The sequence below is a fragment of the Rattus norvegicus genome, chromosome 18, assembly GCF_036323735.1.
Source record: "Rattus norvegicus strain BN/NHsdMcwi chromosome 18, GRCr8, whole genome shotgun sequence".
In the NCBI taxonomy this organism is placed as follows: domain Eukaryota; kingdom Metazoa; phylum Chordata; class Mammalia; order Rodentia; family Muridae; genus Rattus; species Rattus norvegicus.
This window is the reverse complement of record NC_086036.1, coordinates 69,383,566-69,517,314: the sequence shown is the minus strand read 5'-3', so window position 1 is coordinate 69,517,314 and position 133,749 is coordinate 69,383,566. Positions and strand designations below refer to the sequence as shown.

Below are 133,749 nucleotides of genomic sequence, written 5' to 3'. Positions count from 1 at the left end.
GCAGTTTTGTTTGGAGCTGGCCACAGATGTTTTTGGTAGTTCCTATAGGTTCCTGTCTTCATCACTGTTTTCTTTATCTAGTGGTCGAGCGGTAAAGTGTGACTTAGGTCACTGTCGTGAGTGGAGCACCTAATAGCTCACAAGTGGGGGCCTGGAGGGGACCAGCCACACAGCCATCTGTGAATGGTCCCTTCCCTCCAATCCTCCTCTGCATGACCACAGAGAAAAGGCTGTGAGACTCCTGCTCAGGCCTTTCTGGTTTCCCCTTCTAACAACCAAGCAGTTTCTTCTCTCGAGATGCCTGCCTGCCTGCCTGCCTGCCTGCCTGCCTGCCGGAAGCAGTACTTAAAAAGCAGTGGCCTTATTCCTAGCAGCGTCCTTGGCAGGGCCTTTTTTCAGCACAGTGAGGCTGTTCATCTGGCAGTCCTGGGGAATGAAAGTTTTCATCATCTTGCCTTACTAACAGTAAAACTTTTGAAAAATGAGCCATTTATTGGCAGGAACTATTTACACAAATCAGAATATACTGGTATGCCATTTCTGTCTCTGTGGACCTCTGGGGCTTCTGAGATAGCACTGCCTAGCCCTTCCTAAATGCCTAAGACCATTGTGGTTTAGATGTTTGAGTGTTGGCTCTCTTCTTTCTTCCTCCTTGCTGTCAGCTACTGCTTCTTGTGGTTAGTGAGCTTCTCCTTAGTGTTTTCTGGTCTTCACTGCTTAGGGGAGGGAACCAGACAAGTGGGAGTACTGGTGTCACCCAGGACACTTTCCTCTTGGGGGCTGAAGAAGACTTTGGTGCACTGCTATTTGGCATTGTTCTGATTGCTTCCATGGTCCCTAATTCTTGATGAGTTTTATATGGTTGATGTGGAGAGAAATAAGTGAATAAGAATCCATAGCCCATGGCTGCTCCCCCTCCCTGGTGTTTTGAAAGATTTCGTTTCCACCGAGTTCACTCAGAAAGCTGCACTGTTTGCTGGAGGTACCAGTCCAGCACGCTGTGGAAAACACTCTTGCTTGTTCCGTGTCCTGGCCCTGCTCTCTGGCCTCCGTCCTCTGTAGATAGTTCCGACCTATAGGTGCCTTTGTGAGAACTGAGGGTCTGATACCCCAAGGGACAGCTGATGCAATGAGTGATGTTTTCAGGGATTTTAGCATCAAATTAAATGAAGGAAGCTATTAAGTCCTTTTTTTTTTTTTTTTTTTTGTAATGTAGGAAGGACTGAGGAGAATTTCGGTGAAGACAATCATCTCTCTGTGTTGCTGTAAATGCTTTTCAGCAGTTTAAGATGCTTTTCTCAGTAGCTCCAGAGTTCCATGTTCTTATTCAACCTGAAGCTGGCTCTGGACTCATTTGAGACCATTGCACTTGTAGTTCATGACGTCATGTGTCATTCCCTTCTGTGGGCCTCAGCTGCCTCGTCTGTGAGATGAGGGGTTGGACTATTCTGCCAGCTCTGGCTTCTAAGTGACCTTGCCCACCCTGCAGCAGTTTGAGATTTGCTCTTTACCTTTTTTCTGCTGTTTGAGGGGGAATCTTACTTTTTCTTTGTTATTCAGTGAGACTGGGCTTGATCTTTCAGTACTTGTTCTTCTGTGGACACGTAGTTACATATGTCCTTACGACTTATTTTTAACCAAAGGCCTAGCACCACCTTAGGGGCTGTAGTACAATACGGAATGCAGGGGTGTGAGTGGGGAGCATCTCACTGTCAGCATCTATGTTCAGAGCCTCTGCAGTAAGTACAAACAGAACATGGGTGGGGGTGGAGGTGGGGCACCTTCATCTCACTGTGTCATCGTCTGTGCTCTGGGCCTCTACAGAGGTCCTCATCTGTCACGACACTCTGACTTTGGTATGTGTATGATACCGTCCTTCTAAGTGCTGGCAATTCTTCACCTAAAACGGATTGAAATCCTGTTGTTGATGCCTAGTGATATTAGAGGTCCTTTCTTTGGGTCTTTAGTAGCTTAATTCTTCTATGCTCAAGACAGGAAGTTCTTCAGAATTATATCAATATTTTAATTGATGCTATGAAAAACAGTCCCAGTGAATGACTGTTTGCTTTATTTTTGCCTTTTATATCCATTTTGATTAGACAACTTTTGGCTGGATCATGCCTTTCAGAGAATTTTCTTCCAGCCTGCTTGGATGAGTATAATAACCGACTTTGTTATTTTTAAGGACCTGGGAACCTTTCTAGGGGATGGGCTGGGGGTGGGGTGGGGGTGGGGGTGGGGAGTCCTGGTAGAGGCCACATCTGTGGCAGCTGTGAAGAAGGGACGAAGCCAGCTGCTCTTGCTAAGGCTGCTCGTCATTGGTAGAAGGACTGACTCACAGGTTTGGATTAGTTAAAAGGCTTACTATAGAGTTGGCAAACCTCTCCAAATGGGGAGGGTTTTTTCTTCAATGCATCTAACATGTGACTTAAAAGCATGACTCCCTATAGGTTATGAAAACCAGTGTGCTGCAGATCCAGTGTGGAAGAGGTGACAGGGCGTTGGGGACAGTTTTGGTGGTGATACTCCCAGCTCTGTCTCCTGCTCTGGACCCACTCTTAGCTTGTGCTCTTAGGAAAACCTGGTCAGCTAAAGGCCCACTTTCTTTATATAGACTTTTGCTTGGTTGAAGTCTGTGGCTTAAAAAAAAAAAATAGTTGAACCTTTCTTGAGAACTCTGTAACAAAGTATGTTTTTGATTAAAAGAGAAAGCCAACTAAATCATGATGTGCTCATTCGTTTTCTTAAACTCATGGATGTCTTGGATCCGGAAAGAGTTTTCACACTTGACATCGACGGTTTCTTCTTTGTGACTTTTGAGATGGGAAATAATGACATTCTAGAGACAGCCCGGGAGTAACAGTCCTCACTCTTGTCTCTAAAGAAGGGGCAGATTGAAAGTGGGTGCTGGAGGAGTGTTAGCACCACCAGGGTGCTTAAAGGAGAGCCATGGATTGGAGACAGGACTGAGGAGAGCTCGTACCCTCCCAAGTCTCAGGCTCTAGGAAAGAAGAAGGTTGTCTGTCAGCTAAGTGTGTGGACCGTAATGGCTTGTATGACCACTGTCTCTTCTCTTATCTTGATGTGAGCTTTAGAGACGCTCATCAGGGCCAGGAGACTTGGGCTTTCTCCTTTGCTAACCTGAAGTTTGCAATATTTTAGAGTATCTATTTGCTAAACGATTATAATTCCTCTTCCTATGTACTCTGAATAGTTGCACCCACGGTTAAGTGTATCTCTCACCCTGTATAAGAGAAGCTTCTTTTCTAGAAGACCATTACAGAAATCCCCAACTGGTCAAAATTCAGAGAACTGATAAGCCCAATTGATCCATCTACAACACAGACCCTACACGTAAGAACATGGTGGAAGATCGAACAAAGATTGAAAGAGCTGGAAGACCAAGAAGTCTGTTACATCAATAATTGTTTTCTAGATGTGACAGGAAGTCCTATCCATGAAATCTCAACAATATGGTAGCAAGGTGTCAACAAAGACACTAATTAATATGCCAATGTGAGACCAATCTCGTGGAGCCCCACCCCTTAGATGAAGAGCTAATTATATAAATTGTATGTACAATTATGTATACAATTATACAGCTAAGAGACTGAGCTTAAGGGAGCAGGGGACATGGGAGAGGTTAGAGGGGGGAGAGGTAAGGAAATGAGTTACAAAAAACCAATCCTAAACCTCATACAGAGGCACAAGATGCCCCAGACTGGAAGCAGTCCTTGTCAGAAGAGCAGTGCCAGAACTCATATTAGAGCTATAGTGACAAAACTGCACACACAAGCACAAAACGTGTAGACCGGCAGAGTCGGATGGAAGACCCAGAAATACAGGTACATGTTTTGGCCACATAATATTTTGGTAAAGTTGCCAAAAAATATATGTTGTAAAAAAACGGCCATCTTGACAAATTGTGCTAAGAAAATTGCATTTCCATGTTTAGGGGAATGGAATCACATCTCTCCCCTGGAAGATGCATTCAAAACAGACTGTAGGCTTCAATGGCTGAAGAAGTCCTTCAAGAGGCGGGCATAGCAAGGGGTTTCTGAGCAGGCCTCCAGTAGCATAGAGAATGATACAAGAGTTGGGATTATAGGAAATTGAGATTTTTGCATGACAAAATAATCACCAGAGTGAAGAGATCGTGTACAGAATGAGAAAGTATGCCAACTACATCAGATGGGATTGGTAGCCAAGATAAATAAAGAACTACAAGAAAATTAAACACCAAAAAGTCGAAATTATTGGATCAATAAATAATAGATAATTTCAAAAGAAGAATTATAAATGGCTTACAGTTACTTAGGAAGGTGTTTGGTTTCCAGAGTGGGTACTGCCAGTAAAAGCCAATGGTAACAAATGCTTGGTACGGTTAGAGAGAATCAGAACCAGAATTCTGGAGCTCAGTCCCCCAAAGCAGAATGACCATGTGACCCAGACACAGGACTGGGGTGTGCACCTGTAGGTCAACATTCCAGATGTACTATAGCATCATGCTTGTGGGGTTCACACTAGCCAGGAAATGGAACCAGTGCTGATGGCCATCAACAGATGAATGGGGAAAGTAAATGCAGTCATGAAGTTTGCAAGGAAATGGGTACAGCTGGAAATCAGAATGTTAAGTGACTTGGAGAAAAACCTCCACGTTTTTGCTTGTACAGAAATGACATTTAAAGCTGCATAAATGCTGTCATGGGTGTACATTTGTAGGTCATGGAACTAGAAAGGGAGGGGGAAAGGAAAGGATGTTAAGGGAGTGAGAAATGGGCTGTGTGTAACAGGAAAGCAGAAGGGATTAGCTGAGGGAAGAAAGGACCTGGGAGGGCAGAGGGCAGGGGAGTGAGAAGAGAGTGTACTGGTCTGCGGAAGGGTCCATGCTCGAATCATCACTTGGTATGCTAACCTAAAAATGCCAACCCCCAAAAAGTAGCAGGATGTAAGTTGGCACAGTGATGTTTTGTGATCCCAGGGTTCAGGTGACTGAAGCAGGAGGGTAGTTAGTTTGAAGTCAGGCTGTGCTCCATAACCAGATCCCATTTCACAATTTAGAAATGCATTTTTTTTGCCTTGGTTTATAATTTATTAGACCAAGATTGGATATCTGAGGATCAACAGTAGGTTTTCCCTGATATTCTAAATAAGACCAAATTGGGCTGGTGACAAAGAAGATTATGATCAATCTGTCCTCCAAAGAAACAAATTTAATCTTCTGAGAGGCAAAATAATTGAAGGTGCTATACAAGAGAAGCCTAAGGTACTAGAGAATTTGGAAACTTTAGTATTTCCCGCCTTTAGAAATTTTAGATGACTTATTCCAAGATAATTTGATGACTTTTTAAACTCACTTTGCAACTCTCTCACCGACCCCTCCTAGTTACCCCCTCCCACAATTCCTTTCTCCCCTTCTCCTCTGAGCGAGTGGAGACCCTCCTGGGTATCCCCCCCTACCCTGGCACATCAAGTCAGTGAGGATAGGTGCATCTTCTCCCACTGAGACCAGACAAGGCTGCCCAGCTGGAACATCATCTCACAGACAGGCACCAGCTTTTTGTGTAGTCCCCATACCAACTGTTCAGGACTCACATGAAGACCAAGCTGCACATCTGCAAAATGTGTGTAGGGAGATCTAAACCACACACTTAGGGACACTTGATCTTTGACAAAGAAGCCAAAAACATACAATGGAAAAAAGAAAGCATCTTTAATAAATGGTGCTGGTCTACTGGCAGTCGGTATGTAGAAAAATGAAAATAGATCCATATTTGTCACCTTGCACAAAGCTCAAGTCCGAGTGGATCAAGGACCTCCACATAAAACCAGATACACTGAATCTAATTGGAAGAGAACATGGGAAAGAGCTTTGAACTCGTTGGCATGGGAAGTGGGGTATTTCCTAAAAATGAATTTTTTAAAGAACAAATTTGCCAGTATTCAAAGTTACACACATATTTAATTACTTCTTTTTAAATCTATCCACAATTTAAAAAACGATTAAAACATTCTCAAAATGCTAAAAACAAAACAAAACAACAACAAAAACACATTTTAAGATGCATATGCTTTCCCAGTGGTAACAGCATGCACTGTGATAGATGATATAGTCATAACATGGATACATTTTAAGAGTTTGAGACCATGTAAGTTGTTCTCTGAACACACTAAAGTAGCAGTAGCAAATACAAAAGGCTGTTCAGACACTCTACCGATGCATCTCTCAATAATGAGGTAAAGAAAAAACCTGAGCTAAATCAGAACAGAATGAAAACACACTGGTGGTTGTGGGGTCTGGAAACAGTTGTCTCAGGGTTTCATTGCCACAGTGAAACACCATGAGCAAAAGGCAACTTGGGGAGGAAAGGGTGATCATCACTGAGTAAGTCAGGATAGGAACTCAAACAGCAGGAATTTGGAGGCAGGAGCTGATGCAGAGGCCATGGAGGGGTGCTGCTTAATGGCTTGCTCCTCATGACTTGCTCAGCCTGTTTTCTTACTGAACCCAGGACAACAAGCCCAGCGATAGCACTACCCACCATGTGCTGGGACCTCTCCCAGTTAATTAAGAAAATGCTTCACTAGCTGGCCCACAGTCCTATCTTATGGTGGAATGTTCTCAACTGAAGCTTCCTCTAACTTACACCACACTGACACAAATCTAGTCTGCCCAGCGGTGTTGTATTAGCTTTCTGGAAAAGACAAAAATCACTGACAACCTGAAGGAGAAAAGAGTGGCTTGTGTTTTCAGAGTGTATTCATGGTCAGCTGGCTCCACCTTCCAAGTGTATTGTGAGGCAGAAAGTCTCAACATTGGATGTATAATTGGGCAGCTGTTTAGCTCTTGGTAGACAGGAAGAACCAGGGTCTGTATGTTTAAGAACCTGTCTGTCTTCAGGGACCTATTTCCACTAGCTAGTTCCCACCTCCTAAAGTTTCCACAACTTCCCAGAACAGCACCACAGACTGGAGACCAAGCATTCAGTTTGACTTAAGAAGGACATACATGACTCCCTAAAGAAATATAAGATAACACAGGTAAACAAGTAAAAACCCTTAAGGAGGAAACACAAAAATCTCTTAAAGAATTACAGGAAAGCACAAACAAACAGGTGAAGGAATTGAATAAAACCATCCAGGATCTAAAAATGGAAATAGAAACAATAAAGAAATTACAAAGGGGGTAGACAACCCTGGAGATAGAAAACCTAGGAAAGAGATCAGGATCACCAACAGAATACAAGATATAGAAGAGAGAATCTCAGGGGCAGAAGTAACTAGAAAACATTGACAAAACCATAAAAAAGTGTAAAACACAAAAAACTCCTAACCCCAAACATCCAGAAAATCAAGGACACAATGAGAAGAAAACCTAAGGATAATAGGTATAGAAGAGAGTGAAGACTCCCAACTCAAAGGACCAGTAAATATCTTCAACAAAATCATAGAAGAAAACTTCCCTAACCTAAAGAAAGAGATGCTCATAAACATACAAGAAGCCTACAAAATGCCAAATAGATTGGACCAGAAAAGAAACTCCTACCATAATAGTCACATAATAGTCAAAACACCAAATGCACAAAACAAAGAGAGAATATTAAAAGCAGTAAGGGAAAAAGGTCAAGTAACATATAAAGACAGACCTATCAGAATTATACCAGACTTCTCACCAGAGACTATGAAAGCCAGAAGATCCTGGAGAGATGTCATACAGACCCTAAAAGAACACAAATGCCAGCCCAGGTTACTGTATCCAGCAAAACTCAATTAACATGGATGGAGAAACCAAGATACTCCATGACAAAACCAAATTTATACAATATCTTTCTACAAATCCAGCCCTACAAAGGATAAATGGTAAAGCCCAACACAAGGAGGCAAGTTAAACCCTAGAAAAAGCAAGAAACTAATCGTTTGCAACAAAACAAAGACAAGCACATAAAACATAATCTCACATCCAAATATGAATATAACAGGAAGCAACAATCACTATTCCTTAATATCTCTCAATATCAATGGACTCAATTCCCCAATAAAAAGACACAGATTAACAAACCGGATACACAATGAGGACCCAGCATTTTGATGCCTACAGGAAACACACTTCAGAGACAAAGACAGACACTACCTCAGAGTAAAAGGCTGGAAAACAAATTTCCAAGCATACGGTCTGAAGAAGCAAGCTGGAGTAGCCATTCTAATATCGAATAAAATCAATTTTCAACTAAAATTCATCAAAAAAGATAAGGAAGGACACTTCATATTCATCAAAGGAAAAATCCACCAAGATGAACTCTCAATCCTAAATATCTATGCTCCAAATACAAGGGCACCTATATATGTAAAAGAAACCTTACTAAAGCTCAAAACACACATTGCACCTCACACAATAATAGTAGGAGATTTCAATACCCCACTCTTATCAATGGACAGGTCATGGAAACAGAAATTAAAGAGACATAGACAGACTAAGAAAAGTCATGAACCAAATGGACTTAACAGATATTTATATTACTCTATCCTAAAACAAAAATATATACCTTCTCACCACCTCATGGTACTTTCTCCAAAATTGACCATATAATCTGTCATAAAACAGGCCTCAACAGATACAGAAAGATAGAAATAATCCCATGTGTCCTGTCAGACCACCATGGGCTAAAGCTGGTCTTCAACAACAATCAGGAAAGAACGCCCACATATACATGGAAGTTGAACAATGCTCTACTCAATGATAACCTGGTCAAGGAAAAAATAAAGAAACTAAAGACTTCTGAGAATTTAATGAAAATGAAGGTACAACATACCCAAACTTATGGGACACAATGAAAGCTGTGTTAAGAGGAAAACTCATAGCTCCGAGTGCCTGCAGAAAGAAACAGGAGAGAGCATATATCAGCAGCTTGACAGCACATCTAAAAGCTCTAGAACAAAAAGAAGCAAATACACCCAAGAAGAGTAGAAGGCAGGAAATAATCAAACTCAGAGCTGAAATCAACCAAGTAGAAAAAAAAAAGGACTATACAAAGAATCAATTGAACCAAAAGTTAGCCAGACTAACCAGAGAACACAGAGAGTGTTTCCAAATTAACAAAATAAGAAATGAAAAGGGAGACATAACAATAGAATCTGAGGAAATTCAAAAAATCATCGCATCCTGCTACAAAAGCTTATATTCAACAAAACTTGAAAATCTGGAGGAAATGGGCCATTTCCTTTACAGATACCAGGTATCAAAGATAAATCAGGACCAGATAAACCATTTACACAACCCCATAACTCCTAAAGAAATAGAAGCAGTCATTAAAAGTCTCCCAACCAAAAGGAGCCCAGGTCCAGATGGGTTCAGTGAAGAATTCTATCAGACCTTCATAGAAGACCTCATACCAATACTATCCAAACTATTCCACAAAATTGAAACAGATGGAGCGTTACTGAATTCCTTCTATGAAGCCACAATTACTCTTCTACCTAAACCACACAAAGACCAAACAAAGAGAACTTCAGACCAATTTCCCTTATGAATATCAAGGCAAAAATACTCAATAAAATTCTTGCAAACTGACTCCAAGAGCACATCAAAACAATCATCCATCATGATCAAGTAGGCTTCATTCCAGGTATGCAGGGATGGTTTAATATATGGAAAACTATCAACGTGATCCATTATATAAACAAACTGAAAGAACAAAACCACATTATAATTTTATTAGATGATGAGAAAGCATTTGACAAAATTCAACACCCCTTCATGATAAAAGTCCTGGAAAGAAAGGAATTCAAGACCCATACCTAAACATAGTAAAAGCCATATACAGCAAATCAGTAGCTAATATTAAACTAAACAGAGAGAAATTTGAAGCAATCCCACTAAAATCATGGACCAGACAAGGCTGCCCACTCTCTCCCTACTTATTCAATATAGTTCTCGAAGTCCTAGCCAGTGCAATCAGACAATGAAAGGAGATCAAAGCGATACAGATGGGAAAGGAAGAAGTCAAAATATCACTATTTGCAGATGATATGATAGCATATTTAAGTGATCCCAAAAGTTCCACCAGAGAACTACTAAAGCTGATAAACACCTTCAACAAAGTGGCTGGGTATAAAATAAACACAAATTAGTAGCCTTCCTCTACACAAAAGAGAAACAAGCTGAGAAAGAAATTATGGGAACTACACCCTTCATAATATTCACAAATAATATAAAATACTTCGGTGTGATTTTAACCAAGCAAGTGAAAGATATTTATGATAAGAACGTCAAGCCCCTGAATAAAGAAATTGAAGAAGATATCAGAAGATGCAAAGACTTTCCATGCTTAAGGATTGGCAGGATTAATATAGTAAAAATGGCCATTTTACCAAAAGCAATCTATAGATTCAATGTGATCCCCATCAAAATTCCAACTCAATTCTTCATGGAGTTCCGAAGAACAATTTGCAAATTCATCTGGAATAACAAAAAACCCAGGATAGCTAAAACTATACTCAACAATAAAAGGAATCCGGGGGAATCACTATTCCTGAACTCAGCAATATTACAGATCAATAGTGATAAAAACTGTATGGTATTGGTACAGAGACAGGCAGATAGACCAGTGGAATAGAATTGAAGACCCAGAAATGAGCCCACACACCTATGGTCACTTGATTTTTGACAAAGGAGCCAAAACCATCCAATGGAAAAAAAGGTAGCATTTTCAGCAAATGGTACTGGGTCAACTGGAGGTGAGAATGTAGAAGAATGCAGATCGATCCATGCTTATCACCCTGTACAAAGCTTAAGTCCACGTGGATCAAGGACCTCCACATCAAACCAGATACACTCAAACTAATAAAAAAAAAAGTGGGGAAGAATCTCAAATACATGGGCACTGGAGAAAATTTCCTGAACAAAACACGAATGGCTTATGCTCTAAGATCAAGAATCGACGGGTTGGGGATTTAGCTCAGTGGTAGAGCGCTTGCCTAGCAAGCACAAGGCCCTGGGTTCGGTCCCCAGCTCCGAAAAAAAAAAAAGAAAAGAAAAGAAAAGAAAAGAAAAAAAAAAGAATCGACAAATGGGATCTCATAAAACTACAAAGCTTCTGTAAGGCAAAGGCAAACGGCATTAGGGCAAAATGGCAACCAACAGGTTGGGAAAAGATCTTTACCAATCCTACAACTGATAGAGGGCTAATATCCATAACATACAAGGAATTTATGAAGTTAGACTGCAGGGAGACAAATAACTATTAAAAAATAGGGTTCAGAGCTAATCAAAGAATTCACAACTGAGGGGTTGGGGATTTAGCTCAGCTGTAGAGCACTTGCCTAGCAAGCACAAGGCCCTGGGTTCAGTCCCCAGCTCCGGGAAAAAAAAAAAAAAAGAAAGAAAGAAAGAAAAAAAGAATTCACAATTGAGGAATGCTGAATGGTTGAGAAGGACCTAAAGAAATGTTCAATACCTTTAGTCAGAAGGGAAATGCAAATCAAAAGAACCCTGAGATTCCACCTCACACCAGTGAGAATGGCTAAGATCAAAAACTTGGGTGACAGCAGATGCTGGCGAGGATGTGAAGAGGAACACTCCTCCATTGTTGGTGGGATTGCAGACTGGCATAACCATTCTGGAAATCAGTCTGGAGGTTCCTTAGAAAATTGGACATTGAACTACCCGAGAACCCAGCTATACCTCTCTATATCCAAAGGATGCTCCAACATATAACAAAGACATTTGCTCCACTATGTTTATAGCAGCCTTATTTATAACAGCCAGAAGCTGGAAAGAACCCAGATGTCTTTCAACAGAGGAATGGATACAGAAAATGTGGTACATCTACACAATGGAGCACTGCTCAGCTATCAAAAACAATGGCTTTATGAAATAGGTCATAGGCAAATGGATGGAACTGGAAAATATCCTGAGTGAGGTAACCCAATCACAGAAAAACACACATGGTATGCGCTCACTGATAAGTGGATATTAGCCCAAATGCTCTAATTACAGAACACATGAAACTCAAGAAGGATGACCAAAATGCGGATGCTTCATTCCTTCTTTAAAAGGAGAACAAGAATAGCCTTGGGAGGGAATAGGGAGGCAAAGTTCAGAACAGAGGCTGAAGCAATGCCCATTCAGAGCCTGCCCCACATGTGTCCCATACATATACAGCCACCAAACTAGGTAAGATGGGTGAAGCAAAGAAATGCAGGCTGACAGGAACTGGATGTAGATCTCTCCTGAGAGACACAGCCAGAATATGGCAAATACATAGGTGAATGCCAGCAGCAAAATACTGAACTGAGAATGGGACCCCCCCCACCATTGAAGGAATCAGAGAAAGGACTGAAAGAGCTTGAAGGGGCTTGAGACCCCATATGAACAACAATGCCAACCAACCAGAGCTTCCAGGGACTAAGCCACTAACCAAAGACTATATATACATGGATTGACCCTGGGCTCCAACTGCATAGGTAGCAATGAATAGCCTAGTAAGGGCACCAGTTGAAGGGGAAGCCGTTGGTCCTGCCAAGACTGAACTCCCAGTGAAAAGGATTCTGGGGTGGTGGTGGTGGTGAGGGGGGGGGAAGGATGGGGAGGGGAACACCCATATAGAGGGGGAGGGGGAACAGTTAGAGGAATGTTGGCCTGGAAACCGGGAAAGGTAATAACAATTGAAATGTAAGTAAGAAATACCCAAGTTAATAAAGATGGAGAAAAAAAATTCTCGCAAACCGAATCTAAGAACATATCCAAATGATCATCCATCATGACCAAATAGGCTTCATCCCAGGGTTTCAGGTATGGTTCAATATATGGAAATCCATCAATGTAATCCACTATATAAACAAACTCCAAGATAAGAACCACATGGCCATTTCATTAGATGCTGAGAAAGCATGTGACAAATTTTAATACCTCTTCATGATAAAAGTCCTGGAAAGATCAGAAATTCAAGTCCCATACTTAAATATAGTAAAAGCCATATACAGCAAACCAGTAGCTAACATTAAACTAAATGGAGAGAAACTTGAAGCAATCTAACTAAAAACAGGGACTAGACAAGGCTGCCCACTCTCCCTCCTTATTCAATACAGTACTTGAAGTCCTAGCCAGAGCAATCAGAGAATGAAAGGAGGTCAAAGGAATACAAATTGGAAAGGAAGAAGTCAAAATGTCACTATTTGCAGATGATATGATAGTATACTTAAATGACCCCAAAAGTTCCAGAGAACTACTAAACCTGATAAACAACTTCAACAAAGTGTCTGGGTATAAAATTAACTCAAACAAATCAGTAGCCTTCCTCTACTCAAAGGATAAACAGGCTGAGAAAGAAATTAGGGAAATGACACCCTTCACAATAGTCACAAATAACATAAAATACCTCAGTCTGACTTTGACCAAGCAAATGAAAGATCTATAAGACAAGAACTTCAAATCTCTGAAGAAAGAAATTGAGGAAGATCTCAGAAGATGGGAAGATATCCCGTGCTCATGAATTGGCAGGATTAATATAGTAAAAATGGCCATCTTGCCAAAAGCAATCTACAGATTCAATGCCCCATCAAAATTCCAACTCAATTCTCCATGGAGTTAGAAAGAACAATTTGCAAATTCATTTGGAATAACAAAAAGCCCAGGATAGGGAAAACTATACTCAACAATAAAAGAACTTCTGGGGGAATCACCATCCCTGACCTCAAGCTGTATTACAGAGTAATGGTGATAAAATGATAAAAACTATGGTATTGGTACAGAGATAGGCAGATAGATCAGTGGAATAGAATTGAAGGTCCAGAAATGAACCCACATACCTATGGTCACTTGATCTTTGACAAATGAACTATAACCATCCATTGGAAAAAAGATAGCATTTTCAACAAATGGTGCTGGTTCAACTGGAGGTCAGTATGTAGAAGAATACAAATTGATCCATTCTTATTGCCCTGTACAAAGCTTAAGTCCAAGTGGATCAAGGACCTCCACATAAAACCAGATACACTCAAACAAATAGAAGAAAAAGTGGGGAAGCATCTCGAACACATGGGCACTGGAGAAAATTTCCTGAACAAAACACCAATGGCTTATGCTCTAAGATCAAGAATGGACAAATGGGTGCTCATAAAACTACGAAGCTTCTGTAAGGCAAAGGACAGTATCATTAGGACAAGACAGCAACCAACAGATTGGGAAAAGATCTTTACCAATCCTACATCTGATGGAGGGCTAATATCCAAAATATACAATGAACTCAAGAGGTTAGACTCCAGAGAGCCCAATAACCCTATTAAAAATGGGGTTCAGAGCTAAACAAAGAATTCTCAGCTGAGGAATATCGAATGGCTGAGAAGCACCTAATGAAATGCTCAACACCCTTAGTCATCAGGGAAATGCAAATCAAAACAACCCTGAGATTCCATCTCACATCAGTCCGAATGGCTAAGATAAAAAAACTCAGGTGACAGCAGATGCTGGCAAGGATGTGGCGAAAGAGGAACACTCCTCCATTGTTTGTGGGATTGAAAACTGGTATAACCCTTCTGGAAATCAGTCTGGGGATTCCTCAGAAAATTGGACATTCCACTACCTGAAGACCCAGCTATCCCTCTCCTGGGTATATATCTAAAAGATGCTCCAACATACAACAAAGACAGATGCTCCACTTTGTTCATTGCAGCCTTATTTATAATAGCCAGAAGCTAGAAAGAACCCAGATGTCCTTCAACAGAGGAATGGATACAGAAAATGAGGTACATCTACACAATGGAGTTCTACTCAGCTATCAAAAACAATGACTTCATGAAATTCATGGGCAAATGGATTGAACTAGAAAATATCATCCTGAGTGAGGTAACCCAGTCACAGAAGAACACACATGGTATGCACTCCCTGACAAGTGGATATTATCCCAAAAGCTCGAATTACCCAAGATGCAATCTACAGACCATATAGAGCTCAAGAAGAAGGATGACCAAAATGCAAATGCTTTGCTCCTTCTTAAAAGGGGGAACAAAAATATTCATAGGAGGGGATATGGAGGCAAAGTTTGGAGCAGAGACTGAAGAACAGCCATTCAGAGCCTGCCCTATATGTGGCCCATACATATACAGCCACCCAAACTAGGTAAGGTGGATGAAGCTAAGAAGTGTATGCTGACAGGAACTGGCTATGGATTTCTCCTGAGAGCCATAGCCAGAGCATGTCAAATACAGAGGTGAATGCTAGCAGCAAACCACTGAACTGAGAATGGGTCCCCCCTTGGAGGAATTAGAGAAAGAAGTAAAAGAGCTGAAGGGGCTTGGCTTGCAACCCCATAAGAACAACAATGCCAATCAACCAGAGCTTCCTGGGACTAAACCACTACCCAAAGACTATACATGGACTAACCCATGACTCCATCCTCATATGTAGCAGAGGATGGCCCTGTTGGACACCAATGGAAGGAGAAGCCCTTGGTCCTGTCAAGGTTGGACCCCCGCAGTGTAAGCAAATGTTGGGAGGGGTGGTTAAGGGGGTTGGATTGGGAGGGGAACACCCTTATAGAAGAAGGGGAGGGGGAGGGGATGGGGGTTTATGGACAGGAAACTGGGAAAGGGAATAACATTTGAAATGTAAATAAAGAAATATCCAATAAAAAATAAATTAAACAAACAAAAACAACCCTGAGATTCTACTTCACATCAGTCAGAATGGCTAAGATCAAAAACTCAGGTGATAATGGATGCTGGCAAGGATGTGAAGAAAGAGGAACACTCCTCCATTGTTTGTGGGATTGCAAGCTGGTACAACCACTCTGGAAATCAGTCTGGAGGTTCCTCAGAAAATTGGACATTGAATTACCTGAGGACCCTGCTATACCACTCCTGGGCATATACCCAAAAGATGCCCCAACATATAACAAAGACACATGCTCCACTATGTTCATTGCAGCCTTATTTATAATAGCCAGAAGCTGGAAAGAACCCAGATGTCCTTCAACAGAGGAATGGATACAGAAAATGTGGTACATCTACACAATGGAGCACTACTCAGCTATCAAAAACAATGAGTTCATGAAATTCTTAGGCAAATGGATGGAACTAGAAAATATCCTGAGTGAGGTAACTTAATCACAAAAAAACCACACGTGTTATGCACTCACTGATAAGTTGATATTAGCCCAAAAGCTCGAATTACCCAAGATGCAATCCACAGGCCACATGAAGCTCAAGAAGAAGGATGACCAAAGTGTAGATGCTTCAGTCCTTAAAAGGGGGGACAAAAATATTCATAGAAGGAGATATGGAGGTACAATTTGGAGCAGAGACTGAAGGAATGGCCATTCAGAGCCTGCCCCACCTAGGGATCCACCCCATATACATACTGACACCAAAACTAGACACTATTGCTGATGCCAACAAGTGCATGCTGACAGGAGCCTGATATAGCTGTCTCCTGAGAGCCTCGGGCAGAGCCTGACAAATAGAGGCAAATGCTAGCAGCCAACCATTGAACTGAGAACTGGGTCCCCATTGAAGAAGTTGGAGAAATGTTTGAAACACCTGAAGGGCCTTGCAATCCCATAAGAACAATACCAACCAAGCAGAGTTCCCAGAGACTAAACCACCAACCAAAGAGTACACATGGACAGACCCATGGCTTCAGCTGCATATGTAGCAGAGGATGGCCTTGTTGGGCACCAGAGGGAGGAGAAGCCCTTGGTCCTGCCAAGGCTGGACACCCCCTGTGTAGGGAAGGTCAGGGTGGGGAGGCAGGATGGGGTTGGTGTTTGGGGAAGGGAACACCCTCGTCGAAGAAGAGGGATGGGGTTGTTTATGGATGGGAAACCAGGAAAGGGCATAACATTTGAAGTGTAAATAAAAAATATCCAATAAATGAAATCAGGTTTAGCTAAGTAATGGTGCACTTAGCACTCAGGAGGCAGGGGTAGATGAGTTCAAGGCCAGCCTGGTCAACAGAGCTAGTTCCAGGACAGCCAAGGCTACAAAGAAAAACCTTGCATCTCAGAAAAAAAATCAGGTTCGTGGTTCTTAAATCTTCCCTTAAGTGCACATACTGGGTAGTTTTGCTGGAGAATTAAGTATTCAGATGTGCATGAGCGTGTGAGTGTGCAAGTGCCTGTGTGCATGCTTGTGTTCTTGCAAAGGTGCTCAGCGTATATATGGAAATAGGGATGGCTTTCAAGCCCCTGTTCTCTCCTTCTACAATGTGGATTCTTGGCATCAGCCTGAGGACCTTCGACTTGACAGCAAATGCCTTTCCTCCTAGCTGAGGCATCTCACTGGCCCAAAGGATGTATTCTCTAAAACTCCTGGAATGATTGAGTCTAGAAGAAATCACCACATATAAACTCTGTCTACTGAAACTGTCTTGATATTGGCAGTGAACATACGGACATGAACTAGAAATGTAATATCACTTTTAATCACTTCAGGGGCAATGAGACGCGTGTGCTAGAAGCCGCACAGGGCTGAGAACCTGAAAATCTCATACATGGAGAGACACCATAGTCAGGGTCGAAAACAAGTCGTATGATTTTCAGATTCTAGGGAGCTACGGTAACCAACACATAGCTTTGGTGGAGAACAGACCCCACAGGTCAATGGCCTCTCCCTCTTGGGTATTGGTGAGACCAAGTCAAGGTCAACATGAGTCTTGCTGACCTTGCCCCAGCTTCCCTATCAGCTTAGATTCACAGCTGGAAATGCCCACACCTCTGATTGTCTCTGGGAAATCTCTTATCTTTCAAGCCTCCACGGAAATACGGCTTCTCAGAGGGCCATTTCCTGACACCTCAGAAACAGATCCCACTGAGCAGCGTGCAGCCCTGACAAGGGTATAGAACAACCCAGGGGGAAAAAGCTAACCCTTCACTGCATCACGAGAACACGAAGAAAGACGAAGGTTCATCGCATGTGTGTGTGTGTGCCGCAGCTTGTGTATGGAAGTCAGCGGGTAGCGTTCAGGAGTCAGCTCTCCACCCTTTGGGGCGGGATTGAACCCAGGTTGTCGGTCTTGACTGAGAGCGCCCCTACTTGCTGAGCTAGCTACCTCCGTGTCTCTTGATCTGCACCACATTCAAAAGTGAACGAGAGAGCACCTTATCCAACATCCCGGCCCCGACATTCCTTGAGCCCTCCTAATCTTCAGTTTCCTCCCCAAGCCCCCTACCATGTCCCAGCAACCCAGTCCTGCTGGTACACCTCCATCCTGTCACTGGTACCCACGTTTGTGTGAGCCTTCACCTCTGCGTCTGCTTCACAGACACATCTTCTCAGGCCAGATTTGTTGTGACTTCATGAACTATTGCATACACCCTCCATTCCTTATCTGCTGTCTTCTTCATTTTCCTCAGTTTAACTGATTCTGCAGTTCATATATTAAAATAAAATTTAACTCTTCACTGCTTTCCTTTACTGCACCCTCCCACCCCCCCCCAAACAAAACCAATAATAGTCTCTCTTCCACACATAGGCAGCTGGACGGACCTTGAGGAAAAAGTTTCTGGCTGATCTAATATCATACTTGGGACCACAATGCTGTGAATTCATTCAATTCTGTATGGTTCTGGTTCTGGTTCTGGTTCGTTCTCTCTCTCTCTCTCTCTCTCTCTCTCTCTCTCTCTCTCTCTCTCTCTCTCTCTCACACACACACACACACACACACACACACACACACACACACACACATTGACTTCCTACTTGCCCCAAATGAGACATCACGATGTTCATAAACTTTCGAAGTGCCAACCTCCAGTCCAAGTTCCACGGCACCCTTTGCACACCCATAGCTCTTTCCATCACAAGAAATGGTTTGTCTGCTTTCTATCAAGGCCCGCACCTGGGAACACAGTGCTAATTTTGAGCACACCCCGCCCCCACCTCGAGATTGTGCCTGCCTCCTGTCTTCCCTCTCTGTGGCAGCACTTCCACTGGTGCGGTCCCATCCACTGAATTTCCTCCGGTCCCTCCCTTGGCTAGGCTTCCTTTTGGAGAAAACTAGGAACTCTTCACTATGTGGCTTTTCCTGTTTCCCCTCCCTTTCAGTCTTTCCCCACGAGCGCTCCAACTGGCCATTCTGACATAGCTGCTGCTCGTTCTTAGTCAGCAAGAACCCATTTTCTCTCCAGTGCGTGGACGCATCCTTGTCCTTCCCAGATTTCCCATAGGCATCTGACAAGGTCAACCACTTCCCTTCAAACAAACACACGGCACTGATTTGTTTTCTTTCCTTGTTCACTGGTAACTTCTCTTTTCCTGGCTCATTCTAATCTGCCCAATCTGGAAACCATGCGTCTTAGTTTAGGGTTTCCATCGCGAAGAAGCACCACGAGTTTATTTGACTTACACTTCCACAGCGCTGTGCGTCACCAAGGGAAGTCAGGACAGGAACCCAAGCAGGGCAGGAACCCGGAGGCAGGAGCTGACTCAGAGGCGGTAAGCACAGGACACTGCTTACTGACTTGCTTCACGCTGCGGCTAGTCAGCCTGCGTTCTTGAAGACCCCAGGACCCTCAGCCCATTGATGGCCCTGCCCACAATGGGCTGGGCCTTTCTGTTGATCACTAACTGAGAAAATGCCTTGCAGCTGGATCTCCTGGAGGCATTTCCTCAGCTGAGGCTCCTTTCTCTCCGATGGCTGTAGCCTGTGTCAAGTTGACAGCCAAAACCAGGCAGTTACGCCCTGCTTCTGTTGGATCCACTGCTGGGACCTCCTTTCGCTCTTCTCCGGGCAATCTCCTGTGTCTTTCAAGTCTAAGCTGAAACGCACCCTCCAAGATGCGTTTCCCGACACTCGGGCTCCCGTAAACATTTGAGAACACCTGATTATTGTCCTTATAGTTCCAAAGCTCTTTGCATTTGTTTAGAGTATAAATATGACAACAGGGGGGTTATCTCTTCCAGGTCGTGGGCAATTTCAAGTTCTTTCTTTTCTCTCTCTTTCTTTCTTTCTTTCTTTCTTTCTTTCTTTCTTTCTTTCTTTCTTTCTTTTTTTTTTAAGATTGTATTTATTTATGTGAGTACACTGTAGCTGTCTTCAGACACACCAGAAGAGGGCATCAGATCCCATTACAGATGGCTGTGAGCCCCCATGTGGTTGTTGGGATTTGAACTCAGGACCTCTGGAAGAGCGTTCAGTGCTCTTAACCACATATAATGTATGCACTTTGATCATTTTTCACCCCTCTATTATCCTCTCTTATCCCTCAATTCCACTTATTTCTGTGAATGAGAAAATTAATATCTCCATAGCCACAAGCATCATTGACTAACAACTGTACCCTCATATTTTTGTGCTTATCAGAAGATTGGATGAATGGATTAGGACTTTTCCACACACTCACAAAGATCATTCTACCCCAGTTTTAACGAGGACTTCCTAGAGTTTAACACAGCTTTAGAAACCACTAAACAAAGATAAAGGTACGGGGTCGAGTTTCATGAACATTTCAGGGATTCAAGAGGCACCCGGAGCTCGAGAATGCAGGAATCGCCAGAACCAGGAGCTGAGGCCTGACTCTAACGAGCCCTGAAGAACGGGCAGAGGGTGAGCTTCGACAGAGAGGCAAGGTCAGCCTGACTCATTCTGACATTAAACGGCCTCACCGCTGCCCAAGAGGGAGAGGCCATATTCCAAGTTAACATTCCGTTTTACACCTAATATGAGAGGGAGAAACACAGGCACTTAAGCCCGGAGTAAACACAGTCATTACTGTGACCACAAAGCATTACCGATGGACCAATAAAAAGGAGGAGGAGTCATGGGAGAAGCAAGCCAGTCTCAGCAGTGACCCCCATAAACCTGCTGCCCTGTCCTGTGACTATCCAAAGCCTGTTCACAAACCAATTGTCCTTCGTTGTTGAGGTCAGGTTTGTCCTCACAAAGGACGCGTTAGTGTCTTATCCCTTGGTACCTGTGAATGTGACATTGATTGGGATGGCATTTTTGCAGATAAAATTGTATCAGGATGGTTAATATCTTTGTGGGAAAAGGAGAAAGACAGAGTTTTGACTTTTTAACACTGTCAAGAAGACAGATCACCAGGGACTGACCCCCAGCACCAGAGGCGAGAAAGCACCCCCTGGCCCCCACGCCAGGTATCCATACCTTGACTCAGGACCTCTCACCTCTCCAGTGTCTGAGCACAAATTCCATTGTTTAGGTTATCTAGGTTGTGGTACACAAGCAATTAGTTCAAAGTCTATTTATCCATTCCTCAAACCAGTCTGTGACCAGTCAGAACCGGCCCAGTGCTGGGGACCTCAGGAGGATCTGAAGATGGCCAGATTGAGGAAGCCTACAGTCGGATGCAGAGCCTGAGGATAAGGCCAAGGCTGGAAGACTTAGGACATGGGTTCAAAGAATGGTTTTGTCAATGCTCAGGGCAAAGTTAGGGCAGGCCCTCCTGGGTTGATATCACTGAGGGTCAATCAAAAGAACTGCTCAGAACAAGGAGGAGAGGGACAAATGACTGTGGGACAGAGGTGTGGGTAAAGAGTGGGGTGGGGTTTGGAGGGTGGGGAGGGCACTCAGCCGATGGCACCTGCTATAGCAGGCAATTTCCCCACAGATAAGTGACTGGCAGTACTTGACTTGGTTAGAGGCTCTCCTCATCTGTCATATATGGGTTGTCAGTTCATGACTGTGACTCACTGTTGGATCTTCGGCAACTACCGTCTTAAAACTCTTGTTTTTGAAGCGCAAGGCCCGGGGTTCGGTCCCCAGCTCCGAAAAAAAGAACCAAAAAAAAAAAAAAAAACAAACAAAAAACCAAAAAAAACTCTTGTTTTTGTTTTTATAAAACACAGTAATGCTTTCTTAGGTTTAACGTTAGGAAAGGATATTCGAACTTCTCAGCAATGGGCTCGGTGCTAGAAAGGTGCACTAAACCCCAGCTGACACCTTCCTTAGGAGATCTTTAGTGTAAAGCCCGGAAATGGGATGTCGCCTGGTTTTTGAGAGAGATGGGTCTAATCATGCACTTACAGGAGGGATGCGGTCTGGGCTCTGGGGCTCCAGCTTTTGAACAGACAGGCGAGCTGTAGATAGGAGGTAACCCTTGCGCAAGGGATCAGGAGTTTGTCACCATTGCTGGAAGACGGCTCTCCACACACAGCTGCCCAGGAACAGCCGGGAAGAAGGCCCCAAGAGCGATGCTCATGAGGCAAATCAAGTTCGCAGGAACAGGTTTTCCAGAGCCTTGAAGATGTACGGCCCTGAGGTATCACACACAAGATCCCTGAAATCCGTGCATGGCTGCTTATTAGTGCCTCCAGGTGTTGGTATTCAGGGCCATCTAAGAACTCCTGGACAGTGGGACCCCAGAAAGGAACAGCAGCCTTTCCCTGGGAAGGGTTTTGCCCAGGAGGAGGGCAGAGTTCTGGAGCTCCGAACGTCCCCGCAGTCACCACTGGGCGTCGCCATTGTCCCGCAAAAAGCGCAGGATGTCTGCCTATGGCGTCTCCTTCCCGGCCCGCGCTCTTTACAGACAGGATCCCGACCCAGGGCTCCCCGAGGAAGCCCAGCAGGTCCCAGCAAGCGCCGCCTATGCTCGCTGCAGCTCATGCTCCGGGCGGAGGCTGAGACCTGCGGGGCGCGGTGCAGAAAACAAGGCGGCTGCGGGAGTTCTGCAGAGATAGGTCTCGGAAATGTCGTTTTAGGGCCACAAGTATCTCATTCTTGAAGAGCAGCAAGTAAGCCAGGCCTTGGTGCTCCCAGAATCTGGATCAAGCAGTCAGCTTCCCTAGGACCACCAGGCCCGTGGCACTCTGACGTCTGGGTGTTAGCACACTTCACGCCACAACGGGGTCGCAAAGGGAAAGTGGTTACTCACCCCTGCCAGGTGTGGGGCGCTCATTTGAGAGGGAGAGGCTCTACAATAGGCGAGCCCTGGGATTTCATTATGGGCGGGACACCCCTTAAGACAAGCATGTTGTGGATGCACCTGGCTGTGGCAGGATCTACACCGGTGGGGGGAGGGGGCAGGAAGCTGGGATGGCAGCAGAGATGGTTACCCTGTGGGAAAGTCCCACAAGGAGCAGAAGTCCCAGCCAGAGGTTTCCACAGAGGCTTCTGCTCTTTGAGCTGTTTCCGGTTCTTGGTTTTCCTTTCTGTGTTGAACGAAACTCAGGGAGACTCATGGAGTGACTGGCTGTGCTGGCCTTTCCTCAGTATTAACTGTCCTTGCCACATAAGCATCGGGGGATTCGGCTAGACAAATCCTGAAGCCCTGGCCCCAGCATGTGTGCAAGCCCGAAGACGGTCAGGAGCACTGGGTGTCACATTCCAAGCAGCCCCTTGTAATCAGCTCATGGATGCTTATCACTGCCTCAGTTTCCTCGAGAGAAATCAGGCGACCTTTCTTCTTGGGTAGTGGGGTGCAGCAGAAAGCGTTTACGTCAGGTGCTTGCAGCCAGCCGGAGCTGCAGAGAAACAGTAGAACTGAAAATCCCTCTTCTTTTTTACTCCTAGAAAGTGAAGCTTCAGGGTGTGTGTGTGGGGGGCGGGGAGAGGAGAGAGAGAGGGGAGAGAGAGAAAGAGAGAGAGAGAGAGAGAGAGAGAGAGAAGAGAGAGAGAGAGAGAGAGGAGAGAGAGAGAGAGAGAGAGAGAGAGAGAGAGAGAGAGAGAGAGAGAGAGAGAGGCGCCATTGTCACTGCTTTCATCAAGTACCATCCCCTGAGCCCTAGGGAGCTGCCTGTGTCCACTTCCCTATCCCTGGAATTATAAGCTCGTGCCTTGTGCTGGTCTGCCTTGTTTGCGTCCTTCCTTCCTTCCTTCCTTCCTTCCTTCCTTTTGTCTTTTTTCTTTCTTTTCCTTCTCTTTCTTCCTTCCTTCATTTCCCCCACCCCTTGGCTGCTGAGGGTTGGACACTGGTCCTCTGGCTGGAGAAGCAAGCAGTTTAAGGACCAGCTCTCTCCCTGGGCACCTCTGCCTTTTGTTTTGAGACAAACACACTCAACTTGGTCCATCCAGGGATGGACCACATTGAACTTCTGATACTACTGCCTTGGTGTCCGGAGCGCCGGGGACCATAGATGTACTGCACCACAGTTCTCCAATGCATGCACGGGATCAAACCTGGGGCTAAGCACGCACTCTGAGCTGTACCCCTAGACCATGACAATTCTTTCGACTCATTTTAGTTTTGTAGCTTTTGGGGAGAGACGGACAGATATATAAACGTATATTTCCTTTCAGCTCGGTTAAGAGAACAGGTTGGTTACAGTTGTCCACTCACTGCTCCAGGGGACTCTGGGAAGGGACCGGCAGATGGCCTGTGTGGAGGGAGATGACGCCTCAGCCAGCAGCCAGCGGAGAGCAGACAGCAGCCAAGGAGTCTGGCAGCCTGCTGCCAGGAGGAAAAACAAACGTCGTGCCACCAGATCTGTGATTTCAAGGCAAACCGGAAATCTGTATTTTTATCGCTGTTTCCCAGTGTTTAAATGTTGGCAAATGATTCAAATAATTCATCCAACACTGAAAGCCAATCCAAACAGATCTAAGGGCCAGATTAAGGGCTCGGGCTGCCAGTTGGTTGACCTGAGATCCAGACCTCTAACAGGACCATGAGCTGCCTGCTGGCTCAGGACCTGCCATCTCTTCAGGCAGTGGGAAAATGCCCCGAAACTGGCCATTGGTCTTCCCAGCTATTGTACAGCTACGGGCCATTGAAATACTTCATTTGGGGCATAGATAAGTGAAGGATTTTCTGGAGATTTGGTATACACCTTTTCAGTACTTTCCAGAAATGGCTTGATAGAGCATAAGTGCCCTGTATCAACACAGGTGACTATAACCTCCCTGTCAACTTGTTTCTGGCTCTCAGTCCCATTGTGTGTACTATGGGAAAGTCTAACTGGACCCTCATCACTCAAGCCTTCATTAGATCTAGAGTCAATCCCCCCCCCCCAGCCCCCTGTTTGTGGTAATTTTGTAACCAATTACTCCATGGTGGTTTGAATATGCTTGACCTAGGAGGTGTGACAGCCTTGTTGGAGTAGGTGTGGCCTTGTTGAAGGAAGTGTGTTACTGAGGGGCTGGGCTTTGAGACCTTCCTCCTAGCTGCCTGGGAGACAGTCTTCTGGTGGCCTTCAGATGAAGACGTAGAACTCTCAGCTCCTCCTGCACCATGCCTGCCTGGATGCTGCCATGTTCCCACCTTGATGATAATGGACTGAACCTCTGAGCCTGTAAGCCAGCCCCGATTAAATGTTGTCCTTTATAAGACTTGCCTTGGTCATGGTGTCTCTTCACAGCAGTGGAAACCTTAACTAAGACACTACTAAAGTGTCACACATTTTTTTTTATGTGTATGGGGGGTTGTGCCTGCATAAATGTCTCAGCACCACATGTGTGCAGTGCCCACAGAGGCATGAAAAGAGCATCAGATTCCTTGGAACTGGAGTTACCCCGGAGTTCCAGGTGGCTGTGAGCCACCATATCAGTGCTGGGCATCGAACTTGGGTCCTTTGGAAGAGCAACCAGTGCTCTGGACCGCTGAGCCGCTTCTCCAGGCCCCAGGGCAGCGTCTCTTTCTGTCATCTGCTCGTGATGGGCGAAGCTTAGATAGCCAAGATCTGTAGAGGGGGGATGAAGTCTGCACTGGGGGGAGGGGAACCCCCAGAAGGTGTCACCTGGTGCAGCCTGTATCTCTCAGTCTTCTCTCCCATTCCATAAGCCCCAAAGAAGCCAAAGGCAGCTAGGAAAAAAGACTCCAGAGACCGGAGAGGACACTCAGTCTCCCTGGTCCCCTTGTAAGAGACAGGTTTGAGCTGCGTGTGGCAGCCTGGCTGTGAGGGTCTGATTGAATTTGAAAGGAAGTTCGGGAGCCATAGAGTATGCTACTAAACTGGACTTAGTAGTAAACTCAGGGCATTTTTGTTTTGTTTCTGAAGCCAATAGGAGGATTTGCTTTCAAAATTAGGCTAGCAAAAAATATGTATCTGTTTGGGGGAGGTGGGCACGACCCACTATGATGGAATACTGTACACCGTTGTCCTTTCTGGTCACGTGTGAAGGTTTTCTTAATAAAAATGTATAGACAGTGCTGTACTTAGCTCGCTCCGTGACCTAGAGGCTTCGATCCTGATTCGAACTACTCAACAGAGACTAAGAAATATAAGCTCTGGGAGGCCAGAGATTTTGTGTGGCCGCTCAGACGAGACTCAGGCCTCATGTTCTAAACTGAATTTTTCATTAAGGAAAAACAAAAAGGAACAGAAGAAGATGACAAGCCAGTAGGTTCTCGTAGAACCAGTCTGTGTCCTAAGGAAGGACGTGAGGGGCTATTTCCAGGACACTCCTCTTGGACCCGGTACCTTTGTGCTGTCTGACCCTGCACATGACCTTGTCATTCTGTCCGCCCAGGCAGAATCACACACTGTGGACAGGAGGATGTCTTCACAGCTGGACAAGTGAGTCCATGCCAGCAGAGGTCTAGATGAATGACTGTGGGCCTCGTTTCAACAGTCGGTCTCTGCAAGGCGGTCGAGGATTGGGGTTAATCAAGCCTGACTTTTCCTTGCAGTGTGCGATCCCACACGGAGACGGAACTCGAGTTATCTTACTCACTTCAAGGCGGTACGAGCCAGCGTCCTGCCGTCCCTGGCAGAACTGGGCTGAGGCAGCTGGCAGCCCATTCGGATCGGCAGATAGTGCTTCTGCCCTGCTTGATTTGTTGAGTTCCTTTGTGGGTTCTCCCCCTCCCCCTCCCCATCTTTTCTTTTCTTTCTTCTCCCTCTATCACACTGTTACCCGGGCCTCTGCCCCCAACACCTCAAAGGAAAGGTGAGGTGCTGACTGGGCTGTTCTACCTGGTGGTGTTTTTTGGGACCCGAGGTGGGGAGGTTGGGACAAAGCTTTGGAGGTAAGAAGGATTCTTAATCCACAAAACATCAGAAGCAGGGAAGCTAGAACTGACCTCCCCAGGGTTGCACAGAGTCAGAAGTTGAACCAAGCTACTGCGTCATCTGCCGAGAGTTGTTCAATGGCAGCCAAGACCAAAGGCTCCCTTCTATAGCTTTAATGTCACTAGCCAGGGAGTATAGTTATTTTCCAGGAATTCCAGGATTTCTGCTAACAAATATGCATCTTGAGGACCTTTAAAGCAACACATTCTGTTTTGAAACAAACAACAGGAATATTATCGTAGGGCACCTGGACTGTGCCACCAGGCGATCGCGGGACTGGTCTGGTGGAGCATGCTGACACCCTGAGAACCACCCTGAGAACCGGAGATCTGAGACAGTAGGAGTCGGGCTGCTCCCTCCCTCCCTCCTGTGGAGCACATAACCAGGACCCTCAACTAAGCTGACCAGGAGCAGTCAGTCCCGTAGCCCAGCCCCTGGAGCGCCTCTCCATGCTAATGAGGTATCTCAGTAGCCTTAGCCTTCAGCCAATGACCTTCCCGTCCTGGAGATTCTCACTACTTCCCCAAATTATGTAATCCGTGGTTCACCCCAATAAAGCATATGCATCCAAATCCATTCCCAATAAAGAAATACGAACAAACTAAGATCGTCTCAGAACCGCTTCATGAAAGATCACCATGGGGCCTTAACATTTAGACTCCTTAAGATGCCTGAAGAACTTTCCACCCTGAACTCGTCACTGGCTCCCAACCAGACAGGGATCCTGCTTGTCCTGGGTTCCACAGTCCCATTCCAGCCTGGAGTAGAAAAGACGGGGACTGTGGACCCCTGACCTAGACTTTGCACAGACACCACCAGAGGGGAGGGAGAACACAGGACCACTTATTATAATTAGGAAAAAGGGAAAGGAAGTGCATCTTGGGTAGACTTCCTCCTTAGCTCTCCTGATCCTCCAATCCTACCCCACTGCTATGCAGACAGCCATAGGTGAAGCTTCTGATTCCAAACACTTTTCACAGGTACCAGCTGTGGATTTGCTTAGCACTGAAGGGGGTGAGGGTGGGGGGGCGTGTCAGTCATTTTCTTACTTATATGGAGAAAATAATAATTTATTTTTTTAAATTTCAGTTATCAGACTAAATATATTTTTCAAATTAAAAATTTTAAATTGTGCACACACACACACACACACACACACACACACACACGAGGTGGGGTGGGAGTGGAGCCCATGTACACCAGGATGCTCAGGTAGAGGCTGGAGGAGGAAAACCATTGGGAATTCATTGTCTCTTCTCACCATGCGGGTCCTGGGGATTGAACTCAGGCTGTCAGACTTGAAAGCAGGTACCCTTAACCACTGAGCAATCTCTCTGGCCCCCACTTTGTGTGTATGGTAGGTTTTTTTATTTTTTATTTAAATGAGTTGTTCTGAGTGTGAGTAGACATGTTAGTCGACAGAAAAGCAGGGTGTGAGGGTTGCAAGCATCCTGTGTGTAGCCTTTTGCTTGCAGGGAAAGTGAACGCGTGAGTGGGGTTTCACGTTCCTCGAGACTCCTCTCCCATCCCCTCATTTTATTCAGTGACATTGAGTGATGACATCTTCCCACATGCCTCAGTTCACCATACTTGTTTGCAGTTTAAATGGGTGTTTCATGTCACATTTTGTACTTAAATAAAGAGTGCCTTTTAGAGATTCACCCATGCTAGTTAGTGCACAGAGCTCATTCACTGTCAATCACTGAGATTCATCCATTTTCTTTTGTTTTAAGATTTAGTTTTATTTGTGGCGTGCATGCCTTCGTGTGTGTGCATGCCTTCGTGTGTGTGCATGCCTTCGTGTGTGTGCATGCCTTCGTGTGTGTGTGTGTGTGTGTGTGTGCGCGCGCGCGCGTACGTGTACACACACACACACGTGCAAGGGTGCGTGTTACATGTGTGTAGGTGCTTCTGGAGTCCAGAAGAGGGTATTGACACCCTAGGGTTGGAGGTCCCGGTGGTTTCGAGCTGCCCGAGTGATAGGAACCAAAACTCTGGTCCTTGAGAGGAGCAACAAAACTTCTTAACAGCTGAGTCATCTTTCCAGCCCTGAGTTCATGCATTTTCAAGGCTACACAGGATTTCAGGTATGAACACAAGGTCATCAACAAATATCATTATTGGGCAACTGGATTGAGGACACACAGGCAAATCCGACCTGCAGCCCATGGGCTGAATGGACAGGGGGAGCTCTGAGTGTGGCCCAGTCTAGAGGTGTGAAGTCACTTAAAACATCATGAGGGTTTTCTCCCACAGTTTACTTTTACTTGTGACATTTAATTTGTGGGGGCTAGAGAGCTGGATCAGCTGTTAAGAGGACTTGTTCTTGCAAAGGACCTGGGTTTAATTCCCAGCACCCACCTGATGGCTCATAACCATACTCGATTCCAGTACGAGGGGAACCCAGTCCCTCCTTCTGCTCTTCATGGGGATTATGCACCCATGCAGTGCACATACACACACACAGGCAGAGTACTAATATATATATACGGTAAAAGAAATGCACCCAAAAATGTTTTTTTTTCAAAATACTAATATACAGAGATTACTTTTAAAATTACAATTTTTATTAAACATATGCACAGCGCGTTCCGTTTACTCTGGCTCCCTTCCTCTCCTCTCTCCTCACACTGCTGTCAGTCCCTCATCCCTCCATCCACACGTATAGTTTATTGAAGCACACACCCCAAGACTGGTCCACCAGAGCAACAGCACAGAGTGCTGGGGTGGACATTTCTCAGGGCCAGCTTATAAAAGCTAAAACCGCAAAACCACCATGAGCTCATACGAGGGTATAGGAAGCACTGTCTTGTGTTGAGGCAGGGGTCTGCCCTGACTCAAGCCATTTTAGACATAATGATTCACATTGACCTTTAATTTGATGGGTCCTAAGTGAAGCTTATGGTTGTAGACTTTCTTAAGATTAGTAACCCTCGTAACATACACAACATAACAGGATATGTGGTCAGCATGGCCTTGTTTTGAGTCAGGTTATTTGTCTGTGTTAATAACTGGCAGGCATATTGCAGCAACCATATGAAATAGCTGGCAGATATGGAACAAAGTGGCTAGTTGTGCTGAGGGTGGGGCAGGGTGGGGCGTGGAGAGACCTCAATACTTATCACCTCCCTAGCCATGGGCTTTCAACCAAGTTTCCAGTACCAGGCATGAATTCCCCCTGGTGGAGCAGGCCTTAAATCAATCAGTAAAATGATAATTATCCCCATAACCTTTCAGACATTACCATACCAGTATACATATCTTGCTTGGGAGGCCAGTATTACAGCATTCATGGTTCAACATTAGTAGAGCTGAGACCTTTTCTTCCTGAGTAGACTGCATAGTACATTATAGTACTATGGAATCTAGCCAGGAGGGAAAATGTTTTCAGGGTTCTTCTATATAGTTTGACTTCTCTATAGTTTGTAGCCAATGTGTAATGTATTTTTAGTAATGGAGTCTTAGCATTTAGTTACTGTGGGCAAGCAAGAGTGATAGCTTGTGACGTTTTGGAGGCTTCTGAAATTCTCTGGCCAATGACTCTTAGAGAGTTTGGCCAAGTCTTCTAGGCGAGGCAATGTGCATGGTACCTGTATTCAAACTCATTTTGTTTTTAAAACTACATTTTTGAATTAGCTTAGTAGGCAGTGGGTTTCTGTGAGGAGCTTGTAAACATCCTTCATTCTGGTTAACCTACACCTCCATTCATTCCCTCCGCTTCCCTGTCTCCCTGCTCTTATCCTGCTTAAACTTTTAACCCCACTCCCCACCACCCCCATACACACACCTTCATCCACATCACATGTTCTCTTCTCCTCCCCATCTTTCGGGCCCTTTCTACTTTTCTGTCCTTTACAGAGACTTCAATTAAGCACACAAATCTAAAAGTTAAAAGCAAGGATCTCTGTATGAGAGAGAACATACAGCATTTGTCATGCTGAGCCTGAGTTAGCTCTCATAGTATATTATTTTCTAGTTCTACCCTCTCCCTCCAAATAGCTCTATCCGTTTGCCTTCGAATTTCACAACTACTTTTCTGTACAGCTGACTTTTATTTCAATGTATAGACTTATCACACTTTCATTACCCCATCCATCAGCTGATACACAACAGCCAGGGTTCTTAGCTGATTCATTCCCTAGCTGTTGTGACTCGAACAGCGATGGACACGGATGAACAAGTATTTCCGTAGTGAGATAGTGGATCCTTTGGGAATATGCCTTGGAGTGGTATAGTCGGGTAATACGGTAGTTCTGTTTCTAGCCTTTTAAAAACATCCACACATTTTTATAGTGGTTTCACCAACTTACCCTCCCACTAGCAGTGGGTAAGTGTGGCCCTTTCCTCATATCCTCACCAGCGTTTGTTGCCATCTGAGTTCTTGATGATAGCCGTTCTGATTCAGGCGAAATGGAATATCAAAGCAGTTTAATCTGCATTTCCCTGATAGCTAATATTGAACATTTAAAAATGCTTATTATACACTTGTATTTCTTGCTTTGGGAACTCTTTGAGGAACAGAACAACACACACATGCAAGTGTATGCGTGCACACGGACACACACACACACACGGACACACACATTAGTTATTAGAATAGCTTACTGGCTATGGTCCTGCTAGTCCAGCAATGGCTGTCTACCAATAAAAGGTCCAAGAATCCAGTAGCACGCCATAATCTAGGAGAAGCTAAAAACAAGCAGGTGATCTTCCTGAGATGTTCCACTGTGGACTGTAAATCTTGACAGATTTGCTTCTTTAGGCAAGGCCGAGGAGATTACATTTGAGTAAAGAGTCCTGCTGTTAATATGCTTTTCCTGGGGCTGGAGAGATGGCTCAGTGGTTAAGAGCACTGGCTGCTCTTCCAGGGGTCCTGAATTCAAATCCCAGCAATCACATAGTGCCTCACAACCACCTATAATGAGATCTGATGCCCTCTTCTGGTGTGTCTGAAGACAGCTACAGTGTGCTTATATATATCTTTTAAAAATATGCTTTTCCTGTTATTATTGAATATATAACAGTCACTAGATATTGATCCACCTTTTTGAGCAGATTTCTGTAGACTGTACTATCTTGTAGTGGTGCTATTTAGACAAGTAGATAATAATTCTATAGAACTCGTGATTTGATTCAAATAAGTTTTTAGAGATGGTCTGAGTTGCCTTGTTAGAAAGACGTAATAAAGTTAGAATCAAGAATAGAACATGCCTGCTCTCATAATAGTAAGTAAAGGCTGTATAATAAGAAAGGCAGTGAGCTTTGATAGTTACACTAAAAAGAGAAATAGACTTGTGGGACAAATTTGTGTTCAAGAAAAAATATTTAAGGTCCAAGGATAAGGGTGTGCACTATGATAAGGCAAGGCTTTGAAAAAAAAAAACCTGTTACTTTGAACTTACAATGGAACACTTCTTTGAACTTAATATCAACATCCTTCTGTAGTTCCCATTACTAGACCTACTCTGTGGTGCTGTGAGTGTTTGTAGTCCTACTCTGTGGTGCTGTGTTTGTAGTCCTGCTGTGTGGACTACTTGTCCTGGCTTGCTTTCTGTTGTCATAAACACTCTTGGTCAAAAGCAACTAAGGAGAAGATAGGGTTTCTTTGGTTTGTATTTCCAGGTTATAGTGCATCATTGAAGGAAGATAAGGCAGGAACTCAAGCTGAAACCATGGGGCAGCACGGCTTGCTGGCTTACTCACTGGCTGGTGGATAGGCTCGTGTTTAGCAAGCTTTCTTATATAGCCAAGGGCCCTCTGTGTAGAGAATGGGGCAACCCACAATAGCTTGGGTCCTTCTACATCAATTAAGACAATCCTGACAGCCCATTACAGACACGTAAATAAATCTGACAAGGACAATTACTCAGTTGAGACTGTCCTCATTTTCCTCCTTGCCAGGTGATTCCAGGTTGTATCAAGTTGACACTGGATGCTAACTAGGACAGGCTATTATCACAGTGTTACTTTGTTCTCATCATCCTGTAGCCTCTTGGCTGTGCCTACTACTCTCTTCATTTTTAAATATTTCTTCTAGCATTTTCTGCAGGCCTGGGTTGGTGGACATGAGCATGAACTCCCTTAACCTGTTGATACCAATGGAAAGGCTTTCTTTCTCATTCAATGATGACAGTTAGTGTTTCTGGGATCTGTGGTCTTTTAGGACTTAGAAGCACGTTGCTCTAAGCCCGTCTGGATTTTGAAGTTTCCATTATGAAGTCAGCTGTTATTCAGTTGGGCTTCACTTTACACGTGGCTCTTAGGTTCTTTCCAAGTCTTAGTTTCTTTTCTTTGCTCTGTATTTTAGCGCTTTAACTATGTATGGTGTGGGAATTTCCTATTTGTAGCTGTGCACCTCTTGTATTTGAATAGTCACCTCTTCGTTTGGAGAAAATTTCTTCTCTGATTCTGTGGAAGATCTAGTCTGTGCCTTTGACCTGGAATTCTTTTTCTTGTATGGACATCCTTCACAGGTTTAGTTTTTTCATGGTATCTCAAAATATTTGCATATACCATTTATGAGTTAAAAAAAACATTTTTTAAGTGGTCCAAGTCTTTTGCCATGTCTTTTTTTTTTTTTTTCTTTTCTCTTTTTTTCGGAGCTGGGGACCGAACCCAGGGCCTTGTGCTTGGTAGGCAAGCGCTCTACCACTAAGCTAAATCTCCAACCCTTGCCATGTCTTAAAGTCCTGATATTCTGTCTTCTATATGATCCATTGTTTGTATGGCTTTCCAGTGAGGTGTTTTTGTTTTTGTTTTTGTTTGTTTTTAGAATTGGGTTGTTGACATTTTCATTTCTATTATATTTCAGCTTGGGTTTTCGTCAATGTCCTGGCTGAAGTCACATTTCGTAACCTGAATTGTCTTCATTATTTCTTTTAGTTGTTTCTTTTTTTTTTTTTCTTGCATTTCCGCCAGGAGTTTATTCCCGTCCTCGATCAAGTGTTTTATTAGTCTCCGCATCCTTTCCTCCATGAACATAGCCGCCATTTTTCTTTTATGTTCAGGGTCTTGAGAGTTCTTTGCAATGTTCTCATTACTAGGACTGGTGGTCTCTGTGGTCACATCGCCTTCCCCATCCCCCCATCTTGCCTGTGTGTTTGTGATGGGACCCCGGCCTCTGGAGGTAGCCTTTGGTTTCATGTTTGAAATGAGTTTTGAGTCCACCTGTATTTCGTGGGGCTTGACTCTGCTCTGCTCTGTTTTGAGTTCCCGTTGTCCTACCTTGACTGACTTCAGACAAGGTGGGAAGTGTGTGCAGCTCAATCTTCAGGCTCTCAGTCTCGCCATGCCAGTGAGGAGACTCCATCTCAGGGACTACCAGGGTTAGCTGGGGTCAAGCCGGCTGTGAGAGTACTTGGGTGGGGTCTCCAGGGTGGGGGCCAAGGTGTCTATGTAAGGATGACTGTGAGTTTTTGGGGGAAGGTATGAATGGGGCAAGCGGCCTGCGGGTGGGGCTGAGGGGGATGGACAGGGAGCACCTGTGGGTGGGGCTGGCTGCTGGGTTAAGCCCCAGGAAAAGCAGCTTAGAGGAGGAGGAGGAGGTGGGGCTGAGGGAACTAACCAACAGGGTCCTTGAATGCTCATTAAGTGCTATTAACCCTTTTCAGACCTCATTTTTCCAACAACTGCAGGAGAAACGTGTTGTGTCCTTGCTATAATTAGGGATTTGTCTAGGATTGTGCTCTTCATTTTGTCAAATTTGCTGTACGTCCCTGAGGCTATGCTGTTATGGACAAATTTAGACAAACAGTGTTGGTAATCAGGTATTTCCATGGCCAAGCCAAGGAACCCAAATACTGCAGGACACGCCATCACTAGCTGCCAAGAGGCAGCACACTCTTGCTGTCACATGTCCTCCTCTTGGGCATGCACCACAAAGGTCCAGTTCCTCCTTCTTCCCTTCCTCTTTTTCCTTCCCCAACCCGGAGGCAGCCTCTGTTATCTCCCCTGCCCTTTTCTTTAATAAACCTCCCACGCGAGACCTGTCACATGGTGTGACTTCATGGATCCCGGCCTCTTGGATCCAACAAATGCACCTTTCATTGCTTTATAACACGTCTTGACTGTAAGGTTTTTTTCCCCCTCCGATATTACAAGAACTCTTTCAAATTCCTTTAGGTATTGCATTGCTAAATCCTTTTCAGAATTTGACTTTGGCTGGCCTGCATTTTTTTTTATTATTATTAAATTTGCTCTTTGAAGATTCCATATGTGTACACTACGTTCTGATCACTCTCCTCCCGCTCGCGTCCACTCTTGTCTCCCTCACGTACCTGTCAGTTCATCTCCCAGTTTTACGATGACTTTTGTTTTATGACCGACGATCTAGTGTAACCAAGGCCATATACCTACTGGATTGGCACTACTCACTGGAGCCCTGTTCAGTCACCACTGTAAGCAATGGCTACTCTTATCCCTGAGTCTATCATTCAGTAGTCAATAGGTTGACAGTGAAGCTTTGGGTCCCCAGGACCCCTCCACCTTCAATCCCTGACTATTGAAATGCCCATTCTTGTGCAGACCTAGTGCAGGTGTCTATGGCTACTGTGAATTCATAATAGTAACAGTTGTGTCTTGCCCAGTAGATGGCATTCCTCACCCCTTCTGTCTAATCTTCCAGCTCTTACAAATGTTTCTGATGGGGATTGGTTCCAATGTTTTGAATTATCCAGCCCCTAAAATTAGGAATCTCTGTGTCCAAACGCTGAACGTCCTTGTCCCCAATTGGTTTTTGATTGATCAATAAAGATCTAACAGCCAATGGTTGGGCAGCCAGACTGAGGTGGGACCTTTAGATTTGCTACGGCTAGGAATTGGGAGAAATGAAGACAGAAAATCGACATGATTTGGGGTGGAAGGATGGGACGTAAGAGCTGCAGGAGAGAAAGCCAGTCATGTGAGATTCAGGTAAGGGGTCACTGGCTACTTCCCTGATTGGGCGTGGGGTAGCAGGGGGAGGTTTAGGAGTCTCAGGAGGACCAGAGGGGAGCATTCGCTATCTGGGGAAGGTTTGGAAGTGCCTGGCCTTTGAGCTAGTCATGGCTTGTAACAAAAATTAACTGACATGTGTGTGTGTCTTTTATTTGAGAAAGAACTACTGGGTGAGTACATGGGTGGGACCCACTGGAGCCAAAGTGGTTGTAGCTAAATTTGCTGCTACATGTTTCCACACTCTCTAAGCCTTAGAGGAGATACTGTGTCTTGATCACGTGTATAGTACCAGGTCTGGGTTTCTTCCTATGAAGGGGGCCTCAAATATAACCATGGGGTAATGGGTTATCCCCATATCAATAGTGCAAATACTGCACCAGGGGGCACGTCTTGCCCAGCAGATTGGTATTAGAGATGTGTAGGGGGTCACAGCTGGGTAAGTCTGCTGAAGCCTCTTCCCCTAACATCTTCTGTAACTGCGATTTCTTTTTAATCATGCAACTGAGATGTGTGGTTTCCTCAGCAATACGATCTTGTCATCTGGCTCTCATGGGTAACCAAGAGGAATGGGGGAGATCCTGTACTGTTTAGGGGGTTCTGGAGCCTCACTGACCAACAACTCATAAGGAGGAGCCTCCTCTGGTGGTGAGCTTGCGTGTAATAACTCACAGCTTCTAGGAGCAGCTTTGTCCAGGCGTTCAGAATATCTACTTTTTTTTTTCTTTTCTTTTTTCTTTTTCAGAGCTGGGGACTGAACACAGGGCCTTGTGCTTGCTAGGCAAGCGCTCTACCACTGAGCTAAATCCCAAACCCCGAGTATCTACTTTTAAACCTTAAAAATTATAATCTTTTCTTATTAACTAGTCAAGTGTATTAGTGAGAATGGGGAACACGTAGAATAGGCATTCAGTGAGTACCGGACTGGGAGCAATCAACTGAGATAAGTCAGGGCCTTTGGACCAGCAAATAAATTATGTTTTTTTAATTTGGTTATAAGCTTTCATATAGTCTCATATCGAGACTGCCATATATATATGTACATACATATTCATGTGTATCTAGTCATATGCCATTCACTTTTGTTAACTGTACCATACTGTCTTGTCTCCCCTATTACCCAACCCTTCCCTGCCAATATCAACATCGCCATCCTCAGTATCCTCCATTTCTGCTTACTTGTTTTACTTACTTCTGCAGACTTTACATTACTCCCCTCCATTAAGTCCTCTTCTTCCCAATGGCCTCTACTTCCTGGCTTCTGCAGCTGCTCCAGATTAAAATGTAAAATTAGAGATTCCACGCTGGGATCCAGGTATGAGAGCGAATGCATGGCATTTGTTTTCCCGTGCCTGGGTTGCCTTACCAATAGAAGACTTTCCTTCCTGTTCCACTTATCTGCGGTTATCACAATTCTGCCCTTTGTTATAGGTGAGTAGAACCCACTGTGTACACGGACCACGTTTTTGTTTCCTAGTTGTTGTGACTGGAGTGGCAAGGACCACGGATGAACAAGCATCTCTGTGATAGGATACACAGTTCTTTGGAAATGACTTCTGTGTCCTTGGACCCCTGAGGCTTTTCTTCTCTACCAGTGCCCCTCCAGAAATCGTGACTTGCTGGCTTCATTCTCTTGTTAGCTCTAGGATGGCTGCAATGACTCTAATCGTTAATCTAGCTTTCCTTGTTGTCGAAACGACTGCTCCGTCCACTTATTCTGTCAATAATAGAAGTAGACATTTAGCACTAACTGTACGCTATCAGAAGAGGTGCCCGTATGGAGTATTGCTGTTATCAGGGCAGTCTATAATCCATATGGCTCAGCATGACCTGGCAGCACAGGCCTGTAATCCCAGCTACTGAGATAGGAAGATCACAAGTTCAAGACCTTACTGGTCAACTTAGTGACATCCTGGCTTACTAGGCAGAGACATGGTGCTGGAGAAGCAGTTGAGGGTTCTACATCTGGATTCGCAGGCACGAGAAAGAGGGAGAACCACTGGAACTGGCTTGGGTTTCTGAATCCTCAAAGCCCACCCCAGTGACAGGATTCCTCTAACAAGGCCACATCTACTCCAAGAAGGCCACACCTCCTAATCCCTTCAATCAGTGCCACTCCACGGTGACCAGCTACTCAAATCTATTAGCCTGTGGAGAGCCATTCTCATTCAAACCACTACAGCAGAAGCAGCAGTTCCTTGCTACCATGGCAATGACCTCACCTGCTTATAGTACCTTGAGGTGTATGTGCAGTTGCTCTCTAGGGAAACCTCTCTTGCACCATCCCGCTTCTCTCCCTCTCTCTGTATGCATGTGTGTGGTCACATATAAATCATATATCAGCTAGTCACTAGCACACATATATGAAATTCACTATCTTTATTGACCGCAGCAGTAAAATCAGAACATTTAAAGCAGGAAGGATGGTATGAAACGATGCTAGTCTAGACACACACCCTACAACCCTCGGCTTTCACTGGCTCTGTCTTCCTAGCTGTTGCCTTTGCCTCTCTCTGCCCTCTGGATCACTTTGAGGTCACTCCTGGCACTCTTCCCTTTTGCTAGTCCTCAGTCCCTCAGTACTTCATAATCCTCCCAGCAGCCCCCTTTGCGGTCAATAATTGCAGAGACGTGATTCAGATGTGAAGGTGGTGATTTTTAAAATGGAGTCAGGTACAAAACTATTGACCAAGGAAACCAGAACTCCAGAGTTGATGTGAATTATTTTGCTTAGCACATTAAACACAAACATCGGTTAATATAAACACATATAAGGACAGCACCACATACAGTGATGTAAGCTGCATACTTCAACAGATCTTATATAACTCTAAAACACCTGTAAGTACAGAAATGAAAAACCAAGGAAGCTCCCAACTAAACAACCCAACCTGGTCAGCACTCAATGAGAGCTGTCAGACTATCTTCTGAATCTAAGCTCTGTGAGGATGCCATCCTGAAGGGACCATGTCTGTTTTTACTGTGACTTCACCAGAGAATGAGACTAGTGTGGTATTTACAAGTGAGGAAGCAGCCTGCTCTGTTCTTTCTAAAGATGTGGGGTCTCGGTATGGTGTGCAGGCTGGTCTTGAACTAGGATTGAGTGATCCTCCTGCCTCTGTCTTCCAAGTATCTCGGAGCCCTGAGTCATTGTCTGTTTTTTGTTTGTTTTTTTCTCGTTCTGTTTTCAGAGATCAGTGCTATGTGGTCCTGAAATCCCTAGAGGAAGTCTGTGAGATGGTTTTATACATGCTCCGGACATGCTCACATGAGTTTTTAAGACTTTCATTCGAACAAAACTGAAACTGTCAAGAGAATACGTGTGGTTTTCTCAGGGTGTTTGTAGACCCCCATCCGTGTGTGTGTGTGTGTGTGTGTGTGTGTGTGTGTGTGTGTGTGTGTTTCTGGCTTTCCCTGTAAGCAGTGCTTTGGTTCTTTCCTTCTGTGACTGTCCCTAGTCATTTTCAACACCCCAGGGAGCCAAGGTCCCCTAAGGAGCACAGGCCTGTTTTTGTTTTGCATTTCCTGGGTGGGGCTGGGCTCACAAACCGTGCCCTGCAAATGTACTTCAAAACAAAAGCACTTGCTTTGAGATTGTGACTGGAAATAGGATTTCAGAAATGCTAGAAGAATTCGGAGAAGAAGCAGTGTCTGTGCCTCCTCTAAGTCCTGGTGCCCTACTGACTGCTGGGCCTCTTGAGGGAACCAAGACCGTAACTGGGCGGGCATCCAGGAACTGCTTCTGCCACACCTGACTCGGGCTAGACTCCACCCTCCACGTCTCTTTAAGGACCCCTACGTGGTTTTTAGGGGAAAAGAGTGTGCAGTGCTCAGTAGGGAACAGTGATATGCCAGGTGACCTTTGCGGTCAAGGGAAGGAGAGAGTAACCTTCTGTGAGGACTAGTGCTTCACTCACTACAAAGTTGAGAAAGCCCTGCACCCCTAGGGTCCTACCCTGTCACGTGGGTGTAAGACTCCGGGGAGGAGTGTACACTGTGTGCTTGGCTGAATGAGCAAACTGTGACTTAAACGTCCCCAACTGAAGGGGATTTCAAGATTTAGTTATCTACTTTATTTTTTAAAGATTTATTTATTTATTTATTTATTCATTTATTATATATAAGTACACTGTAGCTGTCTTCAGACACACCAGAAGAGGGCATCGGATCTCTTTACAGATGGTTGTGAGCCACCATGTGGTTGCTGGGATTGAACTCAGGACCTCTGGAAGAACAGTCAGTGCTCTTAACCGCTGAGCCATCTCTCCAGCCCTAGTTATCTACTTTTAATAATGTATTTATTTTTATCTTATGTACATTGGTGTTTTGCTTGTATGTGTGTCTGTATGAGGGGATTGGAGTCCCCGGAACAGGAGTTACAGACAGTTGTGAGAGCTGTCACGTGGGTGCTGGGAATTGAACCCAGGCCCCCTGGAAGAGCAGCCAGTGCTCTGAACTACCAGGCCATCTCTCCAGCCCCAGTTGGCTACTTTTAAATAAACCAACTCTCAAAAAAAAAAAAAAAAAAAAAGAGTGTGTGCGTGGCTTTAACACAATGTTGGGGCCGAGCTTTGGACTGAAGATAACACTAATGGGGAAATTACAGTGCACGGGCCCAAATGGCAGGCAGCGAAACCAGTCAGTGACTCTTCAATCAGCCACAACGATGGAGGGGACTCAGTCAAACGGAAAAAAATGCGAGACTAATGAAATATGGTTTCATACCTGAGAAAGAGACGTGACGGGAAGTTGTTGGAATAAAAACAGAGTCACTTACATCAAACCCAACGAAAACTAAAGCTGGAAGGGTACAAAGGAAGGGTTACCAATGACTGTAAAGGATGCTGTCAGGATTTCAAGTGTGCATAGAGGCTACCACACCCTTATACAAAACACATTTCCACAAGGGAGCTGCTGCCTAGCAACAGCCTGGCCTCCGATCTGTCTTGGTATCGGTCATTGTGACCAAGAACTATTGTTTCAAATATCAGATATAATCCTTCTCGTACCTGTTCTTGGATTCTGGTGTGTGTGTGTGTGTGTGTGTGTGTGTGTGTGTGTGTGTGTGTGTGTCCTGGGTAGGGGAGCCCACTTACTGGTTTCACTACTAAGAACTATTGGCCTTGTGGCCTGGAGGCACAAAGTGGATCCTCTCTGTGGCCCCTCGGTATTTCTGAGTTTATTCTATTTTTATTTCTGTAGTACTGGGATACTGAACCCACGGACTTGGACATCCTAAGAAAGCATTCTACCACTGAGTAGTATTTTCAGTCCTAGTTATTTTTGGTGTTTTGAGATAAGTCTCACTTTGTGGCCCAGACTGGCTTAGAATTCATCCTGCTGGGGTTTTTGTTTGTTTGGTTTTGTTTGTTTGTTTTTGTTTTTCTCTTAAGGGGAGACATTTATTTTGAGCCACTCAGTCTTAAGGTAATGTGCACTCACACCTTTAATCCCATCACTGGGAAGGCAGAGGCAGGCGAATCCGTAAGTTCGAGATTAGCCTGGTCTACAGAGCGAGTTCTAGGGCAGCCAGGGCCACGCAGAGAAACCCTGTGTCAAACAACCCTCAAATGAACAAATAAACCAAAACAAATATAAAACTAAAACCCAGACCAAACAAAAACAAAACTTCAAAAAGCATATCACCTCTGATCTTTGTGTTGCCGTCTGAGAAGGTCGTCTTAGGACTGGAAGGCATCGTGCTAGTATGGAGGAACTGGGAGCTGCTGTGGAGACAGCAGGGTGTGAGGGAGCCTGCTGCAAACAGATGTGGAGAGAGCTATGAGTTCAGTGTGAGGCTGTCACCGCACTGTGTGTCAAGTCCTCAGTCAGCTGTTCTATTCCGAAGGCAGGCCACTGCGGCTGAGCCAGAAGTGTGGATAAGCACATGGCTGTGCAGAAGTCACATTTGGAGTTGGCAGGAAGACCTTTGCCATCTCCTCTGCCCGAAAGCACCTTCTACAAGAGGCTCTTGAGTACCGGAAGAGTCCTACAACATGGGGTGCAGCCACAGTGAAAGGATGTCCAGCACAGACGAGGCGGTGAGGTGGTCAGCACATCCATGCTCACCCAGATGCTTGCTTAGGATACTTCTGAGGGGCCTCCCGTAGTGTCAGGTTTTGAACGGGTTTTACCTTGATGTCTGATGAAAAAATAACCTGTGTGCATGTAGGCTGTGGGGAGTAGGGACAACTGCAAGCAGTTTCTTCCTCGGCCCAGCCTAGCTGTACTTGGTGCTGCAGCCTGGGCAGTATGGAAGTCTCTGTAGATTTCTCTGCATGAGGCCTGAGCATTGTCATGGAGGTGTATTGTGGAGCTTCCTGCAAAAGGACAGGAGAACCAAGCACATGGGAATAACAAACTGTGGATGGTCTACTCTCCCCTGTGACCAGTGAGCTTGCTTAAGTCCTCTGCTCTGTGAGACAGAGTGCAGCTCGCTACAGATGGCCGTGAATGGGGGCAAGTGTATAAACGGACTGGGCCCATTGTACACACCCTTCACCCTTAAGGGCTGATTCAACGTGACCGCACTCCAGACAAGCTCTGCAGGTTGCTGCACTGCAAGTTTAACTTGGGGCATCCGATGGATGACTTTGCATTAATGTAGTCATCCATCCCTCCAGTACGCTGTGCAGATTGTGATCCCCCTCAATGAAGAAACACACAGAAATGCAGGACTCCCTGGGGTTGTTCATGCAGAAGGACCCTGTCTCTGGTGGTTTCTGTGGACTCCATGCTGCTGGGAAGATGGATAAGGAATTAGAAATTAGCCAGCTTGGTGGCACACGCCTTTAATCCCAGCATGGCGGAGGAAGGCAGGGAGATCTCTGTTGTGGTCAAGGTTAGACCAATTGGCAGAAGCACAAGCAAGCTATGGGATGGCCAGGGTTACATAGAAAGATCCTGTTTTAAAAAGAGAGAGAGAGAAAGAAAGAAAGAAAGAAAGAAAGAAAGAAAGGAAGAAGGGAAGGAGGGAAGGAGGGAGGAAAGAAGGAAGGAAGAAAAAAGGAAAGAAGGAAGGGAGGGAGGAAAGAAGGAAGGAAGGGAAGAAAGAAAGAAGAGAAATGGAATTTGAAGATAAATTGAAGTTAGAGGAACCTTCCTCCTCTGCTCTGCCTTGGGCGAGCCACCTCACTTTTCCACATGTAAAGTGCTAATAAGACATCTTATTCATTCAGGGCAACTCCATGAGATGCAGATTAAGTATCTTTTATCTAGAATGCACAGACCTGAGACTGGCTCAGACATCTGCAAGTTTTAGGTTCTAGAACATTTCCACAGATCGTCTTGGCCGTGCATCATTTGTTTGAAAAACCGAAATCCAAACACTTCAAAGTCTGAAACTTATGGAGTGTCGGGCTTCGACTGCCTCAAACATGACAGCAATGTGGGACAGCCTGGCCTTTTCACCTTCCTGTGCCGAGAAAGGACCCTCAGGAGGGAAATGTGTGCGGGCGCAGCTACCGGCAGGTGAGACACCATCTGGTTCACGGTCAGCTAACCTGTGGACGGCGGCATCTTAAAGTCTCTGCTCTCACGAGGACCGAATGGCTTCTGATGGTACCTCAGATTCAATGGCTGCCAAGACAGCACAATGGATAGCCACTATCTTCCAAACACTCCCAGGGCATAGCAGGTGGCATTAGCCAGTCAATATCCCCAGCCTCCTTGTCTGGGGCATCTGGGGGGTGGTTTTTTGTTTTTGTTTTTATTATTTTTTCCTTCTCAGTCTCCCCATTTAATCTGTTACTAAAATTTTACCCTCAAAGTACAGCTACAAGACAGAAGTTTCTAAGATCCTGTGGGCCAAGCCTGGCCAGAGCCTCTTCCAACACGGACTGATAGTGCTAAGCTTTGTACCTGGAAAGTGTTGACAACCTCAAATATTTGTGACATAAAGATGTCTTACTAAGCTCACACCCCGGGTCACTGGCCTGTTGTGTGGTCCACAATTACTTTTGTGTCACACACACTAAATATATGCTCTGACCCTTTGTGAAAACACTTCTGCTCACCCTTAACTTCCAGAAATCCTGCCTTTCAGGAGAACTGTATTTTTATTCATGTTCATGCCTTGAGCTACAGAGACCAAAGCTAATGCCTGTGAAAGAAAGCTTCCGGTGGCCCTCCCTTGCAGGGGAGCGCATGGGGCCCGGGCTTCTAATTTCAGTTCCAGCTAACAAGGAGACAAGTGGGCACCAAGGACTTGCACTCCCGATCTTGCAAAGGAAGACTAGCTAGGAAATGCTATGAGATGGGAAAGGCCATTCCAACATAAAGACTGGCTAATTCCAGAGCATTCTGCTGAAATCTAGTTTTTCTCTCCAATCTTCAGTATGACAAAATTATTATAGACCTTTGTCATTTGTGCAAGAGAGATGCTTGAACCATTTCCAAGCCACTCAGGAGGCCCTTGGTCTGTATGTTTCTCCTGCCAAGGTACAAACCTGATTATTTCCTCATACTTTAGAGAACCTAGGAACGGTTCGTTGTCACCTCAGGGCAGCTAGCTGGTTATGAGAGACACAGGGCTGAACAATACCTAAAACCTCCCTTGTAAAGGAGGGCTGCATGTTCACACGGCTGGGCCCCTCTAAGGTCTCAAGGAGGGCTGCTCATGAAGACATGGGTCTACTTTGTTAACAATCCGGGCCTCTGGCTTGAAGTGGCTGTTTCTAGAAAGTAACACACCTTTAAATATAACCCCTGGGAATGGTTTGTTTTTGTGGCAGCCACAGCGTCTGGTTTCTAAAAACGGTTGGTTCCAGAAACACTCACTGCCCACAAGCCACCTGAGAAGGCCTGTGCTCTGGAAAAGACAATTGCATATTATTTGGACACCAAAGCAAGTTGGAGTTTGCATTGCAGCCACTCCCTGCAACCGGTCCAAAGCATGCAACAAGCAGCTGCAGGAGTGGCACTTGGTTGGTTCCATTTTTATTTTCCTACCTGAGCACATAGGCTCCTGATAACACAAACCTGCATTGAGCCCGTGCCAAAGAAGTTGCAACAAAATTGCATTACCTAGATTTTCATGGTCTATGCCATGCAAATTGGCTGATTGTGTCCCTTTAAAACCAGTGTTAACATAGCTTCCCAGAAGGGTAGGATTCAATTTCAGTGAGAAGAATGCATTAAAGCCTTTTCCCTAAACCCCAGAGGAAAACTGAGGCAGAGGTCCAGGGACCCAGGTAGCTAAGGACAGTCTGTTTCATGTGCTTGTTTCTTTAGGCTGAATTCTGGTTCTAGTTGACAAATGCCAATGGGAAGAAGGATCAATGGCCGAGGCGGCCGGGTGACAAGGAGAGACCCGGATAAAGTGAGGTGGTTGGCGAAGTACTTCCCTGAGGATCCAGGAGGACCGAGCTGTCAGCTACTGTCCCCGGAGTTCCCCCTGCCTGTGTAAGCTGGTTGGCCCTGACACCAGGGCTTCGGGTGAGACCAGCCAGTACCCCATCACTGCCAGAGTTTCCATCCTGGGCCAGAAAACATATTTGGCCAAACTGTTCTCATTTTAGGTCCTTGCAGTTAAGTATCTGGACTAGCTAGACTGAAGACTGCCATTTTTCTCTGTTGTCTCTACCTGGTTACTCTCCAGATTGAAGTTTCCTTAGTTAGTCTGTCCCTCTTCTAAAAAGGCACAGGGCTGGCCTGGCTGGCCTGGCTGGCCTGGCTGCCCTGTATGTGAGCAACACCCTCCCCTGAGCTGTTTGAAGTCCCACGACAACATAGTCTGCCTTCCAGGTCTGAGCTGTTCCATGCCCCCAATGTCCCCTCGCTCCAGCTAGTCAGAATGTGTCTCATCTGACCAAATTCCTTGTTAAGCCTTGAGGTTGATAAAGCTTGGGGTGTTTCCTACTGGTGTGGGACTAAGACCACCCTAAAAGACCTCCCCTGCCACCACCATCGCTATTCTCATCCTGCTAAGGGGACCAGGCAGAGTCGTCCCTCCCCCCCCCCCCCCCCATAATAAGACTGAGTGCAGAGGCAGAGGGCTGGTCGGCTCTGGGTGATTAGGCCCTCAGCTTGGCATTCTGGTACCACATATTTGGAATCTCAGTTCTGGAAACTTCTCAAGTCTCCTCCCTGTCCCATCTTTAACGTGAGGTGACTGCTCTCAGGGATTGACAGAAACGTCCCTCTTGATACTGCCCAGAGTGGAATAAAAGAATAAGACAGAGAACCTTCAAATGTGACTCCTCCCCCCAACACACACACACACACACACACACACACACACACACACACACACACACACACACACACACACACACACAGAGGAGCTCCAAGCCCGAGAGCTGAGGAGGGAGGAGGCTCTTTCTCTGTCTCTAGCCTTCACCATCTCCTGCTGATTATTGATGGGCAGGGTCTCCGTTTGTGCTGCCTTTCTGGTCAAAACTGAAAGCTTCAGCCTTCTGATCCATTTTCCCTTTTTTTCTAGAAGCAACTGGACCTGAGGCTAGAGGAACCTATCTATTGACTCCAGAACTGGGCAGTCAGAAGCCCTTGATAAACAAATACCACCCCTGTGAAGCTGGCCGGCGTCCTCCCATGACCCAGCAACACCATGAACCCAACAACCAGCAGCTGGAGGACAGCACAGGAGAGTCGTGAACGCCTTCTCCGGCATTGGCTACTCTGGGGAGGGTACGTGGGGGATTAAGCCATTAAAGGCAGTTTTTTATGAAAAACATTCAGAGAACGCTTCTTAGTGATTAAAAAACACATACCTTCGGAGATCTTTCAGGCTTCTGCTGAAAGCAGGCTGGGAGAGGTGACTCACCCCAGTCATGGTGCAGGGGGGGAAGGGCTGAGACCTCTGAAGGTGGAAGCCAGTCTGCTCAAGTGTTCCCAGGTGACTCGAGTACGAGAATTGGACTGCACAGTCTCAAAGGTAAAGCGGGTGAGAGCCTGAGCACACTCCCTCAGCCTTGGGTTTGAGCCTTTCCAGGTAAGAGAAAGTTCGTTCCTCAAGAGCTGGGTGATAGAAACTCACCTGGGGACCTTCAACGTCAAAGCCCCAGGGGATATGCCCACAGAGTTTAGGTACAAATAAATGGTTTTAGTACTGTCTCCCGAACTCAATACACATCTGTGAGACATTTAGGGGGTTCTTTAGGTTCTTTTCACCGTTTGATGGTGGCGAGCAAACTGAGGATGTCAGAATCAATCACACGAGGAAGGACTTGGCTGAGAGGAATCTCAAGCCCCAAAGGATAACTGAGGTCAAAGGTGGTGGCTCTTAAGACCTGAGTTCCTTACTTCAAAAAGGACCAAAGGGAAAGCCAGAGAAAAAGGAGACTTCCTAGAAAGCACAGGGTGTCCCAAGTTTCTAATAAAATCTTGGGGGTCTAAGGAAAGCAGATGCCTGGGAAATAGGTTCATACGCAAAGCATTTGTGTGTGCCTGAGTTTTGTTGGCTCTGTGAGCAATGGCTCACCTTTCACCAGACAGATTAGGGGAACCTGGTGCTCCTGAGCGGAATCTGTTCTACCCAGCACTTGGTGGCGGCTGTAAGGCGTCCCCAGGGCATCATGGCCAGGCATCCCAGCAGTAAGCTGCTCTTGGGCATCTGGGATGTGAAAGAGACAGATCATAAAGTGGACTACAGGTTCAGGCTGTCAAGAAGGCAAGCTGCCCCTAGCAGACCAGGAAAAGCAGTGTGGAACTCTGTGAAGGCCACGCATCAGGATCCCACAGGTATGGTAGGGTAGCTCATTATTTTGAACCTTCTCTTCCTGTCACAGGCTTTTACATCCCTTCCAGAGTTTGAGGACGTGCGCCTGTATATCAAACATTTGGTGGCATGCTTAACTCAAATATTAAGAGTGGCAGACAGTTTTGCTCATTGAGAACCTTCCCCCATGCTCCCTTGCTCTAGTATCTAGGACTTGTTCAGGGCAACGGGCAAGGTCAAGTCTCCATTTTCTCTTTGGTTCAAGCAACCATAATTGGGAAGGGGCAAACTTCCCCTTTAACTAGCAGTTTCAGAAGTCAGCAGTGTCTATGTGTTGCTGACATTAAGTGGACAGAAGGCAGGGGATACTGGGCAACCCCTCCCATTGTACGGGAGAGTCCCTGCTCACCCCTGCTCACCCCTGCTCACCCCTGCTGACAGAGTATCCAGCCCTAACCAGCAGTAAAGCTAAGGCTGAAACCTGGATCTGAGGAAAGGCCTTGACCAGAAAAAATGGGAAGTGGAGACAAACAGCCTTGTAAGTATGTGACCTGGCACGGTCAGCAGCAGCAGCAGCAGCAGCAGCAGCAGAATTCAGGAACTACTTGAGGCTTTTTAAGGCTTTTCTGGACAATCAGCAGGAATTCAAGGGAACATTAAAGGTATTAGACTTAAGACAGACTCATCAATGGATGGCGTTAAGTAGCTTTTTGGCAAGATGTGGCTCTAGTTTGGGTATAAAATGTTCCTGGAGGCTTATGTGTCAGAGACTTGGTTTCTAGCTGACTTATATTACAAAGAAGGCGCCTGGACACAAAGTCACTGGTCTTAGCAACCGATAAAACCATTGATGAGTTGAATGGTCTATTAGAAAGTGAGGCAAAGGAGGGAAGGAGCCGGCCGGCACTTTGAGAGTACCATCGTTCCTGCCGTCCCTTCCTCTCCACTAATGAGCTATGCTGGATTTCCCACGTGCCATCTGCCAATGACATTCTGCCTTAGCACAGGTTCACCACAGAACCAAGTGACGGAGACCTCTGGCACTGAACCTCCGCCATCCAAGTTATTTTTAGAACAAGACTTTGTGCATGGGTCCTTTGCCTGCATATAAATATGTCTGTGCACTACATGCACGCTGTGCCCCGGTGCTGTCTGAGGATAGAAGATGGAATCCTCTGCAAGTTGAATACTAAGAGGTTGTGCGCCACCACATGGTTGCTGGGAATTGAACCCAGGGCCACTGGAAGAGCAGCCTGCACTTTTTAACGGTGGGGTTGTTTCTCAAGCCCCCATCTCAGGTATCTTATCACAACAAAGTTAAGTTACACAGGTGTGACACGACCGAAGTAGGAGGGTCGGGATAAGGCCTGGGAGGGACTGAAGTGTGCAGGTGGGAGAAATGGGAGCATCTCAAGAGTGGTAAACTGGGAGCCTCACGCCTGTCAATTCCACTCTAGGATGAGGCAAGCTACATATTAAAGCCTCCAAAACCGAAGCAGAAGTTCACACAGCTCTGGAAAGAGACAACAGAGTTATCTGGATAGGCCACACTTTATTTCCTCCTGTATACTTTTAGGATGAAGGGGAAAAAAAAAATCTCGATTCCATCAAAATTTCAGCTGATTCTGACATTTCACTTTAATAACTAGTGAGTTCACAAACCAATTGGTCCCTTAATGTAGGCCAAACCCTCCATGGCCACTAGTGTCTTGAGAATAGAAATTAACCCTATTTTACTGAAGTATGTTGCTAATCTTTCGATTGATATTTCTAGGAATTAGAAAATTAAGAATTAAATGAAAAAAATATTTAGTTTAGCAATAAAGGAGATTCAATGGAATCTTTTGAAAATGCACTTACACTTGAGGGATTTTAATTTTTATGGATTTAAATGTTTACCTAAGCCAATTAAATTCTTAACACTCAGCTGTATCCTTTGCGAAGTGGAGATAACAGCGCCCACACTCCTAGGACCATGGCTGATTAAAAAGATTACGCAAAGGAACTTCTCTTTGTATCATGGCGGTCACAGAGCTTGAGGCGGTTCCTAACTTAAGGCTTCTGCTCTGTCTCTACACTGCTTGTTAGGAACATTTCAGCCATGTTGGACTTTACAATGAATCAGAACCAGGAGGCTGGCTAGGTAGAGGAGCAAATTACTTCTCAGCAGCTCTAAGATTCTTCTGAGCTCCATACAGTCCGTAGAGGTATTCGCTTTCATGGATGGGAAAAACAAGACTTAAGTACAAAGACAGGGAAGTAGGCACCCTCCTTAAGGAAGGCAGGAAAAAAATGAATTACAAGGGCTGCCCAAGGCTAGAAGTTAATGGAATTCTATCACTGTGTCTTGGGAGATTTGTAGGGCCTAGCTCAGAGGCAACCTGGGCTCAATTATTAGGACTTGGAACTGCTAAGAACTCAGATGAACTCCGAAAGGTGGTACAGTCCTCTTTGCTGGTCAACTTCAAATTAAAAATCTCTGAATGACAGAGACAGTGGTTCTCAACCCCTGTGGATATCAGATACCCTGCGTACCACAGATGTTTATATTATGATTCGTAACAGTAGCAAAATTAGCTATGAAATAGCAACAAAAATAACTTTATGGTTGGGGTCAGGTCACTGCAACAGGAGAAACTGCATTAAAGGGTCATTCATAGCATTAGGAAAGTTGAGAACCATGGATCTAAGTGGTCCCATCTTTTTCTTGGAGGGTTGTACCAAAGCGTGTCCAAGTAGTGGTGGCAGAGGGATGGCTGTAGATGATACTCCTGAGGAAGGTTTTAAAACTGTGTTTCTTGGAGAGAGATTATACAAGGGGCAAGAACTGAACTTACAAGGAGAGAAATGAAGAACAAGAAAGGCCTGTCTACTCTATGCTAGCCTTGATTATAAGCTGACACCAAGATTTATCTTATAAAAAGAACTTGGAACCACCTGTTTAGGAGAGATATGACCAGAGAGAGGTAGGTCTCACTTCGAGTCTCTTATCTTGAGAATGAAACCTTATACCACTGTTTTAAATGCAGCCAAGAAAGGCCACTGAGAACAGCCCAGGAAAAGCATGTTTTTGGACATTGCTTTCTCAAATGTGAGCAGCTCTCAAAATATGAATTCGGTGAGCCTTCATCATTTTCTGAAAGATAACCTGGAAAAGATCTGTGTAGTTTTGAGGTAAGATCTTCCAGTTCCCATTCAGCATTTCCACTAGAGACGTAAAGAACGTGTGGCATCACCAAGCACCCACCAGTTGTCATCTAACCCAAACATAACCAAGTCTTTGTCATTGTCCAATCCTGGTTTTCCTGTAGCTTAGATACACAAAATTCCTTAACGTAACAAAGGCTATCAAGTTAGCAGCTCTAACGACTGTGGGCGCAGCTTGGTGGTAGCACTTGCCTACCATTGTGTGTGTCCATTGCCATGATTGGATGAAACCAAACCAAAAGGACAGTTGGATACTTGTATTCTCAGTACTCAAGAGGAGGGATTCTGAGTTTGAGGGTAGCCTGGGCTATGCTCAGCCACAATCTTATAACTTTAAGTGCCATTTCCCAACACCATGATTATTATGCATAAAACACCGTCAAAGCAAGTTTTTGCAGTTCACATGAAACAAGGAACAGATCTAACTTTCCTGTGGTTTTCAGCTGCCTTTCAGAACATTTCACCTTGTGAATGTAAGGACTTCCCACCAAGTCTGAGTTACTTACTGACTCTATTGCTTACGCAGACTGGGTATAGCTAAAGAATATATTGAGGTCATAAAATTATACTTCACTCTCTAATAAACTTCGGCTTAGCTAATTTACAAACATTTGTTAGAATAAGCTAACTAACGCATTTATCTACACTATTCAGTAGCTATCATATATACTTCAGCAGTTCTTACCTGACTCAAGTACACCTCAAACTAGCCTTAAAATTGTGGGGAGAAATCAGGTCAAAATCTCACTGCCTTTCATCTTGGGAAATGTCACAAAAAGTTATGATCCTTGGGGGATTTAGAATAGGAATACCTATAATTTAATTCCCAGTTTAAAGCAATTATTCTCTCTTAAAGTCTCAGAATCACATAAGGAAATTCAAAATTTCACTTTTGAGTATAGGCAAGTAATTTTTAGCTGGTTGAAGAACATTCCTAATTTAACCGAACTTCCATCAGTCTAAGTTGTCTTTTAAGGACTATTTAGCCTTTAAGATGACTGTGGTGGCTTCAAACTTAACACACACATAGAGCACTCAGCAGACACATGCATTGTGGATTTGAAGGTGAAAAAAAGTACGTTAGGACTAGGGAGATATGAAAATATATTTTATCCATATACAAAACTTTAGAGAATGTTGGGAATTAACCCTGGCCCTCATACAGCCCAGGCCTGCTGTGTTCAGCGTCTTAGCTGCACCCTTAGCCCTATTCAAGGAACTTGTCACATATCAAAGATTTGTATTTTTAACGGCATCCAAAGGCAGCTGGAAGAGTAATTCTGTAATTCTTTTGTTGTTAGGTTACAAGTAGCTCCAGGACACATCATGGAGATCTAAAGTCATGGAGGCCTAGGGAATTAAAAATATCCCTTTAGATATTTTCTTTTGCTTAATGACCTCCGCTTTTGACCAAAGCATTTTGATATTTTAAATCTCTGACCACTTTCCTGTACTGAAGTGTGTTGGCACTGCATGAATGGCATCCTTTAAAACTGAGGATCACAAGTCACTAGGAAAGTAGAAATCTCAATGGCAGGAAAATTCAATTACTTTCTAACTTTTGATAATTCCATATGGTTAGCTTAGATAGGAAGTTCCTAAGAGATACTCAAATGTGATCTCATTAGATTTCCAATGTCCGGGATCTTTCCAATGCCCCGTTATGTAGTGACTTAATGACCAACCAACAGTAAATGGTTCAAGTGTGGCACAGTCATAACATCACGGCAATCATTAAATTGTAGAAATATACTGCCATGGAAAAGATGTAACTTACTACTCTTAACCCCTAATGTTTGTAAGGTTTTTGAATGAAAAAAAATAGAAAATTAAGGGAGAGGAAAACAGGCAGCAGAAGGAACAGTGTTCAGCTCTGAAGGGAAATCCACCAAAGTAACGTAGGTCCTAGTATGTTCGTCATGTCTGTATCTGTTTTCTAAATCCAATCGTTCTAGTCTTTCCCTTTTGCTGCATACTTTGCATAGAGTTCTGTTGATAAAATCCTGAATTTTGAAGTGCCTCACTTCAGAATTCAACTAACTCTGGAGGCAAAATCGTTTGCCTCCTCCTGCCCAGGTTGTGAAAATGGAAATAAAGTTCTCATCAAGGTTTGAACTCATGATGTTCAACTGCAGATTATCCAGAATGGGGTAGAAATTCCTGGTATTTGGTAAGAGTTCCTGGAGCCTCTCTCACTTTACAACAGTCTTAAAGATGACCTTATCTTTTTAACCAAATGGCAACAATCTACTTCCAATCAACATCAAATCAACTTTGCAAATGGTGTAATATTTTTGCCAAACCATGGTCTTTCAGAAGTTAGTTACTTTCAGGCTGGGAAGATGGCCGATGGTGAAGGGCCTTCTGTGCATGAATGCAGACCCTACGGAAAGCCACGCGCAGCAGTGCAGACCTGCAGCGTCAGTTCTCGGGTGCAGTGAGATAATAGGCCTCGTCAGGTGAATCCCTGGAGCCGAGCTCCCAGAATCAATGAGTTCTAGGTTCAGTAAGAGCACCTGTCTCCAAGAGTAAGGTAGACAGCAACAGAAGAGGTAAGTGTAGACTGGAGATGACACATTGAACACCAGGAGCATGCATGTGTGCGCACACATACACACTCTCTCACGTTACAACCAAGAGCATAAGTTAGAAAGTATGAAAATTTGGTAAGAAAATTTCATTCTTAAGTAGTTCCCTTTGTCTAAGATGAAATACTAACAGTTATATGAAAAAACACCAAGGAGAATACATTCAAGTTAATGGAAACAAGTCTTTATTAAGTAACTTTTAATATCAGAAAAATAAAACTCTTATAATTCTCTTTACAGCAAATATATAATATCAGTGCTTTGGCCATCTTAAGTTAAAGGCCCTTTATCATAAAATATATGGTTTTAAACTTTACTCAAATTGAATTTATAATCCCTATGACTTCCCTACATATACATAACAAAAGAGTGTAGTAAAATTAGCAAATACTAAACTATATTGATAATTTATCATTCTTAGTTTGTGGTTTTTAGAAATAGTACACGCACCTAATATATGTCGATTCCTTGGCTTATTAGTTGCAGTGTACGATGCAACAAAATACGAAACACATGCTGGGTGACATTCGTCCATATCTACAAGACGGCAGCTAGAGATTAGGATTCAATACTGACAATCAACTATCCTACAAGCCATTAGCATTACATCATAATGTGCCATCAAGGCAACTTTTTATACTGAAAAAAATCAAAATAAAAACCGTTATTTGTAAACTTTATACGAAATGTAACTCTTCAAGTGGAAATAAAAAATAAAATTTTGTCTATTTACTATTGAATACACATAAGATTTCAATTTTTGTTATACTGAGAAAAAAAGCTCTTTTGTGTTGGGAAAATAACGTTTCAAAAAATAATTAGTAGAAAAACCCACCAGTATAATGTTTTATCCTCTCAATACCAGCAAATTTGGGGACATACTGAGGATGACGTTAAAACATCCACAGGTGAAATGTACAAGTGTCTTAAAGAAATCTTTCCTTGTGATTGGAAATAGGTTTGAAATGAAGTAAACTGATTGGAGGTTGTCACAGCTGCTTTCATGAATCATGCCAAGGGCATTATTGTCTCCCTCCCCATCCCCTACATTACTAAAAAATAAAAATATATTTATAATGTGCAAGACAAATATGGATTGAACAAAAAATGTTTCACATTTTGAGCTACAGTCTAAATATTAATTAATATCTTGATCAGACTAATGAATGGAATGTTCGCATTCTCAAATTTTCAGCCAATATAGGTGCTTCCCAAAGCCCATCCAGAAATGGGAAAACCCAGGCGGCCATTTCCACATTCACTGAGAGAGGCAATGGGTAGGAATTCACAATCAAAGACAATTGTATTCCTGATCCACTGAACACAGCAGCCTTGAGCACTCTGGGCGAGATGAAAGTCAATGTAGCAGTTTTTGTCCCAAATTATAACCAGTGATCTAGTAAACTGCCATCAGCCCTATTATTACTAGTAAGTAATCACAATGCTTTAAAAAGTTACTTGCAATCCTGCAGAATTAGGCAGAAGTTGTTGTAAAATAAAAAACAAACCTGTTTTTGTCAAAACTGGCAGTGTGAAGAAGGCAGCGCTGGAGTGTCAGTCATTTGTGATGCCAGGCACCTCCATAAACTCTTAATGCGGCTAGGCTTTGGGACCCACTGACTACAACCTCAGATGGATACATTTTGCTCATAGGTTACACAGCCAAGTAGAACTTCAGCTTTAACAATTCCTATACAAGCTATGTCTCCGAGTCTACAAGATAGTATTAATAATTCAAACCAAACTAATAGACAAGAGACCACTTAGGTTTAGTGTTACCATAGCAGCCTTTTATAAGTGTACTAACAACTTTAGCCTAATCCCAATAAAGCCTGATAACAGTCATAAGAATTCATTAGGAAGTTTACTGGGGTATACCATTATACCCATGCCTTTATGAGTCCATATAAGATATAGTATTTATGTATATATATATAGTTAAGAGTGAATTTGGATTGCCTGAGTAACAGCTGTCTGGCAAACTGGACATGATGGCGTTCTCTTTTCACAGATCTTGTTGGCACATTCCATGCAGAAGAGGTTGTGGCCACATGGAACTAGGGCAGCAATAACTTCATTCTCAAAGCAAATCACACAGTCGTGCTTTCTTCTTGATTCTGGAGGTGAGCTAGAGGTGGAACCACCATTGGAAGAGGAATAACTATTGGTACCATTAGAAAAAGCAGGGATGTATATTGGAAGGCCAACATGGTTGCCTGTACTAGGTGGGTCGCTCCTAACCCTTCGAGCAAGTGGGTGTTCTATGCTCTCAGGAAAGGTAGGAGACAGACGAGGAGTTGATGGCTGACTTCCTCTACGCTGAGTCTTCATGTTACCAGAAGGATCACTCCCAAAGCCAGAGAGTGGGTTAACTGGTTCAAATGGAGTCCAGATAGTTTGAGCAGATGTTGGTAAAGAGTCAAAGGCAGGAGAGTCTACTGCAAGGTCTTCTGAGCCTACAGACGGTAGTGTATCTCCAAACCAAAAGTTTCCTGTGCTAAACGGGCTTGTTGGACTAAAGTCAGCCAGCCTATTGCTTCCAAAATAGGAATCAGTGGAACCACTTCCTAGAGAACTAGAACTATCATTTCGATAGTTGGACATCATTCTTGCTCGGCTTGGAGGAACTGGATTGGAAGAGAGCCACGCAGAGCCTAGAGTGCCACCTTCAAAGCTCACATCGGTACCGTTATAGTGGAAATCATTTTCTTCATTGAGCTCTATATAGTTCCCTGTACGCATGGCAATATGCATTTCTATTTCTTCTCGTGCTCGATCAACATTTTCCGGCATCCCTGTGACTTCAAAGACTGGCTCCTTATCTCTGCTCGGAGTAACTATGTATGTGTGGGTCTGTTGCTGAATTCTCTTAATTGTTGCTCCTTTTGGTCCAACCACTAGCCCTACCACACGATAGGGGACCCTGACTTGGACTGTGGTTTGACCGGGCAGATTAGGACTACACGATAACCCTCCAAGCGCGGGGCCATTTTTGTTCCGAGATGCACGGATCATAGAGAAGTGCTCTGCAGCCGAAAGGATTTCTCTCTTGGCCATGGCAACATCTTCTTTCCGTCCAGTGACAACAAAAATGGGCTCTTCACCGCGGACAGGTGTCTTGATATACGTGTTTGTCTTGGCTCTCAGTGCTTTAATTTTACAACCTGTTAAAAGAAAACATTTCAGAATCAGTATTTACTTTAAAACTATCTATAAAGGCAAACTAAGAAAAGTCTGTAAACTAAAGCTCTTTAGTGCACAGTTCTTAATAGTTTCTTTATCATAAAATTTAACATTAACCGATGACACCCCCCAATTCAATGCAACACTGCTAGTCATGGAGGTGTGCTTGTCTGCCACTCACTCTTTTGGGAGAGTGGGAACCTCTCCTGGGAGGTCAAAGCTCAAGTCTATTTCTCTTTCTCAGTCACACATTGAAAAGATGTACAAAATAGTCTATAGGCAAACTATAAATCTGTAGGGTTGAACTTTTACTTTGCAAAGATGTTGGTGGCAAGGAAAATACTAACATATGAGACACAGATAAGGTCATGTGATGTTGAAATCTATAGTCTTTTCATAGTCCAGGAATTTTAATTTTCACATACTCTACAAATTTTACTTGATTTATTTTATTGCGTTAACATGACTCCTTTGTAAAATTCTATTGACAAATATGTTCATGGCTAGTGGCTATCTTTCTTCAGCTCTTAGTTATATCCAGGGAGACAACCACAAAAGTATAGCATTAAAAAAAGTAATGTAGAATTAATTTTTGCCTATTGTTAAGTTCTTGATTGATTTAAAAAAAATTAGTGAAGACTCATGGAAAATGGCTAGAGGATCACCTCTAAAGCCAAACTAGAAGCTTTGGTCTTAACCTCCAACTGTATCTAAGTTAAAATAAAACACGGGAGATACATTTAATTTTTCATAATCCCTAACTTTAACTAGGTCTCCAAACTGTCAAATACAAGACTATGGCTTAAATCTCTGAAGTTACAGTTTTCAAAGAAAGCAACAGATTCCCAGAATAAATTGATTCTCATGACACCATACAATTATTTCCTAAAATACATAAAGGAGGTGCGTGGAAGATGGTAGCTACAATTTGGGCAGGCCTTTTTCTTAAGCCCTCTCTTCCTCTCTTGTCCAGCAAATCACTAATGGTTAAGCTAAAACTAAGGCTTTTTAGATACACAATCCTGAACCCAGGCAATACATATATACAACTCCAACTGTGCCTTCCCTTACGCCAGTTATTTCTCACGGCTTTCTTTGGTAAGATGATGCTTTCTCAACAGAGCATGGATCACATGGTCACTTCCTCCTGTAGGGTCTTTCAGCTGGTCCCAGACTTCCCACTTTTACTCTACAGCCACTCCTCCACTCTTTTAAACTCTGTCACATACTTCAATCTATGGCATGTCCATGCTTGCTTGTTTCCATGACTTAACTCTTCCCTCTCGAATCCCAGCTCTGCTTTACTCAACTCCTAATTCCTGCCTCGTTTTGGTTTAGGTGTCTTGTCCTCAATGATGTGCCTTCTCTCCTATGGCTATGTCTGTCCTCTAAATTTCCAAAGCGCTGGGAATGTTCATATATATTACAGAGTTGCCATGTAACATTAATGGAAAGGAAGACGCTAATTTTCAGTATTAGAACATTGGGGCTTTGTTATGTATTATTTTGGACCACAAAGTCCCCTTTAATCCTTAGCTTTCAAGATTTCCATCTTCTGGTTCCATATTGCTAATCTCATCCGTAGTGAAAATTAAAAACTAATTTAATTTTAATTTTAATTAAAAATAAAAAATTTAAAATTAATTTGTCTCAGTATTTTTTATTTTATTTTATTTTATTATTATTTTTTTGTGTGTGTGTATGTGTGTGTGATGTGTAGTGCTAGGGAATGAACCCAAGAGGCTCCTGCATATTTAACTATTAAAATTTAAATATCACAGCAAATTTAAAGCAAGTTAATCTACCATGGAGTTTCTGAATCATAACCACCAACTAACTGAGATCCTAATCCTTGTCACTGTGGGTCTTAGGTACACTACTATGGAAACCCAGGGTTAGATTCTCTGAAAACAAAAAGTAGTCAAGCATCAAAGTGAAACAACTCTTCCTCAAAAAGATTTTCCTTATTTTTTTTCTTCATTTTATACTTTCAGAAATCTTACTGTTGGTTACACAGTTTAACAAGAACTTAAGAACTATACTGTTAAGTAAAGAGAAAACAATCCTCACTCTTAACTGTAAGTCCCAACCAGAATCTTAGGAGAAGCATTTAGTACAGTAGGGCTATCAGGAGGAGGGTGTTCTATCAAGAAATCACAATTAAAATTTACACTACTGTGAAACATGAAACCTTTTCTAAGTGCTATGGTAAGACCACATGTACAATCAACTATATTAAAATAAAATGGGTATTGGTTATGTTTGAGTAAAAGATGAGTTAGATTTGTTTTTACTCTGCAATAATATGAATTGCGTGATCACAGCAAATTTTTTTTTTTTTTTTTTTTTTTTTGTCTCTTTACAGTCAAATCTTCCTCATAGTAAGTGCTGGGGGTAGGGGTGGGGCTAAGAACTGAGATCATGTTTATTGGACAGCATGCAATGACATAGATACCTAAGAATATCTGAAAGGTAAAATACTAACTGGTCATATTCTATACTCAAAGAATATCATTTAGTTATGTGAGTCTACACTGTGGGCTACAGCTTTGTAAGAAGCAGCCTTGCCTTAGTGGGTAAGAATCCTTTGATGCACAAGCATGAAGACCAGGCTCAAATCCCTCGTGCCATGTGAGAAGCCACCAAAGGTGCAGTTGTAACCCCAGTGCTAATAGGTGAGATTGTATCTCAGTGTGGCTCCTGCACACACACGAGTATATAACACACACACACACACACACACACACACACACACACCCACCCAGTGCTAATAGGTGAGATTGTATCTCAGTGTGGCTCCTGCACACACACGAGTATATAACACACACACACACACACACACACACACACACACACACACACACACACACACACACACGAACTGAAAAAAGAAATCCTCAACTCATTCCTAGTAACAGCCATGGTTCATTCAGCGAAAAACATGGGCAGTTAAGGGCAAAACATTGCTAAGAGTTTAGGTTTGTCCTCTTTCCATGTTTACTAGCATCCACGGACATATCAGACACTATCTATATAACTACTGTGGAGGGCTGGAAGCATAGCTTAGCCAGAGTGCTTACCCTGCATGCAGAAGGCCCCTGGGCTCAATCCCTACCACCACATCACACATATCACATCACACAGGATACAGCCCACCCCAACCAACCAAACCCTCATTGAGACAGTAATTTAAGTAACTCTGAGTTCTAGCTTACAGGTACACAGAACACTTATTTGACCCTATGAGTGGTATTAAAAAACAGGTATTTAATGCATGATCAGTAGAAAGACAGGATAGATTAGCTTTGAATCACTTCTGATATAGAAAGGCCAGGCATCTTACCACAGATACTTTGGTTTTTTCAGAGCAGGGGAAGGAGGTTTAAAAAAAAAAAGAGATAGTAAAATGAAGCCTTTAAAGCTACTGCCCCCTACCCAACCCTCAAATGAACAAAAATAAACACACACCCAGAGGCAAGCACCTCTTTTTTCCAAATTTTATGACAGTTCAATCTTGAGTAAGACTGTAAGAAACCTCAGTTATCACAGCATGGCTTCTTCATGCTGAGTTGTGAACAACGGGATTCCTAGAATCACACTGTGAAGGTAGGGACTACTTGAATAGGTAGTTTTCAAAGGTGGCATTAATGTAAGGAGAACTAACACATTTGTTCTATTATTTCTTTCTAGGTAGCAAGGTAAAGAAAGAGTTTTATGGAGTATTTAAGATTGAATTTGTTTGAAATTCAGATACTTTAAAAAGGTAACTACAGGGTGACACTAAACAAAAGCAGCAGAGCACTGATAAATTGTGGTTTATTTCAAAAATAACTGCTGCATGGCAAACTTCATCAGAAGTAGCTAAAAAATTTAAATGCTTACAACTCATCTCATAATAAGCTAATTTTTCTTACACCCCCATATTTCTCCACTATAAACTGAAACCCCAAGAGACCAACAAGTAAAAGAAACATCTTACAGCGGAGCATTGCTCTGAAGATGGAATTCTTCTTTCTTCAGTAACTAAGCTCCTTGTCAGTAACTACAGCTGTCAATGTCAGCATTTTACGACCACAGGAAAAGTGGAATGAGAGCACATACTTAGCTGTGGGCAATCTGCAGAGGGCAGTTTGTATCTCTAGATTAACTTAGCACCCACAATTCCATTTGCAGAGGTGATCCTGAGGTAATACTGACATAAGTGCAAGACACTCTCATTGTATTACTTGTTGGTAAGCATGAGGTAAGGCTGAGACAGCTGCAGAATGGAGTATAATGCATTTGGAAAACTAGCTGACTTGGAGGGACAGAGACTTACTTTTCATTGTGTACGCAAATCAAATAAATATGAAATATTATTTTAATATTTTTGTTTAGATAAGACTTTGGTTAGCATTGCTAATTATTTTTAAATTACAGCAGGATAAATGATTTCATAATCTCCAAGTCAAACCTCAGTTTTGCAACTCTCAAATATATAAACTATTATTTGTTTTCATACAGCTATAGATGAAGGTAATATGTATCAAAGTTTTACTGAAGGTAGGTACAGGGCAGAAACCTGGACCAGTTTATGGCTCAAGAACTACAGTACTAACAAATTTCAGAGCTGTAATTTCAACTTAATTTGAAGTAAATTCCCTGAAATAAAGCCTACTGCTTACCTCGTTGGGATATGAACCCATTTTCCCTTTCTATCATTGTTGCAAGGGCTAAAACCCTCCAACTTGTCCTCTCCCTCCTTGGTATATGCAAGACTTTCTATCTCGATTCGCAAGGTTAAGAGACCTCTTCCAAAGAAAGGGCGGCTCTCTGTTGTTGAGACTGGAGTTGGAAGGAAGAGGAAACTCAGTTTTCAAATGAGTTGAAGTAAACTTTGTTGTGTTGTAAGTAGCATTTAAAAACTAATCAACGAAACTGATCCTGTGTATTCCCAGTGTTTCAGTGGAACATGTGCATGACGGGCTACAATATAAACTATTCTTTCTGTCATGGGTCACCATCACTAGATTTGGTTATTTAAGATCACCTTCTACTTTCAAGAATTATGAGATGATGTATTTGCAACAAAGAACTGGTGTGAAGTGGAAGGGGAGGGTCACCAAGAGGACCAGGGCTAATGACCCCATTCACAGAAGGCTGCTCTATGCTCATATGATCCAACGTTTAGAGAACGGAGTCTACATATTATTTATGAAGTTGAATTTAAAGTCAATTTTTTCTAGTTATCTGAAAGATACAGTAGATATCTAGCACAAGACTTATGAAGATTGCTTATGTTCTTAAATGGGTGGTTCATTTAGATGGTGGTAGAAAAGAACAGATAGCCCATCTATATTTTCCAGTTTAAAAAAAAGAAGAAGAAAAAGGCATTAGAGGGGCTGGGAAAATAGCTCCGTCAGCAAGGCATTTATTATATATAGCAAGAGGATCTGAGTTAGATCCCCAGAAAAAAGCCAAGCATGATGGCATGCATGTTTAATCCGAGTGCCTGGAGAGGCAGAGAGAAGAGGATGGATCAGGTCTGTTGGGCAGTCAAGTCAGACTGGCCTAAAGGTCTCAAAATATAAGGTGGATGGTTCCTGAGACACACCCCAATACCTGATGTAAGCCCCAGACACCTGCACACAGAGAGAAAGTAGTGTATGATAAAGAATCAAAGCAGTGTTTCTATGTCTACTGAAGGAATCGTTAGTTAATAAAAAGGAGACTGCTGTGAGTTGCTTATCCTTCCCTCAAAGAAGATACAGCCAATGCATTTGTAGGCAGCATGGTAAGTGGACCTTTTTGTTTGTTTCTAATGGAGCATTCCAGTCAGTACTCAGCCCAGCCTAGCCTAGCCTCAAACTCTCAGCTTCTGGAGTGCTTGGGACTAGGTGTGTGCTACATGCTTTGACTGAATAAGGAATTCTTTGATGATTCTCTGCCTCAAGATTTCTGGATTTGGCTATGTGTAATGGTTCATACCTTTAATCTCAACATTTAGAAGCAGAGACAGGTAGAGTTTTGTGAGTTTGAGGCCAAGCTTGGACTACGTAGCAAGTTCTAGGCCAGTTAGGAGAGAACATTACTGCCTGGAGTTAATCAAACACAAATTTAGGTCCTCCTGGAAAGAGATTTTAGAGATATAATTATGCCTTAAATCCGTTTAATTTTGTTGTTTTTCTGAGACATAGGCTCTCATATAGCTCTGACTGTCCTGGAACTCACTATGTAGACAAGGCTGGCTTAGAACCTCTTTCAGAATGCTGGAATTAAAGGCATGCACCACCAAACCTGGCCCAGTTCACTTTTAAATGGAGAGATTATCCAGTTTACTAGGGAGGTTCTGACCTAATCTTGAGTTTTGAAAAGTTTTTCCATCTTGTTTTAGACAAGTTAGAAATGAGCTCATCTGGAAGAAAGTGGTGACGATGGCAAGGAACTGAATTCTGGAAATGAGACTTGAAAGATAGAGACCCCATTTTCCAACTAAATTCTGCCAGCAACCTTAGGCAGGAGAGGATATGTACCCCATATGAGGATACCTCTGGCTAAACACCTTGACCTAAGGCCAGTTAGTTCTGAAACAGAGAACCAAGAGACACCACACCCAGATTTTCCACTTACAGAAACTGAGATAATAAATTTGCATTGTTTTAAGCAACTAAAGTAATGATAAGGATTATGCATCCACAAAGCCCAAGCAGTCCTCAGCTCTTTAAGAGCTCTATAATCTCTGCCCTGTGAGAGCACATAAGAATATGACTGTACTATATTCTAATCTAGTACCCTATAAGACACCGTGAAAGGCTTTCAATCAGAACTAAGCAGTAGCTTTGAACAGACAGTCCTGTATTGGTTTTTAGTTCAATTACAGATCAGATTCTTTATGACCTGCTTTAGTCCCCCAGTCCCTGTATGTATGGTTGTTGTGTGTACATCGCATGTCCTGCTCTATCATTTTGACCTTATTTCCTTAAGACTAGGTTCACTGAGCCAGGAGTTAGTTAGGCTGGTGGCCAAGCCAAGCTTTTGATGAGTGTTGGGTCTATTCAGGTCTTTATGTTTACCCACTGAGGTACTGCCTCTGTAGCTCTGCTACAGTTTTCCAACGCTGCCACTAAATGCTGTTTTCAAAGACATACATTTACAATATCTATCTATCTATCTATCTATCTATCTATCTATCTATCTATCTATCTATCTATCCATCCATCCATCCATCCATCCATCCATCCATCCACCCACCCACCCACCCATCCAATCCACCCACCCACCCACCCACCCATCTAATAACAGACGTCTCATAACAAGGTTAAAATTCAAGGTTTTTGTTTTCTGGAAGCTCTAAGGGGGTTATGTTTCCTTGCAGATTTAGGCTGGTGGCAGAATTTACGTTTGTAGTTCTAGACCGATCTACATTCCTTGGCTTTTAACTCTTCTCCATCCTCAGAACCAGGAGTCAGGCTTCTCATCTCTCTTCCTCAGCTTGAGCTCACACCTAGCTGGGAAGTTTTCTGCTTTTAGGGATTCATGTGCACACAATTGGGTCTACCAGATAATCCTAGGTAAGCCCATGCCCTTAAGCACACCTGCAACATGCCAAGTAAAACAAACACTTCAATTGTTTCTTTTGTGGTGATGGTGGGTTAGGGTTAAAATCTTTGGATGTGTGGGGTTATTCTGCTAATTATATCACCCCTTCCTTTTTTCCAAGCCCCCACCGTTTGAAAGATGTATCAGTTCATTAGAATTTTAAACCCAACTTAGGAATAGTAATCAAATGGCCTCTGGCTAGGGAGAGGTTTGGAGATTTATAAAACACTGAAAATAGAATAGTGTTATTGATCAAACAGGAAAAGAAAACATACTATAAGCCAAGTATTTGTAAGAACGCTTACTAATGCAGCTCTAAAGGTGAGCAGTTAGTGAAAGATAAACAAAAGTTGGCCTTCTCAATCTGTCTGAAGGGCTGTACCAGTCAAGATGTTTTTAGCTAAATCATGGGCTCCAAGAGCATTTTACTAATAATGAACATTAAGTTCACTTAGTGACTGACTTTATCAATTCAAATGTCAAGCCCTCCTCACCCCCCTAAAAAGCACAGGACTTACTTCCAGTAAAATAAGAAACATGGTCATTTCTGATTTCAAGGAGCTCATGCCCAAGAGATGCAATTAATAGTTACTTAAGAACAGGCTTACAAAGCAGTGGGGGGTACACAGAAGGAGATGAGCTTTATCACTTTAAAATACATGAAAGGCAGCTTCAAGGGTCAGGAGATGGATGGTGAAAAGCTTGCTACACATGTATTAGAACCTTAGTTAGGATCCCTGAGGCTAGCTAGCAAGCTAATCTAGATGAATCAGTGAGCTTCAGGTTCACTGAGAGATCTTGTCTCAAAAGATAAGGTAGAGAGTAACTGAGACAGAAACCTAACATCGACCTCTGTCCTCAACACACAAGCACAGGCCAACTTCAAAGGTATTTTGGAGAGGCGTGAAAGTTTTGTCAAGTAAGGAGGAAGCGCAAAAGCAGAAAACTGGTACCCCGGGGGATATTAAAGCTAGTTCAGCATTTTGATATCTTCAGGTGACAAGAAAGGGGAGGGAGACATCTCCAATGTTAGATAAGGGACTTAATCTTGCAGGTACAAAAGATTTGGGGGAAGATGATTAGTTAAAGATTCTTTATCTGAAATGAAATGCCATCACAATAATCAGAGAAAAAGGAGAAAATGATAGTATTCAAGACAAGGCCTCCCAGAACCATTTGCATTAGCACATCTGGTGTTCTTGATTTTTTTCAAACAAGTTTGTTTTTCAGAAATTACACTCACTGTACTTTCCAACAGTGAGTTAAGAAAACTTAAGCCCTTAAAGACAAATCTCAAAACCATGCCCGTTTTAACTTTTGGTAGTCCTATGAAAATACTGGAAAATTATGCATACATTCTTTAAATAAAAATGGGAAGAAGAGGTTTAAACTTGAATAGCTCACATGATCTTCAAGAAACCACATGCTGTTCTTGTTCCATTTTTTGTTCAGATCTTTCCTTTAATAACCTGGGACGCCTTCCTAGCATACATACTATTCTCCCCTCAGTTAACACAATGGAATTTTAAAAATAGAAATTGTGTGTATGGCTTTAAGTTTATCACACAGTGATGGAAGACAGCTAATGGTAAAGTGCTTGTAATGCAGAGAACGGAGTTCAATCCTCAAAACCTACATATAAAGCCAGATGTGCTGGTGTGTGCTTGTAATCTCAGAGCACATAGATGCCTGGGGGTGCTGTCCAGCCAGCGTAATAAGCAGCTCCAGGCCAATGAGAGACTGCGTCAAAACACAAGGTGGGGACTGGAGGGCTACAGCCATGGTGAAGAGAGTATTGCACAGCTGTCCCACAGGACTCAAGTCTGGTTTCTAGCACTCATATTAGTCATTTTACAACTAACTGTAAATTCAATTCCAGAGGATACGATGCTCTTTCAGTAATCTCCCTCCCTCTCTTCCTCTTTCCCTCTCTCTACTTCAACACCAAAATAAACTAGTTGTTCCTGAGGAACGACACCCATGGCTGACCTTTGGCTTTCACAAGGAAGTACATCAGTATGAAACACAACCCACAAAAACAATACATTAACTCAGTGTCACAGCTACCACATGGAAATAATTTACCATCTAGTTCAAATAAAATACAACTGGAACAGGGGCTGGAGAGATGGCCCATTGTTTTAGAGCACTGGCTGCTCTTCCAGAAAACCAGGACTCACATGGCAGTTCACAGCTGTCTGTAATTCCTGTTCTATAGATACCCTTATATAGATATAAATGCAGTTGAAACACCAATGTAGAGAAAAACCAACCAACCAACCAACCACTGGAACAATAAGATACTGACCATACTTCACATGTGTTTATTTAGCTTTTCCTTAAGGAAGATTTAGTAAGTATTGAAAATGGAAGACTATGTGGGCAAACTATCATGAATCAATTAGTGAACTTAAAAACAGGTCATGAAGCCTCTATTTACCTCTGTCATGGAGAGGAACTAGTAGTATTAAAAATAGTTGCCCTCATTTAGTTGCTACAAAATATTATATTAAAAAAGCTTCCTCGCATGGGCTCTACAGCTAAGTGTTTTGTAAAAGCACAGATCTTGTTGAAGGCCCCAGGCTCATCCTGATCATCCTTCCAAAGCTAATCCTAACACACCATTCAGCTTGAGAACCAATCCTCATCCCTCCACTACTTACCAACATTCATGAGTAAACTCCAGAGACTGGAGCTAGCTTTGAAACAGTAAGGATTCATCAAACACTCCAGTTTTCTAAAACCTTTCTCCTACACACATTTTCACAGTAGGTCCTTTGGGAAGGGCAGGAAAGGACTTAATTGAGGGCATTTTAGCTGCTATGTTAGATTTTAGATGCAAACTATCTTAGTTTCACACTCTTTTCATTGTTCTTTAGTCTTTTCCAAAACAAAACAAAACCCCCAAAAAAATCACCCCCCCAATTTCACATGCTTCATAATATAGTAAGTACAGTTAGCAAGAAGAGCCATACTGTCTAATTATATAAAATGCTTTTTCTCTTACAATAGACTATTCAAAAGCTCCTTTCACATTATAAGAACTCGATTTCAGCATTATATCTTTAAAGTCTGATGAAAGTCTAAAAAGAGAGTATCTCTATGCTCACAGTCTGTGTGTGTGTATGTGTGTGTGTGTGTGCATGTGTACCACAAGAAATCCCCAGATCCACAGAAGAAGCCAGGTATGGCAGCCCTATGTTTATAACTTTGTTGTGACATGGAGACAGGAGGATCTCAGCTTTCTTTTAAGGAGTCTGCCAGCCTAACCAAAACGGGGAGCTTCAGGTTCAGTAGACCTTGTCTCACAAAAAAAAAAAAAAAAAAAAAAAAAAAAAAAAAAAAAAAAAAAAAAAGGAAGAGCTAATAGGAAAGACACCTAAAAGATCCTTCTCTGGCTTTTGCAAACGGTGCACACCTGCATATATGTGCACACACCCATTAAACTCCTAACTCCAAAAGAGAAACATTTAGATTGTAAACGATGTTAAAAGTATTATAAACTCAAAGTTGGGTCAAATGTGGAATCAATCTAACTGGTAATATGAAATCCAGTTTCCTTCTACATGACTTTAGGGGTTCTTTCTGGATAAAAGTTTAGATTATGAGCCCCACGAGATATTCTAGTTTTATACATTTACAAGTTAGAATTGTCTAAAGTTAAAAAAAAGAATGATGACAAACCCTCCCCAAAGAACTGCTCAAAGTTATAGATTAGTAATTTTTTGATGTATTTTATTATTTGTGTGAGTGTTTGCACACATTTGTGTATATAGATGCTCAAGTAGGCAACAAGAGGGCACAGGATGTCTTGTAGCTGGAATACAGGCATTTGTGAGCTGAGCAGTGTAGGATATGAACCCTGGTCCTTGTGGACCATCTTCCCACTCTTAAACTATTGATTCTAAAATTCCCTCTTAAGTATGTTAGAGAAGAGTTGAGTTCAAATATTAAGATAATTTCCAAACTAAATATCTTATGTTTATACCCTTTAGAAAATGTTAATAGAATTCTCAGAATTACCAGGCTAGGGATGTGGTTCAGTGGTAGGGGACCTTGTATAGCAGAAATGGGGTCCTGGGTTAGATCTCTAGCACCACTCAGAAACAGAACAATACAAATTTTAGGAGGAATAGGTTATCTGTAAAAGATTCTCTTCAAGACTAGCTTAACCTTTTGCTAGAAGTACATACTATAAGTTTGAGAAATCTGGTATATTTTAGGTAAAACACTAAAATGACAATGTTAGATTTCATCTAGAATTTGCACAGAATATAAAGGAAACTTATTAACTACAAAAATTGTATGAGTGGGGCATAGCTGGCAGGTACTTGTAGTCTATGCTACTTTGGAGGCAGTAACAGTACATAGGCCCAGTAGGTTTTGGCCAGCCTGGGCAATACAGAGCACTAAAAAGTTCTAAAAATTTTACCTTCCTTCTTACAGATTTTGTCATCCTATACTTTAAATTGCACAATGAATTCACACTAATGGCATCTCAAATTTCACCCTCACAGCACAAAGTAGGTTTGGGGCTAGTCAGAACAGAACCTGGAACAGGTTTTCTCCAAATAGGAAAAAACAGAGGCGTAAAGGACTTATCCCAAGTGACAGGCAACAATGATGAAGTCAACATTAAGTTAGAGAAGGCAAAGATGAAATGTGGTATAAAGAGGGAGGAGCACTGTTCATGACAAAATTCTTCATGCCTAACTTCAACTACATCTGCAATGCAAGCTTCAGTATCAAATTCTCTATTACTTTAAAGCCAAGTCTTACTATTTCATGCTACTATGTGTGTGTAAGGCTTTCCTTACATGCAGTGACTGGTAGTCTTCTGCTACTACTAGAAAGGCAGTAACCACACATTCTGAATATTTAATAAAAAAACTGACATTAAGGAGTCTATAGTTACTGAAGAGTAAAACAAAATTCCCAAAATAGGTCACGGACAATTATTCAAACAGCATTATTCTATGCGTATATTTAACTTACTTGGACTTGGTAATTCTAGTATTAGAAAATCATTGTTTGTGTATGGTAATGTGCCTGCAATCCTAGCACTCCTAAGGCTGGGCCAGAGATCTCGAGTTTGACTGGAAGCAAGCCTGGACTAAAAACAAGTAGCTTAAAGGTAATTACCACACTGAATTTTGCAAATCTCTATATAGTAACTAGTGGTATCTTAAGTTAAAAGCTGAGGCAGGAAGCTTGCCTAGGGCTACACAGTGAGAAGCCATCACAAAGAAAAAACACTTTTAAAACTCGAAAACAGGGCCGGAGAGATGATGGCTCAGCAGTTAAAAGCACTGACTGCTCTTCCAGAATTCCTGAGTTCAAATCCCAGCAACTACATGGTGCTCACAACCATCTGTAATGGGATCCGATGCCCTCTTCTGGTGTGTCTGAACAAAGATACAGTGTAGTTATATATAATAAATAAATAAATCTTAAAAAAATAAAATCCAAAACAAACAAAAACCAATGGTAGTTTTAACCATGATCTATGTACCTTTTTGGGGTTTCCTAAAACAGGATCCTATCTCTTCTTTCTCATCTCATGCATGGTTAGGTAAATGCTGTACCACTGGCATATATTCCTAGAAACTTTTAACTGCAAACGTATTTAGTTTTTTTCCCAAAATCTTCATTTTGAGGTTATATTACTAATAGTAAAAATAACACTGTTTGAAACTGGCCTAAACCTAGATCTACTAAGTATTCAAACTATCTTTTAGAACCTCAAGTTCAATATGTGTGAAAAAGTCTAACAACTACATGGCATTGGTAAAATATCCAGTAGTACTTTAGCAAAGGAGTCAAAACAACCCCTTTCCCCATGGTTCTGGAAAAAGGAAGACATGATTTTAGTGTTGTTCTGAAAATCTTTCTTTAGTGAAATATATACTTCTCGATGGGAAATCTATGCACAGTAAGACCAGCAAGTATTCTGTTTCTCCTAATCAAACGCTACTAACAACTTGGAACAATGGGATCCCCCCCAACCCCCGACCCAACTCCCAATACACAGGTCACTGGAGATGAGTGGCTAACAAAACAGTTCAATTAAGAAGTTTTCTAAATGGTCTAGAGCTTAGTGACCTCTAGAGTATAAGAGTATCTGCACACAGGCCAAAACAAAAAACCAATTTCACCTTATCTTGTTAACAGTTTTGTATGATGTACATTTTTCTTAGTATAGACTGTTTATACAGTGATGTGTGTAAACTGTATAATGGGGTATAACTGTTTTTTGACAGAGTATATACAATTAAAAAAAACTTTTCTAGACCCCCTAAGGTTAAAGAAATGTATACTATCAAAGTCATATCAAAAGTAGTTGAAAACGAACATTTATCTGGAATTCAATTTACAGCATTTAATATTAATTGATAGTATAGTAAAAATAGATTCAGAGTTCTATTGTAATTCTCTTTTTAGACTTACTGGACAGTAACAACTGAACAAATAAAACCTTTTGTTTTGGGGCTGGGGATTTAGCTCAGTTGGTAGAGTGCTTACCTGGGAAGCGCAAGGCCCTGGGTTCGGTCCCCAGCTCCGGAAAAAAAAGAACAAAACAAAACAAAACAAAACAAACAAACAAAAAAAAACAACCTTTTGTTTTCAATCAAACCTATTAATGTCAAGACTATTAATGTCTTTCAGGCACTACACTTAAAAACTGAGATATTTTACATTTATAAAAAGAGATCTTACAATATTCTTAGTGTGTGCACACCTGTGTATGCCCATGTGGAGGCTGGAGGTTGATGTTATATGTCTTCCTTTATATTTTTTCACCCTATTTTTGAGACAGGGTCTCTTGCTGAACCTGGAGCCCAATGGCTAGACTAGTTGGCTAGCCAAGTCTCCAGGATCCTGATATGTCAGTCTCAGAGCTGAGTTTATAGCTATACGGCACCAGATCTAGCTTTTTACGTGGGTGCAAGGGATTTCAGTTCAGAACTTCATGCTCATGAAGTAGGCATTTTACCTACTGAGCAATCTTCTCAGCCTTGAACTTATTTTGATGTCTATATCTTAAAATTTCTTTTATTATTACTATATCTCTAATTCCTAATTTATCCGGTTAGTTTCAGGATAAATACAACACTTAAAAAGCACAACAACAATAACAAGACCAATTTAACGCACAAAAGGTCATATATGCTCCTGGTAGTAAAACAGGAGGTCAAATGCCCCGCCAGTCTTCATCACTATTAAGACTGGTCCACGGAGAGGAAGGATGAAGAGATGGCTCAGAGGTTAAGAGGACTTGAGTTCAGTTCCCAGCATCCACAACAGGCAGCTTCAGGGGTACCTGACTCTAGTTTCTGCAGGTGTCTGCGCTCACATACATATACACACATACAGAACTAAAAAGGAAACGAGGTCATGGGGTTGGAAAGATAGTTCAAACATTTAGTAACACTTGTGACTCTTGCAGAGAATCTGGGTTTGTTTCCCAGCACCATATGGTGGCTTATAATCATTTTTACCCCCTCCTCTGACCTCTCTGGAGCACCAGGCACATATACATACATGAAGGCAAACACTCAGACACATAACACTTTTAAAAAAAGGAGAGGGGTCTTCTGGGGTCAGGTAGAGAGGTACATGTTTGTGAGCCCAGCAGCCAGGCTACATGATGGAAACCTGTCTCACTGACAAAAACAAAGTAAGAGCAATGTTGTTTTTGAAAGACAAGGGAACCAGAGGCTATCTCCAAGGGCTTTGCTGAACTGCATGCGTGACTCAGAATTCCAGTTACCCTATACTCTTTGCTTCAGAGCTGAAGTCATGAATGCCTCCATCTGTGACATAATTATTTCCAAAACTAATTGAGAGATGTCAAATAGAGAATTAGGACTTCAGGTAATGAATGAGAAGGCAGGAATGGTTAATTCTTAAGGATGAACATTTAGCTCCTCCAAAACAAACAAAAACTCAAAATGATCTACCTCCCTGCCCTGTCCCCCAACTCACTTTCTAAAACTTACTTAGGACAGGTACTTTCAACAAGAAGTTTTTGCACAGTAAAAGACTGTGACTATTAGAAGCCACTTAGCTCTCTGTAAGTTAGCAAATACAGGTTTATTACCATGCTGCTGGGGTGTGGGGATGGCAAAGGGGTCAATGATCCACTAGTTGAAAGGCTCCAAACAGGAAAAGGGCAAGACTTTCTGCCTTAAGATAAGATAGAGGAAGGTGACGAGCTTTAACAGTCTGGCAGCTCTAGGAAAGAGTAAGTACAACGACAGCTAGCAACTTGTCTCCATGCTCTAAGACATGCATTCACACTTCCTTATTAACCAGTAAGAACAGCCCAAGAAGAAACACTAAGACATTCATCACACAATGGCACAAAATAAAAGCTTGCCACTTCAATGTATATAAATACTGCCAATTTACAGTTGAGGTGCTTTAGAATGTAAGGGACAAAAGTTCATGTTAAAGTAAATCTACCAAGATATACTACCTGTCATGTGGTAAAACTAGCAAGCAAACGATCTTTTCCTTTGCTTCAGCAGTCAAGCACATGAACACTGAAGTAAGTTATGTTGTTTTCCCAGCATGCCATTCAAATCTCTACATTCCACAGCCTCAACAATCACTTCTCAGGTCATTTCCATCCCCCAGTTTACCAGATTCTAATCACTAATGACATTTGGGTGATTTTCCAATCACCACCTAGCAGGACCTCCTCCACACTTTCCTCATGTTGTTCAATATTGCATCTTTGTTTGCAAAGCTGCATTCTCTATGGGTCATGTTCTTGTGTGTGGGACTGTTTGCCTTTATATAGTTAACTACTTGTGTGCCATTTTATTAACTGGTTAGTTTTTAATAAAGAGCAGAAATTCTGTATAAATCAACCTCAAATTTTTAGCTTACTTACTTTTCATAAACTCATTATCCAGCAAAATCAAGCACTCTTTCAATGATATTAAATGAAAAGCCACCTCATTCTGAATCTATAAATAAAATGCATTTTTATTTCATGTACATAAAAGAGTTTCCTCATGATCTGTTATCCTGATCAGCAACCACTGGCAAGTGAGACATGTGAAACTGATTAGTCAAGCAGTCTGAAACAAGCTATTTTTTTTTTTCTGTCCAGGTTCCAAATAAGATTTTTCTTATCAAACTCCTGCAAGGAGAGCCACCTCTTACATGCGAAGTCACCAATCTCGTATTTTCGTACTTTAGACCACTTGGGAAAATGAGCTCATTCCACCAGCAGTGCCATCATCTCTCTTTGACCTCAACAAGAGGTATGTATCAACCATGTTGTATTACGGCAGTAGCAGCAGGTAGCAAAAAGGGGCAAAAACTACACCGAGGCATACAGAACCTTCCCTAAAAAGGTCGGATACCGAGGTACTCTGTGCATCCCCTTCCCCCACCTTCACAAACCTACTCCTGGAATCTGAGACATAGATCCTTTGTCTGAACAATGTGGGAGGAGTCTGTCTGCAGAACGGGTGTGCTAACAAGTGAAGAAAATTTATGGAGAACTGCACAAATGCATAAAGTTCCGTAACTACCTAAATGCCCAGTTTTCCCTTCATGGTACAAGCTAAAGTGTTCTAAAAGACGGACACTATCGCCTTTTAAGAGAGATGTGTCCGCTGAGAACCCAAGATCAACAGAGTTGGGGTGCTCGTCTAAAGCCAAGTTTCTGAATAACAGGGAGGTAGTGATAGGCCTCTCTTCCCTTCCGAATTAGCTTTGCACATGCCTCCATGTCGGTCCATTTCTCATCAGCACAAGCACTTCTAAGGCTGGCTGATTGCTTTTACAGGCCACTCGGCGACACAAACTTCCAATCTCGAAGCTTTCGGAAACAATCCTGTAACCCACAACTTCTGACCTGACCTTACCACCTTACTGAGGTTTCTGGGGCCGCGCCAGCCCGGGGTTCCACGAATACACCGATTACAGTGAACACTACCAGACTGGGTGACCCAAGAAACTTAACACTTCTTGTCCGCCTGAAGAAGCAGAACGGCGTGGGTTTTCGCAAGGTGACCCGTCCCGTTCTCGGAGACCCTCGGTTCTTCCCAGACCCCTTCTCGGTGGACTTGGGGGACTCTCCGGGTTCTCTCTTCCGCCGCACGCTCGTCTTTTTCGTCTCCCACCCACGCCCAGGGCCGTGCCCAGACAGACCTCGGCGCACTCACCCTGGCGTCCGACAATCTCAGCGACATGTTCGGAACTGGGCACCGGGACGCACTCGGTGGTGTTGACGCTCTTCCTTCTCAGCAGGGCCGCTTGCTCTCCGTTCAGGGCGGCAGCGGCGGCCCCGCCGCCGCCGGGGCCGTAGGCGTGGGACAGCATCGCCGCCATCATGCCCTGGGCATCGTCCCCTCCGTACAGCACCCCCGCCGCCGCGGCCGCCGCCTCCCGGGCATCGAAACCCGCGGCCGGCAGCAGCACCGACCCCAGGGGCCCGCCCGGGATCGGCTGGGTCTGGGAGGCGGTGGCCGCGGGCGGCGACAGCAGCAGCAGCGACGGCCGGTCCTCCTCCTCAGCCTCCTCCAGCTCCTCCTCCTCCAGCAGTTCTCCGTCCAGCTCCGCTTCCTCCCCCTCCTCTTCGTCCACCTCCAGCTCCAGCTCCGCCGTCTCGGAGGTCGCGAGGCGGCCGGGCTCCTCCGGAGCCAGCCCGGCCGCCCGCCGGGCCTGGCACTGCGCCGCCGCCGCCGCGGCCCTGAGCGCCGGGGCGCCGGGCTCCGCCGGGCTGGGGTCGTCGAGGCCTAGCGCGGCCAGGCGTTCCCTCAGCAGCAGCCCGTCCCCCTCGAGCTCGGGGCCTCCCGCGGGCGGCGGCAGCGGAGGCGGCTGCGGCAGGGGGGCCGGGGCCGCCGCCAGGGCCAGGGCCGCGGAGCTGCCGCTCGGCATCGCGGCGGCGCGCTGTCAATGGCGGCGGCGGCGGCAGGCGCGTCAGGCGCGGCGGGCGGCGAGCCCCATGGCGGACAGGGCCCGGGCCCTGCTCAGCGCGCAAACACCTTTCCTCGGGGGAGGCGGCGGCGGCGGCGCCCGCGCCCTGGGCTGAGGAGCGCCAGGGCCGCCGGAGCGCGCGAGGGCGGGGTGGAGGGGCTGGGGACAGAGCCGAGGTAGGTAACTAGGTGGGTGGGTGGGGACGGCAGCGGCTCCCCTCTCAGGGTTTCTTTTGTTTCATGGCCTTAACCAGCCCCCGGCGCGCGCGGCGGCGGCGACGCCCCACGCCGCTCTCCGAATGAAGCCGGCGCGCTCTGATTGGCTGCTTTTAATCTCCGGGAGCCCGCCCTCTCGTCCCGCAGCCTTCACGCTCCTTTCCCTCAGCCCCACCCCCGCCCTCTTCTCAGGCCCCGCCCCTCTGCGCCCCAGACCGTTCTGATTGGGTGACGAGAACGAGCCAGTCCTGGAAGCCGGCTCCTTCGGTCCCTCCCTTCGCCCCGCCCTCCTCTTTCCCCGAGTGCTCTCGAGGGCAGCAACTGTGATTGTTCGACTTACACGCCACTCATTGTGACGTACCTAGGTGCCTGGGGAACGGGGCGGGAGGAAGGCGCGGGAGCGGAGGAGCGGAGAGCGCGGAGCGGAGGTTTGCGCAGGCGCGTGCGGCTTGGTTCGGGGTCTTTCCTCCCGGGGCGGTGTTAGGGAAGGCACGGACTGAGAAGCCGGGCTTTGGGGCTGAAGGCGTGGGCCGTTGGTCGGTGTGCGGAAGCGACTGCCTTTCAGGCTGGCGAGCCGTCGGAGGCGGGGCCGGAGTGCCCTTTTAGCCACTCACGGGGGTGATTTCCTGAGCCGCGTGGCTCCTGGGCCTTCGTTGCTTCGCTCCGGGACGCTCCTCCCTCAGGTTGGCCGCCCACGCACGGGCGGCTTAACTTCCCTGGCGGCGCTGGCTCCTTAGTTTGGTGCCCGGAGAGCTGAATGTTATTCCTTGGGGCTTTTGAAAGGAAATGAGTTGGGATTGTCCTGCCCTTTCCACAGCCTTACCCTGGCCCTACCCTTTAGTACCAGCTAGGTCTTTTCAGGTTAGCCTTGACCTCCCGCGTGGTTTAAGTGAGAGAATTCAAGCGACAGTGGAATCCTAAAGTTTCTAGTGGGCCCATTATTAATGTAACACCTATTTCAGTGCGTCCCAAATACTGTCAGTTTTGACACGTAAGCAACGTACAATTACAGTTTTTTTCTTCATGCTAAGTATTCGAGAGCATTTTCCACCTATAGCCAATGTCGATTCATTTTGCTTCACACCAGCCACTTTCAAGTACTTTTTTTTTTTTCTTTTTTCTTTTGCTACGAAAAACTCTTAGCTCTTTGGAGGTTTGAAGTGTGTTTTCATCTCCCCACTGTATTGGGTTCATTTGCTAGATCGTGTTGCCTACAGTTTGTTATGGTACAACTGTAGTACTCTTGGCCCCTATCACCACAACAGTACTAAAGAAAGCGGAATTTATGGCTTCCACTCACTGTTCAGTGACCCAAGAGCATTTGCAGAAACCTCTTTCCATCTCCTCCGATCAAAAGAGCTGGAGAATTTTAGCTAGTACTAAAACCTTCCCAGTTATCCCAAGGTTTCAAGTTCTAGCTGTCATAAATGCTCGTTTGTAGCTGTGGGACGTGGATTCCCAACCCCGCCTGTATATACAGGTATTAAAGAAACAGCTGGTCGGTGGCTAGGCCTGCAATGACAGCTCTTGGAGAATGGGCTCTGGACTAAATCAGGAAATCACATTTTAAAAGATATTGACCACTACCACTCAGAAAGACAGGAAGAGGCATATTCTGAATATTTTGATCTAGTATACCGGTGCTAGTTCTAAAAGGTTATCAAGTTGTACTATGGTTGAAAACTTCTAGGGTTTGACTGAGTGTACAGAAGTCTTAATTTATGAAACGTGTGTTACGTTTCATACAGGGGTGGGGTGGGGTGGGGTGGGGTGGGGTGGGGTAGGGACTGGGGTACCTATTTAACATATCAAACGGACCTGTCCTCTAGGTTCTCCCAGCATCTCTCAGTTCCTACCAGTTACGTGATTTGGCTAGCATACCCCTCTACACTGAACTCTCCAGCCCAAAGGCTGGCCTGCCCTTCCTCCAGAGACTTCCCAATATCTAGACATTTTTTGTTGCTGGTCCCTTTTGTGTTTTTGGCCTCCGGCTGTTGTACTTGGTTCCTCTTCCCTTATCCTTCCCCTCTGTCTCCCCACATGGTCCAGCTTAGTCTGGTCACCTACACTTTGGACTCTTCCAGAAGTTCCTGCCTCTACCTACCGTCTCCCTTTTATCTATAATAAATTTTCTCCTTCACCATACCTACCAACCAACCAAGTTTCTTTCTCTCCCTCTCTCCCTCTCTCCCTCTCTCCCTCTCTCCCTCTCTCTCTCTCTCCCTCTCTCCCTCTCTCCCCCTCTCCCTCCCTCCCTCCTTCTTTCTTTCTTCCCATTCAATGAGATCTTACCTACTTTTTCAGTTAGGTGGCTCTTTAATTCTTTACTACAACTGAGATTTGCCTCCAGGTGTCTTAAGGGGACTGAGTCTTTTAAAACATACCAGTGACTAACCAGCGATTAGACATTCACTTATAGAATATGCACTTGTTATTGCATGATGGTTTAGTGTATCTGGGTAGGATTTTTACAGAAGCATATCCAGCAAGGGAGAAAGACAAATAAAACATTCCGTGGATATATTGGTTACTGGAAAGGAATATAGTATAATGGAAACAGGAACTCTTGGCAGCCTCTCTTTTTGTGAATTACCTTAAATTCTCTTTCCCAGGGCCCGAAGCAACAGCTGTAGCAGGAGTGCTGGTCCACCACTGAGAGTGGGAAAGGCAGATCATGTACACTAGGTCCACAAAGATAAGATTCATTCCAGATTTTTAAAAAGATGCTAAGTGGCTTAATTTAGGTGCTCACCATAGGAAAGTTGCTTTCTCTTTTCACTTTCACATAATAAATGAGGTTTCACATGTCCCCATACACAAATATATATTCATGCATTAATTTATATGTGATCAATATTGTGATTTATGAACAAGGCAGGGAATATTGAAACTTACCAACCTTCCCATTTGGGCCTAAATTTATTGTCTTGTATTAAATCTTGCTTGTGAAGCAACTTCTAGATTTTCTTTGCTATAAATATATGACTGGGCTTTGTATTCTATCCATCAGACAGGCAGCCCCTTCTGCCTTCCCCAGCCACACAGCACATTAGCTTTGCAGCTGTGTAAGATTTCCCTTTTATTCCCTAGCTGCTGGTTAGGCTGCAGTTTGATACAATGGCCTGTTGTTTTAAGGTTCTTGGAAACTCTACCGTGCACCCAATAGCTGGCCGATTGTTGAACCTAGCCCTTTAAATCTATTTAGTTTTAATATGAAGACTGAGAGTCAACTACAAACCAAGTGAAACTGAAGATGTCTGTCTTCAGTAGGAAAGGCAGCTGAGAAGAAGTTTGAAAACTGCTACGAGCGCATGGCTGAAACAGACTTGCTCTCAGCAGCCTAGACTAGACACACACTTTGATTTTTTTAAAGCAGGGTGATGTCTGCAGGGTAGGGATCAGTGGTACTTGCTTGAAGAGCTCCAAAGGAAGATGATGTGTGGGATGGGTGCTTCTTTAGGCAGTGTCAAAACTAAAACTATAATGGCTGCTTGGTGCCAGAGAGTTACATTCCCTGGAGATGGCTTATCCTGCCTCGGATTTCAGGCTCTGGGGTGTGCTCAGAAGTGTCCCAGAAGCATGCTCCCTCAACTCTGTTCTACTACAGAAACTCTCCTCTGGTGTTACGCCCCCTTTTGCCATACTCATTCCTACTCCAAAATAATGTCCGTTTCTTCACTGTACACAACAGTTTTGCCATGGTTCTTGATGCTTCAGGTGAACTATTTTTACCAGATCCTTAAGTTTGTTTTGTTTTTCAGGTCTCATGAAGCCCAAGATGGCCATTATCTTCTCATGTAGCCAAGGTGATCAGCTCCCACTTCGTGAGTGCTGAGATTTTAGTCGTGTGCCACACCCAGTTTTTGCAGAAACTGATGCTGAACATAGAATTTTAAAATCTGTTTGGGATTTCTTTTTTTTCTAATGAGGTGACTCTTGAGTATCCTCTAGGTAGATTTTTAGGATGGAGACTAGTCACCTAAAAGACCAAACACTGATTAGAACTTTGGAACTCTTAGCTCTATGCTTAACTTCTTCCCCTCCTGGGGAGAAAGTGGGGCTAGAGATTGAGTGGTGTCTGCGCAGAGGAGGAAGTTCTGTCAGAGTGAATCCTCAACAAGTCTGTGCTTCCTCAGAGAAGTGCCAGAATATAGTTAAGTTGTGGGGCAGCTGACTGACACCTTGGAGTGGGGACAGAGCCCCACAGTCTTGAAGACAGACTGTTGACAGTGACCACAGTTCAGAGCCATCGGTGCTCCAGTGCATAGGTCTCATTTAAATGGCACTGGAGTGTGATAGGCTCTAAACCAATACTCTTCTCTCCATCCAGTCTTGCACTCTGTATTCATTTTGGGGTGCAGAAATACATGTAATTGAGAATTTTATACTCGAGTACATCGTGTTTTCATCAAATTGCCTATCCATTCATTCTCTTCCCTTCTCTTCCTCTCCTATGCCCACTCTATATTTCTTTCTCAACTTTGTATGTTCTTTAAAATAAAATAAAAAATAATAAACCACTTAATGTTTCCTGTATGTGCATGAAAAAGGACTCTGTACTGGAGTTTGGGTTCCCTTACAAGGGCTGCATCCCTGAAGAAAACTCTCCCTCTCCCAGCAGCCACCAGCTAGTTCCTGAGCTAGGGTTGGGACTTCATGAACCCTTCCCCAATCCGTGTTAGGATTTTGGCTGGCTTGATCCTGTGCAGGTCTTGTGTGTAGTCACAGATGTTACAAGTTAATGTGTGCAACGCCACTGTCATCCTGGGAAATACTATTTACTGACATATCCACTATCCCTGGCTTCTAAAGTCTTTCCACCTCCTCTCCTGTGGTGGTCCCTGAAACTTAGAGAGTGGGCAAGATACAGATGTCCCATTCAGAGGAGTGTGCTGTAGAGAGTCTCTTATTCTCTGCACATTGATCCGTTGTAAGTTTCTGTATTAATCACCATCTCTGGTAAAAGAAAGCTTCTTAGATGAGGGTTGAAAGAGGCACTAATCTATGGGTATAAAGATAAGAGCTAAGGGGACAGTTTCCCCAGTTTCACAGGGTTAGAAAGTTCTGTGCATGTTACTGGGGAGGAAAGTAGACAATAGCTTTACCCATCTGTGTGCTCTTTGAGCTAATAATTGGCCTGGCAAATTATACCCAGGGATAGAGTAGTGGCACACAGGCTAGAGGACTCACCTACCAATTTCTGATTGGCCTGAAAGCCTGCTTCACAAAGCGGAATGTATGCCGGTACCATCACCTGTCCCGAACTCAAGGCTGACTAGGTCACAGGCCCTAGGGGAGAACTAACACATATTTTGCTAATGGATGTCGATGTTTCTTCATAAACATACAAGATCGCCTGCATCTGGAGCTCTCCTACACCTTTGGTTTCATTTCATGCCACTCTTCTGTTTGCATTTTGTGTTGAGATGGGATCTCACTGTGTAAGTCTGGCTGTAACGCTCTTGTCTCAGTGCCTTAGGGTGATGGCTGATTATCAATTTGAATGAGTTGAGAGATGCCTGGAGATGAGCTACTTCTGGATATGTGATGAGGATAATTTTGAACACTTGGCATGTTGGACAGCAACTGTGGGGGACTGGTGCATTCTGAGTGGGAATGGTACCGCTGCAGAGGGTGGAGGACTGGGTGGAGTAAAGTGCAGAGGCATCCCTCCAGTGCAAGCCTGCTTACTCACACTTTGCTTTGTGACCGCCTCAAGGTGAGTGCCTTTGCGTCTCTATACTCTTTCACAATGCTGGTGCACCTGAGCACAGGAGGAACAACAGAGTCAACTGTCCTGGCCTGTAATCACCCAGACTGTGAGATAATACAAATAATTCTTTCAGCTAGTTTCTCCCAGATATTTGTCTTAGCAGCAAAAACTGATAGTCTTCCAGCTTGAAATATTGTATTTCTTTTGTACATTTTACAGCAGTTTTTTTTACCTAACATCAGACTGCAATTCCTTCACTTGTAAAAAGGGTGCAAATATTAGTGATTTCTGAGGGTAAAGGAAGATAGGAATGGGCAGAGCGTAGCAGACTTCAGGGGCCGTGAAGCTACTCTTGCAAGATGTGCAGGAGCTCGAGTTTCTACTCGCTTTTTTGGATTTCTAAAACTGCTTTAAAAATGAACCCCACTAAAAAAATTAAGAATCTGGTGTGTACATTTAGAATATAATATGAGTTATGTACGCTGTATAACAGCTATAAAAATGCTACTTCAGCTAGACCAAGGTAACATTGACCACGAGCTCATCTAACAGACCTTAAAACACACATGGGAATGAAAATATGACAAAATAGAGAAATCCATAGTTGTAGTTGATGACTTGAGCGTGTCTACTTCAGTAATTAGTAGAATTACCATTACGTACAGAGATAAGTAACATTAACAAAACCATACAATACAACAAGTCACCAGGATCTGGTTGATATTTACATACTGCTTCTCTAAACAATAGCAAAATGTAAATTTAAGTATCCATTGTAACAGCCACATGTGTAAACCTTATCTAAATTGTAAAGCCAGACCTCAGTAGACTCAAGAGTCAAGATTATGTGAACTATGACTTAATTATAATAAAACCAAGCTAGAACTCAATATTGGGAAGGGAATAAGAAATATTTAAATGCATAGAAATTATGGTGCACATTTATAAATAACCCACGGGTCATTGAGATGTCTTATGAAATAAACATGAATTAAAATGCATAAAAATAACAAAGTCATGACAGTTACTTTTAATTGTGAATTTAACACAATCCAGAACCCCCCCCCCCAAGGAAGAGTGTCTCAGTGACAAACTGTTTAGAGAAGGTTGGGTGACAGGCACGTGTGTGAGGGATTGTCTTATGTTAACTGACGCGGAGAGACCCAGCCTGAAACTGGGTGTCGCTATTCTTTGGGTTTTGGTCCTAGACTCTAAAGGAAGAGAAAGTGAGCTGAGACCAGGCTAGCATGGATATATCAATTCTTTCTCTGCTCCTGACATGGCCGTGGTTTAGTTACTTCAGTTCTTGCCTCCCCTCCCGACTCCCTCAAAATGAAACGAACGAAGGGCTGTAACTTGGAATCGTGAGCCAAATGAACCCAGTCATTAAGTTGCTCTGTCACAGCGAGAGGAAGCCAAACCAAAACAATTTATGGAGCAGAGCTTAGAAGTTTGTGGCACTAAATATATTAGAGAGAAAATCCTCAAAAAAAAAAAAAAACAAACTAGAAAATGAACAGAAAAACCTAAAAGTAGATAAAAGTAATAAAAAAATGTAAAAACAAGTGAAGTTTAAAACAAGGAAAAACAGAAAATCAATGCCAATATTTCTTAGAAAAAATCAGTAAAATTGATAAACCTTTATCAATATTTACCAAAGAGAAGATACAAGTTGCTAATATCAACAGAGAAGTGGAGGCAGTCAGTGTGGATTCTGTACCCATTAAAGGGTTAAAAGAAGAGTAGCACAGATGACTTTAGTTTTTAATTTCCCACCTACAAACTGCCAAAGTTCAAGTCAGATGAAGCATTCGCTCTGATGAGACGCAGAGCATAACTGAAAAGCTTCCACAAAAGACGCCTTCAGGTTTCACTGAAGAAAGTTACTATTTAGAGAAAAGTTAAGAGAATTTTACAGTCTCTTGTAGAAAAACAAGAAGAAAGAATACTTTTTATTTATGAATCTGGTATCTATAGAGTACCAAAGAGAAAACAAAATTACAAATCAAAAAAATTCATGAAAATAGACAGAAATCTCAACAAAATATTACAGGATCAAAGAAGAGGATTTGTTTCAGATATTTTAAAGCTTACCTAACAGGTAAAGATTCTTCAATGGTGGCAGATATGGCACAGGCTGCCTATGATCCCAGCTGCTTGAGAGAGTAAGGCATGTTTGAGGATAACCACAGGAAAATTAAGAGCCTCTTTTAAAACAAAAATGAAAAGGGCTGAGGGTGAGGTTTAGTGATAGAATGCTTAGCATTCAGAAGGTTCTGGGTTTAATCCCTACTAACACATGTACATACTTATACACACACACTCACACACACACACACATGCACGCACATAGACACACACACCACACACACACCACACACACACTTACACACACACACATGCTTACACACACCACACACACACCACACACATCACACACACCACACACACCACACACACCTACACACACACCACACACACACCACACACACACCACACACACACCACACACATCACACACATCACACACACACCACACATCACAGACACCACACCACACACACACACATACACATACCACACACACATACAGTACACACACACATACACCACACACACCACACACACACATGCACATACCCCACACACATACACTACACACACATATACACCACACACCACACACACACATACATATACCACATACACATACACTACACACACACATACACCACACACACCACACACACACACCACACACACACATACATATACCACACACACATACACCACACACACTTACACCACACACACCACACACACTTACACCACACACACCACACACACACACACACTTACACCTCAAAAGAAAAGACAAAAACATGTACAGGATTATTTGTTACAGCAATATTTATAGAAGTTAAAAAGCAGGAACAAGTCAAAAGCCCACAAACTAATAGATAAAATGTGACATTCATATAAAATAATTTATCATTTTATGGAAGATTGAAATACTTCTATAGCTATAACACACATGTGTTGAAAACACTTTCCTAAATAAAAGAAATAAGTTATAAGAGACAACCCACTGTGATTCTAGTTCCATCGAATTTCAAATTAGGTAAGTCAGAAAAAAGATCAGAACTTGCCAAGGGCTGGGCAGGAGGGAGAAAGGGAGAACTACTGTTGGGTACAAAGTTCTTTTTGGACGATGGACATGTTCTAGAATTGACATTGGTGCCTCAAAACCTTGTAAATACACTGAAGCATAGTGTATACACTTTAAGTGGGTGAATTTTAAGTGAATTAGGACTTTATAAAGTAGGGGCCGGCAAGATGGCTCAGCTGGCAAAGACATTTGTTGCCATGCCTGAAGACCTGACTTTAATTCCTGTGACCCAAATGGTAGAGGGAGAAATGGACCCCACTCGTTGTCTGTCCTCTGACCTATGCCATGGCACATGTGTGCTTGCAAACACACCACAGTGAAGGGGTGGGGAGAGGGAAGAGACTAAATCAAATGCAATGAGGTCAATCAGTATAGCCAGTAAAGAGGAAGTCATATAAGTTGACATAGGGAGAATCACAGGATGACAGCCCTTTATGATAGAATCTTCCAGACTTGGAGTAAAAGGGAACTTGGAGGTGGTCGAGATGATCTACAAAAGGGCTGGGGAGATGGCTCAGATGGTAAAGTGTCTGTCTCATAAGCTTGAGGACCTGGATTTGATTCCTGAACATCCTGAACATCTAGAACTACCGATTCTAGAACACATCCATCCAAAAGCACTTTGTACCTAATAGGAGTTATTCCCTTTCTTCCTCTTCTGCAACCCTTGGGGTGTTTTGAATCGAATCTCACGTCCAAAAAGTCAGCAGTGATGGCGGGTACTAGTAATCCCAGAGCCCGGGGAGACAAGCAGAGCCCTTGGAATGACTGGCTTGCCAACCTAGCCTGTGTGCTCTGTTCCAGGCCAGTAAGAGACCCTGTCTCAAACAGATGGACAGAGTTTGAGGAGCAACACCCGAGACTGTCCTCTGGTCTCCACACGCACAAATGCGTACATGCATGCATGAACAGTATCCTGGCTGGATTATGATAGTTTGATCAATGCTGACGTCATCTGAGAGGAGGGACTCCCTCAACTAGAAAAAATGCCTCCTCCAGGAAAGCCCGTAGGGCAGTGGTTTTCCTCTTTTCCAATGAGGTGACCCTTTTAACACTCATGTTCTTCCTCATGTGGTGACCCCAACCATAAAATTATTTTGTTGCTACTTCATAATCACAAATTTGCTACTTTTATGAATTTTGATGTAAATATCTGAAATGCAGGATGTCTGGTATGAGACCAACAGGTTGGGAACCATGGCTGGAGGGCATTTTCTTAGTGCTTAATGGGGGAGAGCCCTATCGTGGGTGGGGACATCCCTGGGCTGGTGGTCCTTGGCTCTATTAGAATGCAGGCTGATAGCAAGTCTTGAGGGGCAAGCCAGTAAGCAGCACCCCTTCATGGTTTCTGCATCAGCTCCTACTTCCAGTTTCCTGCTGGGTTTGACTTTCTTCCCTGACTTCCTCTGAGGATGAACTAGGATATAGACACGTGAGCCAAATAAACCCTTTCCTCCCAAGTTGCTTTTGGTCATGGTGTTTCATCATAGCGACGGAAACTTACCTGACACACATGCTATGTACTCCTGTGTGCCACAAAGGTCTACAGATAACACTGTGGCTAGGAGCAAAAACCAATCTCTTCTCCTTAAGACTGGGACCCGGCAAGAATGCCTGCGTCTTTACCACTTGGACTTGATATAGTATGAAGAGTTTTTGATATGTATGAAAGAAAAGAAATAGGCATATAGATTGGAATGAGATTGTTACTTTAGGTGGCCTTTCCTAATATATATATATATATATTATATATAAGTATAATATATATGTATAGAAACTTATTTGAGAATCGAAAGGAAAAGACAGTGTCAATTTCAAAAGTTCAGATTTTGAAGCTAAAGGGGAAAATTTAGTACAACTCATCACTGAATTTGAAGGGAACTGATTTAAAATACTCAATATAGGGGCTAGAGAGATGGCTCAGCGGTCAAGAGCACTGACTGCTCTTCCAGAGGTCTTGAGTTCAATTCCCAGCAACCACGTGGTGGCTCACAACCATCTGTAATGGGATCTGATGCCCTCTTCTGGTGTGCAAGTGTACATGCAGACAGAGCTCCATACACAATAAATAAATCTTAAAAAAAAATACTCAGCGTAAATGCTTAGTTAATACAAAACAAAACTCCTGTAAAGTAAAGCAAAATACACTCACAAAAAATGTCAGGAAAAGTAGAAAACTGTCTAAACAAGATGTACTCCCATCGAGGGGTTGGGGATTTAGCTCAGTGGTAGAGCGCTTGCCTAGCAAGCGCAAGGCCCTGGGTTCGGTCCCCAGCTCTGAAAAAAAGAAAAAAAAAAAGATGTACTCCCATCGAAATAGAAATGTTATGGCAAATAAAGCATACAATATATAAAAGAATAAGAATTCCCAGGAAAAGCCAAAGAAAGTAACAAAGATTGTAAGAAGCAAGGAAGGAGGGAAAAAAAATGGCCGAAATCAGTCAGGAATATAAGTAAATAGTAGTTGACAGAGAGTCAAGAAAAACAGCCTTACGTGATTCAAAGGAGGCTGACAAACGTGATACAATTTAAATTTACATTAAAAAATACTAGTCTACACTAAAGAAACGACCCATAACACAAAAGTGTGTGTGTGTGTGTGTGTGTGTGTGTGTGTGTGTGTATCTGCAACCAAAAATTAAGAGTGTGGTGGAGTAGAGAGAGTACCAACTCCAGTGTCTTGGGCCAGGCTGTGGTGCAAAGCATGGTGACACAAAAGGGTGATGCATGCATATAGATTTGGCCATTAGGAAAGTTAGTCAACTGATTGGCACGAGGAGAAAGTATTTCCAGAAAGGTGCCATTGTAGGCCATTTGGAGGACTTAGCTTTAGTCTGTGTGAAACAAGTCTTGAAATGTGACATTACAAAGGGGTTGAGAAGTCACCGTAGGAAGTAGGAGGAGAAGCAGATAACTAGCAGCTGATGTGGGAGCTAGTTCTCTCTAGGTTAAGAGTGAAAAAGGGCCTGTGGTCAAAAGTACAACTTACATATGTTGCAGTGAGTACAGAAGTCGGGGTTAAAAGGAAGATTAAAGGTTAAAACAGCAATGTTTAGAGCACTGAAGATGACAGGTAAGGATCATCAAATGGGGCAGGGCAGAGGAGGGAAGGGATGTTGGGCCCATGACAGCAGAACAGCTTCCTCCCCTCTTCCTCAAACCCCGAAGGGTGTGTGTGTGTGTATGTGTGTGTGTGTGTGTGTGTGTGTGTGTGTGTGTGTGTGTGTGTCTGTGTCTGTGTCTCTCTTGTGTGTGTGTGTGTGTGTGTGTGTGTGTGTGTGTATTTATATATTTGTCTCTTCACATAGGCCTGTGTCTAATGCAGCTAGTTGTAACAGAGTTGTAAGAAAGGATGGCTTCTAACACAAGGCCTCCACCTGCTCCAGGAAGAGACCACAGGCCATCTTAGAGACAAGAGCTCTATGAATCCAGATACTGCTTGGTAGCTGTGAGAGAAAAGACAGCTTAGTATATTTATCAGCATTCGGGACACCTGCAAGGTCAGAGATAGCAGTGCCAGCCCCTGACTAGTAGCTTGTAGACAGTCAAGGTCACCAGCTAATAAAGCACAAGACAGAGATGGACAGTGGCGGCCTTCAGTAAGCCCTGGCTGTACATGGGCAGCACATAGTTGGGATGGGAACTGGCAGAGACAGTGTCTGACCTCCACTGGCTTGGCTCATGGTATCCCAGAGAATTAAACAACCTTGACAGAGATTGCCACAGCCTCTGTCCAGTTTCTGCATGTGAAGGATTTGGAGGGGGCATTTTTCTCTTTCGGGAATCCTTCCAACTTTCAGGAATGTCTCCTACTTTACTTTTCCTTAATTTCTTATTTTCCCCCCCTCAATTTCTCACCTTTCTGTAAATCCTAATGAATTTTGTTCTGTCACTTCTATACAAAAGCTCTCATCTTTAATCTTCATTGGCTTGAGGCAAGGACTTTGCTCAGAGTCTCTCGGTCTCTGGCTAACTCGGTAACTGGTGGGTGTCCTACACCTCAGGAAAGATTCTGTTGCACTAAAAAATTATTTATATAAGAAATGTGGGGATGGGGGATGGAGCGGAGACTGAGGGAATGGCCAGCCAATAACCAGCCCAACTTCAGACCCATCCCACGGGCAAGCACCAATCCCTGACTCTAATAATGATGGCTTGCAGACGGGAGTCTAGCGTGGTTGTCCTCGGAGAGGCTCCACCCAGCAGCTGACTCAGATAGATTCAGACACACACAGCTAAACAGTGGATGGAGTTTGGGGACTCTTGTGGAAGAATAGGGGAAGGCGTGTGGGTCCTGTCGGGGAGAGGAACGCCACAGGAAGGCCAACAGAGTCAACTAACCCAGACCCTTGGGGCTCTCTGAGACTGAATCGTCAACCAAAGAGCATAGACGGGCTGGACTTAGGCCTCCCTGAACATAGGTAGCAGATGTGCAGCTTGGTCTTCTTATGGGTCCTGAACAACTGGAGTCGGGGCTATCCCAAAAGCTGTTGTCTGTCCATATGGGTATGTGCTTCTGTCTGGGCTACCTTGTCTGGCCTCTGTCGGAGAAAATGTACCTAGCCCTGCAGAGATTTGATATGCTGGGAGGGTGGGTGGTGGGGATGGCTGGGGGATAGCTAGGGAGGACCCCACCTAATCAAAGGAGAAGGGTAGGGGGTGGAGAAAGGATTGTCAGAGGGGGTGACTGGGAGGGGCGCAGTGAGCAGAATGTAAAGTGAATAAACAAACATACCCCAACCAAAACAACCTCAAAAACACCAAAAAACACCTGCAGAAAAGCTATGGGTAGAAGGAAATATTTTTGAAGACAGCCACATGATGACAAGCTCGACAACTGGAAGGGCAGTGTTGTCCCCAGTGGGAGGGACTGCAGCAGCCGGATTTGGGTCATTTCTACCATTTCAAGTCTCATGATGTTCAGTGCCCTCTGTTTGTAGTTTGAACCCAAAGATATCTTCTCTGGTTTGTAACTTCTCACCATCTGTGTTCTCAGTTCCTCCTTTCTCCTTTCCAACTTTCTGGGCAGGAAGGCCAGCCGAAGTTTGGCAATCTCTATCCCCAAAATTAACCCTCAGGGTCTGTCTTTGAGAGAATGTGTGATTCTTATCTGAAAAATAAACTTACACTTTTTCTTAAAATGAATGTTTTCTTTTTTCTTTTTTTCATAAAAAAATTTATTTGGGGAACAGAGAGATGGCTCAGCAGTTAAGAATTCTTGCTGCTTTTGCAAGAATCAACTCATGTTGAGGGGCTCACGGTGACCTATAGCTGCGGTACCAAGGGATCTAACAACCTTTTCTAGCCTCTGTGGATAGTAGGATACAGGTATACATACATACGTGCATACATACATACATACATGCCTACATATACATACACACATATGCATATACATCTGCACAAATACAAATAAATTAAAAATTATGTTTTGTAGCAATTTACTTTTTTGGAAGCAAATCTGAAGAGAATTTTGCAATATTGGGGTTCATTTCTCTAGGTAAGAGGACTGTGAAAACATTTCCTCTTTGAGTGTCTTGTAAAATATTTGAAAGCTGTCCTGGTTTAAGCTTCCTTTAAGGAAGAGTATATATAATACCATTCCCATGTCAATCTAGTCTCTGCTCTATTTGTTTTGGGTCACACATAGAAGTCATTGAATCAAATGAGTTTTAAAATATACCAGCTGTCCACTAGGACCTGAGCTGAAACTATTAACTTATTTTATTCAGGTCCTTGGGTGGCTGTGATACAGACAATGGTCCCCCTGGTCGGGTTTGCACGAAAGTCATTGCGTAGCAAAACTTCCCCGAGGCCGTATTTTTATGTTTCATTTTCAGGATGTTGGTGCCACAGAAGCAATTAAAATTTGTGAATAATGTATTTCCCCTCTTGATAAATAATGTGGATGGCCCGCAGTCTACTCATATTCCTGGCTGGGGATTTAACAGGCTATTGTGTTAGCAACAATATGGATGCAAATTGTAAACATTCATCATCTCCAGGGCTTCATGCAATTTTCAAAACAATGTTGAAAAAGATGCTCCAACTCCATCCCAAAACAAACCACGGTTTGGGTGCTTTTCTTACAGTTTCCAAAGCCAGCTTATTTTCCAGTAACTTCTATCTATTGTATAAAATATTGCAAACTCTACCAGAAAGCGAATAGTTGTGGATTAAAAGCTTAATAATGTCCCATCTCTTTAGATGGCATGAACTATTGTTTAAAGGTGTATTACCCAAACCTCCCATACGGTGGAATTTAATAGTAAATCCCCTGTCCGTATTTACTAGCATGTATTTACAAGGCAAATTGAATTTGTGTAGCGAAAACTTCCCAATGCTATCTTTAATCTTAAATTTTTATGACAATTATTATCTTTATTCATGGAAACCTTTGATCCTAACTGGGAAGCCTGAAGATTTGAAAGTCTTAAGTTTTTGCCAGGGACGGGAGACTTTTATCATTATGACTCAGAATGGCACTGTTGAGAAGGATGTGGGTCAGTATGGCAGTGTTAGGGGAAGGAGCTGGGTCAGTACAGCAGTGTTAGAACATCTGTCACTACGGCACTGTTAAGAGAAGGATGTGAGTCAGTACGGCAGTGCTAGGAGAAGGACCTGGGTCAGTACCACACTGTTAGGGGAAGGATGTGGGTCAGTACAGCAGTGTTAGGAGAAAGTCCTGGGTCAGCATGGCAGTGTTAGGAGAAGGACATGGGTCAGTATATCACTGTTAGGGGAAGGATGTAGGTCAGCATGGCAGTGTTGAAAAGGACATGGTCAGTAAGTGCAAGCCACCTTCTTTTGAGACTCTGATCATGTGGGGGAAAAAGACAATATAACTCATGGAGTAGGGTCACAAAAGACACAAAATCTAGTTGGTAGATCCATCAAAATATAAGACACAGGAAAGTATAAGGAATAAAAATTTAGTAAATGGCCATCGAATAAATATTTTATATTTCTTAAGAAAAATGCTATTTTCTGAGATGCAAAGATTTCATAGAGAAAGTAAAATCGAATGAAGATTTTTTTGGGGGGAGGGTGAACTCTAAATAACAGTAGTCCCCTTTATTCATGTGTATGTATTCCAAAATCCCTATAGATAGATGGCAAAACACTGCATTATGTGTTTTCACTAAATATATCTATGATGAAACTAAACTTATAAATTAGGGACAATAAAAGACTAACAATGACTAACAAGCAGGACAATTGTTACAATATTTATGCACCATGGGGACTGCCAGAATCACTACTCTGTGCCTTTGGTTGTCTATTAAGTAAAATGAAGGTTACAGGAAAGGGGACTTTGTGACGTATAGTGGCCAAGTCCATGACTTTGATGTTGTGGGGTGACCAATGAGTAGATAGGGTTCATATGTGGATGGGGAGAGGCTCCTTGGTTGGAAGCCCCATAGGAGAGTCATAAAGACAAAGGAAGCTTACAGGATTGGGAGCAACAGGGAGATGCCTGGGAGATGAGTTTCCTTAATCCAGGAAGTGGAGAGATGACGATGACAGGAAGCAAAGCCAAGACATTGAAAACCCTGAGACAAACTGCTTTGAGACCTGGCTGCTGTGGGTTGACCAGTTCTCTGGTAAGGATGTAGGCAATCTCTACTACATCAGACCAGTAGAATTTGTATGATCCAGTGTCTTTGGGCTAAAGTTTTCTTCTATGCAGAGGAGGTAATATCTGTCCTGCAGAGGTGTGAGGGCTTTAAGAAATGCGAGCTCAATGTGACCTAAGGAGCTCTGATCATGTTAGCAGTCATTTTCTGAGGGGTGGATTGGCAGGGTGGACACACTGAGGTCTTCTGCAATGGGAAATGATGTCATTAAATGAGTAGGTGTAGAGTTTGGGGAGTGCTAACTTTAAATAATGTGTAGAGTTAATCAAAGAAGCGCGCGCGTGTGTGTGTGTGTGTGTTGGGGTGAAGGGGATGGTACCGCAGTATAGTGAAATGAGGCTTGAGGAAGCCATACTGTAGTGAGGCATAGTAGTAAAAGTGAACTCAATGACAGTGATGAAACCTAGAGGAAAACACGTTAACCTAAGGATAAAGAAAAAGCACCAAACTAGTAGAAGAAAACACTAAAATCTTGTAAAGAACAATTAAAAAAAGTTTTAGTTTCTCAATGGGTCTATTTCTTATCTTCTTAGTTGATGACAGGCCTTTATCCATCAACTATGAGTACTTAATTTTGTGGCATTGATCATTGGGTCTGAAGGTGATCATGTCAGAAAGTTGGGCCTGTTTTCTTACAACATTTATACTTGAAGACAAATCCTACTGTCTCTCTGGACAGGGCTCAAAGATAACTCACCAGAAACCTCTAGTGGAGTCTAAGACTATGAAGCCAATCAGGGGTTAGAGGAGAAGCAGCAAGATTTAGAGGTTTTGTGACAATGAGATTAATTAAGGCTCACAGACTTGGCAGGTGTCTTTTACAATTTCTGTAAGCTAACCACAATCTTTTCAGTAGACGCCTTTCTGTTTAAGCTAGGCTGTGTCATAGAGATATCAATATATTGGACAGCATAAGATAAAGTTTCTGCAACCTAAAATATGATAAAAATTAAGCCCAAAATTGGGAAATACTTATAATAAATACAATTTGATAAGAAGGTTATTCTCATTGAGTGTAAAGAATTTACAAATTTGTAAGAAAATAACATTGAGAGAAGTGACATAGGCCACAAGCGGGCCACTTGCAAAAAAGTACAATCAATAAAATAAGCCTGCTTGAATATCAATCAAATATAAACCAAAATAGCAAAGGATTTTCACCAATCATATTGCAAGGTTTTGGAAAATAGGATAGTAATATTTGTGAATAACATGTGGGATATTCCAATTTTCTTAAAGTATCCTTCTGTTGTACATCAAAAGCCTTCAAAATGTCTATAATTTTTAATGGAAATATTCTGTGTTTAGGACTTATATATGATTGAACATCCCAGTGTGAATCTCTCTGTCTATAAAACTGTGTACATAGGCACAAAGACTCACATACAAAGATGATGGTGATACACTACTCAAATTATAAGTAATTATCAGATTAATTAAGAATGAAGAATCACATGATGGAAAATGAAGCATCAACAAATCACGTGAATTTAGACTGTTCTTGTCATTGGAAAAGCTCACTGAAGAACTCTAATGCAGAATGAGCACAGGTTAAGATGATCTGCTAAGGTCTCAGTTGCTGTTGTTCCAAGTGCATATGATGCATGCAGATCTTAGAAGGTGAAATGAAACTTTCACTGTGGCCTTAAAGTTTTTGGCTAACACAGTGCATAGTTGATGTTCATATTCTTAACAAAGGTGTTAGAGCCTCTATAGTATTATTCACTGTAAATTAATGAAAAAGCAAAGCCCAGTAATCAATGTTAACAGTAGCAGAAGGCTGCAGAAGAGATCTACTGCTACCCCCAGAAAGGATCATTGGTAGCTGTTTGTAGAAGTTAAGAGTGCTATATGGCATGAATCTGAGCCCCCTGGAGGTGGTCTGAAGATGGGAAGTTGGCTGGCACTGTTCATCTGTTCATCAAAGGGGTGAAGGGAGCATCAGGGTTACTCCTAGATGATGCTGTGTGTTTTTTCCCATGGTGAGAGAGGTGGAGTAAGGAAAATGAATGGCCTCCTCCACTTCAGGTCCCTGAGCTGCACATAGATCTGGGCTCACAGAAAGTACCCATTTTGCCTTGGACTTAAACCTGCATTTGTTACTGTTTGCACAACAAGAAGCTCCAGTAGTTCCGAGAGGGGAAGCCTATGGGGTCTGCCTACATTTAATGGCTGAGGAAGGGGGATGACTGACGATACAGGTTTGAAGGCAGTATGTGTGCATATGGGGTGCTTCATGCTTGAAGCAGTGAGCATGTTTGTGGAGACCGAGCCCTTGCTATTCTCCAACAGTCCCATCTTATTAACAACTGCTCCTAGCAAACCACACTAGGATTTACACATAAGCAGTATCTGTGTCATCTCTGTGGGGTGAGGGTCTGGGTGCCACAACTAAAACAAAGACAAGCAAACAAAACCAAATCGGAATGAAACAGAGTTAGATGACAAAATAAGATATAAGCGGAAGGCATTGTATAAGAAATGGCGCATGGACTTAAGACCTGGGCAACAAGAGGGGACTCGTGCTTACTACTGGAAACCTGTCTACTCAGTGCTAGCTAGAGAAGTCATGGTTTTTGGAGGAGAATCTACGGCCTCTCATTTCCTAAACATTAAGTCTAAACATTAGTCCTTATACCGACATCTAAGTGTAGTCTTCACTCATTAAGGAAACTTCTCTTTGAAACAGATGGGATCATTCCATAAAACTACAGGCAATCAAAAGTTAGAGTCGTAGAGACCAGTTGCAGTGGGCATATTTACAAAACGACTCCTGCACCCAAGGCTCAGGGAACCTTGCCAAAGGGGTAGACAAATTGTAAGAGCCAGAGGATCAGGGAGTTTACTGTTCAGACGACGTCTCCTAGCACTGTCAGACGTGACACACATAAACTGTCACCAACATGGCTGACCAAACATAGGTTGAACGAGGATGAAATTAATGAATGTGCCAAACTGGTTAGGGAAAAAAATCCCACAGGGCCTTAGCTCTACGTGAAAAGCTATAGGCAACTGAGGTAAGCTGGGAAGGCTGTTCTTCCTCAGGCCTTGTGCCATGGTCAGCCCTGGAGACATACATGCAAGTGAGATGATGTGGATCGAACGAACGGGTTATATTTAGGGATATATATATATATATATATATATATATATGGATATAGTGTACACATATGCATGTGATAGCGATTAGTGAAAGCAAGAGGTCACGAATTTAGAGGAGATTGGGGATCTCTGTATGGAAGGGTTTAGAAGGAGAAATGTAATTGTCTTATAGAAATAATAATAAATGGCTCCAGCGGGGGGAACAAGAAGCAAGATCAAAAGTTCAGGAGGGAAGAGAATTAATTGTCTTTTACTTATGTCTAAAGAGCTGCTCGTTGTATCTATATTTCTGTTGGCGTGACTTTCCTTATCCCTCTTCATGTCTCGCCGTACTGTGCTGTCACCCTCCTTCCTGAGAAGATTCAGTGACCTCATAATTAGTATGTATTCTGCCCGTCAAGTTCTGTTTCGTCAGCAGAGCCATCTCAAAATAGGCTCTCCTTACTTTCCATCTCTCCCTAGCTCTTCCAAAACATCTTGTTAACTAGGGTCAAGCCAATTTCTTCATGGTCTTTTATTAGAGAACAAGGGTAATGACTTGGGCCTCTGTTAATTTTTCATGAATTTAAATTGTTTCCAGGAGCTCACCTTGGGCTCAGTTTTCCTTTTGTTTGAGGGAAGCAAACACTTGGTTTAGTAGTTGGTAATATATTAAGCAAAATTCTCAGTTTTCTCCCCCTCCTTCTCCTCCTCCCTTTCCCCTTCCCTCTCTCCCTCTCACTCCCCTCCCCTTCCTCCTCCCCCTCCCCTCCCCCTCCCTCTCTCCCTACCCTGCCTTCTCACTCTCTCCCTCCCCCTCCCCTCCCCTTCTCCCCCCCTCCTTCCCCTCCCCCTCCCCTCTCTCCATGAATGATGGAATGATGGGACTGGTGTGTGTGTGTGTGTGTGTGTGTGTGTGTGTGTGTGTGTGTGTGCGCGCAATCATACACTCTACACTATATTATTTAGGATAATCTCAGAAAATATCTTTGAACTGATTGTACCTAAGTAATTTCCATGGACTCGCTCAATCTGATAATTCATTACCAAAGCTACTAGGTTTCTGGAATTTAAGCTGGCCCCTGTTTCTTTCCTGAATCTGATAAATTTCCTAGATCGTGATTTTTTTTTTTTTTTACTTAATGTTATAGTTATGTGAAAGTAATTGGCTATAACGACTTAAATCAGATAAAAGAGATTTAGATTAAAAGTGAACCATCCCAATTTAAATCAATTTGTACTCACAATAAAAAGAAACATCTTTATGTTACTATTATCATTTTAAGACTATTTTCTGGATCTCCAAACAAGCTTATTAAAACCGTGGGAGGGGCTGACAAGCTGGCTTAGTAAGGAAAGGTGCCCACTGCCAGGCCTGACGACCTGGGGTTGATCCCTAGGACCCATGTGGAAGGAGAGAGAACAGGTTTTCACAATTTGTCCTCTGACCTGCACATAAAGACTGTCGCATGTGCATACCTTCACGTTTATGCACATATATACACACAATAAATGTAATAAAACAACACATCTTCAATTTTTGACATCTGGTAAATATACCTTTTGCTTGACATTGGTGAACAGACTCAGGGAATTCAAACAGAGGCTCCCACTTTCATATACATATATTTGGAAAAAGAAATTATAAATGTATTCTCTTTTACACAAGCTGAGTGTTAAAGTGAAAACAAGAGAGAGGTTAGATATTGGCAGAGGTCAAGGCATTCTTTCAAGTCCAAAAAAGGGCCACGTCTAATAGGACTGATGTGAGCTGCGTTCTTCAGCCATCCTAGTTACAGCCCATGGGCTGGATTTGACCTCATCACCATTGACAACAGTACTGGTCATAATACCAACAGCTTTAGATGTTAGGTATTTTAAAACTCACAATCAGTCATTCATAGAAACTCAATCCTAGTTGAACAGATTTTTCTTGGTCTGTGCTCCTCTTTTATCAGATCCCCCAACTCCATTGTTTTATACAGCAGCAAGGCTGAGGTAGACTTTGAAACACTAAGGCCTGATCTCAGTCTGCAGATCAGCCTATCTCAGGAGGAGCCTAAACCCAGAGGTAGGTAGGCTCTTCTGCCCTTCCCTCTCCCCACAGGCGGAGGTCCTGTCAGACCCTTCCTTCCTAAAGGGTAAGGCACTCACGATTTGGGCGATTCCCTGCCATTGGGCTGGCAGGCTGCAGAAGAAAGGCGAAAACCTGACTGTTCCTCCTGCTGGCAATGGCAAGGGTATGGGCTTTACTGGAATTCAGAACTCGCTTCTCCATAGAAACGGTGCTATATACTGTTAGGTAGGTTCTATAGCTCTCTCAGAACTCCAGATGGGCTTTAGGACGGACTCTCCTCAGTTCTGAGCAATCTACCTAACTCTTTTAGGCAAACAGGAAAATCGTTCTGTGTACCAGACAATTGTCCATTTGCTCTTCCACAGAGGGAATACCAGAGACATAGGCTTAAACTATCTGCTGTGGATACTTTTGGGGTGCTGTGCTCACTATATCCCCACTTCTAGTTCAAAACTTGAGCTGTGAGGGAATCCAAGAAACCCCTTAGTTTGTGCACTCCAAAAAGATCTGAGGTTCAGAGGGAAACTATATATGCCTGAGCTTGGTGTAAGGTTATACTGGGGACAGAATGCTCAGGACAGGCAAGGATGGAGGTTTCTAGGAGGTATTTTGGCTTAGCTCCTAAATATTGTACTGTTCTCATCTCCAGTGTATTCCGAGTCTTGTGCCAACCGTTGGTGCCCTGCAGAGTGGTAACAAACAACAAGAGCTCCATGCTTAGAGTCCATCAAGGGACAGAGGCCAGGGATAGGGGTGTCTTGTAAGTGTTGATAAAGTACATTAGAAGTGTGTGTGTGTGTGTGTGTGTGTGTGTGTGTGTGTGTGTGTGTATACATATGTATATGTGAGGTGAGAGAGAGAGAGAGATAAACTTTTTTTTTTATTCCTGTGGGGTGTATTAGTCACTTTTCTGTTGCTTTAATAAAATACCATGAATAAGATGACTAAGGCAACTTACAGAAGAAAAGACGTGTGTGTGTGTGTGTGTGTGTGTGTGTGTGTGTGTGTGTGCACGTGTGTATGGGACTTGCAGTTTTAGAGCGTTAGAATCCATAATGGTGGGGACAGTATGGCATCAGGTAGCAGACATGGTACCTCAAATCACTAGCATGAGTATGAAATGTAACAACCCCCCCCCACACAAACATACACACAAACACAAACATACAACACACACAAACAGAAAGAGAGACAGAGACAGACTGGGTAGGGTGCTAGGCTTTTCAACCTCAAAGCTCACCACCAGTTATGTACCTCCTTCAAGGCTGTACCTCCTATACCCCCTCTAAAAGCATCAACTGGGGATTGAGTGTTCAAATGCATGAGACATTGGGAGGGGGGTCGTTCTCATTCAAAGCGCAACTTGTGGCTTTTCTTTGAGGGCAATTCCTCAGCAAGAGCAAAAGAGCATCTCTAAGTCACTGCTGAGGTCATACCAAGCTGGTGCAGTCTCCACATCACGGAGAATGGAGTCTTAGGAAGTGAGATCTAGATTATACAGATGTCCCAGTTAGGGATAAATTCTCTGCCAGCACTCGATCTTGGTACGTTGGCCAGATGAGAGTCTTCTTATTAATTCAGTCCGCTGCAGTAAGAAGATTGTTGATGAAGTGGAAATTAGCACCAATATATGCAAGCACATATAAATATTTGGAGGGCAGTTTGACCATGCGTCCATCCAGCAAAACAGTGGTGGTAGGTTCTTCCCTTTTAGATGGAGTACTCCAAAGGTCACTGTTAAATCCAGCTGATCGATTTGATAGGTAAGCTCTCACGTTTCTTGTTGATTTTTAGTTTGGAAGATCTATCTAAAGATGAGAGTGGGGCGCTGAAGTTTTCCACTATTGCTTTTGAGCACTTATCTGACCTTTCATGCCTCTTTAGTGTTTTATACAATTGGGAGTCCCCAAATTTTGTACACGTATATTTATAATTTTACTTTGTTGAATGTTTACTTATCTTTATTAATATGTAGTGACCTTTGTTATCTCTTCTTGCTAATTTTGACTTGAAGTCTATAAGATTAACGACACCAGTTTGTCTTTGGGTTCCATTTGCTTGCCGGCTTGACTTCCATTCTTTGATGGCTGCCTGTAGCATACATCTCTCTTGAACCAGCTCTGCTCTGTGCCCACAGCTCTCCTTGGTAGATATCCTGTGGTCTTGGCAATTCCAAAATCCTGAGTTTCCACTGAAACCTTGCTTTTGCCTCTATAGCACCACACAATGGCTTCTCAAGACCTCCTGGCAAGGATTCTGATCCTGCCCCATATTGTCTGGCCTCAGCTATTCTCTGAAACAATGGAGCAAAGACTCCCCTCAAGGATGCGTTTTTAAAATATACGTTTCTCCACGTGCTATTTTGCCATTTTACTTGTCTTAGAGCCACTTCAGGGTCACCGTGTTCAAAATGCTATCCTCTGTCCTCCAGACAAACCTGATACGAGTGTATTGCCATCAACACAGTAATTTCATCATCAACTTGACTGGATTTCGAGTCACCTTGGAGATGTACCTGTCGGGCTGCCTCTGAGATATTTTCCAAAGAGATTTAACTGAGGGACAACCCACCCTGACTGAGGACAGTACCGTCCCATGCATGGGCTGAGGTCCAAAGTCAAGTGGACAGGACCTAGAAAGTGAGCTGCGTGCCAGCATCTCTCTCTCTGCTTCTGGATGGTGCATGCAGCATAAACAGATGACGTCACAGCCGGGAGCTGCTCCCTCCACAGTTCCTTCCCCATTGTGATGGTTCCTCTAACCGTGAACAAATCACACCCTTTCTCTCAGGAACTACTTCTTGTTATACACTTTGTAACCAGTACACACCTCACTGCTCATCTACTCATTCAGCAGATCCTCCCTCGTCCCAGCGGCTCCTCCACCTTCCACCCACAGATTGCCCCTATTCCACTTCTGAGTCTTCCTACATGTAAAAACACATGTGCATTCTGTATAAGAGGGAAAGCATGTGACACTTGCCATTCTGAACACGGCCTATTTCTCTGAATAAGATGAACTCTAGTGCCATTCACTGCAAACAACATACTTTTGTGAAGAGGACATTGTAGATGCGATTCAGTTAGGGATGTTGAGATGGACTTTTAGGATGATGCAGGTTCATTTGGGAGCCTAATGCAGCTGCTGGGGTTCTCTTAAGAGGAAGACAGGAGGGTCAAAGGCAGAGAATAGGATGCAGTGAAGGAAGCAGGGAGCAGCGATGTGAGCGAGGGGCTGGGACGCGGAGTGCAGAAACTTCTAAGAGCTGGGAAAGCAAGGAAGGGCTAGAAATATAGCCCTGTCAACATCTCAATTTTAATGTTCGAATTACCCTAGATGCACAGAACACATGAAACTCAAGAAGGATGACCAAAATGCGAAGGCTTCACTCCTTCTTTAAAAGGGGAACAAGAATACCCTTGGGAGGGATTAGGGAGGCAAAGTTTAGAACAGAGGCTGAAGGAAAACCCATTCAGAGCCTGCCCCATGTGTGGCTCATACATATACGGCCACCAAACTAGATAAGATGGGTGAAGCAAAGAAGTGCAGGCTGACAGGAACAGGATGTAGATCTTTCCTGAGAGACACAGCCAGAATATGGCAAATACATAGGCGAATGCCAGCAGCAAACCACTGAACTGAGAACGGGACCCCCATTGAAGGAATCAGAGAAAGGACTTGAAGGGCTTGAGACCCCATATGAACAACAATGCCAACCAACCAGAGCTTCCAGGGACTAAACTACTACCTAAAGACTATACATGGACTGACCCTGGGCTCCAACTGCATAGGTAGTAATGAATAGCCTAGTAAGGGCACCAGTGGAAGGGGAAGCCCTTGGTCCTGCCAAGACTGAACCCCCCCAGAGAACGGGATTGTGGGGAGCAGGGCGGTAATGGGGGGAGGATGGGAAGGGGAACACCCATAGAGAAGGGGAGAGGGTGGGGTTAAGGGGATGTTGGCCAGGAAACTGGGAAAGGTAATAACAATGGAAATGTAAATAAGAAATACCCAATTTAATAAAGATGGAGAAAAAAATAAAAACCCTACAGAAATGAAAGATAATAATTTTGTTATTTTAAGTCATCGAATATGTTTGTATGTTTATACACGTGTGTATGTTTATGTGTATGTGTGTGAGTTTTTGGGTATGTGTGTGTATGTAAGCGTGTGTGTATGTGTATGTGTGTGTGTGTGTGTGTGTGTGTGTGTTTGTGTGTATATGTGTGTGTGTTTAGTGACAACAGGAAACAGGTGCAAGGAACTGCACTTAACCTTTCCAGATTTATTCTCCACCACCTTTGTATTGCACTATGCTTCCGAGCTGGCTACATCACTGACTTCTTTTACTGCTGGTCTTGGTTGGGTTTGGCTAATCAATGGGAGACACACATTGGGGTATGGAGGGTGGTGTCTATAGCAGTTTCTGTGGAGATTAAAGCCTTCCATCTTGGAGGGAAAACACAAGATGTTTACAGGGAGTTGAGACAATAGGGTGTTCTAATGGGAGATGAAACAGTCCCTCCTCCTGGGAAGTTCATTAAGACTGGAAGCAAGCAACTTAAAGTTACTTCAGGAAGTCCCTGAAACTGACCAGGTTCACTAGCTCCTCCTTCCCCAAGAATATATAAGCCATAAAAGATGTTGTTAGATAAGCCAAGCTGCCTAGAAAAGGCTCTGACCAGCTGAGATGCCTGGGAGAGATAGAGCAACCAAGTTGCCAGAGAGTAAGCGGAGAGTAGCTGAGCTGCCGGGTGGAGGCTCAGACCAACAACGCACCTCTATCCTGCTGGGCTGCCTGCAGGCTGTGCAATAGGCTCAAGTCCCCAGCTTCTGTGAGCTGTGGCCTGGGCTGGGGTGGGCTTTGGTGATGCAGCTGTCTTTGAGTCATATCCGTTCTTGTCAGTAACTTCTCACCCATATAATACCCAAGTAACACCAATAAAATACATTGGTTCACCAAGTTGGACTTTGGAGGTAGCCGTACTTTGGTCTGTCATCTGCTCCTTATCTGAGGTGATTAGATATTTATTTGTTCGCGTCTCCACGGGAGAGTGGCACTCAACAGGTGGGAGGAAAGTGAAGCCCAGTTATTTATTCCCCTGCCGTCCATTATCTGACTGGAACCCATTGCTCCTCCCTACTGAACACTACAGTCCCTGTCAGATGGCCCTTGCTATACTTGGTCTAGCTTCTAATACTCAACCCCTTCTTTGCTTCTAAGTTGCGGTGAGGATGTCAGTGAATGGCGTCTGCTGCTGCAAATGAAAGGCACAGCCCTGTACTCTGCCGTGTCCCATACAGCAGAGTTCAGCGTCCATTCACTGAACATTTCTAAATTTTACCCAGTGAGAAAAGCGCCATCTGCTTCTCCACAGGATGCTAACAATACAGACCCCAAGGGTTCCCTTCTGCCTTGGGACCTTTGTACATTCTGTTTCCTTAGCTATGAAAGCTCTTTTAGCTTCACTGTTTCTACATGAATATTCAAAAGGCTTACAAAACACTTCCTCAGGAGACCCTGCCCTCCTCTCAAAGCTGGTGTTACACAGCGTCATTTCTCACATATTCTAATAGAGCTTTTCTTCTTTTAAAAATGATTTAGATTTTTTATTTTATGAGAGTTTTGTTTGTGTATGTAAGTGCACCACATGTGTGAAACGCATGAAAGAAAAGAAGGCCAGAAAACAGCGTTTTGATATCGTGGAAATGGAGTTACAAACTCTTGGGTGAAGCCATATGGGTGCTGGGAACCTCACTTAGGTTCTCTGTAAGAGCAGCAAGTGGTCTTAGGCACTGAGCCACCTCTCCAGCCCCCAACCAGATTTTTTAAAAAATTATTTTTATTTATTGTTTAACGTTCCCTTTAAAACTTTATCACGTATAGAGCAGTCACTGGTCACATGTGTCTGCTGGACATGGTGACTCAATGTAGCCCAGTCCAGGAACTGAGCTGTAAGCTTTTGCTATTTTTTACTTAATTCCAATTAAAGAACTAAGGTCAAAGTTGCCGGTAAACTCGTAAGCGTGTTCGAAACTACTGGGGCATGTGATCAATCTACTCTGTTGCCTATAAACATGTATGAATCTATATAGAGATCAAGTACTTCTGCTGAAATGTATTTACTCTAAAATATAACTTTTCCTGCCTTCCCCCTTTGCCACTTTCTGATAATATTTAGGGTCTGTGTTAGTGAGCTTTCCATTTCTGGGACAAAACACACAAGATAACCAATGTAAAAGGAGGAGAAGCTTGTTTGATCTTGTTTTGAGGTTTCCATCCACAGTTGCTCAGGTCAGTTGCTCTGGGCCTCTGGTAACACAGTGGTACCATAACAGAGCATTTAACAGAAGGCTTATCACTCAAAGCCCAGAGGAAGATGAGGAGTAGGATCAAGGATCCCAATATAGAGAAGGGCACTGACCCTGGAAACATGGTCAAAAGCCCATGGCTCAAGACAGCATAGGCTCTCGAGAGAAACCTAAAGACTGTTGTTTTTTTTTTTTTTTTTTTTTTTTTTTCCACGTGGAGAGGTTTAATGAGAGAAGAGTAGAAGAAGAGAGGAAAGGCGGCTGGCCATAGGCACTTGGAAGAGGGGGATGAGGACAAGAACAGAGAAATACAAAGAGCAAGAGGGGTAAGAGAGAGTAAGACAAGACTGTTGTTTTGCTAAATGGACATGCTGTCAAACTTTCTTCTAAACATTTACTCGTATCTGTGTATTAATCAGTGTTGCTCCCAATTGTGCCTCACATGACCTTGGTCAGAGAAGCTTATATTTTTGCAGTGAGCATCAGTCATTACGGAGATTCATACCTGGTCAGAGCGCTGAGAATAGGTGATTTTGGAGCATTGGGACATTTATATCAATCATGTAAGGCTCAGTCAACATCCAGAGAAGAAGCAGAAATAAGGTAAGAGTCAGGGAGGAGCGCTGGGAAATGCTGTCTTGATATGATGTGACTGTCGCACTGATGAACTTGTAGCAGCTATGCTTATCGACACAGGATCAAGCCAGTCAACATTCCAGCCTGGATGGAGAAGGGACTTGTGAAGCTCCACCCCATCTAAGGAGTTATTGGCAACAGATGGCTACTTGGGGTGGGGGTGGGGCCATTTTTCTTCAGGGGTGTGGGTGCTGGTAGGTTGCCCACACTTTCATGCATGTCTTCACATGATTGCGTGTGAGAACATCACTAATTGAGCCCAGTGGGTAATAAAAAAGTAAAAAGAAGAGGCTATGAAGACGTGAGGGGGACATGTTGGGAGGGCCTAGGGGAATGGGAAGAATGTTTGGAGGGTGGATGTGATCACACCACACTGCATACGTGAAATTGTCAGAGAATAAAGAAAAATATTCCAAAAAAATGTTGATTGCATGTTGAGACAATAATGTTCCAGATCTACCAAACTAGATAAAATATGTTTCTAGAGTCAGTTTGCCTATTTTTACCTTTTAAAGCAGGATCATAAGAAAACCCAGAATGCCGTGTGTGGCCACATTGTCACCTCTCAGGATCTATGTGCCTCTGGAGTTGGGTGTGAGTTGAAAGAGGGCAGTTTTCTCACCCCCTGTCTTTTGCCATAGAACAGGCAGCTTCCTAGGTGCTCACACATGTGTGAACGGATGGCTGGGTGCTCTCTGACAGCAGTGCAGTCTTAGGAACGGCTATGCCTAGAGAACCATATTTTTATTGGTGTATTTATATCTCTTTTCTTTCAGTGGTGGAGATCAAATGGAGGGGCTTGTTCATGCTAGGCAATGGTTCTCTCATTGAGACACATGTCCAGACCAATCTGTCCTCAGGGTAAACATTTCGGGTAAAAATGATAAAGCAGTGAGGTTGATGAGGTCCCAATGTGTATTCATCTCCCGGAAGTGAAAGCGCTTAACTTGGTAAATCTGGGCATCATACTTAAACAACGGCACAGACCACACTCTGGCATGGGCTGGGAAGGTACCGGCCACAAACGAGTAGATCTTTCCTTGGTGGGTATGAGACAAAATATTGGGTGTTTTTGAGAGATGAGGACCAATAATGTCATCATGTAAAAATATACTGTGTTGCTAGTAGTGTTTATTCTCCATGATATCTATCTATCTATCTATCTATCTATCTATCTATCTATCTATCTATCTATCTATCTATCTATCTTTGTGACTTAGCCCTCCTTTGTCCCAACTAGGTCACCTTTGCCATTTGCACTTCTGGTTGCAGTGAGAAATAGATCCTTTTTTTTACACCGGACAGGCTGGCTAACTCATGATCCCCCTGCATCAGTCTCCCTTGTGCTGATATTAACTGCTATGCTACCGCGCCTGCTCTAGTTAATTTATTTTTGTTGAAAGTCCACCATGTTCCTAGGAGAGCTGCATTTCAGCTCTCCCATCTCTGCCTCTTTAGCCTCAAGCAACCCCTCAGATACGCCAAATACCATTCCCTGTAGTCTGTCTTGCCCGCTGAGTTCCTTTCTCCACGGGAAGGACACCACGCAGACACAGGCCAACAGTGACTTCACGTTTTTAGAGCTAAAAATCTTTCCAATGCTCACCCTGCCTGTCTGACTACTAATTCCGCGAGGTCTGAGTCATCGGAAGGATCATGGGGACTTCCCTGGCACTCCCAGTCTGGCCACTCTGCCCCTTCTGCATTTTTCACAGATTGAAGACCAGCCAAATCCAGGGTCTTACTTAGGTTCATTCTGTTAATGCCTTCCGTAGTGCTGTGACCTACTTAAGCTAAAGGGAAACAGAAACCCCGAAGGAAATGTTCCGGCAGCTATTTCCTGGGTAGAAATAGGTTGGGTACGTGTTAGAGAGAAGCCTGGGAACTCTAAGAATTGTTTTGGCTGGAGACAGAAGAACAAAAGGGGGACGGGTGTGTGTGAGTGGAGAATCATTAAGAAAAACGTGTTAGACTCCAAAGTGCTCTTGGGGGATGTGATAGTTCACACAGGGCGGGGTCCGAAGAAGCTTCTCAGGGGCGGATCCAAGTGGAGGTTCCATTTCCGGTTTAGTTCCGACTACCAGTTACCCACTCAGTGGCTCTGAGCCTAAAGCCATAGATCTGAGAGTTATTAAGCCAAACAACTACTGTGACTGCCACCATAGTAAATTAACAATATTCTGACACATAAATGACAGCAGAGTTAGGAAAAATTGTTTAATGGCAAAAGATGACAGGTGGAAACAGCTTCCAGCCAAGAGCTGAAACATCTGCTTTTTATCTTGGTTTTGTCAGGATTTGACTTCTACCGTAAGACTTCTCTAAGTCTCGGTTTTCTATTTGTTCAGTGACTGGTTTTACCTCAAGGACCTTAGCCATGTCTATATGTTGGTTAAGAGCTCAGGTAACTTCCATTTCTTTTCTTTTCTTTTTTTGTGTCAAGCCAGGAGAGGGAGGGAGGGAGGGAGGGAGGGAGGGAGGGAGGGAGGGAGGGAGAGAGAGAGAGAGAGAGAGAGAGAGAGAGAGATAACTTCCATTTCGTTTTCCCTCCATTTTGCTGGAGATGTTTGTAGATGGGGCATAGAAAAAAATGCAAATATTTGAATGGATCCCAAACAGAAATATACCTTTGATGTATACTGTAGAGCCTCTGTGGCTAGCCCTAACACGAGTCACAGGCCTCTGCATACTGGACGTCCCGCCCTGTAAGCCGATCCTTCTCTTATTTTCCTGTAAGATACAGAAGTTCATCTGTCTCCGTGGATAACCCAGGTAACAGGATCGTGTAATTCACCTCAAGACTTTCTCCACTTTATTTTGCCATTCTTCCTCAGGCTTATTCTTTAACACCCCACATAGTGCCTGCTGAGTGCTTGCTTCTGAGTGAGGCAGAGGAAAGAAAAGAGTTAGAAAAACTACGTTCCTGCGTAGTGAGGGAGACAAGGCACATGGAAATCAAAGGTAAACAAGAAAGCAGGTCACTGTGTAACTTGTCTCAGATGGGTGGAGTAATCATTATTATGGGGTACAGGGAGGAAATGATAGAGTAGGCCAGTTCTGAACTGGCCTGGATTTGCCATCTGTGATGCTGGCTACCTTTTTGTGTCAACACGGGCAGGCAATGCATTTGTTTGTTCAAACGACAGTTTAGATATTACTGTAAAGGTATTTTTATGATACAATCACCACTTAAACCAGTACCCTCGGATCACAGAAGATCATCCTGTTGGATGTGGACAGGACTCTTAAGCCACTGAGAGCCTTGAAAGGCTGGGATCTAGGAAGGAAGAAAGTCGGCCTCCACTCTCAAACTGTGACATCACCTCCTCCCTCTGCATCCAGTGTGTGAGCCTACCCTGAAAATTCTGGACTACAGCTCTTACCATCATGAGAGTCAATTCAATGAGTCTCTGCCTCTCTTCCCTTTCACTTGCCTCTGCTCTCTCGGTAGCCTGTTGGGTTTAGTCTTTGGAGAATTCTGACTAGTGCAAAGGACACTGATCTCTCCTCCAGTCCTTTCTATTGGCCTCTAAGGGTACAAGCAGAGTTGGTATATCTTAATATGCTCACTGAGTTGTAATCTCATTGATTCTTTATTTATTGAAGACTTTTTTTTTAATGGTGAAACACTATGACCACAAAGCAAGTTGGGGAGGAAAGGGTTAATTCAGCTCACACTTCCACAGCACTGTTTATCAGGAAAGGAAGTCAGGACAGAGACTAAAGGCAGGAAGGAACCTGGAAGCAGGAAATGATGCAGAAGTCATGGAGGGGTACTGCTTACTGACTTGCTCCTCACGGCTTGCTCAGCCTGCTTATAGAACCCAGGACCTCCAGCACCGCCCACAATGGGCTGGGCTTCTCCCCACTAATTAGGAATATGACCTACAGGCTTGTCTGCAACCGATCTTATGGAGGCATTTTCTTACTTGAGATTTCTTCCTCTCAGGGAACTTTAGCTTGCGTTAGGTTGACATAAACTATCCAGCCCAGATGTCTACTAGTGTTGTAGGTTAAGAGAGTATGGTTTTCATTTCTTTAATAGGTAATTTATTGCTTCAAGAGGGTGGCCAACTGGGCAGTAACCAGAGCGCCACCTACAGCAGAGTGGAGGTTTTGAAACCAGCCTGTGTATGTCTATTTTCTATATGGACTGTAATTTTCTCATTTATACAATGGGGATAATAAAAGAACTTACGTTTTATGGTTGTTTTTTGAGGAATAATTAGGCTAGTAAAATATGCTAAGTGTTTTTGGAATACTCAAGACAGTTACCACTTAATATATGTTATATATGTTAGCTATCTTTATGGTGGCTTTGAAGAGACGATGACAACTATTACTATGGGATTTGCCCCAGGCTGCTCAGAGTCTAATTGGTAAGGGCATTCATTTCTAATTAATAGTGTGATTCATGCACAATATTTCTTCAGGAGGAAAGAAGATAAGATTTCAGAGCAGAGGGCAGCATCATGGAAGTGACAGGCAGAATACTGGTAGTGCAATGAACCGGATCCTCAAACTATGAGCCAAACGTCCTCTTCCTCCCTTGTTTCTTGTCAGCTATTTTTTCACAGCGATGAGAAAGATGAGTAATGTAACTTGTCTCTTGGAGAGAAGTGGTGGCAAGAGAGAAGCTGAGGCCCGAGCCCAGGGTACTCTCTGGTCGCCTGTTTTAAGTTTTTTCCCTTTCAAGTACCTCATTTTCTAGCTATGTTGTGAACGAGAGGAACCAAGACAGGTGCTGTTCCCTGCATCCTGTCTCCACAGGCTCGTGAGGGTTGTAATGACTGCTGATTGAATTGATGATCCAGGTGCTTCTCGGGCACTGCCTTTCACTGCAGGACTAATCAGAGCAAATGAGCCCATCATCTTAATGCTCTGTGTTGCTTTGGCCCTCAGCTAGGTGAGCCTATGATACTTGCGATCATAACGGATCCCTTTCTCGTAATGCCAACGCCTAGATTGGTGGCATTGCGTGGGTGCCCTCCTAGATCCTAGATCCTACTCTGAGTCTGGGTGGCTGTCCTTCTGTGTTTATTTCTAACTTAAGATGTGGGTACGGAAGAACTAGACATGTAGCTGAGAAGATCGAAGACAATAAAATCGAGAAGATTATCATATTCATGATCTGGTTCCTTATATGGCTTCTAGGTAGTAAATCTAATCTCAATCAAAATATCAGCTTTTTCCCCCTTTATTTTGAAAAATATATTTTTAATTAATTATTTGAGAAATTCAAACACTGTATTTTGATAATATTCATCCCCATTCTTTGTCCTAAATCCTCCAAGGTCCCTCATCACCTCCTCATTCCCTCCCAACTTCCTTTCCTTTTTTTCTTTTAAAATAACCTATCAAGTCCAGTGCATGCTTGTAATATATTCATGGGTGTGGGCCATCCACTGGAGTGTTTGACTTAAGCTCCACACCCTTAACGAACACTGTCTCTTTTGCAGAAGCCACCAACTGCCAATATCTTCAGTTAGAGGTGGAGGCCCATGAGCCCTTTCCTCTTCTGTGCTATAATGTTGACCGTCTTGATTTTGTGTAGATCTTGTGTAGGCTGTCATGAGTTCATGAGTGTGACAGTTCCGTCATGTCCAGATGACACTGTTTCACTGCGCTCTTCCCCGACTACTAGCTCTTATAATCTTTCTGTCCCCCTTTCTGTGATGGTCCCTGAACTTTGGGGAGAGTGACTTATGGCTGAGCACTCCCCCGATACTTATTCTATGCACTTGAGTTAGTTGTGAGTTTCCGGATTAAGCACCAGACACTGACAAAGAAACTTCTCTGATGTATGAAAGTTCCATGGAGATATGAATTTAGAGGGCAGTTTGAAAGTATGTCCATTTAACAATAAAAAAATTAGCAGTAGGTTCACCCCTGGGGCCTGTGAGCTCTCCAATCATAGGCTCTTGACGAGAATTTATAGTACCAGGCATACATATTCTTCTGTGGAATGGGCCTTAAATCCAATTAGGAAGTAGTTCATTATTCTCATAACATTCATGCTTGTACTGTGCCTATATTAATATGGGTTTGCTAGAGGATATGTCCGTCTGTCTGTCTGTAGTTGAATGGCATACAGGCCATAGTCTTGCTAGCCTACCAACAGAAAATCCAAGAAGCCAGTAATGGTTCTCTAGAGAAACAGAACTTAAAGAGTGAATGTTAATCTCACTGAATGATAGTGAAGGCCATTACCCATGTCCTTTGAATCCTATTTTTGAACATTAGTTTGTACAGTTAGTGTCTCAGCTCATCTGCAATATAAACCAGAAGTCTGAAGAACTATGTTCTAAAGTCAGAGAAAGAATGGACTTGCTAGTGAAAGGAAGAACAAGCAGGCAAAGAGAGGAAGCTTCCTTCTCCCATGTTCTCTATATAGGCTGCCAGAAGAAGATGTAGCCCAGATAAAGGTGGATCTTCCCACCTTAAAGGATATGAATTAAGAGTGGATCTTTCCACTTTAGAAGATCCAGATTTAAAATGGGTCTTCTCAGGCTGGGGAGATGGCTCAGCGGCAAAGAGCACTGTCTTCTTTTCCATAGATCCCGAGTTCAATTCCCAGCAACCACATGGTGGCTCACGACCCTCTATAATAACATCTGATGCCTTCTTCTGGCCTGCAGGTGTACATGCAGATGGAGCACTCATATACATAAAATACTTAAGTAAAAAACTAGATCTCACTTCAAATGATTTAATTAAGAAAAACCCCTCACAGGTGTACCTGTCTACTTGGGCTTAGGTTAATTCCAGATATAGTCAAGTTTGGCAGCCAGGAATAGCCATTGAGGAAAGAAAATACAAACACCTAGACAAACACTTTACAAACATAATATGACAGAAACACGCATTCAATTCCCATTTCTGCATCTTGTCACTAGCTGTAATTGGTATTTCTAACTACCTTCCTCCACTCTCCATTCTGTATTTCCTCCACCCTTAGCAAGCACCTCAGCAGGTCTTGCTTGTTACTTTTCCTGGTGGATTTACTCTGACCTTTATTCCTGAAAGGTCTGTGCCCCCTGTCATCCTGCTTGGATTAGATTGTTGTAGTTTCCCGTTGCTTTTAATCACATGACACCGCAGCGCTAAGAGACATCCTAAAGGCTCTCCTGCACTCCAGACATAGTCTTGCTTACTTATTGTGGAGAAGCAATCCAGTTTCCCTTTGGAAATTCAGATCAATCACCCATCCTAACACTGTTACTCCTTTATTAAGACTATAAGAAGTAACTAACTGTGAAGGAGTTTGAGAGCATCAGAACCCCAGAGTGGGCAGGAGAAAGTCTGAGCTTCTAGTTCAATGGAATGCTTGTTGTGGTGTCTCTAGGACAGAGTGCTCCAGTCTCTGGAACCAAAACTTCTAGGCCGGCAGAACTTAGGGTCACAGGGTTAGGAAGCAAAAGTTTTCCTAGTGGGCCAAAAGGGATGATATTGCATGGAAGTGTTCTTTTTTTCTACCCCATTGGCTCCTGGACACATGAATTCTGGCTATGGGAAAACCTGTATCATCAGATGCTGATTCAAAGCATATACTGCCTTCTGAAGAACCCTGCCTCAGCCCTCCATGCTTCTGCATGCTGTAACTGTGTCTTCAAAAGGCCATTTTAGGGGCTAGACAATGGTTAAGAGCAATGACTGCACTTCCAGAGGTCCCGACTTCATTTCCCAGCAACCACATGGTGGCTCACAAAAGGCCATTCATCTTTCTGTCAGGCCAGCTGCTTCTGGATGGTTGGAAACACAGTAAGAACAGTGGATTCCCTGGTCATGGGACCTCTGTTGGACTCCTCTGTTAAGTGAATTCCTTGTTCAGAAGCAATGCTTGTGTGGAATACCATGATGGTGGGTAGGGTACTCTGTAAATCTATGGATGGTAGTGTTGGCAGAAGCATTATGTATAGGAAAGGCAAATCCATACCCAGAATAATTATCTTCTCCAGTAAGGACCACGGAAGTATTGGTTCAGTGCAGTCAACTTGCTACCAGATCATTATGCTGTCACCCATATCTGGGGCTTAGTGTTGGTTACTCTGATGTGGGCAGATCTGGTACTCAGCAACGGATGTATCCAGGTCACCCTTGGTGAGCAGAAGTCCGTGTTGTTTCACCAACCCATAGTCCCCATCTCTGCCATCATGTCTACTTTGTTCACAGGCCCATTGGGGAATGACAGGGATGGCTGGGGAAAGAGGTGCTTTGTCTGCAGAATAGGACATTCTATCTACTTCATTAATGAGCCTCTCCTCTGTCTGAAGTCACCTTTTGATGGGCATCAGATGGAACACATGTATCTGTACATCGTTTGCCCATTCAGAGAGATCAGATCTTTACAAACTCCTTCTCCAAATGTTCTTCTCACCAATTAGTCAGTCATGCTCTTTCCAAATCCTAACCTCAATTTATTTGCTGTAGTCCATGAATCCATGAATAATCGGACATCTGGACATTTTTTTCTTTCAGACAAAAATGTATGACCAAAATATATATCTGAAGTTCTGCCCACCGTGAAGACCTTTCTTTGCGGGTGTCTTTAAGGGTTGTCTGAGAAAGGGGTGGTAGTGCTACAGCTGTCGACTTCTAGGTGGTGTCTTCATGATGTGAGGAACCATCAGTGAACTAGACCCTAGTCTGCCCTTTCTCAGTTAACTGATCACAGGGAATATCTTGTCAGGCTGTGGGCGCATGCTCGGCAGCAGATGGCACTGTAATAGGGGTAGAAACTATAGGCATTTGGGCAACTTTTTTGTGTAACCTGCTTGCACCTTCAGATCTTGTTCAGGCCTGATCACGTACATACTACTTCTATTTGATAATGGTTTGCTGCTGTGCACATCCTATTATATGGGTTGGTGGGTCAGACAATCGCGGGCAGCTCAGAGTAACTTGGTGGTCCATTGTCAAACATTCAGTTTCCACTAAGACCCAATAGAAAGCCAAGAACTGTCCAGAATAGTTGTCTGCAGATGGTGGTAGAGTCTTATTCCCAAATCCCAAAGTTCCCTTCTGTAATTCACCAAAGGTTCCAAACAGCATCCCTATCTGTCCTTGACGTCTCAAGTACCATTGAGTCTGCTGGATCACATAGTCCAAGTGCTAAAGCACCATGCACAGTAACCTGGACCTTTTCTTACTCCAGGCTCCAATCCAAAATGGCAGCTTTCTGAGTCATTCAGTAAATGGGCTAGAGTAACACACTCAAGTGAGGAATATGCTGTCTCCACAATCTAAATAGCCTCACTAAACATTGTGCTTCTTTCTTGGTAGTGAGAAGGTCCAGGTAGACTAATTTATCCTTCACTTTAGAAGAAATATTCTTCTTCATGTCCTACACCATTGGAATCCTAAGAATTTCAGTGAAGGCACTTGAATTTTGGCTGGATTACTTCCACCCTTTGATGTGCCTATGTGTTACCAATGAGGCCAGAGTAGCAGTCACCACCTGCTCACTTGGTCCAGTCACCATACAGCCATCAACGTAACAGATCACTGTAGTATTCTGTGAAAGAGATAGATGATCAAGATCCCTTTGACACAGGGCTGGACAGTTAATATATCCTTGAGGTAAAGCCGTCAAGGTAAATTGCTGGCCTTGCCAACTGAAAGCAAATTGCTTCAGTTGGGCCTTCTGGACAGATGCTAAGAAAAGGACATTGGTAGAACAGTAGAAGGAGTATATTTGTCTCACAGTTTGAGGGTAGTTTATAGGGGGTGATTCTGATAATTTGATTTAATAGGGAATCCGCAGTACTGATCCTGAAGGTCCTGTTCTCTAATTGGCTCTTGATTCATGAATAAAAATGTTGGCCAATGGCTAGGCAGAAAAGGTGAGACCTACAGGTTCCTGCAGGTAGGAGAGAGATGCATGGAAGAGTTTTATCACCATCCTTGGAGGGAGACAGAGCTCCCCTAACTGGGCCTGGAGTAGAAGGGAAGGATTATGTATGCCCAGTCATTGCTAGCCAAGGCATTTTGAGAATAAGTGGTGTGTGTGTGTGTGTGTGTGTGTGTGTGTGTGTGTGTGTGTCTGTCTGTCTGTCTGTCTGTCTGTCTGTCTGTCTCTCTCTCTCTCTCTGTGTGTGTGTGTGTGTGTGTTTATGTTTCTTCAATTGGGGGATCTGAGATAACTCCTGGGACCTGCTGCGAACACAAGGTGGAGTAGTGAAAGCTACAGGCAACAGCAGTTCATCACTCTGGGGAAGGCATAGCACAAGAGGCAGGTGGCAGCTGGTCACACTGCAGCCACCTTCAGGAAGAAGAGACAGGTAAACGCTCATGCTCAGCTCACTTTCTCCTTTTTCTTCAGTCTTCGGTCATTGTTCATGATATGGCACCTGCCTCACGTATCTTCTCACCTCAGGTAAGTCAGCCTACAAACTCCTTCACAGTCAAACTCAGAGATACGTCTCCTAGGAGATTCTACATCCTGTCAACAGCTGTACCATGTACCAGGAGATGTGTTAGTCTGCTCAGGTAAAGATACCACATCTGGTCCAGTGGCTGCAACTGGAGTCACTACTTGATTGAGTTTTTCCATAGTCAACCTCCATTCTCCATGAAGCATCCATCTTCTACACTGGCCAGATAGGAGAGTTAAAGGGAAATTACATCTTATTTCAAGTCCTTGACGGTGGCACAAAATTCTGCTGTATTTGCAGGGATAAGGTAGTGGTTTTGCTTCATTATTTTCCGTGGCAGAGGCAACTCCAGAGGCTTCCATTTAGCTTTTCCAACCAAAATAGCTTTCACTTTAGAGCTCAGGTAACCAATGTGAAATTTCGTCAACTTCTAAGTGTAACTATCCCAATTATTCATTCTGGAACTGGGGAAATAACCACAGGATGAGTTTGGGGACATACTGAACCCAGATTGAGTGAAGTTTCATTTAAAACTCCATTAATCATCTGACTCTCACAAGCCCCTACTTTAACTGGAGGGCCACCATGTTTTATGGTGGGTTCTTGAGAATCAGTGTCAGCTCAGAACCAGTATCCAATGGGCCCTAGAAAGTCTGTGTCCCCCATTGTACAGTTTCCCTTGCAGAAGGCCATCAGTCCCTCTGCGGAAGGACTGGAGAAAGGTTAATCATCAAAGTCTTAGGTATTTTATCAAGGCCCTTTCTCAGGGGAACCTGGCCATCCATCCCTTCATTTAGGGATTTCTGGTTTGCAAACTGGCTCAAGCCTGGAAATTAATTCATTGGCTGACATTCCCTTTTGCCATGGTTCAATGTAGCCTTTCTTTAATTTGTTTGAGGAAATTTCTGCTTATACAGATTAAACAAAACTGTGGTAGGCTTTCTATGCATTTTATCCCCGAAAACACCATGACTGATTTGCACGTAGAAGGGTCCAGAGGAGTCAAGCCACTATAAAAACCACTTTCCCTGTGCTGCCTGCTGTGGGCTAGGCCATGGTGGACATGGCTTTGGGTATGCTGGTCATTATGATAGCTACAACCACCTATTCTTTGGTGATTCAATGCTGCCACCTGGCCCTTACTACTTTGTGGCCCCAGTTAAACACATTGCATTTAATCCATCCACCTGAGCAGCACTGTCTCTGACTCTAAGGTCTGGAAATGACTGACAACAAAACTCTTCAAATGTGCTGGCGCCCCTCTCACCAGTTTATGTCTTATAGGATTCATGAAGGCCATGTCTTCTGGGTCTTCCCACTCTAGCACTGCAAGTTTCCTGAGCCTTGAAATCCCTTCATCAACACTAAGTTAGGGGATGTTAGGCATCTCTAACTCCTTTTCAGTAGGCTAGCTTCTGATAGATGCTTTAGGTAATCATTCAAACAAATTTTTGACACAATTAAAAAAAAACCCATATGAGCTTTCACATTAAACCTAGAATCTCCACTCCGTGAGCCCATATCAATAAACTCAGCCTGATTCAGTTTTATGTTCCTTCCACCATTACCCATTTCCTTAAAATCTATTTCCACATACATTCCCCATATTTCTGCTTGAGTGAATTAGCACCTCCTCATGGACTACACTTTATATCTCCCACCTAGGGGCCTGCTTAGCCTTCAGTCTGGTTATATGTCTGAAAACAACATTTGGTGGGCCCTGAGAGACATCAGTAATGTCTGACATCTTTTTCAGGGAATGTCACTGCTGGTTTAGCAGACAGTGAAGGATCAATATCTCCATTTGAAGTCAGAAAAGGCAATGTTCCAGTGGGTGAGGGTGGGAGTACATCTTTGTTGAGGGTGGAGAGACTACTTCCTCAGATGAGACAAACCCTTGAGAATCTGGGTTCAAAGTTAATTTAAACTCCATAGGGTCCTCTCATACATCTCCATCCCAAGTCACAGGATTCCATTCTTTACCAATGAATACTGTTTAACTGCTCACACCTTCTGAGGTGTGAATCCTCTTATAATTCAGCCAGTCTTGTAATCAGGGCTTTGGTTTGATTCTCTGCAATTTGAGTTCTGTGCCTGCTGGAGAGAAGGTTCTCTTCCAGGATCCTGTGCAACTGAAGTTGGTCAATTTCATCACTGAATTCATTGCTGTCCTTTATTGTATTTTAAAGATGCCACATGTTGGTTAAGTTTTAGAGTGGAGCTCATTCTTTTCCTTTGTCATTTTATCCAGGAATGCTAGAAGCCACAAACCAGCATCATAACATCCTTGTTTTCCCATAAATACTCAAAAGTTTCATATACAGAGTCACCAAATCTGTTGCCTCTCTCAATTGGTGAATCAGGATAATCCAATGTATTTGTTCCTTTACAATCGTAAAATGGTTCACAGCACGGGCTTTCAGCAATCCTCAAGCTTTTAGGAGTGGCTCCAGTAAGTGGAGAGGTTTCAGTAAATGCAGGTGTTGGCAAATTGGAAAGCCTATTCCAGATACTTAAAAAATTCATCCTTATACTTCTGTTGTTCTAGAACCACTTCTCGTACCAAAAATCTATGTTAGTCAGGGTTCTCTAGGGAATAGAATTACTGAATATATATATGTATGTGTATGTGTATGTGTGTGTGTGTGTGTGTGTGTGTGTGTGTGTGTGTGTGTGTGTGTGTGTGCTTTCTTTGGGGTGGGGGTTGCAAGGGCAGAGGGTGACTATGGAGGGGCAAGGAGATGAACAGGATTGGGGTACATGATGTGAAATTCACAAAGAATCAATAACAAGTTTAGAAAGTGTGTTTTCCCACTTTAAATGTTCTAATTAAGAAAAATCAACAACACCTCCCCCAAACCCTTATAGGTGTACCCAGCTGCTTGTATTTGAGTTAATTTCGGATGTAGTCAAATTGACAGCCAAGAGTAACCATCACTCTCTCTATGAGCTCATCTTGCCAGGCTGGTCATTATTGTAGGTCCCAGGATTCACAGGTGGGTTAGACTGTCAGTGACTTTTTCCTTCAACAGTTTATGTAGTATCTTCTGGTTAAAGACTCTAGACAACAGGGACAAAGCTTCATGGTATGCTAGTTTTTCCATTTTTAACATTATTATTAGTTCTTTGTGAATTTTTTACAATGTGTTCTGATTGTCTTCATACACCGCCAACCTGTCCTAGATCCTTCCTCCTTCCTCCCTTCCCCATCTTCTTTTGTCCTTTCTTATTTATCAAGACCCATTTGTGCTGCCCAAATATTCTTGGATATGGTTTTCTATGAGAGTGTGGTTGGCTTACTGGGGGCTAGAGAAAAATGATGCTCCCAGTGACTAATGTTTCTCAATAGCTTCATGATGAGGGGTGAAATTTCGCACCAACTCTCCTGTGTTGAGCAATGGCAGCATGAATGTTACTGGTGTGTCTTGAGCTTGCACAGGTCTTGTGCATGATGTCATCACTGCCATGAGTTCACATGTGTAGCTGTCCTGATGCATCCAGGACACACTGTCTCACTGTAGTCATCCGCTGCTTCTGATGGCTCTTACAGATTTTCTTCCACAATGGTCTTTGAACGTTGGGAGGAGGGGGCATGCTTCCATTCCCTTTAGGGCTTCAGGGAATATATAGGGTATATGTTCCATTTAGGGATAGGATTCTGCAGATTTTATCTTCTGCATCTTGACCAGTTGTGGGTCTCTGTGTTAACCACCATCTGCCAAAACTAAGCTTCTTAGGTTGGAGAGATGGCTCAGTGGTTAAGAGCACCTGGGAAAGAGAGTCTCTGGAAGAGACTGCTCTTCCAGAGGTCTTGAGTTCAAATCCTAACAACCACATGGTGGCTCCCAACCATCTCTTCTGGTATGTCTGAAGACAGCTACAGTGTACTTATATATGATAAATAAATAATCTTAAAAAAATAAGCTTCTTTAATGAGAATTGAGAGATGCCTTACTCTAGGGTATAACGTATGTTCACAGGAACCAGTTTAATACTGTGTTCATTTAACAGAATAACAGTAGTAGGTTCTCCTTTAGGGCCTCGGACTGGTCTAGTCATAGGTTCTTGGACTGATAATGGTGCCAGCTAGGAATCTCCTCTTGTGGAGCAGGAGTTAAGTCTCATCATAAACTGGTTTGCAAGTGGGCATTTCTTGCCAGGTCAGTCATTATTGTAGCTCACAGGGTGGACAGCTGGGTAAGACCAATGACCAATTTCTCATTTGGTAGAGTACATTGGTAGGACCTTCCAGCATTGTAGAAAGCAGCCAACAGGGAAGAAACTTCTAAGTTAGTATCAGCTTGATGCCTCCATGTTTTACAACTCAATAGTGTGGTATATTTGACAGGAGGGTCTTACCACCAAGTTCTGGAAGGCAACCAAGAGCTTTGGCAATAGCCTGTATTGCTTTTGAGGTCTATGGAACCAATTTATTTTTTTATTTGTGAGTTTCTGATTTCTAGTGAGGACATTGGTGCCCTGTCATAGGGTAACTTCACTTTCACTTTATGTATGTATATATATGTATATATGTATGCCTGTATGTATGTATACACACATGAATACACACATACACATGTTCTTATGATAGCAGGTTTTCACATGACATTTTTCTGGAAAGGTCTTTAGTGTTATTTATCCATTCATTCTCATATTTCTTCCTCCATTATGATAGCCCTCAATCTCCATGTAACTCAAAAGAAAGGGAAGCAGGTATAAAAATATGGACATCATCACTTGAGTGAGGAGATGACCTGCACAGTGGGAAAATATTTATCAGTTCTACATCTGACAGAAAGGTAGTATCTAGAATATTCCAAGAACTAAACAAGTGAAATATTGAATATACTGCCTGGGGTAGTGGGAATTGTTAAAGCCTTTATGGAAATCAATGAGAGAGTTCCCCTAAATGCTGTATGACATTTGGTCACCTACCCAAAGAACCTTTTATTCTATTTCAGAGATATTTCCCCTCCTCCATCTGAATTTAACCAAAAGAAACTGAAGAAGATACAAAAATATGGAAAGACTTCCTATGTTCATGAATGCGTAGGATCAATACTATAAAAATATCTTACCAAAAGCAATGTACAGATTCAGCGTACTCATCAAAATTCCAATGTATGTTTTTGCAGAAATCTAAAGAGAATCTTAAGTTTCATATAGAAAGTCAAAGATCCGGGATAACCAAAACAACCATGAATGACAATAACAACAACAACACCCTATGGGAGACAGCACTATGCCGATTTTAAGTTGTACTGAAGAGCTATAGTAATACAAACAGCATTGCACTGTCATGGACACAGTCACTGATCAATGGAATAGACTTGAAGAGCCACATGTAAGGCCACACTCCTACAGTGACCTCATTCTTTTGGCAAAGAAGCCAACAAAACCCAATGGAGGAAAGAAAGCATCTTCAACAGACAGTCCTGGTCAAACTGGATAGCTACTCATAGAGGAATGAGACTTGATCCTTAGCTCTTATCCAGCATAAAATTCCAAATGGATCAAGGACCTCACCATTAGACCATGCACCTTGAGTCTGATAGAAAGTAATGTAGGGAATAAGCTTGAATTCATCGGCACAGGACAGGACTTTCTGAATAGGAGTCCAACAGCACAGGCCAACATTTAATAAATGGAACTTCATGAACCCAAATGTCCAGCAGCTTACACAATTGAAAAAATATTTACTAGCTATATATGACAGGAGTATATAGTATCTAGAATATTCAAAGAAATAAGCAAAGCCTAAACATAAAGAAAAAATAACTCAATTAATAATGGACACAGAAGCAAACATCTCAAAAGATAAAGTGCAAATGGCTGAGAAACATTAAAACGCATTCAACATTAGCTGTCAGGGAAATAAAACTTTAAATTTCTTTGAAATGTCATCTTATCCCAGTCTGAATGGGTAAGATCAAACAAACAAACAAGCAAACAAACAACAAATATAAATGCTGGTGTGGATGTGGTAAAAGTGAAATACCGGTTCACTGCCTATTCACTGCTTGAGTGCAAGCTGGGGCAGCCACTGTGAAAATCAGTATGGGGCTTCCTTAAAACCCGAAAATAGATCTATTCTATGATCTATCTCTACCACACTTACTCATACACACAAAGCTCGGTATATTCTACTCCAGAGATGCCTGCTAATTCATATTCTCTGATGCTCTATTCACAATAGCCAGGAAGCAAACAGCCCAGATTTCAGTCAACTGATGAATGGACAATTAAAATGTATTGTATTTACATAATGTCATATTATCCAGTTATTAAGAGAAATGAAATTTGCAAGTAAATGGATGGATCTGGAAGCAATCATGCTGAGGAGTTAAGCCAAAACCAGAGAGACGAACATCACATATGTCCTCTCATTTGTGGAGGTTAGCTTTCAATCTTCAGACTTGTGCTTCATTTGGGATTTTTGAAATAACTTAGGAGCCCTGAGGAGGGGACTTCAAAGGAGGAGAGATACAGCTTATGGTAAAAAGGGTTAAAAGGAAATAATGGGGTGATGACGACGACGATGACGATGACGACGTTTGTCTCTGACTTCTTTTTTTTCCTTTTTTTCTTTATTAACTTGAGTATTTTTTATTTACATTTCGAATGTTATTCCCTTTCCTGGCTTCCGGGCCAACATCCCCTTAACCCCTCCCCGTCCCCTTCTATATGGGTGTTCCTCCTCCCATCCTCCCCCCATTACCACCCTCCCCCCAACAATCACGTTCACTGGGGGTTCAGTCTTAGCAGGACCAAGGGCTTCCCCTTCCACTGGTGCTCTCACTAGGATATTCATTGGTACCTATGAGGTCAGAGTCCAGGGTCAGTCCATGTATAGTCTTCAGGTAGTGGCTTAGTCCCTGGAAGCTCTGGTTGCTTGGCATTGTTGTACATATGGGGTCTCGAGCCCCTTCAAGCTCTTCCAGTTCTTTCTCTGATTCCTTCAACGGGGGTCCCGTTCTCAGTTCAGTGGTTTGCTGCTGGCATTCGCCTCTGTATTTGCTGTATTCTGGCTGTGTCTCTCAGGAGAGATCTACATCCGGCTCCTGTCGGCCTGCACTTCTTTGCTTCATCCATCTTGTCTAATTGGGTGGCTGTATATGTATGGGCCACATGTGGGGCAGGCTCTGAATGGGTGTTCCTTCTGCCTCTGTTCTAAACTTTGCCTCTCTATTCCCTCCCAAGGATATTCTTGTTCCCCTTTTAAAGAAGGAGTGAAGCATTCACATTTTGATCATCCGTCTTGAGTTTCATGTGTTCTGTGCATCTAGGGTAATTCGAGCATTTGGGCTAATAGCCACTTATCAATGAGTGCATACCATGTATGTCTTTCTGTGATTGGGTTACCTCACTCAGGATGATATTTTCTAGTCCCCTCCATTTGCCTACGAATTTCATAAACTCATTGTTTTTGATAGCTGAGTAATATTCCATTGTGTAGATGTACCACATTTTCTGTATCCATTCCTCTGTTGTAGGGCATCTGGGTTCTTTCCAGCTTCTGGCTATTATAAATAAGGCTGCGATGAACATAGTGGAGCACGTGTCTTTTCTTTCCCACATACCATATTAACCACATAATTAAACTTTACCATTAAGGATGAATGTAATTCCTCTGTAGGATTGGATAATCAACCAGTACAGGCCTGGACAGAGGAAGAGAAACTAACTGCAACCAGTTCCCTCCTCAGTCTACAGTATGAGACAACTCAAGGGACACAGGCATGTTGTGGGGCTGACTTCCACCCTCACAATCCCCGTATATACCTACAAAGCAACCACCCAACTGTGTGTCTGGATCCAGTCCTGAGAGAGGACAAATTGATGAGATAACAGAGCAGGCTCAGAGCAGCCTGAGAGCTGTAGGTGAGTCGGTACAAGGAAGCTTGAGAACAACAGAAGGTGTGCTTTCTGTCCTTGCAGTGTCTGGTTTCTGAGAAGGATCCCTATCTTAGAGTTTTATTGCTGTGAAGAGAGACTATGACCGTGGCAACTCTTACCAAGGAGAAGATTTCACTGGGGCTGGCTTATAGTTTCAGAGGTTTAGTTCATCGTCTTTGTCGTAGCATGGTCGTAGGGAGGTAGTCATGATGCTGATGATCAGGATGATCAATCATTCTGGTTAGGCTTGAGCTTCTTACACCTCAAAGCATACCCCCACAGTGACACACCTCCTCTTAGAAGGCCATGCTTACTCCAAAAGGCCATACCTCTTAATAGTATCATTCCCAACCGGATGTAGATCTCTCCTGAGAGACACAGCCAGAATACAGCAAATACATAGGCGAATGCCATCATTAAACCACTGAACTGAGAACGAGACCCCCGTTGAAGGAATCAGAGAAAGGACTAAAAGAGCTTGAAGGGGCTCGAGACCCCATATGAACAACAATGCCAACCAACCAGAGCTTCCAGGGACTAAGCCACTTCCCAAAGACTATACATGGACTGACCCTGGACTCTGACCTCATAGGTAGCAATGAATAGCCTAGTAAGAGCACCAGTGGAAGGGGAAGCCCTTGGTCCTGCCAAGACTGAACCCCCAGTGAGCAGGATTGTTGGGGGAAGGGTGGTAATGGGGGGAGGGTGGGGAGGGGAACACCCATAGAGAAGGGGAGGGGGAGGGGTTAGGGGGATGTTGGCCCGGAAACCAGGAAGGGGAATAACAATTGAAATGTAAATAAGAAATATTCACGTTAATAAAGATGGGAAAAAAATAGTATCATTTCCTATGACCAAGCATTCAAAGGTATGAGTCTTAGGAGGTCATTCTTATTAAAACCACTCTGACCAAGCATTCAAACACAGGAGTCTTTGGGCGTCATTCTTACTCAAACCACCACAGTCTCATATGTTTTCTATTAAAGCTCACATATCACTCTTCCTCACCCATCTGATTTTTTTCTGGAGCACCCCTTTCCTCAGGTCTCACCCCGAATCCAACAGCCAGTAGTGTTTGTAGCTCCCTGAGCTGACACTGTAGGTCAAGGGGAAATAAGACAATCTCTAGGATATGTTATATGTTATGTGTTGTGTTATGTGGTATGTGTTATATGTTATGTGGTATGTGTTTTATGTTAAACAGCATTGCTCTTGTGCTTTGCTTTATTCTTCCCCTCACTCTCCTTCTAGTCTTGGTTTATGCCTTCTCTAATAGGCCTTCTCTCCCTGTTCCTTATTCATTATATCTATGTTTCTTTTTTTCTCCAGATTTTAGTCCCCTCCTAGTCTACCCTCCAACTGTTCCACATCCCATTCCTCCTCCCTGTCCCCTCCCCCATATCCACAAGGATGTCCCTGCTCCACCCACCCCACCAGACCTCTAAATTTCCTGGGGCCTCCAGTCTCTTGAGGGTTAGGTGCATCTTCTCTGACTGAACCCAGACCCGGGAGTCCTCTGCTGTATATGTGTTGGTGCCTCATCTCAGTTAGTATATGCTGCCTGGTTGGTGATCCAGTGTCTAAGAGATATCAGGGGTCCAGGTTAATTGAGACTTCTGGTCCTCCTACAGGGTTGCCCTCCTCCTCGGCCTCCTCCAGCTTTTCCCTAACGGGGGTCAGCAGCTTCTGTTCATTGGTTGGGTGCACATATCTGCATATGACTCTTTCAACTGCTTGTTGGGTCTTTCGGAGGGCAGTCATGATAGGTCCCTTTTTCTGAGCACCCCATAGCCTCAGTAATGGTGTCAAGTCTTGGGGCCTCCCTTGAGCTGGATCCCACTTTGGGCCTGTCACTGGATCCTCTTTTCCTCAGGATCGTCTCCATTTCTATCTTGCATTTCTCTCAGACAGGAAAAATTATGGGTCAGAGTTTTGACTGTGATATAGTAACCCCATCCCTCAACTGATGCCCTGTCTTTCTGTTGGAGGTGGTTTTAAAAGATTCCCTCTCCCCACTTAGGGCCTTTCATCTAGGGTCTCCCCCTCTTTGAGTCCTGGAGTCTCTCACTTCCCAGGTCTCTGGTACATTCTGGAGGGTCCTCCCAACCTCCTTTCTCTCAAGGTTGCCTGTTTCCATTCTTTCTGCTGGCCCTCAGGGCTTCATTCCTTTTCCTCCTCCCAATATCAGATCATGTTCCCCTCTCCCCACACCTCCATCCCCTTTCCCTCCCCTGTACCTCCTTCCCTCCCCCATTGTGGTTGCTTTCTTCTCCCTCCCAAAGGGAACTGAGGCATCCTCACTTGAACCCTTCAACTTTGACCTTTTTGAGTTCTGTGAACTGTATCTTGGTTATTCTGTACTTTTTTTTTGGCTAATATTCACTTGTTAGTGAGAACATACCATGCATGTCCTTTTGGGTCTGAGTTACCTTACGTAGGATGATACTTTCTAGTTCCATCCATTTGCCTGCAAAACTCAGGATGTCCTTGTTCTTAATAGCTGAGTAGTAGTCCATTGTGTAAATGAACCACATTTTCTGTATCCATTCTTCTACTATGGGGTGTCTGTATTGTTTCCAGCTTCTGGCTATCACAAATAAGGCCACTATGAACATAGTGGAACATGTGCCCCTGTGGCATGGTGAGGCATCTTTTGGGTATATTCCCAAGAGTAGTATTTCTGGGTCTTTAGGTAGGTCTATTTCTAATTTTCTGAGGAACCTCCAAATTGATTTCCAGAGTGGTTGAACCAGTTTGCAATCCCACCAGCAATGGAGGAGTGTTCCTCTCCCTCCACATCCTCACCAACATGTGTTGTCACCTGAGATTTTGGTCTTAGCCATTCTGATTTGTGTAAGGAGGTATCTCAGGGTCGTTTTCATTTGCATTTCTCTGATCACTAAGGACTTTGAACATTTCTTTAGATTTCTTAACCATAGGCATTTCCCTGTGCTCTTCATCTTCTGGTTATCCATCCCCCCCCCATTGTCTGGTACTCGAATTCCAGTGTTGCCTCCTCTGGGAAGACGGTCACCATCTTAGGTAGTGTGCTGGTTAGTGTTTTGTCAACTTGACACAATCTGGGTTCATCTGGGCAGAGGGAGCCTCAGTTGAGTAGATGCCTCGAGCAGATAGGGCTATGAAACATTGTCTTTATTAATGTTGATGTGTGAGAGCCCAGCCTTTATGGGTGGTACCACCCTAGAGAGCTGGTCCTGGGTGATATACCACCAATGTAAAGTAAACAAGGCAGTAAGCAGCACTTTTCCATTGCCTCTTATAAGGGGACTTTCTAGACCCACTAGTGGTTAAAATGACACAGAGCCTTATTAATATTTATAAAGGCTTAGGCCTTTAGCTTGGGCTGGCTTATCTAAGTTCATCCTGTTATCCTAGTCTACCACTGGCCACGAGGCTGGTCCTTTACCTCCCTTTCATGGCACTGCCTCTGTCTTCCCATCTTCACTTTCCACCCACTTCTGACTCTTCTCCCAAAGCCTTTCTCAGTCCAGAAGTCTTGCCTTCCCTTTCCTGCCTAGCTATTGGCCATCGGCTCTTTATTAAGCCAATGAACAGGTGGAGGAGGAAGAGTGTTTACAAAATACTGAGGCAGGCAATGAGCCATGAGGATAACAATACCAACATCTGGCCAGTACTCAGCTCTCTGCTATTCCCCAGTCAACAATTGAATATACAGAGACAACTTTCATGTAGTGCACACCAAGAGCTTCTGCTTCGGTTTCTGCCTCCAGGTCCTTGTCCTGAGTTTGCACCCTAAGTTCCCTTCATGATGGATTGTGATTGGCATGTATAGGACAGATGGAGCCCCATCCGAGCCCAAATGGTTTTTGGTCAGTGTGTTACCACAGTAATAGGAAACCAGTAGAGCAGGTGGAATTCTGAAGTAGCTGGTTCTTCTGTAGTTGGAATGGCTTAGCCTCTGCAGTGAAGGTCAGTTTCCAGGTTTATGTTTCTTTGCTATTGTTAGATATCATAAAGCCAGAAAGGAAAAGTTCAGTTACTATGTATTTAATAGGTCTTTGTCTTAGGATTTTACTGTTGTGAACAGACACCACAACCAAGGCAACTCTTAATTAAGGACAATATTTATTTGGGGCTGGCTTACAGTTTCAGTTTCAGAGGTTTAGTCTATTACCATTGAGGCAGGAACATGGCAGCATCCAGGCAGGCACAGGTACAAGCAGAGCTGAGAGTTCTACTCTTCATCTGAAGGCACTAGAAGAATACTGGCTTCCAGGCAGCTAGGATGAGGGTTTTATAGCCCTCACCCACAGTGGCCCACCTACTCCAACAATGCCACACCTACTCCAACAGGGCCATACCTTCTAATAATATCACTCCCTGGGCCAAGAATATACAAACCATTATAGTCTTGAATACATACATAATCGACCAAAAATAAAGAGACTTTATTGGGCCCAAGAAAATCTCCTAGGTACAGTTTTCAATGTATGTATTGCAGGCCCTACCCTAAGATATACTGATTTCCTAAGTTCAAATAAGAGTTCTTAGATCTACTGTTGAAAAGTCCCATAAGGTTATTCATGGTTTAGAACTACAAACACAACTGAATCTTCATTTGTCCACTCTGAAATATGGACTTGGGATGTGATTTGCCCATTGTTTCACCGGATGGCACTAGTATTCTGAGAGCTTGACTCTCCGTGTGGTGCCCTTCTTTGTACATTTTAGAGATAAATAGATATTGGTTGGAAAGAAGAGATTTGATGAAACATTAAACAAATTATCAGTACGAGACAAGCATTGTCAGGTTCAATAACAATAATCATCATTCATGATAATAAAGCCCATTGTGTTTGGGAAGATAGACACTATTAATAATGGCGCAGATGTTTCAGGAGAAAGCAGCCACCCTCAGCTGGCAGCAAAGTGGAGATGACTCAGCTGGGCCTCCTCACTGAAAGGGTATGTAGACGGCGCCTGTTTGAGTAGACATCTTTACAAAGAGCCACTCTTGCTTGATGGAGGAGGGAGGCATGGGGAGGGGGAAGCTCATACTCTAGGATTCTCGTTTTGTATGTGAGGAAATGGAGCTTCAGGTAAGGGTAGTGAGGTTGCATGCTGTAGCCAGTTAATAAAGAAGCTGGTCTAGAATCTACCATTTTGGGGGGCTCATTGTCAATACTCGATGATCACTGGTTATTGTGGGTTAAACTAAGGATGTCCTTAGAGACCTCAAACTATGCCTAATGGCATAGTCCATGTTCTAACCCAGCCTGCCCCCATCATTTTAAAGTCTTTTCCTACCTTTGCTTCCAGAATTATTTTTCTAAAGCTCAGTCCGCATCATTGCCCTTCTCAGCTTTGGCGCCCATACTGTTTTCTCGGTGTTATGCCATGAGTCCTCAACTCGCAGGAAAACACTGAAGGTGTTCTGTAACGCAACCTGGGCAGCCTGTAGACGCTATCTCCCAGGCTGTCTTTCTGGTGGTTTTGGTAGGCACATCTGCTTGGTCCCCAGTCCTCACTTTCAGTAGGTAGAGGCCACCGCCAATCAGAGAGTTTGTAGATAAACACTCTCTCCTTCAACTTTGTTGCGGGTCTGCTGTCAGCCAACTATGGCTGACAGCAGGAAGACTTGGAGGCGAAGATAAAAGGCGGCTCTTAAAGAGATTTCTTCTTGTACTTGCTGACAGGAGCCTGATGCAGCTGCCTCCTGAAAGGCTCTGCCAGAGCTTGACAACACAGAGGCGGATGCTCGCAGCCAACCATTGGACTGAGAATAGCGTCCCCAGTGGAGGAGTTAAAGAAAGGACTGAAGGAGCTGAAGGGGTTTGCAACCCCATAGGAAGAACAACAATATCAACCAACCAGATCCCCCAGAGCTCCCAGGGACTAAACCACTGACCAAAGAGTACACACGGAGGGACCCATGGCTCCAGCTGCATATGCAGCAGAGGATGGCCTTGTTGGGCCTCAATGGGAGGAGAGGCCCTTGGTCCTGTCAAGTCTCGATGGCCCAGTGTAGGAGAATGCCAGGGCAGGGAGGCAGGAATGGGTGGGTGGTTGGGGGAGCACCCTTGTAGAAGCAGGGGTAGATAGGGGGTTTCCAGAGAGAAAACATTTGAATTGTAAATAAGGAAAATATCCAATAAAAAAAATCATTCCTAAAAGAGCAGGATCAAGTACAGCAGCAAGAATGGGAGAAGTGCCCTGTGTAAAGGTCTTTGCCCTTTACAGTCATTCTTCCTGAATCATCCAAAGCTTTGATCCTGGAGTATTATCATGCCCTCCCCCAGTAAAGAGTTTTCTTCTTCCAAGAGAGAGGATAGATAGGAGGCCTTCCATGTTCTTTGTTTTCGATGATGTGTCACTAAACAGTACCGGAAGCAGCTGCAGTCATCTTTCTTACACCTCTAAGGGATAAGTCCAAGGAACCATAAAGAAACTGACTCACAGGCCAGACACCACTGCAAGCAGCCACTCTGGAGCTTCGATGGTTTATCCTATTGTTATACAATACACATATAGGGATATTACCAAAAACTCTCATGACGAATAACCATAACATAAACTTGCAGATTCACATCTCCTTAGGTCTTGCCTTCCGTGCACTCAGACCGATACGGCAGCTCTTCCTTGATCAATCCCGACCTCATAGGAACCAAGAGCTCTCTATCTCTCTGAGCTAGCTCACGAAGTGGGGATTGTCCCTTTAGACTACTGCAAAGCACCAGCCCTCCTCCACACTCTTTGCTCCTCATTCCTGTCTTGGGGAGCACCCACTCTTCAGCAGCTACCATTTATTCCCCGTGGATTCCAGACTCTTCCTGCCATCATCTTCCTCCCTACACTCCCTGTTTGTTTTCAACCTAGCAATGAAGATTCAACACTCTGGGGTCTCCGCAGTGGGGACTTAGCTTCTCCTAGGACATACTCTACTTACCCTCGAGACACCCTGGACTGCTCGAGTCCCTAATCAGGGACTTTCCCAGTTTTCCCTGGCTTTTCATGGTTGGAAATAGGCATTGCCACAGCTATCACACTCTGTTCTTAGAGAGACAAACTGTTTTTCAATCCTCTAATTTATGTGCATGTGGCAGAAGAGACTTCTATTTCCACTTACTAGAATCTTCCCCATCTTCAGGAAATTCTAACGGTTATTAATTAATGAATCCGCGCCCATTCCTGCCCTAGAGTCTTCTTTCTTCCTACCAGTTGTACACGTCTGCAAAGATCTGCATCACTTATAAGTCACACTACCTTGCTTTGGGGTTGTGAACATGTGTCTGCCTGATGGTTTTTATAAACTCCAGGGACTACAGTTTGTGAATGTTTGTGAAAGTACACACAGGATCCGGGGAAAATGAGTCAACAACATTTCATTGTTCTTGGTGGTGGTTTCTCAGAGCTTGAAGTAGGGAACAATAAACACAGTGATTGTTTAAGGCTGCTTGTGTTTGGGTTTGCACGTGCTTGTAGCCAAAGCATTATAAATACACAACCCAATGAAGAACATAGATGAGAGCTGGGAAGAGGATAATTGTTTTATCTTGGGTGATGAGTGAAGCAAAATGACTAAAGAAGGGGGGCACTAAGAATTGGGGTGTGTTTGTAAAAGCACAAGGCTAAAGGAACATTGGCATGGATGTGTCCTCCCTATGGATGAAGGAGGGAGGGTGACAGGAGTCTTATCAAGAAGTGACATTAAAATGATGAACTTCATGTACCCCCAATAAACAAACACATTTGTCAATAAATACATCTAGTAAATTCTAGATATTTTTAATCTCCATCCCCTGAGTGCCCCAGATAGGCTGGCCTTGACCAATAGTACTGTTTCTTAATCCTTTAACTGACATAATCGAAACCATTGCTTCTTAACATGAAACATGATTTCTACTTTCCATGGATAAAGCAAATAGCTTCTGCTCTCCATCCAGGCTGTTTTGGACGCCGTCCAAGCACTGCTCATGGCACTAAGAATAGCCGGAAGCTTCCCTCTTGCAAGTGTCTACTCTGAAGGTTTTATTTCTCTATTTTCTTCTCCCGTGATTTTTTCTTCCTTGTTTTTCATCACATCTGTTTTCATTGACACCTGTCGTCCACCTCCTTATCTAGGTTCCGTTCTCTGCTCTCTGGGCTGACGATGATGGTGTAATAATTCATGTGAGTGGATGGGAAGCTGCGGTCCCTGGCGCGCAGGAAGGCAGTGAGGTAAAGCAGAGGAACCCCTGGCCCTGAGTATAAGAGGCCTGTGTTTTCATCTTTCGCAGGCTGTGGTGACCTTGGGCAAATCACAACTTCCTGGCTTTTATCTCTAAGAAGGACTAGGCCTATTAGATTTCCAGGCATTGATGTTCTATGGCATTTCTGAAATCCAGGTTTTTATAAGACGTATACTTTTATTTAAAAAAATATGGGTCTTTCATGATAATATTGAATGCAAGAGTTATTTATGTACTCCAGAACTTTGTGGTTATCTGAGCTTTACAAATGAGCTCTGGGATTTGGGACCAGTATTTCCCAGGCAGTCATCAATCCCACACTGGAAACTTTTCCGGATAGAAGCCAGTGAGAATCTCAGTCAAGTTGCACAGGCAATTTCTATACAACCAGATAGAGTTATCTTTTTTCCAGGTTCCCTGAGGGCTGGCTGTGGTGGCTTGAATAAGGAAGGTCCCCCATATGGTAATGCATGTCACATTGATTCTCCAGCTGGTGGCACTGTTTGGGGGAAGTTACAGAACTTTTAGGACTTGGAGATATATATGCTGGGGAAAGGGGCTCCTGTGGACAGGCTCCGAGAATTCTCACCTCATTCTACTTCTGGTTTGCTCTTTTTGATTCCTTTGACGGGTTGAGATGTTTCTTGCTCTAGTCAACTACCACCATATCTATCCACCATTGTAGCCTCTCTCTATGGAACCAAAAGTATAAATAAGCTAATTTTTCCTTAGGTTACTGTTGGCTGTGATATTTTGCTTTATTATTTTTCATGATCATAATTTGAAATTTGTTTGAGATTACTACTGTGAGGAATAGTTTATAAGACATCAACTATAACTTCTCTTCCCCTGTTTTATTAACCAGATTCTTTTCTCATACAATATAATCTGAATACAGTTTTCCATCTCCTCCCAGCTCCTCTCTACCTCCCCTCCACTCTGGATCTACTTCCTTTCTATCTCTCATTAGAAAGGAACAGTCTTCTAAAAGGTAACAAGACTGGGGTTGGGGATTTAGCTCAGTGGTAGAGCGCTTGCCTAGGAAGCGCAAGGCCCTGGGTTCAGTCCCCAGCTCTGAAAAAAAAGAACCCCCCCCCAAAAAAAGGTAACAAGACTTACAAGAATAAAATAGAGTAGGAGAAAACAGAAATCAACATATTGAAGTTGGATAAGCCAAGCCAACAGGAAAATAAAAGAGCCCCAAGAGAAGGCACAAGAATCAGAGACCCATTCGTTTACACACTCAGGAGTCCCATAAAAATATCATCTTGGGTGAGGTAACCCAATCACAGAAAACCACACGTGTTATGCACTCACTGATAAGTGGATATTAGCCCAAAAGCTCAAATTACCCAAGATACAATCCACAGACCACATGAAGCTCAAGAAGAAGGATGACCAAAATACGGATGCTTCAGTCCTTCTTAAAAGGGGGAACAAAAATACTCATAAGAAGGGATATGGAGGCAAAGTTTGGAGCAGAGACTGAAGAAACAGCCATTCAGAGCTACTAGATAAGATTGATGAAACTAAGAAGTGCGTGCTGACAGGAACAGGATATAGATCTCTCCTGAGAGACACAACCACAGCATGTCAAATACAGAGGCAAATGCTAGCAGCAAACCACTGAACTGAGAACAGGACCTCCTGTTGGAGGAATTAGAGAAAGGATTGAAGGAGCTGAAGGGGCTTGCAACCCCATAAGAACAACAATGCCAACCAACCAGAGCTCCCAGGGACTAAAACAACCCAAAGTCTATACATGGACTGAACTATGGCTCCAGCTGCATATGTAGCAGAGGATGGCCTTGTTAGGCACCAATGGAAGGAAAAGCCCTTGGTCCTGCCAAGGTTGGATCCCCCAGTGTAGGGGAATGATGGGGAGGATGGGGTGGGAAGGGAGGTAGATGGGGAGGGGTACACTCTCATAGAAGAAGGGGATGGGGATGGGATAGCGGGCTTATGTCCAGGAAACCAGAACAGGAATAACATTTGAAATGTAAATAAGAAAATATTAAAAAAAAACACTAAACTGTATATATGCAGAAGACTTGATGCAGATACAGGTAGACCCTGTGATTACCGCTTCAGATGCTTTGAGTTCATTTGAGGTTTTTCTTGGTTGATTTATGTGGCCTGGGTCTCCTGGTGTCCTCTGTCTTCCCTGTCTCCCTCACTCCTCTGCCTTCTCTTCTGCAGGGTTCCCTGAGCTCTGATGTGGGGTGGAATGGAGACACCTCTCTCTCTCTCTCTCTCTCTCTCTCTCTCTCTCTCTCTCTCTCTGATTTTCTTTCTTTTTTGTCTCTGTGTGTGTATGTATGTGCTTGTGTGTGTGTGTGTGTGTGTGTGTGTGTGTGTGTGTGTGTGTTTGTGTGATGTCTGGTTGTAGGTTTCTGTATTTGTTCTCATCTGTTACTGGAGGATGCCTCTCTGATGATGGCTGAGTAAGGTATTGAGTAGAGCAGAATACCACTGTCTTATTTTATTTATTTTTTGTTTTTGCTTTTGTTTTTGCCAGTAATATGTGGCTTTACCCTAGGTCTCCAGGCTATCTAATCTCTCATTATTGGGCACCAGTATCAGGTATGGGTTTTGTCTTGTGAATGGACCTTAAGTCATACCAGACACTCTTTGGTTACTCCCACAGGCTTTTGTTTGGTTTTAGATGCTGGATAAGGGACTGAAGTGCATATTTTACAACCTCTAGGTTCTCCCAGCATCCCTCATTCCCTACCTGACATACCCTGTCCCTAACCCTGAACTTTCCAGCCCAGGGACTGGGCTGTCCTTTCCCAGGGTCTCCTTCCTGTATGATCCAATGATTTTGGTCTCTTCTCTCTTATATTTTCTTTCCCTCTCTGTGCACAGACCCCTTCTTTCTTTCTCCCCTCACTTCTCTTTCCCCATGGTGACTTCCTGGCCTCGGTCCTTGGGCACAGTGAACTCCCTCAAGAGCAGCTTTTCAGACCTGCTTACATATAATCTAATCTGGTTTGAACTGGCTCATTTCACTGGCAGAGAAATAATGCTTTGCACCATCATTGCCCTAACATAGCAAATCTTGCAGGCAGACAGATTGTCGATCAAGGGCTTCATGGTTTGGCTGGCATTTAGGTTTCTCTTTTGGTATCCTTCAGAGTACCTTTCCACGTCATAGACACTAGAACATGGGGTGAAGGCTCTATGTAGGCTTCTTGACCTCTTCATGTTCAGTGAGTTGTGTGGGTGTTTTCTTCAACAATGGGTTCTTGCCATCAGTTTGTGGAGAGCAACCTATTGTCTTGGCAACAACCCGTGTTGTTAGGGATTTCCACGGGAGCCCTTTGGCTGACAACTCATGGATGAAAACCCAGTTCTTGTATTGGAAGCTTCAGTTGGAGATTAGAGATGGCCGTTAGAGTTCTCTCTCCCTTAGTGTTTGCTAGGA

At 43.6% G+C, this 133,749-nt stretch overlaps 1 protein-coding gene and 1 long non-coding RNA gene across 3 annotated transcripts; one reads left to right on the top strand and one right to left on the bottom strand.

Annotated features, from left to right (window-relative positions):
• Positions 1–53,471: 53,471 nt before the first annotated feature.
• Mex3c (mex-3 RNA binding family member C) lies at positions 53,472–74,465 on the bottom strand. Its single transcript, NM_001107377.1, is given in 2 exon segments — positions 53,472–56,468; positions 74,250–74,465. Coding segments are annotated over 2 exon segments (1,395 nt in total). The 5' UTR covers positions 74,419–74,465; the 3' UTR covers positions 53,472–55,242.
• A 15,131-nt stretch (positions 74,466–89,596) lies between these two features.
• LOC134483050 (uncharacterized) lies at positions 89,597–120,482 on the top strand. 2 transcript variants are annotated; one of them, XR_010059882.1, is made up of 2 exons: positions 89,597–96,889; positions 119,178–120,482. It is a non-coding gene; the product is annotated as an uncharacterized LOC134483050 (long non-coding RNA). The 2 variants fall into 2 exon arrangements; XR_010059883.1 differs by lacking the exon at positions 119,178–120,482 and adding an exon at positions 99,327–101,155.
• The last annotated feature ends 13,267 nt before the right edge of the window (positions 120,483–133,749 follow it).